The sequence below is a fragment of the Somniosus microcephalus genome, unplaced genomic scaffold, assembly GCF_052327205.1.
Source record: "Somniosus microcephalus isolate GS21.2 unplaced genomic scaffold, FLI_Smic_1.0 unresolved_chr1, whole genome shotgun sequence".
Lineage (NCBI taxonomy): Eukaryota > Metazoa > Chordata > Chondrichthyes > Squaliformes > Somniosidae > Somniosus > Somniosus microcephalus.
Genome location: NW_028225179.1, coordinates 126,136,770 through 126,271,401, shown reverse-complemented (window position 1 = coordinate 126,271,401; position 134,632 = coordinate 126,136,770). Strand labels below are relative to the sequence as shown.

General features: G+C 48.9%; 2 protein-coding genes across 4 annotated transcripts; both read right to left on the bottom strand.

Moving 5' to 3' along the window:
• Nucleotides 1-13,176: 13,176 nt before the first annotated feature.
• Nucleotides 13,177-71,925, bottom strand: LOC147095820 (uncharacterized). 3 transcript variants are annotated; one of them, XM_085974826.1, is made up of 11 exons: nucleotides 71,807-71,925; nucleotides 36,841-36,974; nucleotides 33,050-33,376; nucleotides 26,474-26,734; nucleotides 22,697-22,813; nucleotides 20,106-20,210; nucleotides 18,841-18,966; nucleotides 18,656-18,751; nucleotides 16,131-16,229; nucleotides 14,767-14,816; nucleotides 13,177-13,547 (listed from the first exon to the last, which is right to left on the bottom strand). In XM_085974826.1, the coding sequence occupies exons 2-11, from the start codon at nucleotides 36,896-36,898 to the stop codon at nucleotides 13,503-13,505; spliced, it is 1,284 nt and encodes a 427-aa protein (XP_085830952.1). In that variant the 5' UTR covers nucleotides 36,899-36,974; nucleotides 71,807-71,925; the 3' UTR covers nucleotides 13,177-13,502. The 3 variants fall into 3 exon arrangements, with proteins under 3 accessions (XP_085830952.1, XP_085830953.1, XP_085830954.1); XM_085974827.1 differs by lacking the exon at nucleotides 71,807-71,925 and adding an exon at nucleotides 51,802-51,976; XM_085974828.1 differs by lacking the exon at nucleotides 33,050-33,376 and having other exon boundaries at nucleotides 13,180-13,547; nucleotides 71,807-71,923.
• Nucleotides 71,926-84,003: 12,078 nt separating this feature from the next.
• LOC147095819 (uncharacterized) lies at nucleotides 84,004-132,608 on the bottom strand. The gene is made up of 10 exons (XM_085974825.1): nucleotides 132,439-132,608; nucleotides 130,180-130,485; nucleotides 100,516-100,779; nucleotides 99,460-99,597; nucleotides 99,163-99,264; nucleotides 96,398-96,523; nucleotides 94,455-94,550; nucleotides 90,035-90,136; nucleotides 87,651-87,715; nucleotides 84,004-86,602 (listed from the first exon to the last, which is right to left on the bottom strand). Exons 1-10 carry the CDS (start codon nucleotides 132,503-132,505, stop codon nucleotides 86,291-86,293), a joined length of 1,578 nt encoding a protein of 525 aa, XP_085830951.1. The 5' UTR covers nucleotides 132,506-132,608; the 3' UTR covers nucleotides 84,004-86,290.
• Between the last annotated feature and the right edge of the window lie 2,024 nt (nucleotides 132,609-134,632).

The following is a 134,632-nucleotide window of genomic DNA, read 5'->3' as shown; positions in this document are numbered from 1 at the left end:
CTGCGGGGGGAGAGTCTCACTGCGGGGGAGAGTCTCACTGCGGGGGGAGAGTCTCACTGCGGGGGAGAGTCTCACTGCGGATGGAGAGAGTCACTGCGGGGGAGAGAGTCACTGCGGGGGGAGAGAGTCACTGCGGGGGAGAGACTCACTGCGGGGGAGAGAGTCACTGCGGGGGGAGAGAGTCACTGCGGGGGGAGAGAGTCACTGCGGGGGGAGAGAGTCAGTGCGGGGGAGAGTCTCACTGCGGGGGAGAGTCTCACTGCGGGGGAGAGTCTCACTGCGGGGGAGAGTCTCACTGCGGGGGAGAGTCTCACTGCGGGGGAGAGTCTCACTGCGGGGGAGAGTCTCACTGCGGGGGAGAGTCTCACTGCGGATGGAGAGAGTCACTGCGGGGGGAGAGAGTCACTGCGGGGGGAGAGAGTCACTGCGGGGGAGAGACTCACTGCGGGGAGAGAGTCACTGCGGGGGAGAGAGTCACTGCGGGGGGAGAGAGTCACTGCGGGGGGAGAGAGTCACTGCGGGGGGAGAGAGTCAGTGCGGGGGAGAGTCTCACTGCGGGGGAGAGTCTCACTGCGGGGGAGAGTCTCACTGCGGGGGAGAGTCTCACTGCGCGGGAGAGAGTCACTGCGGGGGAGAGTCCTCACTGCGGGGAGAGTCTCACTGCGGGGGAGAGTCTCACTGCGGGGGAGAGTCTCACTGCGGGGGAGAGTCTCACTGCGGGGGAGAGTCTCACTGCGGGGAGAGAGTCACTGCGGGGGAGAGAGTCACTGCGGGGGGAGAGAGTCACTGCGGGGGGAGAGAGGTCACTGCGGGGGAGAGACTCACTGCGGGGGAGAGACTCACTGCGGGGGGAGAGTCTCACTGCGGGGGGGAGAGTCTCACTGCGGGGGAGAGTCTCACTGCGGGGGGAGAGTCTCACTGTGGGGGGAGAGTCTCACTGCGGGGGTAAAGTCTCACTGCGGGGGGAGAGTCTCACTGCGGGGGGAGAGTCTCACTGCGGGGGGAGAGTCTCACCTGCGGGGGGAGAGTCTCACTGCGGGGGGAGTGTCTCACTGCGGGGGGAGAGTCTCACTGCGGGGGGAGAGAGTCACTGCGGGGGAGAGAGTCACTGTGGGGGAGAGTCTCATTGCGGGGGGAGAGTCTCACTGCGGGGGAGAGTCTCACTGCGGGGGGAGAGAGTCACTGCAGGGGGAGAGAGTCACTGCGGGGGGAGAGAGTCACTGCGGGGACTGCGGGGAGAGAGTCACTGCGGGGACTGCGGGGGAGAGAGGGACTGCGGGGAGAGGGACTGCGGAGGAGAGAGTCACTGCGGGGGGAGAGAGTCACGGCGGGGGGAGAGTTACTGCGGCGGGGAGAGATTCATTGCGGGGGGAGAGAGTCACTGCGGGGGGAGAGTCACTGCGGCGGGGGAGAGAGTCACTGCGGGGGGAGAGAGTCACTGCGGGGAGAGAGAGTCACTGCGGGGGGAGAGAGTCACTGCGGGGGGAGAGAGTCACTGCTGGGGGAGAGAGTCACTGCGGGGGAGAGAGTCACTGTGGGGAGAGTCTCACTGCGGGGGAGAGAGTCACTGTGGGGGGAGAGAGTCACTGCGGGGGGAGAAAGTCACTGCGGGGGAGAGTCTCACTGCGGGGGGAGAGTCTCACTGCGGGGGGAGAGAGTCACTGCGGGGGGAGAGAGTCACTGCGGGGGGGGGGGAGAGTCGCTTCGGGGGGAGAGGGTCGCTGCGGGGGGGGAGAGGGTCGCTGCGGGGGGGAGAGGGTCGCTGCGGGGGGAGTGGGTCGCTGCGGGGGGGGAGAGAGTCGCTGCGGGGGGGGAGAGGTCGCTGCGTGGGGGGGAGAGGGTCGCTGCGGGGTGGGGGGAGAGGGTCGCTGCGGGGGGGGAGAGTTTCGCTGCAGGGGGGGAGAGGGTCGCTGCGGGGGGGGAGAGGGTCGCTGCGGGGGGGAGAGGGTCGCTGCGGGGGGGGGGAGAGGGTTGCTGCGGAGGGGGAGAGGGTCGCTGCGGGGGGGAGAGGGTCGCTGCGGGGGGGAGAGAGTCGCTGCGGGGGAGAGAGTCGCTGCGGGGGGGGGAGAGGGCCGCTGCGGGGGGGGGAGAGGGTCGCTGCGGGGGGGGAGATGGTCGCTGCGGGGGGGGGAGAGGGTCGCTGCGGGGGGGAGAGAGTCGCTGCGGGGGGAGAGAGTCGCTGCGGGGCGAGAGGGTCGCTGCGGGGGGGGGAGAGTCGCTGCGGGGGAGAGGGTCGCTGCGGAGGGGGGTGTGGGAGAGTCGCTGCGGGGGGAGAGAGTCGCTGCGGGGGGGGAGAGAGTCGCTGCGGGGGGAGAGAGTCGCTGCGGGGGGAGAGAGTCGCTGCGGGGTGTGGAGAGAGTCGCTGCAGGGGGGGAGAGGATCGCTGCGGGGGGGGAGAGGGTCGCTGCGGGGGGGGAGAGGGTCGCTGCGGGGGGGGGGAGAGTCACTGGGGGGAGAGAGTCACTGGGTGGGGGAGAGGGACTGCGGGGGAGAGAGTCACTGCGAAGACTGCGGGGGAGAGAGTCACTGCGGGGGGAGAGAGTCACTGCGGGGGGAGAGAGTCACTGCGGGGGGAGAGAGTCGCTGCGGGGGGGAGAAAGTCGCTGCGGGGTGGGGGAGAGAGTCGCTGCGGGGGGGAGAGAGTCGCTGCGGGGGGGGGAGAGAGTCACTGCGGGGGGGGGAGAGGGTCGCTGCGGGGGGGGAGAGAGAGTCGCTGCGGGGGGGGAGAGAGTCGCTGCGGGGGGGGGAGAGTGTCGCTGCGGGGGGGGAGAGAGTCGCTGCGGGGGGGGGGAGAGAGTCGCTGCGGGGGGGGAGAGAGTCGCTGCGGGGGGGGAGAGAGTCGCTGCGGGGGGGGAGAGAGTTGCTGCGGGGGGAGAGAGTCGCTGCGGGGGGGGAGAGAGTCACTGCGGGGGAGAGAGTCACTGCGGGGAGAGAGTCACTGCGGGGGGAGAGAGTCACTGCGGGGGGAGAGAGTCACTGCGGGGGGAGAGAGTCACTGCGGTGGGAGAGAGTCACTGCGGGGGGAGAGAGTCACTGCGGGGGAGAGTCTCACTGCGGGGGAGAGTCTCATGCGGGGGAGAGTCTCACTGCGGGGGAGAGTCTCACTGCGGGGGAGAGTCTCACTGCGGGGGAGATTCTCACTGCGGGGGAGAGTCTCACTGCGGGGGAGAGTCTCACTGCGGATGGAGAGAGTCACTGCGGGGGAGAGAGTCACTGCGGGGGAGAGAGTCACTGCGGGGGAGAGACTCACTGCGGGGGAGAGACTCACTGCGGGGGAGAGACTCACTGCGGGGGGAGAGTCTCACTGCGGGCGGAGAGTCTCACTGCGCGGGGAGACTCTCACTGCGGGGGGAGAGTCTCACTGCGGGGGGAGAGTCTCACTGCGGGGGGAGGGTCTCACTGCGGGGGGAGAGTCTCACTGCGGGGGGAGAGTCTCACTGCGGGGGGAGAGTCTCACTGCGGGGGGAGAGTCTCACTGCGGGGGGAGAGTCTCACTGCGGGGGATAGTCTCACTGCGGGGGGAGAGTCTCACTGCGGGGGGAGAGTCTCACTGCGGGGGGACAGTCTCACTGCGGGGGGAGAGTCTCACTGCGGGGGGTGAGTCTCACTGCGGGGGGAGAGTCTCACTGTGGGGGGAGAGAGTCACTGCGGGGGAGAGAGTCACTGCGGGGGGAGAGAGTCACTGCGGGGGAGAGTCTCATTGCGGGGGGAGAGTCTCACTGCGGGGGAGAGTCTCACTGCGGGGGGAGAGTCTCACTGCGGGGGAGAGTCTCACTGCGGGGGGAGAGTCTCTCTGCGGGGGGAGAGTCTCACTGCGGGGGGAGAGTTTCACTGCGGGGGCAGAGAGTCACTGCGGGGGGAGAGAGTCACTGCGGGGGGGAGAGAGTCACTGCGGGGACTGCGGGGGAGAGAGTCACTGCGGGGACTGCGGGGGAGAGAGGGACTGCGGGGGAGAGGGACTGCGGAGGAGAGAGTCACTGCGGGGGAGAGAGTCACTGCGGGGGGAGAGTCACTGCGGCGGGGGAGAGAGTCACTGCGGGGGAGAGAGTCACTGCGGGGGGAGAGTCACTGCGGCGGGGGAGAGAGTCACTGCGGGGGGAGAGAGTCACTGCGGGGGAGAGAGTCACTGCGGGGGGAGAGAGTCACTGCGGGGGGAGAGAGTCACTGCTGGGGGAGAGAGTCACTGCGGGGGGAGAGAGTCACTGTGGGGGAGAGTCTCACTGCGGGGGAGAGAGTCACTCCGGGGGCGAGAGTCACTGCGGGGGGAGAGAGTCACTGCGGGGGAGAGTCTCACTGCGGGGGAGAGTCTCACTGCGGGGGGAGAGAGTCACTGCGGGGGGAGAGAGTCACTGCGGGGGGGGGAGAGTCGCTGCGGGGGAGGAGGGTCGCTGCGGGGGGAGAGGGTCGCTGCGGGGGGGGAGAGGCTCGCTGCGGGGGGGGGAGAGGGTCGCTGCGGGGTGGGGGAGAGGGTCGCTGCGGGGGGGGGGAGAGAGTCGCTGCGGGGGGGGGAGAGGGTCGCTGCGGGGGGGGAGAGAGTCGCTGCGGGGGGGGAGAGGGTCGCTGCGGGGGGGGAGAGGGTCGCTGCGGGGGGGGAGAGGGTCGCTGCGGGGGGGAGAGGGTCGCTGCGGGGGGGAGAGAGTCGCTGCGGGGGGAGAGAGTCGCTGCGGGGGGGAGAGGTCGCTGCGGGGGGTGGAGCGGGTCACTGCAGGGGGGGGAGAGAGTCGCTGCGGGGGGCGAGAGTCGCTGCGGGGGAGAGACTCACTGCGGGGGAGAGACTCACTGCGGGGGGAGAGTCTCACTGCGGGGGGAGAGTCTCACTGCGGGGGGAGAGTCTCACTGCGGGGGGAGAGTCTCACTGCGGGGGGAGAGTCTCACTGCGGGGGGAGAGTCTCACTGCGGGGGGAGATTCTCACTGCGGGGGAGAGAGTCACTGCGGGGGGAGAGAGTCACTGCGGCGGGAGAGAGTCACTGCGGGGGAGAGTCTCATTGCGGGGGGAGAGTCTCACTGCGGGGGAGAGTCTCACTGCGGGGGGAGAGTCTCACTGCGGGGGGAGAGTCTCACTGCGGGGGGAGAGTCTCACTGTGGGGGGAGAGTCTCACTGCGGGGGGGAGAGTTTCACTGCGGGGGGAGAGAGTCACTGCGGGGGGAGAGAGTCACTGCGGGGGGGAGAGAGTCACTGCGGGGACTGCGGGGGAGAGAGTCACTGCGGGGACTGCGTGGGAGGGAGGGACTGCGGGGGAGAGGGACTGCGGAGGAGAGAGTCACTGCGGGGGAGAGAGTCACTGCGGGGGGAGAGTCACTGCGGCGGGGGAGAGAGTCACTGCGGGGGGAGAGAGTCACTGCGGGGGGAGAGTCACTGCGGCGGGGGAGAGAGTCACTGCCTGGGGAGAGAGTCACTGCGGGGGGAGAGAGTCACTGCGGGGGGAGAGAGTCACTGCGGGGGGAGAGAGTCACTGCTGGGGGAGAGTCTCACTGCGGGGGAAGAGAGTCACTGCGGGGGGAGAGAGTCACTGTGGGGGAGAGTCTCACTGCGGGGGGAGAGAGTCACTGCGGGGGAGAGTCTCACTGCGGGGGGAGAGTCTCACTGCGGGGGGAGAGTCTCACTGCGGGGGGAGAGAGTCACTGCGGGGGGGGGAGAGTCGCTGCGGGGGGAGAGGGTCGCTGCGGGGGAGGAAAAGGTCGCTGCGGGGGCGGAGAGCGTCGCTGCGGGGGGGGAGAGGGTCGCTGCGGGGGGAGAGGGTCGCTGCGGGGGGGGGAGAGAGTCGCTGCGGGGGGGGGAGAGGGTCGCTGCGGGGGGGGAGAGGGTCGCTGCGGGGTGGGGGAGAGGGTCGCTGCGGGGGGGGGAGAGAGTCGCTGCGGGGGGGAGAGGGTCGCTGCGGCGGGGGAGAGGGTCGCTGCGGGGGGGGAGAGGGTCGCTGCGGGGGGGGGAGAGGGTCGCTGCGGGGGGTGGAGAGGGTCGCTGCGGGGGGGGAGAGAGTCGCTGCGGGGGGAGAGAGTCGCTGCGGGGGGGGAGAGGGTCGCTGCGGGGGGGGAGAGTCGCTGCGGGGGGGAGAGGGTCGCTGCGGGGGGGGAGAATCGCTGCAGGGGGAGAGGGTCGCTGCGGGGTGGAGAGGGTCGCTGCGGGGGGGGAGAGGGTCGCTGCGGGGGGGGGAGAGGGTCGCTGCGGGGGGGGAGAGTCGCTGCGGGGGGAGAGAGTCGCTGCGGGGGGGAGAGGGTCGCTGCGGGGGGGGGGGAGAGGGTCGCTGCGGGGGGGGAGAGAGTCGCTGCGGGGGGGGGGAGAGGGTCGCTGCGGGGGGGGAGAGGGTCGCTGCGGGGGGGGAGAGGGTTGCTGCGGGGGGGGAGAGGGGGTCGCTGCGGGGGGGGGAGAGGGTCGCTGCGGGGGGAGAGAATCACTGCGGGGGGAGAGGAGAGTCACTGCGGTGGGAGAGGAGAGTCACTGCCGGGGGAGAGTTTCACTGTGGGGGTAGAGGGTCACTGCGGGCGGAGACAGTCACTGCAGGGGGAGAGGAGAGACTCTGCGGGGGGAGAGGAGAGCCACTGCGGGGGGAGAGGAGAGCCACTGCGGGGGGAGAGGGTCACTGCGGGGGGAGAGGGTCACTGCGGGGGGAGAGGGTCACTGCGGGGAGGGTCACTGCGGGGGGAGAGAGTCACTGCGGGGGGAGAGGGTCACTGCGGGGAGGGTCACTGCGGGGGCATAGAGTCACTGCGGGGAGAATGGTGTGATGGGTCACTGTTCAGGGAGAGGTGTACCTAAAAGCAGCTTCCCATTTTCAAGAGGGCAGTGAGGAATGGATTTTACTGATAATCGGCTTCTATATCATAACTCAAGCCAACAAACTAAACGCTCTCCACAATCCAGAAACCACAGGAGCCAAGACGGATGCAACTCTGGCGCCCTCACTGGCTGTCAGAAGGCTTGTCATGTTGATAATGCTGCAGCCTCTGTTAAACTGGGAAACAATATCCAACACAACAGGAAGCAACAGTGGGGGATTGCACTATTTATTTCTTGATGTTGAATCAAATGAAATATACAGAATAACATCTTTAAAAGTATCACTATCAATGGATCATAGAAATGTACGACACAGAAGGAGGCCATTCAGCCCATCGTGTCTGTGTCGGCTGAAAAAGAGCCATTCAACCTAATCCCACTTTCCAGCCCTTAGTCCGTAGCCCTGTAGGTTATCCAAGATATGCCTAGCTATGTATCTATAGATATTTCCGTGCACCAATGGAATATAGGTAGGTTAGCCACTAAACTAAAAAACAACTTGTATTTATATAGTGTCTTTAATTTAGTAAAATGTCCCAAGGTGCTGCACAGGAGTATTTGAAGACAACAAATTTGACACCGAGCCACATAAGGATAAATTAAGGCAGGCGACCAAAAGCTTGGTCAAAGAGGTGGGTTTTAAGGAGCGCCTTAAAGGAGGAAAGAGAAGTAGCGAGGCGGAGAGCTTCAGGCAGGGAATTCTGGAGCTTAGGGCCCAGGCAAACAGTTGATTCCAGTCAAATTATCTGCCTTCTCATCTTCAAGCTTTCACCAATTCCACCACTATAAATTTATATATGATTAAAAAAAAGTCACATTTAGGACATTGCAAGAATTGACAAACGAGATAAGATGAATCCGTACACAATTAATTCCTTTAGCCAGCTGTTTGGATGTGGACCGTTGGGTGAGCAAGGGTCATTTCCTGGTATTATTTCTGAAGAATTTTGGAATGATTTGGATTGTATCTGTGCACACCTCTGGAGATTTAATACACAATCTGCCGGTGACTACAGTATTCGCTGGAGTTTAGAAGAATAAGAGCAATTGAACACTGTTTGGACTGTGATGGAAATGGTCGCTGGGACAAACTTTACCTCTAAATGTGATCACATCTGGTGAACTAATCACCATACTGGGAATCAATCCCGCGGCTGCATAATACAATACAATATTGTAAATTGGTGTTTTTCTATGTTCTTCATTCCTTCTCATTTTCTGAGTGTGGTGGACCATAGGCTCAAACTAACTGTGTATTCAACCACAATCGACATATCCACACCCCCAGCAGTGGTGACGGGATAGCAATTAGGAGCAGGAGCCTAGGCTGATTTTCTCTTGCCTATCACTGGGGCACTGAGTTGATTTTAACTGTATCACGGAATGATACAGCACAGAAGGAGGCCATTCGGCCCATTGTGTCTGTGCTGGTTCTTTGAAACAACTATCCACTTAGTCCCTCTCACCTGCTCTTTCCCCGTAGCCCTGCAATTTATTTCCTTTTCAAGTATATATCCAATTTTCCTTTGGAAAGATACCATTGAATCTGCTTCCACCGCCCTTTCAGGCAGTGCATTCCAGATCACAACAACTCGCTGCGTAAAATAAATTTCTCCTCATCTCCCTTACAGTGTTCCTAGTTATGGTGCCTTAACCATCAAAATGATGCTTTCGGACATTTCTTCCTAAACTAGGAGGGAGTGAATGTTTAAGGTAGTGGATGGGGTGCCAATCAAATGGGCTGCTTTGCCCTGGATGGTGTTGAGCTTCTTGAGTGTGGTTGGAGCTCCACTCATCCAGGCAAGTGGAGAGTATTCCATCACACTCCTTACTTGTGCCTTGTAGATGGTGGAAAGACTTTGGGGAGTCAGGAGGTGAGACACTCACCGCAGAATACCCAGCCTCTGACCTGCTCTTGGAACCACAGTATTTATGTGGCTGGTCCAGTTAAGTTTCTGGTCAATGGTGACCCCCAGGATGTTGATGGTGGGGGATTGGGCGATGGTAATGCCGTTGAATGTCATGGGGAGGTGGTTAGACTCTCGGTTGTTGGAGATCGTCATTGCCTAGAATTTCTGTGGCACGAATGTTGCCTGCCATTTATCAGCCCAAGCCTGAACGTCATCCAGGTCTTGTTGCATGTCAGCATGGACTGCTTCATTGTCTGAGGAGTTGTGAATGGCACTGAACACTGTGCAGTCATCAGCGAACATCCCCATTTCTGACCTTATGTTTGATGCGCTATCAATTACTCATAAAAGACTGAGAGTTAGAAGAGTAACTAAAGGCTTTTATTAACAAAAGAATGGAGGTCTGCCTCGAGTGGTCGACCGGTCCAGAAATACAAAGGGCTGGGGAGCAGTCACCTTTATACTAGGACTTGTGGGAGGAGTCAGCCGAGGCATGTCCAGGCATGTACACAATGGAATGCAAACAGTATACAAACAGTGGTTTACCACATTCACCCCTTGTTTAAAATTGAGTCCGGCGGGGTGAAGTGTATTAAAAGTTAGTGTATTGGAGTCTCTCCGGAGGTCTTGTCTGCCGCTGTGATCGGCGTGGCGACGGCAGGGGTAGTGAAGCTTCCGGCATCAAGTCCCGCGTAGGCTGTGGCGCTGGCGTGTCGGCCTCGTAGATGTTGAGCGGGTCGCGGGACCCAGGCCTGCCGTCTGCTGGGGCTGGATATCGGATCGTGGGGGGGGGGGGTGGTAGTGGGTAGTGGGTTACTGCAGCCCCCGAGGGTGCAAGGTCTCTTATGGAGACTGTGTCCTCCCGCCCGTCCGGGTACGCAATGTAAGCGTACTGGGGGTTGGCGTGGAGGAGGTCGACCCTCTCGACCAGGGGGTCCGTTTTATGGGTCCTTACGTGTCTTCTCAGTAGGACCGGCCCTGGGGACGTCAGCCATGGTGGTAGCGATGTCCCCGATGTGGACTTCCTTGGGAAGACAAACATTTTCTCATGAGGGGTGGCGTTCGTGGCAGTGCAGAGCAGTGACCGAATAGAGTGGAGCGCATCGGGTAGCACATCCTGCCAGCGGGAGGTTGGAAGGCCCCTAGACTTTAAGGCTAGCAGGGCGGCCTTCCAAACTGTCGCATTTTCTCTTTCCACCTGTCCGTTCCCCCGGGGGTTGTAACTAGTGGTCCTGCTTGTGGCAATACCCCTAGTTAGCAGGTACTGACGGAGTTCGTCGCTCATAAACGATGAGCCCCGGTCGCTATGGATATAGCTGGGGAAACCGAACAGGGTGAAGAGGTCATTTAGGCATTTAATGACCGTGGCACTGGTCATGTCCGGGCAGGGGATGGCGAACGGGAAACGGGAGTACTCATCAATAATGTTGAGGAAGTACACGTTGCGGTCGGAGGAGGAGGGGAGAGGCCCTTTAAAATCGACGCTCAGGCGCTTGAAGGGGCGAGTGGCTTTTATCAGGTGAGCCCTGTCTGGTTTATAAAAGTGCGGTTTGCACTCAGCGCAGACTTGGCAGTTCCTGGTCATGGTCCTGACCTCCTCAATGGAGTAAGGTAGGTTGCGGGCCTTGACGAAGTGGAAGAACCTGGTGACCCCCGGGTGGCAGAGGTCATTGTGGAGGGCCCGCAGTCTATCGATCTGCGCGCTGGCGCAGGTGCCACGCGATAGAGCATCCGGGGGTTCGTTGAGCTTCCCGGGCCGGTACAAGATCTCGTAATTGTAGGTGGAAAGTTCGATTCTCCACCTCAAGATCTTGTCATTTTTGATTTTGCCCCTCTGCTTGTTGTTAAACATGAAAGCGACTGAACGCTGGTCAGTGAGCAGGGTAAATCGTTTTCCGGCCAGGTAGTGCCTCCAATGACGCACAGCCTCCACAATAGCCTGGGCCTCCTTCTCAACAGCGGAGTGTCTGGTCTCCGGGCCCTGGAGGGTTCGTGAAAAGAAGGCCACGGGTCTCCCCGCCTGATTGAGGGTAGCGGCCAGGGCAAAGTCGGACGCGTCGCTTTCCACCTGGAAGGGGATGGATTCGTCCACTGCGTGCATGGTGGCTTTGGCGATGTCCTCCTTGATACGGTGGAAGGCTAAGCGGCCTCTGCCGTCAAGGGAAAAGAGGTGGACTTGATCAGCGGACGGGCCTTGTCCGCATAGTAGGGGACCCACTGGGCGTAATAGGAGAAAAACCCTAGGCACCTCTTCAGGGCCTTGAGGCAGTGGGGCAGTGGGAGTTCCATAAGGGGACGCATCCGGTCGGGGTCGGGACCGATGACTCCGTGTTCCACAACACAGCCAAGGATGGCGAGGCGGTTTGTGCGGAATATGCACTTCTCCTTGTTATATGTCAGGTTCAGGAGTTGGGCGGTGCGGAGGAATTTTTCGAGGTTTGCGTCATGGTCCTGCAAGTCACGGCCGCAGATGGTCACATTGTCCAGGTATGGGAAAGTGGCCTGCAACGCATTTTGATCTACCATCCGGTCCATCTCCCTTTGGAAGACGGAGACCCTGTTGGTGACGCCAAAGGGAACCCTAAGGAAGTGATAGAGGCGGCCGTTTGCCTCAAAGGCAGTATACTGGCGGTCCTCAGGGCAGATAGGGAGTTGGTGGTACGCTGATTTCAGGTCAATGGTCGAGAAGACGCGGTACTGCGCGATCTGATTGACCATATCAGCTATGCGGGGGAGTGGGTAAGCGTCCAGTAGGGTGTAGCGATTTATTGTCTGGCTGTAGTCGATGACCAGGCGCTGCTTCTCGCCGGTCTTAACGACCACAACCTGGGCTCGCCAGGGGCTGGTGCTGCCCTCAATAATCCCTTCCTTCAGGAGCCGCTCCACTTCGGTTTTAATGAAAACCCTGTCCCCGGCGCTGTATCGCCTGCTCTTTGTGGCGATGGGCTTACAGTCGGGGGTGAGGTTAGCAAACAGTGGGGGGGGGGGGTGACTCGGAGTGTGGAGAGGTTGCACCTGGTGCGCGGCGGGCAATTTGGAAGCTGCTGGCTGCGGACTGTGAGTGGGGGGAGGGGTCCACCGTACGCCATCGTAACACTTTTAAGGTGGCACTGAAAATCTAACCCCAGTAGAACGGCAGCGCAGAGGTCAGGCAGGACCAGAAGTTTAAAATTATCGTACACAGTCCCGTCTACTATGAGTGTCACCACGCAGTAGCCGCCAATGTCCGCTGACTGGGACTCGGAGGCCATAGAAATCCGCTGGTGCGCAGGCAGGACAGGGAGAGAGCAACGCCGCACCGTGTCAGGGTGGATGAAGCTCTCCGTGCTCCCAGAGTCAAAAAGGCAGATTGTATCGTGACCATTTACCTTAATGTCCATTGTGGAACTGGCCAGTTGGTGCGGTCTCGCTTGGTCCAGTGTAATGGATGCCAGCGTAGGGGTCGGTGTGTCGCTGCGGGTATCAGATGAGGCGGTGTCGGGGGCCTGCTGCGTCCCGGCTGTCATCCAAGATGGCGGCGTCCATGATCCCCATGTGGCTGGAGGCGTCCAAAATGGCTGCTGTACCGGTGATTCGCACATGGCCGAGGAGGCCCAAGATGGCGGCCCGCATGGCCCACACGCGGCGCTGCTGGGGTTCGGGGTGGCTTTGGCCCTGCAGACGCTAGCGTAGTGTCCCTTCTTCCCGCAGCCCGAGCAGATCGCGTTTTTCGCCGGGCAGCGCGCTCTGGGGTGTTTTGCCTGGCCACAGAAGTAGCATTTCTGGCCTTGGGGCACTGCTGTCTGGCCTTGGGACACTGCTGCGGTAGTTGGGCCGTTGCTGGGGTGTGGCTGGGGTGGCACGGCGCTATGAGGCGGTCCTACCGTGTCCCAGGCTGTCGTTCCCCGCGGCGTCCACGGTGCAGAGGAGTAGGCATCCATGCCCTGGTAGGCTGCATCCAATGATAGTGCGAGTTCAGAGGCCTTGTTGAGGTTGAGGTCACTCTGCTCCAACAGTCGCTGTCGGGTGTAATTGGATCTGTGGCCCGCTACAAAAGCGTCCCGGATAAGTTCCTCTGTGTACACAGCGGCCTTTACATCCTTACACCCACAGGCCCGGCCAAGCACGGACAGTGCCTGAAGATATTCCACGGTCGATTCCCCAGGTTGTTGCTTACGACTCCCCAGAAGGTGCCTGGCGTACACTTCGTTCACTGGGCGCGTGTACTGGTCCTTGAGGAGCTTGATAGCATCCGCGTACGAGGTCGCGTCTTGGATGACCGAGTACACTCGGTGGTTCACTTTGGAGGTCAGGACATCCAGTTTGTCCTCTTCCGATTTGATTGCTTCGGAGGCGGTCAGGAATTTTTCGAAACACTTAAGCCAGTGAGTAAACTTGGTGGATGAGTCCGCCTCCCGATGACCTAAGTCCAGGCATGCTGGTGTGAGGATCTTTTCCATTATAAAAATTTTGTTAATAAAATTGATGCGCTATCAATTACTCATAAAAGACTGAGAGTTAGAAGAGTAACTAAAGGCTTTTATTAACAAAAGAATGGAGGTCTGCCTCGAGTGGTCGACCGGTCCAGAAATACAAAGGGCTGGGGAGCAGTCACCTTTATACTAGGACTTGTGGGAGGAGTCAGCCGAGGCATGTCCAGGCATGTACACAATGGAATGCAAACAGTATACAAACAGTGGTTTACCACAATGTTGAAGGGAAGGTCATTGATGAAGCAGCTGAAAATGGTTGGGCCAAGGACATGACAGTGACAAGTCAGAAAATAACCGCTGTTGTGTCCATTCTAAGAGGGCGGAAGAGATTCAGGTTCAGGTTCCTAATTTGGTCTGCTACCATTCAATTCTTGCAATTCACTGCCATCCTAAAATAAATAAAGTATATTTGTTAGATGCAAGGACCAAACATTCACACACAAACACTGGAGACATTGATAGACAGACAGAAACATATAGACAGTGACAGAGAGACAGAGAGAGAGAAATGGACAGAACAAATGATGCAAATAAGGAAGACCAAAGCAGACAACAATCTGCTGAACCTGATACAAACTGGAAGAAGATGTCCTAATGATAGTAAATGTCCATAAATTAAAAGGCTGACATTTCTATACAGAGGAGCGAAGAAACAATAACAGACATTGTACATCAAATGAAATGCAACAAACATATCACACACACTCACAGAAATTACCCCAGATTCCCTCAGGACTGTGTGTGTGTCAGTGACATTATAAGCACAGCGGGAAGATTCCCTCTGGTCTGTGTGTGTGTGTCAGTGACATTATAAGCACAGCGGGAAGATTCCCTCTGGTCTGTGTGTCAGTGACATTATAAACACAGCGGGAAGATTCCCTCTGGTCCGTGTGTGTGTGTCAGTGACATTATATACACAGCGGGAAGATTCCCTCTGGTCCGTGTGTGTGTGTCAGTGACATTATAAACACAGCGGGAAGATTCCCTCTGGTCCGTGTGTGTGTGTCAGTGACATTATAAACACAGCGGGAAGATTCCCTCTTGTCTGTTTGTGTGTCAGTGACATTATAAACACAGTGGGAAGATTCCCTCTGGTCCGTGTGTGTCAGTGACATTATAAACACAGCGGGAAGATTCCCTCTGGTCCGTGTGTGTGTGTCAGTGACATTATAAGCACAGCGGGAAGATTCCCTCTGGTCCGTGAGTGTGTGTCAGTGACATTATAAACACAGCGGGAAGATTCCCTCTGGTCCGTGTGTGTGTCAGTGACATTATAAACACAGCGGGAAGATTCCCTCTGGTCTGTGTGTGTGTGTCAGTGACATTATAAACACAGCGGGAAGATTCCCTCTGGTCCATGTGTGTCAGTGACATTATAAACACAGCGGGAAGATTCCCTCTGGTCTGTGTGTGTGTGTCAGTGACATTATAAACACAGCGGGAAGATTCCCTCTGGTCCGTGTGTGTGTCAGTGACATTATAAGCACAGCGGGAAGATTCCCTCTATCTGTGTGTGTGTGTGTCAATGACACTATAAGCCGATATTAAACCAACATTGTTCAAAAACAACTGTGGAAATGTATATTAATATTAGTAGTAATACAATACCTGCTGTTGTTCTTGATGATTTACTTCAATTGTTCTATCTTCATATATGCCTGTAATTAAAAAAATTCTGTATTAAAATTCCAGACAATTGATACAGAATATTGTTAGAGGGCGTGTCTCTCTCACTACCAGTTCCTTTAGAAGTTATAATGGCCTCTGATTTGCTTTGGTATTTTTGGTCCATTTCTGTGTGTTTTTCCTGGCTTGTGATTTTAGCTGGCTAGAAATTCCTGGGCTTGGAGAGCACGGAGTCCGGATATAGACTCCCAACCTGCACTGGGAGCCAGTACAGGAACACTGCCGTTTCATTACATATCTGCCCTAGAGTGTGAGCACCGCCCCCCCCCCCCCCCCGCCAGGAGAAAATCTGCCCTCTCATTCCAATTCATGGGAGTTACTTTCTGAATCCGTGCTCCCAGTGGATGCTCATATCGAACATTCCGGCAAACGCTGTACACGATTTACCAACGATCGTGCGGGAGTTCATTTCCCCAATTTCTGATATCTGCTCCCAGTGGGTGAGGCTCGCCCTCCTCCCCGCTTCCCCCGGGATTGCGACTGTGGAAACTTTCACTTTGTGCATGTTATTGTCACAAGAGCGGCTACAGATGGAAAATGTCTTTCAGCCCATTTGGTCTCATCCTCCCAGAATCCTACTCCCCTACCACCTTCCCATTGCAGCATCCAGTTTTTCGTAACATGAATCCAGTGTCCTGGCCTCACCCACCCATCCCTTCCTGGGAATGGTTTCAGCAGTTGATCAACCTCTCTGGAATGAAATACTTCCTGACTTTTCTCCTAACCTTCACAGCCCAGAACCTGCATCTCAAACGATTGTTCCAGGCTCACTGTCTGTCAGAACATAGGAATTTCTAGACAAGAAACATCAAGGCCCATCTGGTTCACCTTCTACCATCCTGGTAGTCCCATGATACAACAACAATGGAGTTGTAGACTAATGACAGCACTCAATCTCTATCAATTAGTCTACAACAAACCCAGACATGACACGAGGAAAACCCCAGTAGTGGAGAGCTTTGGGAACCAGTGAAGTACCTCATTCACTTCTAGAGGTTCCCCTGTGTGACATTTCTTCTTGAGGTTCTTCTCACTTATGTTGCTGCTCTCAACAACATCCCCACACCAGCACAAACCACCTACACTTTCAGCCCTTATTTTACACACAATGATGTTGTGCATCTGTGAAGGGACAGAACGCCTAACATACTCAGGAGATTTCTTTGTAACTGTTCCATTGTAAAAGGGAAACCGATGGGGAGACTCACTGGTTAAAGCTTTCACTAGAACTGAACTCTTTAGAAAGTGATCGAGCTGCTGAATGCTTGGATGCATTTGATACTTACAGCGCCATATTGCAATGAACACGACAAAGATTATAACAAGGATGACCAATAATGGGATCAGTATGCTCCAGGTTAAAATGGTGCTCTGACAGCCTTGATCTGAAAACGTAAAACAATGAACACATTGAGTAAATTCACAATGGGGCAGTAATTCCTCCCCAAACGTGTGAGTACGGAAGGGGTACTCACACGTCTGGCCAGAGGAAATGCCGGTTTTCAGCATGCACAGCGCATGCGCTGAAAACCGGCATTTCCTCTCCTCTAACCCAAGAGGTGAAGAGGCTAGCGCGTGCGCTGTAGGGGGCAGCGCGTGCGTCTTGGATTTCCTCTGTTTTGGGGGATTTGCACGTGTGTAAAGGCCTCCGGTCTTTACGCTTGTAAAAAGCACACGTAAGTATTTATTTTTACAGGTAAGTGGTGTTTTAGTGCAATTTAGAAATGTTTTTTCCGCAGGTTTATTATTTTAAAGAATAAGGTAAGTTTAGTTTTAGATCCTTTTTATTAAAAATTTATTTTTTTCAAAAAAAAAAATTGTTTAAATTATTTTTTTTAACTTATTTATACTTAATTTAATGAGTGGGATGTTTTTTAAATTTTTATTTAAAGTTTAAATAGTGTTTTGGGCCCCCGTAGTTTTCATGAGTTTGACAGTTCTTACTCTCAAACTCATGAATGAACCTTCCCCTCCCCTGATTGGTTGTACAGTGCTCACCTGATCCCAGCCGGCACATCGCACTAACTACGCCGCTGGATCAGGTAAGCACTGCGCGCTGACATCTGAACCGGGCCTGTGACAGGAAATGCAAGCAGGCCCGAGCTTCAGATGTCAGCGCGCAGGGTGAGTGCAGATCGGGGGCTTGCACGCGCGGCAAGCCCCCGACACCAAGTTCTGGGCCATTGAGTATTTCCACATCTAGAAAATAACAATAACAACAACACCCTATGTTTATATAGCGCCTTTAACGTAGTAAAATGTCCCAAGGCGCTTCACGGGAGTATTATAAAACAAAATTTGACACCGAGTCACTTAAGGAAATATTAGGACGGGTGACTAAAAGCTTGGTTAAAGGGGTGGGTTTTAAGAAGCATCTTACTGGAGGATAGAGAGGCGGTGAGGTTTAGGGAGTGAATTCCAGAGTTTAGGGTCTAGGCAGCTGAAGGCACGGCCGCCAATGGTGGAGCGATTAAAATCGGGGAGGCACAGGAGGCCAGAATTGGACAACATATAACATGTATAGAAAGAGCCCAGGGGAGAGTCTCCTCTTCAGCACAGGGTGTAAGAGCTGGGTGTGGTAGTCACGTTCACCACAGATTCAGGCACTAGTGGCTCACGATCTACTGCCCATTCCATTTAACAGAACAAAACCGTCAGCTTCAATTCACGATAGTTGACTGCGGACAAGCTCTTACTCCCAGCGCTGAAGGGGAAAATCTGTCCCTTTCTCTATGATCAGAGGCAGTTCTTTTAACGACTTTTCTGATTTGGTAAATGCTCAGTAATTGTCAGCTGTGGCTCAGAGGGCAGCGCTCTCGCCCGAGTCAGAAGGTTGTGGTTTCAAGCCCCACTCCAGAGACTGGAGCACTAAATCTAGCCTGATGCTGCAGTGCAGTACTGAGGGAGCGCTGAGTCTTTAGAATGAGACCTAAAACCAAGGTCCTGTCTGCCCTCAGGTGGACGTGAAAGATCCCAAAAAAAGGAATATTCAAGGATATAGGGAGCAAGCAGGAGAGTGGGATTAAACTAGGTGGACCACATGGAAAGTAATCTACCAATGCAGACTTGATGGGCCAAATGATCTGTTTCTCCACTGGAACATTCTCCAATCACAAGATTAATACTGACAAACAAAGGCATTTGGCCCATTTTTCTCATTCATCCAGACAAGAGACCTACATTCCCGCATCACTCCATCTAACTGACTCCTGGGTGAGTGTGAGCTGTCTGCTCCCATTGTCCTACCTCAAAGACCGTTCCAGGGACCAATCACTGAGTGAAGAATGCTTCCAGACATCGATCCAAAACTTTCCTGTTGCCAGTTCTAACCAAGCCCCTTCATCTGTTACCCTGGCATAGGTTGAAGTACTGCCCCAGATTAACCTGTTCTCACTCAATGACCCCACACAGAGGGGGTGACTTTAGCCTAACTCGCTGGGCGGGAAACCCACGGGATCGGGTGGAATGCCAGTTTTACATCCTGCCCAACATTGACTTCGATGCGGGTTCCATTAAAATTGTCCCCTCAGAGCGTCATTGGATGGCCATCAGGAGTGAGATTCCAGCCAATCTTACCCTCCCTAACCTGGGTTGGGGGCGCAGGGCGACTGAAGCCAATTGTAGCCTCCCTGCTACTGTCCCCTTTGAGATTTGCTCACTCAACACAGACCAGGCCTGAAGCCTGGGGCCTTCCTATTCTATATGGTTCAGCTGTTCACAGGAGAAATGTACCGAGAACAGGCTGTTTACTCAGAAGTGAAGCAGTTGGTTGAAATGTTGTGAAGTAATGAAGGGCTGTCAGTAAACTCACTGTTTTGCTGAATCTCTTCTGCTAGGATGACGATTGAGACGGGGATCATAATAAAGGAACACATTATGCCACAGAGGTCAATTGAAGCTCGAAAACCTGTCGAGTACAGATGTTGCGAAGATTTAGAAGTTGAAGTTTCACTTTTAAGAGTGGAAATATTTTAAGATAAGGAAACTGCTCTTTACCTGTGTTTTTTAGAAATCTCTGAAGACACAGACAGCCCAAGTTCCAAATAGCGATGGTTACAATCACAGCCAAAACCATCAGGACAGACACAATGCATAAAGCACCCACAGATGCAGAGGCAGCACCTGTACCAATGATCATAAGAACATAAGAGAAAATAAGAATTGGGAGCAGGAGTCGGCCATATGGCCCCTCGAGCCTGCTCCGACATTCAATAAGATCATGGGTGATTTTCGACCTCAACTCCACTTCCTTTCCCGATCTCCATATCCCTTGATTTCTCTAGAATCCAAAAATCTATCTATCTCAGCCTTGAATATACTCAACAATAGTGGTTGTTAACCTACACAGTATTTAATGGGAGATTAAACTAATATGGTGCACTAATATCATTGCACAACACCGGCTTACATATTTTATATATATTTGTTCTCGGGATATGGGTGACACTGGCAAGGCTGCATTTATTCCCCATTCCTACTTGCCCCGAGAAGGTGATGGTGGGCCTCCTGCTTGAAGCACAGCTGTCCTTGTTCTGATGCTGCTCTCCTGGTGGTGTTGGGTAGGGAATTCCAGGATACTAACCCAGCGACAATGAACTGCCTAGGCGTGTATGCGCTGACATTGCGATGTCATCACTACCTAGGCGTGTACATGCTGGCATTGTGAGGTCATCACTCCCTAAGCGTGTACATGCTGACATTGTGATGTCATCACTACCCAGGCGTGTACGTGCAGGCATTGTGATGTCATCACTCCCTAAGCGTGTACATGCTGACATTGTGATGTTATCATTACCTAGGCGTGTACGTGCTGGCATTGTGATGTCATCAATACCTAGGCGTGTACATGCTGGTATTGTGATGTCATCACTACCTAGGCGTGTACGTGCTGGCATTGTGATGTCATCACTACCTAGGTGTGTTCATGCTGACATTGTGATGTAATCTACTGAAGGGAATTGAAGAGCCACAGAGATCGCTCTGCTGCTGATGCTGCGCTTTTATTGGCTGTGAGTAGACCAGTGGCAGGCACTGAGACCAAGGTCTTCCTGGCCAGCAGTCTCAAAAAATCCAACAGGTTTATCTGCACCTGGCTGTGGGTTGTGGGTCCCAGGACTACAGGGGCTGGTGGTCTATATAAAGCAGCTTAGAATATATTGACTCAGTTGCTCATTCTTTTCCAAATACCCTGCGGAGTACTGGCTCTCCTCATCTGAACCGATCATTTTCACGTAAATAAAGAATATTATTTATACACGTACCTTTAATTGCAATCCAGGAAACGAGGGCAATGAAGGTGGCAACAAGAGACAGAGTGTTACTGCTAAACAGGCTCAGAAACAAATGTTTGAGTTGCCTCAGAGATACTATAAAGAAATGAACAAGACCATTAAAGCTGTTTGAAATCCACTGTAACCTACTTTTTTATTTATTCATTCATGGGATGTGGGCGTTGCTGCAAGACCAGCATTTATTGCCCGTCCCTAAATGCCCTCGAGAAGGTGGTGGTGAGCTGCCTTCTTGAACCGCTGAAGTCCGTGTGATGAAGGTACTCCCACAGCGCTGCTGGGGAGGGAGTTCCAGGATTTTGACCCAGAGACGTGAAGGAACAGCGATATACTTCCAAGTCAGGATGGTGTGTGCCTTGGAGGGGAAGTTGGAGGTGGTGATGTTCCCATACGCCTGCTGCCCTCATTCTTCTAGGTAGTCAAAGTCATGGGTTTGGGAAGTGCTATCGAAGAAGCCTTGGCAAGTTGGTGCATCTTGTAGATGGTACACACTGCAGCCACATTGCACTAGTGGTGGAGGCAGTGAATGTTTAAGTTGGTGGATGGGGTGCCAATCAAATGGGCTGCTTTGTCCTAGATGGTCTCGAGCTTCTTGAATATTGTTGCACTAATCCAGGCAAGTGGAAGGTATTCCTTCACACTCCTGACTTGTGCCTTGTAGATGGTGGAAAGACTTTAGGAAGTCAGGAGGTGAGACACGCAATGCAGAATACCCAGCCTCTGACCTGCTCCTGTAGCCACAGTATTTATGTGGCTGGTCCAGTTAAGTTTCTGGTCAGTGGTGACCCCCAGGATGTTGATGGTGGGGCATTCAGCCATGGTAATGCCATTGAATGTCAACAGGAGGTGGTTAGACTCTCTCTTGTTGGAGATGGTCATTGCCTGGCACTTGTGTGGCTCGATGTTACTTGCCATTTAACAGCCCAAGCCGGAATGTTGTCCAGGTCTTGCTATATGTGGGCATGGATTACTTCATTACCTGAGGATTTACGAATGGAACTGAAGACTGTGCAATCATCAGCGAATGTTCCCACTTCTGACTTGATGATGGAGGAAGGGTATTGATGAAGCAGCTGAAGATGGTTGGGCCTAGGACACTGCCCTGAGGAACTCCTGCAGCAATGTCCTGAGGCTGAGATGATTGGCCTCCAACAACCTGGAGCTAGGTGCTAGGTATGACTCCAGCCAGTGGAGAGTTTTCCCCCTGATTCCCACTGACTTAAATTTTACTAGGACTCCTTGATGCCATACTCAGTCAATGCAGCCTTGATGCCAAGGGCAGTCACTCTCACCTCACCTCTAGAATTCAGCTCTTTTGTCCATGTTTGAACCAATGGGGTCTGGAGCCAAGTAGAGGAGCCCAGGAGGTCCAATGGTAACACCAGTTCCAACAGAGGCCCCTATCACAAGGTCCAAGGCAAACCCATATACCAGGTCCAAGGGAGCACCCACTCCCCCACCACCAGGTCCAAGGCAAACCACTCCTCCAGCAGGTCCAAGGGAAACCCCCACCACCAGGTCCAAGGGAAGCCCCTCCTCCAGCAGGTCCAAGGGAGACGCCTACCACCAGGTCCAAGGGAAGCCCCTCCTCCAGCAGGTCCAAGGGAGATGCCTACCACCAGGTCCAAGGGAATCAATCTCATCCACCTTGTCCAAGGAAGGCCCCTGCCACCAGGTCCAAGGGAGGCCCCTGCCACCAGGTCCAAGGGAGACTCCTTCCACTAGGTCCAAGGGAATCAATCTCCTCCACCATGTCCAAGGGAAACCCCCACCACCAGGTCCATGGGAGGCCCCTTCCACTAGGTCCAAGGGAATCAATCTCCTCCACCATGTCCAAGGGCGGCCCTCGCCACCAGGCCCATGGGAGGCCCCTGACACCAGGTCCAAGGGAGGCCCCTGACACCAGGTCCATGGGAGGCCCCTGACACCAGGTCCAAGGGAAACACCCACCACCAGGTCCATGGGAGGCCCCTGCCACCAGGTCCAAGGGAAACCCCTGCCACCAGGTCCAAGGGAGGCCCATGCCACCAGGTCCAAGGGAGGCCCCTGCCACCAGGTCCAAGGGAGGCCCTGCCACCAGGTCCAAGGGAGGCCCTGCCACCAGGTCCAAGGGAGGCCCCTGCCAGCAGGTCCAAGGGAAACCCCCACCACCACCAACAACAACAAGGGAGACCATTCCCCAGTGCCCGACCCCTTTGTAAACCAACTTGGCAGCGCACTGGAATTAAACCGCATGCAGTGTCCAAGACAAGTTTATTGAGACTGCCCCCTGCCAAGGGCGTTTCTCCCACAAGACCCCTTTGGAGGCAGGTCAGGGGTGACTCTAGAATCATACCACCTCTTCCGTGTCACTGTGAAATGGAAACCACTTCACAACGATGCAGAAATGTAGGATAATCGCACCATACAGGACAAAGAGACAGGGTGAAGTTAATTCGTCTTCCTTCTTTCCGATTTTTAAATAAAGCACAAGTTTTTGTTAATATTCAAAATGAGTCAAGATTAACTTAAAGAGGTGCCTGTGAGTTAATATTCAAGTGTAAATTATACTTATTGACGGGTACCTTGGCTCGATTCTCTTTTCAAGAAGCAAAGAACGATTAAACCAAAGAACGACACTGAAGAAAGTATGAGTCCTATGATCGATGCAACAACAATTACAATCTGCTCCGGTGGAAATCCTGCAATTTAAAAAAAGTTCGAATAACAGAATATATAGCACGGCACCAGAGAAAATGACCATAAAAGCTTCGATTGTCACAACAACCCAACTGTTTCACTGACGTCCTTCAGGGAAGGGAATCTACCACCCCTACCCGGGTCTGGCCTACACCCACCCGGGCCTGGCCTACACCCACCCGGGCCTGGCCTACACCCACCCGGGCCTGGCCTACACCCGCCCGGGCCTGGCCTACACCCGCCCGGGCCTGGCCTACACCCGCCCGGGCCTGGCCTACATGTGGCTTCAAGCCCGCACTATGTGATTGGCTCTTCATGTGCTCTGAAGTGGCCGAACAAGCCACTGAGTTGTCATGGCAACTAAGAATGGGCGATACATGCGGCCTTTCCAGTGTCACCTGCACAAATTAAGAAAATCCATCAATTCATGAGACGGGCTCGGTGGATTTATCTAAAGAACAAAAGAAAGAACTTGCATTTATATAGCGCCTTTCACAACCTCACGATGTTCCAAAGCACTTCTCAGCCAATGAAGTGGAGTAACTGTTGTAATGTCGGAAACACAGAAACCAATCTGCGCACAGCAAGCTCCCATAAACAGCAACGTGACAATAACCAGATAATCTGTTTTTAGTGATGTTGGCAGAGTGATATTGGCCAGGACACTGGAGAGAACGCCGCTGCTCTTCTTCAAAATATTACCATGGCATCTTTTAAGTCCACCTGAGAGAGGAGACAGGGCCTCAGTTTAACATCACATCCAAAAGACAGCACCTCCAACAGTGCAGCACTCCCTCAGTACTGCACTGGAGAGTCAGCATGGATTACGTGCTGAAGTCTCTGGAGTAGAACTTGAACCCACAACCTTCTGACGCAGAGACGAGAGTGTTACCCACTGAGCCACAGCTGATACCTAAGGAAAGGGTCAATCTGAGCAGGGACATAAAGCCCAGCTTTGTTGCAGACATTCCCAGGATTTCATTTTAGCCGATGGAAAAGACAATTGGGCGGCTTGTAAAACGGGCGGCCAATTGACTATTGCCCAATTTGCGATACTGCCCAAGACCAATTGCACCAGTAATTTTATTCCGAAATGTGCTCCCAGGATGCACCAAAGCAGTAAATCTCCTCTGACCTCTCTTTCTTTAATGATTTAATGTGGCTCGTGTTCCATCACAGAGAGAATTACTCCAGGGGTGAGAACATAGTATAAACACAGTCACCATTTCCCCAATCGCTGATACCCATTCTCCCTGCTCATTCTCTCCTCTGGAGGGACTGACTCCCCGGAGCCCCAGTTGCCGTTTATCATGTACGACCCTGGGCAGTAGATGCTGAGCCGGCTATTTGACCAGAGGTTCAGAGTTTGCGCTCAGTTAGCCGATCTCAGCCACAGCAGGGGTCAAGGTGTGATAATTGGCCTCAGTGCCCCTAGGTAAGGGAGAGAAATGTCAGTCAGGCTTCCCATTCCCGATCACTGTCCAGTGAGCTCCTGGGTATTGATGCCCGGTAGCAGTGACTGCAATGCCGACCTTCTCCAAATACCCTGCCGACACTCACTGTCGAGGCGCCCACATTTCGAAGCCACTTGGACCAGGTAGCTGAAGGCCCAGGGAAGTGTATCTCAGCAGGGGTCAGCATTCTCAGAAGAGGAGGGGGCAGTAGAAAAAGGAAATAGAACTGGTAGGTGAGGGCTGCTCTGGGCATGGCTTGGCACATCAATGGACTGCACCACCTAACTATTTAGAACTTGCTACATTGTAAAATCAATTGGATCACCCTTAAAAGATGCAATGCCTCCACCAGCCCTTGTGACGAAGCATCCAATACTCCAACACCCCTCTGAGTAAAGGAATTTCTCCTAACCTCCCTCCTCACACTCTGAGCAACAATTTATAATTGACGATCCCTTCTCACCGAGTCCCCAGCCAGAAGAAATCGGCCCAGAAATTCGGCTTGGGGGCTTCCCGCGGGTGCAAGCCCCCGACCTACACTTACCTTGTGCGCCGGCAGTTGAGCTTTAGGGCTCCGTGGATTTCCTCTCTGTGGCCTGGTCCAGCTCCCGGCGCGCTGTGCTTGCGTGTCCCAGGGGCGTAGTTAGTGTGATGCGTCCACATGGGTTAACGTGAGCCATGGGCAGGCAATCGGAGGAGGGAAAAGCCCATTCATAAGATTGACAGAAAGACCTGTCAAATTTATGAATACTCCGGCCCCCAAAACAGTAGTTAACCTTCAAATAATTTTTTTTTTTTTTTTTTTTTTTTAAATCACACTTTTTAAATAAATTATAAATTACATTAAATAACTATTTTAAACAATAATTTAAATTTTTGAAAAAAATAATTTTATAAAAAAACGGGGCTAAAAATAAACTCACCTTGCTTTAAAGTATTGAAAAATAATAAACCTGTGGAAAAAATGTTTTAATTTTAATTAATTGACCACTTACCTTTTAAAATGCAGTCCTTATGCCTGGTTTTTACATTTCTAAAATCTAAAGACTTACTTTTTTTTTAAACAGGTTTTTCCGTGAGGGTAAGTTCAAAGCGCACGCGCAGACTCCCGCGTGCACGCGTTGGACCTCTGATCCCCTTCTTTCAGAGGATTGGAAGTGCCAGTTTCCCGCACATGCGTAGTGCATGCAAGAAACCGGCACTTCCATCGGGTCCATGCGTGAGTACCCCGTGCGTACTCACGCGTTGGGACCCGAATTTCTGGGCCATCATCTTTCCTTCTTCACTATCAAAACCCTTTATAATTTATTTTAATGGCCCAGAAATTCGGGTCTCCACGGGTGAGTACACACGGGGTACTCACCCGTAAGCCCAATGGAAGTGCCGGTTTCCTGCATGCACTGCGCATGCGTGGGAAACCGGCACTTCCGTTCCCCTGAAAGAAGGGGTTCAGAAGTCGAACGCATGCACAGGAGAGGCAGCGCGTGCGCATCGAACTTACATTTTTTTTGCAGGTTTTCCCGGGAGGGCAAGTCTCCAGAAGTTAGACATGTAAAAAGCAGTCGCAAGGCCTGCTTTTTACAAGGTAAGTGGTGAATTAATTAAAATTAAAACATTTTCTCCACAGGTTTATTATTTTTAAATATTTTAAAGAAAGGTAAGTTTATTTTTAGCCCTGTTAGAAAATGTAATTAATTTTCTCAAAAATTTAAATTATTGTTTAAAGTTATTTCATGTAATTTATAGTTTATTTTTAAAATGTGATTTTTTAAAAAATTTATTTGAAGATTTAGTGATGTTTTGGGGCTTATAGTATTTATAAGTTTGACAGCTCTTCCTGTCAAACTTATGAATGAAGCATTCCCTGCTACCATTGGCTCTCCATGGCCCACGTGATCCCAGGGGACGCATCGAACTAACTGCGCCCCTGGGATACGCAAGCACTGCGCGCCGGCAGTTGGAGGAGGCCCAGGATCGCAATTCCACGGGGGCCCTACAGCTCAACGGCCGGTGCGCAAGGTAAGTGCAGGTCGGAGGCTTGCACCCGCGGGAAGCCCCCGACCCGAATTTCTGGGAATAACTATTAATTCTGCTCTTATCCATCTTTGCTGCAGTGCCGATTTGCACAGGCTGCATTCGAAAGTCCACCAATAACAGAAAGATGTCGCAAAATTTACCCTCAAGGCGTCATTCATAAATCAAGCTTACCATAAATAGTTAAGGTGTAATCTGCCTGGGCGGAGCCGATGCGATTGATTGCGATGCAGGTATACGTTCCACAGTCGCCTTTTGTAGCGCCGGGGATAATGAGGCTTCTGTTCCCATTTATTAGCCGGTGATGCTGGGAGATTTCCCTGCCGTCTTTCTGCCACTGATACTCATGAGGGTTTCCAAAGAGATCACAGGTGAGCTGGACGGTGGAATCGAGGGAGCTGGAGTTGCTTAATATCGAAGGTTTCGACAGCTCATCTAAAGGGTTAAAAATCCTGATTAATGACCTGTGATATTACAATCTTCATTTGCAATGAAATGTCACTGTCGACATTGTAGCAAATGTGTATAAAAGAAAGGACTGGCATTTGTACAGCAGCTTATTACATCCACAGGACATCCCAAAGTGTTTCACGCCCAGTGTTCATTTTAAAGTGCAGTTGTTACGTGACGAATATGGCAGTGAATTTGTCCACAGCCATGTCACAAACTGGAATGTGATGAATGACCAGTTAATGTGGTTTTAAGGGAGTTGGAAGAACGTTGACCGGGACAACAGGTGAATGTTCTGCTCTTGTCTGTTAAGTGTGATGGGAGCTTTAATCTCCACCTGAACCATTGGAGCCTCGGGTTAAAGAGCCATCTGAAAAATGGCACCTTCGACAATACAGCACCCCCTCAGTATTGTCATTGCATTCAATGTTCAGGTCTTCGGATTAATCTGTTTGCATGAAATTCTTTCAGCTACTAATTTAACAAAGGGTTTAACCCATTGTATTTTAAAGAGTTAAGCTGTTCATTGAAATAACATTGATTTTGTACTGACTCATTAATATATCATCACTGATATATTAATATGAGTTTCAAATATCAGGCTAATACATTAATGTATTGTTACTAATATCAGACGGACTCATTAATGTATAGTTAATGATATCAAACCGTCTCATTCATGTATTGTCAGTCATATCAGACTGACTCATTACTATTACTGAGAGAGTAGATAGCGAGAAACTATTTCCGCTGGTTGGGGATTCTAAGACTAGGGGCCATAGTCTAAAAATTAGAGCCAGACCTTTCAGGAGTGAAGTTAGGAAATACTTCTACAAACAAAGGGTGGTAGAAGTTTGGAACTCTCTTCTACAAACGGCAATTGATGCTGGGTCAATTGTTAATTTTGAATCTGAGATTGATAGCTTTCTGTTTACCAAAGGTATTAAGGGTTATGGGCCAAAGGCGGGTATCTGGAGTTAGGTCTCAGATCACCATGATCTCATTGAATGGTGGAACAGGCTGGAGGGGCTAAATGGCCTCCTCATGTTCCTATGTTCCTAATATCAAACTGACTCATTAATATATTGTCAGGGATATCAGACTGGCTCATTAATATATTGTCAGTGATATCAGACTGACTCATTAATATATTGTCAGGGATATCAGACTGGCTCATTAATATATTGTCAGTGATATCAGACTGACTCATTAATATATTGTCAGAGATATCAGACTGACTCATTAATATATTGTCAGGGATATCAGACTGGCTCATTAATATATTGTCAGGGATATCAGACTGGCTCATTAATATATTGTCAGGGATATCAGACTGGCTCATTAATATATTGTCAGTGATATCAGACTGACTCATTAATATATTGTCAGGGATATCAGACTGGCTCATTAATATATTGTCAGTGATATCAGACTGACTCATTAATATATTGTCAGAGATATCAGACTGACTCATTAATATATTGTCAGGGATATCAGACTGGCTCATTAATATATTGTCAGGGATATCAGACTGGCTCATTAATATATTGTCAGGGATATCAGACTGGCTCATTAATATATTGTCAGTGATATCAGACTGACTCATTAATATATTGTCAGAGATATCAGACTGGCTCATTAATATATTGTCAGGGATATCAGACTGGCTCATTAATATATTGTCAGAGATATCAGACTGGCTCATTAATATATTGTCAGGGATATCAGACTGGCTCATTAATATATTGTCAGGGATATCAGACTGGCTCATTAATATATTGTCAGGGATATCAGACTGGCTCATTAATATATTGTCAGGGATATCAGACTGGCTCATTAATATATTGTCAGGGATATCAGACTGACTCATTAATATATTGTCAGGGATATAGATACATAGAAACATAGAAGATAGGAGCAGGAGTAGGCCATTCGGCCCTTCGAACCTGCTCCGCCATTCAATGTGATCATGGCTGATCATTCAAATTCAGTATCCTGTCCCTGCCCTTTCCCCATATCCCTTGATCCCTTTAGCCTCAAGAAATATATCCAACTCTTTCTTGAATATATTCAATGAACTGGCCTCCACCGCCCTCTGTGGCAGAGAATTCCACAGGTTCACCACTCTCTGGGTGAAGAAATTCCTCCTCATTTCAGTCCTAAATGGCTTACCCCTTATCCTTACACTATGACCCCTGGTTCTGGACTCCCCGGCCATCAGAAACATCCTTCCTGCATCTAGTCTGTCCAGACCTGACAGAATTTTATAGGTTTCGATGAGATCCCCTCTCAATCTTCTAAACTCCAGTGAGTATAAGCCCAATCGACACAATCTCTCCTCATACGTCATTCCTGCCATCCCAGGTATCAGCCTGGTGAATCTTCGCTGCACTCCCTCCATGGCAAGAACGTCCTTCCTCAGGTAAGGTGACCAAAACTGCACACAATACTCAAGGTGCGGTCTCACCAAGGCCCTGTACAACTGTAGCAAGACATCCTTGTTCCTGTACTCGAACCCTCTTGCTTTGAAGGCCAACATACCATTTGCCTTCTTAACCGCCTGCTGCACCTGCATGCTTACCTTCAGCGACTGGTGCACAAGGACCCCCAGGTCTCTTTGCACTTCCCCTTCTCCCAATCTATTGCCAATCAAATAATAATCTGCCTTCCTGTTTTTGCCACCAAAGTGGATAGCCTCACATTTATTCACATTATAGTGCATTTGCCATGTTTCTGCCCAATCTGTCCAAATCGTACTGGAGTTTCCCGACATCCTCCTCGCAGCTTACCCTCCCGCCCAGCTTTGTGTTGTCTGCAAATTTGGAGATATTACATCCAATTCCCTCGTCCAGATCATTAATATATATTGTGAACAGCTGGGGTCCTAGGACCGATCCTTGCGGTACCCCACTAGTCACTGCCTGCCACTCGGAAAACGACCCGTTTATTCCAACTCTTTGCTTTCTGTCCGCCAACCAGTTCTCTATCCAAGTCAATACCTTGCCCCCAATCCCATGTGCCTTAATTTTGCACGCTAATCTCTTGTGTGGGACCTTATCGAAAGCCTTCTGAAAGTCCAAATACACCACATCCACTGGTTCTCCCTTATCTATTTTACCAGTTACATCCTCAAAAAATTCCACTAGATTAATCAAGCATGATTTACCTTTTGTAAATCCATGTTGACTTTGTCCGATCCTGTCACTGCTTTCCAAGTGCTCTGCTATTACATCTTTTATAATGGACTCCAGCATTTTCCCCACTACCGATGTCAAGCTTACCGGTCTATAATCCCCCGCTTTTTCTCTACCACCTTTTTGGAATAGTGGGGTAACATTAGCTATCCTCCAATCCATGGGTACTGTTCCAGAGTCTATCGAGTTCTGGAAGATGACCAGCAATGCATCTACTATTTCTAGGGCCACTTCCTTAAGTACCCTGGGATGTAGATTATCAGGCCCTGGGGATTTATCAGCCTTCAGTCCCATCAATTTTCCTAACACCATTTCCCTACAAATACTGATTTCTTTCAGTTCCTCGCTTTCATCAGACCCTATGATCCCCGGCATCTCTGGGAGGTTATTTGTGTCCTCCTTTGTGAAGACAGAACCAAAGTATGCATTTAGTTGGTCTGCCATTTCCTTGTTTCCCATTATAAATTCCCCTGATTCTGACTGTAAGGGACCTACGCTTGACTTCACCAATCTTTTTCTCTTCACATATCTATAAAAGCTTTTACAGTCAGTTTCTATGTTCCCTGCAAGCTTACACTCATATTCTATTTTCCCTTTCTTAATTAATCCCTTTGTCCTCCTTTGTTGACTCCTAAACTGCTCCCAATCCTCAGGATTATTGCTTTTTCTAGCCAATTTATATGTCCTCTCCTTGGATCTTATGCTATCCCTAATTTCCCTTGTTAGCCACGGTTGAGTCACCTTTTTTGTTTTATTTTTACGCCAAACTGGGATGAACAAATTTTGTAGCTCATCCATTTGGTCTTTGAATGTTTGCCATTGCCTATCCACCATCAACCCTTTGAGCACCATTCCCCACTCAATCCTACCCAACTCGCTCCTCAGACCATCGTAGTTTCCTTTATTTAAATTGAGGACCCTTGTCTGAGTCAACTACTTCATTCTCCATCTTAATGAAGAATTCAATCATATTATGATCGCTCAGACCCAAGGGGTCTCGTACAACAAGATTGCTAATTAATCCTTTCTCGTTGCATAATACCCAGTCTAAGATGGCCTGATCTCTGGTTGGTTCCTCAACATATTGGTCCAGGAAACCATCCCGTAAACACTCCAGGAATTCCTCCTCCACAGTATTGTTACTAATTTGGTTGACCCAATCTATATGTAGATTAAAGTCACCCATGATGACTGCTGTGCCCTTATTGCATGCTTCTTTAATTTCCCTTTTAATGCCATCCCCAACCTCCACCTTACTGTTTGGAGGTCTATATACCACTCCCACTAATGTTTTTTTTCCCCTTAGTATTTCTCAATTCTACCCATACAGATTCCACATCATCAGAGCTAATATCCTTCATTACAATTGTATTAATCCCTTCTTTAACCAGTAATGCTACCCCACCTCCCTTTCCTTTTTGCCTATCTTTCCTGAATATCAAATACCCCTGGATGTTGAGTTCCCAGTCTTGGCCATCCTTGAGCCACGTTTCTGTAATCCCAACCAAATCGTATTTGTTTACCTCTATTTGCGCAGCCAATTCATCCACCTTATTACAAATGCTCCTCGCATTAAGACACAAAGCCTTCAGGTTTGTTTTTTTAATGCTCTTAAACTTATTAGAATTATTATTTACTGTGGCCATGTTTGATTTAAACCGTTGATTTCTCTGACTGCCACATTTGTTTCTCTCCTTCCTATCTTTTGCTTTTATCCCTGTTTTCCTTTCCTCTGTCTCCCTGCTCAAGTTCCCAACCCCCTGCCATTTTAGTTTAAACCCCCCCGAACAGTGCTAGCAAACCTCCCCACAAGGATATTTGTCCCACTCTGGTTCAGGTGCAACCCGTCCGACTTGTACAAGTCCCACCTTTCCCAGAAGCAGGCCCAGTGATCCAGGAAACTAAAGCCCTCCCTCCTGCACCAACTCTTTAGCCATGCATTCATCTGCTCTATCCTTCTATTCCTATACTCACTAGCACGTGGCACCAGGAGTAATCCAGAGATTACAACCTTTGAGGTCCTGCTCTTTAATCTGCTACCTAGCTCCCTAAATTCTTGTTGCAGGACCTCATCCCTCTTCCTACCTATGTCGTTGGTCCCAATGTGAACCACGACCTCTGCCTGTTCACCCTCCCCCTTCAGAATGCCCTATCAGACTGACTCATTAATATATTGTCAGGGATATCAGACTGACTCGTTAATATATTGTCAGGGATATCAGACTGGCTCATTAATATATTGTCAGGGATATCAGACTGACTAATATATTGTCAGGGATATCAGGCTGGCTCATTAATATATTGTCAGGGATATCAGACTGACTAATATATTGTCAGGGATATCAGGCTGGCTCATTAATATATTGTCAGGGATATCAGACTGACTCGTTAATATATTGTCAGGGATATCAGACTGGCTCATTAATATATTGTCAGGGATATCAGACTGACTCATTAATATATTGTCAGGGATATCAGACTGGCTCATTAATATATTGTCAGGGATATCAGACTGGCTCATTAATATATTGTCAGGGATATCAGACTGGCTCATTAATATATTGTCAGGGATATCAGACTGGCTCATTAATATATTGTCAGGGATATCAGACTGGCTCATTAATATATTGTCAGGGATATCAGACTGACTCGTTAATTTAACTTTTGGGAGAATAATATTGTGTATGAGAGAGTCGGCACCGAGTGCTCTCATTGGCTGTGCAGCACGCATTAAATTCAGTGCCTTTCGGGTGAATTTACCCTGCTACTGTAGCATCAAGGGTGAAGTGGGTTTGCTTCGCATGGAGACTGCAGTTATGGTATAAATACAGTCCAGGTCCAGGACCAGGGTCTCACCTGGCCCTGGAGTGAAGGAGGGAGTCTCTCTCCACACAGTCAGTTCAGCTCGGGTCTTGACACCGGGGAACTCTCCACCGCTAGGATTTTCTTCTTCAGCTTTCCAGGCACAGGCCGGGAATGCCGTTTAGGAAATTCCACAGCTGCTGCCCACGGGGTTTCAACTACTAAAAACCAGCAGGAGGGGGTCATGTATTTTGCCATAATTAAATACAAATCATTGCTACTTAAACCCGCGAGGCAAACATACCCATTACACATAGCCGAACAGTTCGAACAGTGATATTTCGTAGGTTGATGGAAAGTGTATAAAGACCCTCATCTTCATAAGTTAAATTATGAAGGACAAACGATCCATTAGATGGGGAGAAGTCGAGACGCCCTTTGTACTTTGTTAATAAGGAAGGTTCTGTAGCCCCTGCATGAAAGTGCAGCACTCCCATTCTGCTTCCATTCTCTGCATTTCCACTGTACTTTTCCCATAGAAAATGCTCCGCCAGGTCCCGGTGATCCTCATCCACTCCAGGGAATGACACAGAACTCCCGGGACTACAGTAAATTTCCGTTTCGACAGGCCCTATGAAAACCAATAGAGAGAATGATTATCCCCGCCTCTGTGCAGTGTACAGTGAGTGGTTAGTGTTGTTCCAGGTGCTGTGAGTAGGTTCTTGCTCATATGAATCATCGCCACTTTGCTGCCAATAATGCATCTGATGAATTTATTTGTTACGGCGATGACGGGAGTGTAACACCCACCAGTGCACCTTGCCACTGTGAAATTGCCCGAGTTGCCCAGGGTGCACTTTTCCCAGGCGCTGAGTTACTGGGTGGGGCCTCCCAAGCCGCGGGCAGGCAATTGGAAAATCCCGGGGCAATTCCCGTCAATTACTGCCGTGGGTTTCTGATAACCCGCCCGCAGCATGTGAGACTCAAGTAATGGAGCAGGGCCTGTGAAAATTCAACCCGCAAAACTTCATTGCATGTTCAATATTGAACCTTCCGCAGAGTTCATTCACACTGCGAGTTTAGTGTTGGTGCCGAGTGATCCCAGCTTTAAAGAAAACAAAAAGACTTGAAATTCTATAACACCCTTCAGCAGCACGGTGGCATAGTGGTTAGCACTGTTGCCTCACAGCGCCAGAGACCTGGGTTCAAATCCGGCCTCGGGTGACTGTCTGTGTGGAGTTTGCACATTCTCCCCGTGTTTGCGTGGGTTTTCTCCGGGTGCTCCGGTTTCCTCCCACAGTCCAAAGATGTGCGGGTTAGGTTGATTGGCTATGATAAATATTGACCCTTAGTGTTAGGGGGATTAAATACGTGGGGTTATTGGGATAGGGTGGGATATGTGTTGGTGCAGGGGTTACGGGGATCGGGTGGGATATGTGTCGGTGCAGGCTCGATGGGCCGAAATGGCCTCTATCTGCACTGTGGGGTTTCTGTGATTCTGTGATTCTGTGATGACCTCAGGACGTCTCAAAGCGCTTCACAGCCAACAGAGTACTTTTGAAGTGTAGTCATTGTTGTAATGTAGGAAACTCGGCAGCCAATTTGCGCACAGCAAGCTCCCACAAACATAATGACCATTTAATGTTTTTTAGTGATGTTGGTTGAGGGATAAATATTGGCCAGGACAGCGGGGAGAACTCCCCCGCTCTTCTTCGAAATAGTGCCTTGGGATCTTTCACGTCCTCCTGAGGGGGCAGACGGGGCCTCGGTTTAACATCTCATCCGAAGGAGGAGCTCATGAAAGGCGTTGTATAAATGCAAGTTCTTTCTTTCTCCCACCATACCTGGGAGGGTTTCAGTCTCTGATCGGGTGTGGCTTTCTCTCTCCCTCTCCCTCTCCCTCGCTCCCCCTCTCTCTCCTTTTATTGATGCCAGTTTCTGTCATGGGTTGATGACCTTTAACTCAACACGATTAACACATCATCATCATTGACCGACCACAGTCGGAGAGTTTGCTCTTTCAGTGACTTGTTCTGCACTGTGGCTGTGTCGCGGGTCGCTGACACCGTTGAGTATTTCAGACGCTAGCTCATCAGTTTCCGATGGCATTTCCTCCATCGAGGGTCCCGCTCCCCTCCCCCTCCCCCGGGCACTCATTGGCCGAAAGTTGCCGACACTTTCTGGGGGTGGCCGGGTTACTTACCCGCTGCCCGGCACTCTGTCTACTGTCGTTATGGCAACGCTCCTGACCTCACCTGGATTAACACTCAGTGATGATAAAAGTGTAACCCTAAAGCTGACAAGGTGACAAATCATAGAATGATACAGGATAGATGGAGGCCATTTGGCCCATCGTGCCTGTGCCAGCTTTTTGAAAAAGGTTTTCCAATTAGTCTCACTCCCCCGCTCTTTCCCCGTGGCTCTGCAAATTTCTCCTTTTCAAGTGTTTATCCAATTCCTTTTTACAATTGAATCTGCTTCCACTCTTTCAGGCAGTGCATTCCAGATCGTAACAACTCGCTGCATCAATGCCTTATCATCTCCCCCTGGTTTTTTATCTTAAATCTGTGCCCTGTAGTTACTGACCCTCCTGTCAGTGGGAACAGTTTCTCCCCATCAACTCTATCAAAACCCTTCATAATTTTGAACACCTCTATTAAATCTCCCCTTAACCTTCTCTGCTCTAAGAAGAACAACCCCAGCTTCTCCAAGTCTCTCCATATAACTGAAATCCCTCAACCCTGGCACTGTTCTAATAAATCACCTCTGCACCCTCTGCAAGCCCTTGACATCCTTCCTAAAGTGTGGTGCTCAGAATTGGGCAATACTCCAGCTGAGGCCTAACCAGTGTTTTATGAAGGTTGACCATAACATCCATGCTTTTGTACTCGATGATGCTTAATGTTGCATTGTTATAAATGTTGATGGTTACTTTGTAACGATGCGACTTTAAGCCATTGCGCTACAACTTTCCCCAAAGTTAATCTTTTCTCGCTCTGTGTACCTCAGTCAAACAGCCCCGTGGTTTCTGGCGGTGCCTTTCTCAAACTCCCCGTAAATGCCCCATCCCCAACCCCGACTGCCCCTCCCCCCCAACTGGCTGGAATGAATATGGGGCTTCACACTCGCCCTGTGTTGTGTAGCTGGTGTCGGAGGTGCAGCAGGTGAAATGCTGGGTCTCACCAAGGGACCCAGCCCGATCACTGCCTCCGACACCAACGTCAGCACGGTGGCACAGTGGTTAGCACTGTTGCTTCACAGCGCCAGGGACCCGGGTTCGAATCCGGCCTCGGGCGACTGTCTGTGTGGAGTTTGCACATTCTCCCCGTGTTTGCGTGGGTTTCCTCCGGGTGCTCCGGTTTCCTCCCACACTCCAAAGATGTGCGGGTTAGGTTGATTGGCTATGATAAATTGACCCTTAGTGTTAGGGGGATTAAATACATGGGGTTACAGGGATAGGGTGAGATATGTGTTGGTGTAGGGGTTACGGGGATCGGGTGGGATATGTGTCGGTGCAGGCTCGATGGGCCGAAATGGCCTCTATCTGCACTGTGGGGTTTCTGTGATTCTGTGATTCTGTAAGTAGCCAAGGTTGGCTTGTGTGTCCCAAGGTGTGTTAGACCATAGGTGAGACTGACACATGTACTGGCAGAGATGTACAACACATCCCCACACTGAGTGAGGTCTCACAGCCAGAAACCACACCAGTAGAAATTTAACCTCACTTATCCCATTGTCAGTTTCAGACAAATAAAATGAGATTTCCCAGAATAGACTTAGTAGTGTTAAAAGCGATTTGACACTTTACAAGGCACAAGTCAGGAGTGTGATGGAATACTCTCCACTTGCCTGGATGAGTGCAGCTCCAACAACACAAGAAGCTCGACACCATCCAGGACAAAGCAGCCCACATGATTGGTGCCCCATCCACCACCTTAAACATTCACTCCCTCCACCACTGGCGTGCCGTAGCTGCAGTGTGTCCCATCTACAAGGTGCAGTACAAAGAGAAACACAATTAGAGAATGAAACTGTGGAGCTCTAAATAACTCCTAAAACAAAAAACATTCTTTTACCCCAGGAGCCACTACTTACCTGTGAGAAGTTGTACAAAGTTAGTCAGTAGAAGGGACAGAAGAAGGAAATGGCACATTCTGTCGGGGGGGGGGGGGAAGTGTCGGTTGAGATAGAACAATTCTCGTGAATCAATGGCAGACAGATTCCGTTCCCTGTGTGTAAAATTAAAAGTTAGAGGATGTTAGAGACGGTGGAAAGATGTAAAGAAATGGATTTCATTTAATGACTTTCACAACCTCGGCATGTCCCAAAGCGTTTCTCAGCCAATGAAGTACTTTTGAAGTGTAGTCATTGCTGTAATGTAGAGAAATGCGGCAGCCAATTCCCACAAACAGCAATGTGATAACAACCAGATAATTTTATTTTTAGTGATGTTGGTTGAGGGATAAATATTGGCCAGGATACACCTGCTCTTCTTCGAAATAGTGCCATGGGATCTTTTACATCCACCTGAGGGGGCAGACGGGACTTCAGTTTAATGTCTCATCTGAAAGACAGCACCTCTGACAGTGCTGTGCTCCCTCAGTACTGCACTGGTGTGCCAGTTTAGGTTTTGCCGCCTAGTCAGTCAGTATGGGCCCTGAGTGAATGGCCACAGATAGACCTGTGCATATGTCAATGAACAAACTCACGGTAGATTCAATACAATGAGATACTTTGCTGTTGAAGAAACTCGTGTATGTCACGTGGTGACTGAGCATTAATCAAAGTTCCAAAATCCAGTGTATTAAACAAGGATGTTTCCACATGGAGGTCCAATATGATTTTACTGTAATTCTTATAGTGCAGTAACAGACTTAATTATCTTTTGGCAGAGAGCATTGGCGGAGCTAGGGCCATAGGACTACAGGGGAGGGTTGAACTCCAGATTTGGCCGACTAGCCAGGAAGGGAACTGGGGAATGCCGGCAAACCTAATCCATAGACCAGCCTAGGAACTGAATCAACTAGCAGGCTAAACCCGGAGCCCAAAGACTCTCCCATGTAGCACTCGTGCCTCTGAGTTAGAGTGTTGTGGGTTCAAGTCCCACTGCAGAGACTTGAACACAAAACCTGGGCTGACACTCCCAGTGCAGCACTGAGGGAGCGCTGCACTGTCGGAGGTGCCGTATTTCACATGAGACATTAAACCAAGGTCCAGTCTTCCCTCTCAGGTGGCTGTAAATGATGCTATGGCACTATTTCAAAAAAATTATTATCTGGTCATTATCACATTGCTGTGTGGGAGCTTGCTGTGCACAAATTGGCTGCTGTGTTTCCTATATTATGGTAGTGACTGACTCTGTTCTAACTGGCGCTGTTCCCCTTTTTAGAAATGGTTCCCACATTGGGTCGCTCATTAAGACACTTCCAAAGGTGAGCACAAATCTGTCCAATAAGGTAAACCATTGTCAACACATTAACAAACTTCACATGAACATTGGCTAAACCACCCAGGTGTCTACCCTTGTGTGTATGCTTGCAGTAGGTTGAGTGTGAGTGTGAAGGGTGGCTAGTGTGATGGTGAAGTGATAACGTAGATAGAGAGGGATGGGTGGAGGTGCAAGGTAAATTGGTGTGTGTAAAGATGTGCAGGACTAAGGTAGGGAAGGCAGAGTGATGTGGATGTGATGAGTGGCACAGCAGGATGAGGTTGAGTGTGACTTGGCAGTAACGTTTCGTGATCTACTGAGATCATTGAAAGGCTTGTGCCACTGCAACCTAGTCCTCCTGACAACATCCCTGCTTGTCCCCTCCTGTGCAATGCGCAACCAGGCTGCGTTGATCTCTTGGGGAGGTCTCTTCCACCCGTGGAAAGGGAAGAGAACCTCTCTGCATGCTGTGGGAAAGCCTGAATGTAGCCATGCACCTCTGCAGTGCCTGTCAGTGATTACAGCACCTCAAAGCTGTAGAACACTGACAGCAGAACTCTCGAGAGCAATTTGGATATGGCCCCTTGAAGGACACCAGCTGATGACATGTCATCAAATAACGTGGGATGGGAACCTAAGTATAGAGTCAATAGGGAGGGGAAAAAAACTGGAATTGGAAAACAAAAATGTAGAAAGTAAATTGGAAGGACAGAGGAATCAAGGGCTAGGTCGTAGTCAACAAGGAGGTTTGCCTGTAATAAATGGTATATACTTCAAAGCACGGAGTATAGCAAACAAGGCAGATGAGCTGAAGGCACAGGTAGATACTGGGGACTATGATATAATAGCTATTAGAGACGTGGCTGAAAGAGGGGCAGATATGGCAGCTCAACATTCCTGGTTACAGGATTTTCAGACAGGATAGAGAGGGAGGTAAAAAGGGAGGGGGGTATTGATTAAAGAAACTATTACAGCTGTGAGGAGGGATATGATGTTGGAGGGATCATCAAACGAGGCCATATGGGTCAAATTAAAAAACAAAAAAAGGGGCAATCACACTACTGGGAGTGTACTACAGACCCCCAAACAGTGAGGAAGACAGAAGAACAAATATGTAGACAAATTTCTGAGAAGTGCAAAAACTATAGGGCAGTAACAGTAGGGGATTTCAACTACCCCAATATTAACTGGAATAAAATTAGTGTGAAGGGTACAGAGGGTGCGGAATTCCTAAAATGCATTCAGGAGAACTTTTTTAGCCAGTATGTAGCAAGCCCAACAAGAGAGGGGGCGGTTCTGGACTTAGATTTAGGGAATGAAGCTGGGCAGGTAGAAGGCGTATCAGTGGGGGAGCATTTTGGTGCTAGTGACCATAATTCTGTTAGATTTAAGGTAGTTATGGAAAAGGACAAGGATGGACCAGGAATAAAAATTCTAAATTGGGGAAAAGCAAATTTTGCTAAGCTCAGAGGGGATTTAGCCATAGTGGACTGGAAACAGCTACTTGAAGGTAAATCAGTGTCAGAGCAGTGGGAGGCATTCAAGAAGGAGATCCAGAGGGTACCCTTAAAGAAAAAAGGTGGGACTAACAAATCTAGAGCCCCCTGGATGTCTAGGGACATGCAGGGCAGGATAAAGAAAAAAAGGGAGGTGTATGACAGATACCAAGGGCTAAATACTCCAGAACCTTGAGGAGTACAGAAAGTGCAGGGGTGCAATTAAAAAGGATATTAGGAAAGCAAAGAGAGAGCATGTAAAATTCTTGGCAAGTAAAATCAAGGAAAACCCAAAGATGTTTTATAAATATATTAAGAGTAAGAGGATACCTAAAGAAAGTGTAGGACCTATTAGAATGAGGGTAATCTGTGTGTGGAGGCGGGAGATGTCGGTAGGGTTCTTAATGAATACTTTGCATCTTTTTTCACAAAGGAGAGGGGCGAAGCAGACATTGCTATCGGGGGAGGAGTGTGAAATATTAGATGAAATAAACATAGTGAGAGGGGAAGTATTAAGGGGTTTAGCAGCTTTAAAAGTGGATAAATCCCCAGGCCCGGAAGAAATGTACCCCAGGCTGTTAAGCGAAGCAAAAGAGGAAATTGCAGAGGCCCTGACCATAATTTTTCAATCCTCTCTGGCTTCAGGTGTGGTTCCGGAGGACTGGAGGACTGCTAATGTGGTACCCTTTTTTAAAAAAGGGAGAAAAGGATAGACCGAGTAATTACAGGCCAGTCAGCCTAACCTCAGTGGTGGGAAAATTATTGGAAAGAATTCTAAAGGACAGGATAAATCTTCATTCAGAAGGATATGGATTAATCAAGGATAGTCAGTGTGGTAAACCACTGTTATTGTTACACTGTTGTTATCACCTACACAAGGTTGCCTCTTGCCTCGCACGCTGTTATACCTAGGCATACCTCAGCTGACTCCGCCCATGGCTCCGCCTGCTTGCCCAGGTATAAAAGTGATTGCTTGGCTAGTATTCTTCCTTGCTGGAACCGATCACCCACGAGGGTGGGCTCTGTTATTTAGCCAATAAAAACCTATAGTTACTATCTTAACTCGTCGCTTTTCATGGAATGAATTGATAGGTATATCAATTTTATTGGCTAAATTTTGAAATGACTGACCAGCCCCAGCAGCCGACTTGGCTGCGAGCCCTCCGACCGCCGTACCTGGATCTAAATCCACAGGCAGCGAATTCAGCCCTTGACTTCGATCACTGGCTGAGCTGCTTTGAATCCTACCTGGTAGCCTCCGGCGTGCCATCAGAAGCCGACAAACTAAGAATTCTGACCGCCCAGTTGAGCCCTAAAGTATTTGCACTCATCCGGGACCTTGCTACATACGAGGAGGCCCTCGACCTGCTAAAAGAGCAGTACCGGAGCCCAGTAAATTCAATGTATGCCAGACATCTCCTAAGATCCCGCTCGCAACAGCCAGGAGAGTCTGTAGGTGAATTTTTACGGGCGCTACAAACACTCGGCAGGGACTGTGACTTTAAAGCTGTATCGGCTGCACAACATGCTGAAGGAAATATCCATGATGCCTTCGTGAAAGGCCTTTGGTCCGACTACTCACGGCAAAAACTGCTTGAATCAAATGACCTCGACTTGAAAGCAGCTACAGCCCTCGCTCGCTCCCTGGAAGTGGCCCATCGGGACCTCGAGGTGTACTCCGGGTACAGTGCTGCGCGACCGTGGGACTCGGGCCCGACTTTTGCCGCAATACCCCTCGCACCACCGCCCCTGGGACCTACTACGGCGTCGGTGTCCCGGAATCGATCGGGACCGCCACCCCCGGGACCTGCTGCAGCAGTGGAGCCCCGCGATCGGGCTGCCAGCTGCTATTTCTGTGGCCAGGCGAGACATCAAAGGGCGCGCTGCCCTGCAAGGAACGCGACCTGCTCCGGCTGCAGAAAAAAAGGCCACTTCGCGAACGCCTGCAGAGGGAAAGCCACAGATGCCAGCAGTGCCTCATGTGAGTTGTGGGGGCGGCCATCTTTGATCAAGGCCACAGACGCCAGCAGTGCCTCATGTGAGTCGTGGGGGTGGCCATCTTTGATCAAGGCCACAGATGCCAGCAGTGCCTCATGTGAGTCGTGGGGGTGGCCATCTTTGATCAAGGCAACAGACGCCAGCAGTGCCCCATGTGAGTCGTGGGGGCGGCCATCTTCTCTGCCATTTTGTTCGCCGCACTCGGCCGCCAGGTTGTCTCCAGACCCGACCACCGCCTCACCTGCCAACGACAGCAGCTCACTCAGCCATACACTGGCCTCCTGTGGTAAACCACGTTCACTATCGTATCACTGTTAGTAGTTAGCACTGTTCACCACTGTTCGTTATAACTGTATCACTGACCACTATTGTATCACGGTACGAGGTCGCCTCTTGCCACACTGCTATACCTGGGATGACCACTGCCGACTCCGCCTTGGCTCCACCCACCAGGCCAGGTATAAAGGTGAGCGACTGGCTGGTATTCCTCCTGCTTGGATCGGATCACCCACGAGAGTGGGCTCTGTTATTTAGTCAATAAAAACCTTTAGTCACCTTCGTAACTCTTCGCCTTTTATTGGAGGAATTGATAGGTATATCAATTTTATTGACTAAATTTAATGATGTCCGACAACGAGTCACAACCGGCGGAGGAGCCACCAGCGCAGCTCCCAGGAGCACAGCCACACCAGCCAGCTTGGCTGCGAGCCCTCAGACCGCCGTACCTGGACCTGAACCCACGAGCAGCAAACTCAGCCACAGACTTTAAACACTGGCTGGTCTGCTTCGAATCATACCTGAGAGAATCCAGCGTCCCTCAGGCATCCAAACTAAGTGTCCTGCAGGCACAACTGAGCCCGAGAGTATACACTCTCATCGAGGACATGACTACCTACGAGACCGCCATCAACCTGCTGAAACAGAAGTACCGGACCCCGGTAAACTACATGTACGCTAGGCACCGCCTAAGATCACGGCCGCAACAGCCAGGAGAATCAGTAGCCGAATTCTCACAGGCGCTATATGCACTCGCCAGGAACTGTGACTTTAAATCGGTGTCGGCAGCCGAAAATACTGAAGATAATATCCGCGATGCATTCCTGAAAGGCCTACGGTCCGAGTACTCACGGCAAAGACTGCTGGAAGCTAAAGACCTCAGCATGGAAAAAGCTGAAGCCCTCGCTATCTCCCTGGAAGTGGCCCACCAAGATCAGGAAGCATTCACCAGGTACTGCTCGCGACCCTGGGACTCGGGCCCGACCCCTACCACAGCACCCTTCCCAGCGCCGCCCCCGGGACCTACCTCTGCGTCGGCGTCCCGGACCCGACCGGCCCCGCCACCCCCGGCACCGGCCCCGACATCGGGCATCCGCGATCGGGCCGCCGGCTGTTTTTTTTGTGGCCAGGAGAAGCACCCGAGGTCGCGCTGCCCAGCCAAGAACTCCATATGCAAAACCTGCCTGAAGAAAGGCCACTTCTCCAAGGCCTGCAGGAGCGGATCCTCAGAGGCCAGCAGTGCCGCATGCGAACTATGGGGGCGGCCATCTTCGTTTAGGGCAACTGAGGCCAGCATCCCCACACATGAGTCATGGGGGCGGCCATCTTTGATTAAGGCAACCGACCCCAATAGTGCCTCATGTGAGCTACGGGGGCAGCCATCTTCTCCGTCATTTTGCCCTACCTCGTGGGAGACGCCATTTTACTCACCACGCCCGACCACCTCGCCCGCAGATGACAACGACTCGCTCAGCTACACACTAGCTTCCGTCACCCTGGACCAAGCCCGCCCGCACCATCTGTCCAAGTCAATGATGGACATCAAAGTGAACGGCCACGCCACGACCTGCCTGTTCGACAGCGGAAGCACGGAGAGCTTCATCCACCCAGACACGGTGAGCCACTACTCCCTCTCTGTCCTACCAACGCGCAGCCGAATCTCGATGGCATCGAGGTCCCACGCCACGGACATCAGCGGCTACTGTGTCGTGACCCTGTCGGTTAAGGGCACGGAGTATAAAAACTTTAAACTCCTCGTCCTCCCCCATCTCTGCGCTGCCGTCCTACTAGGGCTGGACTTCCAATCCCACCTCCAAAGCGTAACCCTAGCATGCGGTGGACCCCTCCCCCCACTCACAGTCAACAACCAGCAAACGTTAAACCGCCCACCGCGTAACACCTGCAGCCTCTCCACCCTCAAGGTCCCGCCACCCTCTGTTTGCTAACCTTACCCCTGACTGCAAACCCGTCGCTACCAAGAGCAGGCGGTATAGCGCCGGGGACAGAGCCTTCATTAGCTCTGAGGTGCGGCGCCTCCTGAAAGAGGGCATTATCGAGGGGAGCAGCAGCCCCTGGCGTGCCCAGGTCGTAGTCGTAAAGACCGGCGATAAAAACCGCCTGGTCATCGACTACAGCCAGACCATAAACAGATATACCCAGCTGGACGCATACCCCCTCCCCCGCATATCTGACATGGTCAATCAGATTGCACAGTATAAAGTATTCTCGACCATCGACCTGAAGTCGGCCTACCACCAACTCCCTATCCACCCTGAGGACCGCCAGTATACCGCCTTCGAGGCGAATGGGCGCCTATACCACTTCCTTAGGCTCCCCTTCGGTGTCACTAATGGGGTCTCGGTCTTCCAAAGGGAGATGGACCAGATGGTTGACCAGAACGAACTGCAGGCTACATTCCCCTACCTAGATAACGTCACTATCTGCGGCCGCGACCGGCAGGAACATCACGCGAATCTGGAGAAATTCCTCCGTACGGCCCAACGGCTGAACCTCACCTACAATAAGGAGAAATGCGTGTTTAACACCACGCGCCTTGCCATCCTCGGCTGCGTAGTGGAGAACGGAATCATCGGCCCCGACCCAGAAAGAATGCGCCCCCTCATGGAGCTACCCCTCCCCCACTGCCCTAAAGCACTTAGGAGAACCCTGGGGCTTTTCACCTACTATGCCCAATGGGTACCCAATTACGCGGACAAAGCCAGACCCCTCCTGAAAGCCACTTCCTTCCCCCTCACGGAGGAGGCGTGCGCGGCCTTCTCCCTCATTAAGGGAGACATAGCCAAGGCCACGATGCATGCAGTGGACGAGTCCATCCCCTTCCAGGTGGAGAGCGACGCATCCGACTTCGCCTTAGCCGCCACCCTAAACCAGGAGGGGAGGCCAGTGGCCTTCTTCTCAAGGACCCTACAGGGCCCCGAGATCCGACATTCGTCGGTCGAGAAAGAGGCCCAGGCGATCGTGGAGGCAGTACGGCGCTGGAGGCACTACCTGGCAGGCAAACGATTTACCCTCCTCACCGACCAGCGTTCGGTGGCTTTCATGTTTAATAACAAGCTGAAGGGCAAAATCAAGAATGACAAGATTTTGAGATGGAGAATCGAGCTCTCCACCTACGATTATGAGATCTTGTACCGGCCAGGCAAGCTGAACGAATCCCCTGATGCCCTTTCACGAATGACATGCGCCAGCGCGCATATCGATAGGCTTCAGACCCTCCATGACCAGCTCTGCCACCCCGGAGTCACCAGACTCTACCATTTCATTAAGGCCCGCAACCTGACCTACTCCATCGAGGAGGTCAGGACCATGACCAGGAACTGCCAGACCTGTGCGGAGTGCAAACCGCACTTCTATAGGCCGGACCGAGCAAGCCTGATCAAGGCCACCCGCCCCTTCGAGCGCCTGAGCATCGACTTTAAGGGGCCCCTCCCGTCCTCTGACCGTAATGTGTACTTCCTCAACATCGTTGATGAGTACTCCCGTTTCCCCTTTGCCTTCCCCTGCCCCGACATGACCAGTAGCATGGTCATTAAGTGCCTGAATGCCCTCTTCGCCTTGTTCGGGTTCCCGAACTATATACACAGCGACCGGGGCTCCTCCTTCATGAGCGAGGAACTCCGGCAATTCCTCCTAGAGAGAGGTATTGCAGCAAGCAGGACCACCAGCTACAACCCCAGAGGTAACGGTCAGGTGGAAAGAGAGAACACGACGGTATGGAAGGCCGTCCTCTTAGCCTTAAAGTCTAAGGGCCTCCCAACCTCCCGCTGGCAAGAAGTCCTCCCGACAGCGCTGCACTCCATCCGGTCATTACTTTGCACGGCCACTAACACCACCCCCCATGAACGAATGTTCATTTTCCCCAGGAAGTCGACTACGGGAACCACTCTACCAACCTGGCTGACCGCCCCGGGGCCGGTCTGGCTGCGGAAACACGTGAGGGCCCATAAAACGGACCCCCTGGTCGAGAGGGTGAACCTCCTGCACGCCAACCCCCAGTACGCCTACGTGGCGTACCCAGACGGGCGGGAGGACACTGTCTCCCTACGAGACCTCGCACCCTCAGCCGATCCGGAAACACCGCCACCACCCCCCCCAACCCCAGCCCAGGTAGACGGCATGCCGGAACCCCATGAGCCCTCGCCGACCACGCAAACACCAGCATCAACACCGGATAAGGCACCAGCACCGGATAAGGCAACACCACCACTGCGGCGATCGGAGAGGCTTACGAAGCCTCCGGACAGACTGACCTACCAGAATTGGTAGTACACTTCACCCCGCCGGACTTAATTCTAAACAAGGGGTGAATGTGGTAAACCACGTTCACTATCGTATCACTGTTAGTAGTTAGCACTGTTCACCACTGTTCGTTATAACTGTATCACTGACCACTATTGTATCACGGTACGAGGTCGCCTCTTGCCACACTGCTATACCTGGGATGACCACTGCCGACTCCGCCTTGGCTCCACCCACCAGGCCAGATATAAAGGTGAGCGACTGGCTGGTATTCCTCCTGCTTGGATCGGATCACCCACGAGAGTGGGCTCTGTTATTTAGTCAATAAAAACCTTTAGTCACCTTCGTAACTCTTCGCCTTTTATTGGAGGAATTGATAGGTATATCACCTCCGTCACGCTTGACCAAGCTCTCCCGCATCATCTGTCCAGGTCCATGATGGACATCGAGGTAAACGGCCACACCACGACCTGCCTGTTCGACAGTGGGAGCACGGAGAGTTTTATTCACCCAGACACGGTGCGCTGCTACTCCCTCACTGTCCGGCCAACGCGCCATTCGATCTCGATGGCGTCGAAGTCCCATTCAACAGACGTCAGCGGATACTGTGTGGTGACCCTGTCGGTTAAGGGCACGGAATATAAAAACTTTAAACTTCTCGTCCTGCCCCAGCTCTGCGCTGCCATCCTACTAGGGCTGGATTTCCAATGCCACCTCCAAAGTGTCACTTTGGCATATGGTGGACCCCTCCCCCCACTCACAGTCTACAACCAGCAGTTTTTAAACCGCCCGCCGCATACCACCTGCGGCCTCTCCACTCTCAAAGTCCCGCCCCCCTCCTTGTTTGCTAACCTCACCCGCGACTGTTAACCCGTCGCTACCAAGAGCAGGCGGTACAGCGCCGGGGACAGAGCTTTTATTAGCTCTGAGGTGCAGCGTCTCCTGAAGGAGGGCATCATCGAGGGGAGCACCAGCCCCTGGCGTGCCCAGGTCGTAGTCGTTAAGACCGGCAATAAAAACCGCCTGGTCGACTACAGCCAAACCATAAACCGGTACACCCAGCTGGACGCATACCCCCTTCCCCGCATATCTGACATGGTCAACCAGATTGCACAGTACCGGGTATTCTCCACCATCGACCTTAAGTCGGCCTATCACCAACTCCCTATCCGCCCTGAGGACCGCCAGTATACCGCCTTCGAGGCGAATGGCCGCCTCTACCACTTCCTTAGGGTTCCCTTCGGCGTCACCAATGGGGTTTCGGTCTTCCAAAGGGAGATGGACCGGGTGGTTGACCAGAACGCGCTGCAGGCCACGTTTCCTTATCTAGATAACGTCACCATCTGTGGCCACGACCAGCAGGACCACGATGTTAATCTGGAGAAATTCCTCCGTACGGCCCAACGGCTGAATCTCACTTACAATAAGGAGAAATGTATGTTTAACACCTCGCGCCTTGCCATCCTCGGCTGCGTAGTAGAGAACGGAGTCATCGGCCCCGACCCCGAAAGAATGCGCCCCCTCATGGAGCTTCCCCTTCCCCACTGTCAAAGGGCACTGAAGAGAACCCTGGGGCTCTTCGCTTACTATGCCCATTGGGTGCCCAATTATGTGGACAAAGCCAGACCCCTCATGAAGTCCACCTCCTTCCCCGTGACAGCAGAAGCATGCGCAGCCTTCTCCCTCATAAAAGGAGACATTGCGAAGGCCACAATGCACGCAGTGGATGAGTCCATCCCTTTCCAAGTGGAGAGCGATGCATCCGACTTCGCCCTAGCTGCAACCCTTAACCAGGCGGGGAGACCTGTGGCCTTCTTCTCAAGGACCCTCCAGGGCCCTGAGATCCGACACTCTTCTGTCGAGAAGGAGGCCCAGGCGATTGTGGAAGCGGTACGACGCTGGAGGCATTACCTGGCAGGCAAACGATTTACCCTCCTCACCGACCAGCGTTCGGTTGCTTTTATGTTTAATAACAAGCTGAGGGGCAAAATCAAGAACGACAAGATTTTGAGGTGGAGAATTGAGCTCTCCACCTACGAGTACGATATCTTGTACCGGCCTGGTAAACTCAACGAGCCCCCAGATGCTCTATCACGAGGTACATGCGCCAACGCGCAAGGTGATAGACTGCGGACCCTCCACAACGACCTCTGCCACCCCGGGGTCACTAGACTTTACCACTTCATTAAGGCCCGCAACCTGCCCTACTCCATCGAGGAGGTCAGGACCATGACCAGGAACTGCCAAGTCTGTGCTGAATGCAAACCGCATTTCTATAGGCCGGACAGAGCAAGCCTGATCAAGGCCACCCGCCCCTTCGAGCGCTTGAGCATCGATTTTAAGGGGCCCCTCCCATCCTCTGACCGTAATGTGTACTTCCTCAACATTATTGACGAGTACTCCCGTTTCCCCTTTGCCATCCCCTGCCCAGACATGACCAGTACCACGGTCATCAAATGCCTGAATGACCTCTTCACCTTGTTCGGGTTCCCGAACTATATACATAGCGACCGGGGCTCATCCTTCATGAGCGAGGAACTTCATCAGTTCCTGCTCGAGAGAGGTATTGCTGTGAGCAGGACCACCAGCTACAACCCCCGGGGGAACGGCCAGGTGGAAAGACAGAATGCGACAGTTTGGAAGGCCGTTCTCTTAGCCCTAAAGTCTAAGGGCCTCCCAACCTCTCGCTGGCAGGAAGTCCTCCCGGCAGCGCTCCATTCCATCCGGTCACTGCTTTGTACTGCCATTAACACCACCCCTCATGAGCAAATGTTCGTTTTCCCCAGGAAGTCGACTACGGGAACCTCGCTACCAACATGGCTGACTTCTCCAGGGCCCGTCCTGCTGTGGAAGCACGTGAGGACCCATAAAATGGACCCCCTGGTCGAGAGGGTGAACCTCCTGCACGCCAACCCCCAGTATGCCTATGTGGAATACCCAGACGGGCGGGAGGACACAGTCTCCTTGCGAGACCTCGCACCCTCGGGCACCCCTGAGACACCACCATTATCCCCCACCACTCCCCCAAATCCAGCTCCTGTAGGCGGCATGCCGGAACCCCAGGGGCCTTCGTCGACCACGCAGACACCAGCATTAACATTGGATACTGCACCACCGCGCCGGTCAGAAAGGCTTACGAGGCCTCCTGATAGACTGACATACATGAACTAGTAGTACACTTCACCCCGCCGGACTCAATTTTAAACAAGGGGTGAATGTGGTAAACCACTGTTATTGTTACACTGTTGTTATCACCTACACAAGGTTACCTCTTGCCTCGCACGCTGTCATACCTAGGCATACCTCAGCTGACTCCGCCCATGGCTCCGCCTGCTTGCCCAGGTATAAAGGTGATTGCTTGGCTAGTATTCTTCCTTGCTGGAACCGATCACCCACGAGGGTGGGCTCTGTTATTTAGCCAATAAAAACCTATAGTTACTATCTTAACTCGTCGCTTTTCATGGAATGAATTGATTGATATACCTATCAGCATGGATTTGTTAAGGGAAGGTCATGTCTGACAAACTTGATTGAATTTTTTGAGGAGGTAACAAGGAGGGTAGATGAGGGTAGTGCGTTTGATGTAGTGTATATGGACTTTAGCAAGGCTTTTGATAAGGTTCCACATGGCAGACTGGTCACAAAGTTAAAAGCCCATGGGATCCAGAGCAAAGTGTCAAGTTGGATTCAAAACTGGCTCAGAGGCAGGAAGCAGAGGGTAATGGTTGCTGGGTGTTTTTGTGACTGGAAGGCTGTTTCCAGTGGGGTTCTGCAGGGCTCAGTACTAGGTCCCTTGCTTTTTGTGGTATATATCAATGATCTTGACTTGAATATAGGGGGTATGATTAAGAAGTTTGCAGATGATACTAAAATCGGCTGTGTGGTTGATACTGAAGAAGGAAGCTGTAGACTGCAGGAAGATATCAATAAATTGGTCAGGTGGGCAGAACAGTGGCAAATGGAATTCAATCCGGAAAAGTGTGAGGTAATGCATTTGGAGAGGGCTTAAAAGGAAAGGGAATATACATTAAATGGTAGGACACTGAGTAGTGCACAGGAACAAAGGGACCTTGGAGTGCATGTCCACAGATCCCTGAAGGTAGCAGGCCAGGTAGATAAGGTGGTTAAGAAAGTATACGGAATGCTTGCCTTTATTAGCCGTGGCATAGAATACAAGAGCAGGGGGGTTATGCTTCAACTGTATAAAACACTAGTTAGGCCTCAGCTAGAGTACTGCATGCAGTTCTGGTCACCGCATTACAGGAAAGATGTGATTGCACTAGAGAGGGTACAGAGGAGATTTACAAGGATGTTGCTGGGAGTAGAGAATCTTAGCTCTGAGGAAAGACTGGATAGGCTGGGTCTGTTTTCCTTGGAACAGAGGAGGCTGAGGGGAGACCTTATTGAGGTGTATAACATTATGAGGGACATAGATAAAGTGGATAGAAAGGACTTATTTCCCTTAGCAGAGGGGTCAAAAACCAGGGAGCACAGATTTAAAGTAATTGGTGGAAGATTTAGAGGGGATTTGAGGGAAATTTCTTCGCCCAGAGGGTTGTGGGGGTCTGGGACTCACTGCCTGAAAGGGTGGTAGAGGCAGAAACCACCAACCACATTTAAAAAGTACTTGGATGTGCCCTTGGGATGTTCGAACCTGCAGGGCTATGGACCAAGAACTGGGAAGTGGGATTAGGCTGGATAGCTCTTTGTTGGCCGGAATGGACAAGATGGGCCGAAATGGCCTCCTTCCGTGCTGTCACTTTCTATGATTCTACGAACGTAATCAGACCCGTCTTCGATTAATTGGCTAAACAAGCCCAATCAACCGAAAATCCCTTGGACAGGCAGAGGGCTGGGACCGTGACACTGACCCCGGCCGACCCGGCCATCAAATTCGCGGCCACAGAGCGGGTGAGTGGGATTAATTGGAGAGCTCGACCACACAGCCGGCACAGGTACAGTGGGCTGTTCTGCAGCCTTCTGTGCTGGGTCAGTCTATCATTCTAGGCTCGTGACTAACATCTTGTCCTCAAATTCCTTCTTTATTCCTAATTATTAAACGCAGTCTTTAGAACCTTTCCCAGAGGGAGAAGCTTGTTCGGACCAACTTGATCAATCCTGTTGGGAGTTTTGGTTATTTTCCAATCAGAAGATCCAGACTCCCAGAACCTGACCAGACCCAGGATCCCGGTAACCCGCCCCGCTCCTACAGAGCGGACAGAGAATCCTTTACACATAAACTATGTGATTTACCATGTTTTATGATGGTACAATTTGTCTCTAATAGGTAAATGATACAGTGAATTACATTCAGTCATGTGCCACAGTGATTCAAAGATTGTAAACGGAGTGGAGCGAGTCCCACAGGTCTGTGTGATCGGATCAGCCCCTGACTGGAATGACGCTCTGACCCATCACTCGGTTACACATCACATTCAAGTATGTTTAACCTGAATATCATTAAACCCCGTTAGTGCCGCCGGTCACCGCGGCTCCAACCGGCTGCACGGGGCTAAAAGTGGGGCCAGTCTTTGACACAACCTCCCGCTCACAGGTCTGGCGTTAATATTCGGTGTTTGTGAAAGGAAAGTGACTCACCGACAGTCGGAGTAAAGCCGGAGTTGGTGAAGCGGGTCCCGACCAGCGCTGAGCTGCTGCAGTGAAGGGGCAGAAGGAAGCGACGAGCGAGCCTTGGTACAACTTTTATACTCTGGAGTTTGATCACTCGCTCCTCCCACACGGAACGAAACTAACCACAAAGGAAAGGCTGAGTAACAGAACTTTCATAATTAGTTATTCCAGTTCACTGCCTGCCCAGTTGCAGTTACAGTTGTTGTACATATCCCAGACCACATAGGACAGTACAGGAGTACGTCATTCAACCCCTCCAGCCTGTTCCTCCACCCAATCTGGTCTGTACCTCAACTCTATTTAGCTGCCTTTGATCCATACCCCTTGAGACCCATACTCAACAAAAATCTATCGATCTCAGTCTTGGAAATATCACCGTTAAATCTGTTTGGGTAGATTCAGTTCCAGCCAACATCTCCAGGGCCCGCTCAGTTCCAAATACACGTAACAGTCCGGCCTCTTTCTATTCATTCCTAATTTCCTCATTTATTGTCTTAAGAAAGAAAGACTTGCATTACTATAGCGCCTTTCACCACCACCTGACGCCCCAAAACGCTTTCCAGCCAATCAAGTACTTTTTGAAGTCTTGTAATGTAGGCAAGCGTGGCAGCTAATTTGCGCACAGCAAATTCTCACAAAGAGCAATGTGATAATGACCAGATAATCAGTGGGGCTTTTTTGTGTGATTTTGCTTGAGGGAACAGTATTGGCCAGGACACTCCTGCTCTTCTTCAAAATAGTGCCATGGGATCTTGGGCAGACGGGGCTTCAGTTTAACGTCTCATTTGTAAGACAGCACCTCGGACAGTGCTGCGCTCGCTCGGTACTGCACTGATGTGCCAGCCTAGGTTTCACGCTCAAGTCTCTGGTCGATCAGTATGGACCCTGAGTGAGTGGCCACAGATAGACCTGTGCATATATCGATGAACTCACACAGAAGATACAATACAATCAGACACTTTGCTGTTGAAGAAACTCATGTACGTCACTTGCAGTCTGAACATTAATCAAAGTTCCAAAGTCCAGTGTATTAAAGAAGGACGTTTCCACATGGAGGTCCAATATGATTTTACTGAAATGCTTATAATGCAGTGACAGTCTTAATTATTTGTTGGCAGAGAGCATTGGCAGAGCTAGGGCCATAGGGGAGGGTTAACTCCAGATGTGGCCGACATGCCAGGAAGGAAATTGGGGAATGCCGACCAACTTAATGTGTAGACCAGCCTAGGAACTGAATCGACTAGCAGGCTAAACCCAGAGCCCGAAGACTCTCCCATGTAGCACTCGCGCCTCTGAGTTAGGGTGTTGTGGGTTCAAGTCCCACTCCAGTGCAGCACTGAGGGAGCGCTGCACTGTCGGAGGTGACATTTTTCAGATGAGACATTAAACCGACGTTGCGTCTTCCCTCTCAGGTGGACGTAAACTATCCTATGGCGCTATTTTGAAGGAGGGCAGGGGAGTTTTCCTGGCCAATATTTATCCCTCAACCAACATCACTAAAAAAAAATGAAAATCTGATCATTATCACATTGCTGTGTGGGAGCTTGCTGTGCGCAAATTGGCTGTCGTGTTTCCTACATTAAAACAGTGACTGACTCTGTTCTAACTGGTTCTGTTCCCCTTTTTAGAAATGGGTCCCACATTGGGTCACTCTGCAGTCCTCTGGCACAAGCACACACCCTCACTCAATACTGCCCTGATATAGGGGGGGTCATTTTAACCTAACCCGCACCCGGTGGGAAACTGACAGTATCCAGCAGTCACCCATTTCACACCCGTCCGATTTTACTCTGTTTAAATTCAATGGAGAGTGAAAGTAGGTGATGCATAAATCGAGCAGCTGATTGGATCTTGTAGGTTTCAGGCTGTGCAGTTTAGCTTCAAATTAACAGCATAATGTCTGGGGCCTCTGACATTTCTTCATTCATCTTCTTCAGGATCCTTGGATTTAGCCTGTGGGGCTCTAGCACTTTGTCTTCCTGACTCTCTCTAAACACTTATCCTAAATCTTTATCAAAAATACTTATCCTAAATAATTATTCCAAAGACTTAAATATAGAGTAAACAATGAGATGGATAGTAACGGACTTCAGGAGGACATAGACAGACTGATAAAATCGGCAGACACATGGCAGATAAAATTTAATGCAGAGAAGTGTGACATGATACATTTTGGTAGGAGGAATGAGGAGAGGCAATATAAATTAAATGATACAGTCTTAAAGGGTGTGCAGGAACAGAGAGACCTGGGGGTGTATGGACACAAATCTTTGAAGGTTGTGGCACAAGTTGAGAAGGCTGTTTACAAAAAGCCCATGAGATCCTTGGCTTTATTAATAGAGGAATAGAATACAAGAGCAAGGAAGTGAAACTTTATAAATCACTGGTAAGGCCTCAGCTGGAGTACTGTGTCCAAATCTGGGCACTACACTTTAGGAAGAATGCCAAAGCCTTGGAGAGGGTGCAGAAGAGATTTTCTCAAATGGTACCAGGGGTGACAGACTTCAGTTATGTGACAAGACTGGAGAAGCTGGGGTTGCTCTCCATAGAGCAGGGAAGGCTAAAGAAGAAAGAAAGACTTGCATTTATACAGCCCTTTCACCACGACCGGCTGTCCCAAAGTGCTTTACAGAAAATGAAGAACATTTTTTTGAGGTGGAGTCACTGTTGGAATGTGGGAAAGGCAGCAACTAATTTGCACACAGCAAGATCCCACAAAGAGCAATGTGATAATGACCAGTAATCTGTTTTTGTGATGTTGATTGAAGGATAAATATTGACCAGGACACCAGGGATATCTCCCCTGTTCTTCTACAAAATAGTGCCATGGGATCTTTTGTGTCCACCTGAGAGGTCAGACAGGGTATCAATTTAACGTCTCATCTGAAAGACGGCACCTGCGACAGTGTAGCATTCCCTCAGTACTGCACTGGAGTGTCAGGCTGGATTTTTGTGCTCACGTCTCTGGAGTGTGGACTCATACCCACAACCTTCTGACTCAGGAGATTTAAGGAGTGATTTGATAGAGGTGTTCAAACTTATGAATGGTTATGATAGAGTAAATAAGGAGAAACGAATTCCATGACCAGAAGGGTTGGTAACCAGTGAACACAGATTTAAGGTGATTTGCAAAAGAACTTGAGACATTATTTTTATTCGCTTATGGGATCTGGGCGTCACTGGCAAGGCCAGGATTTATTGCCCATCCCTAGTTGCGCGAGAAGGTGGGGGTGAGCCACCTTCTTGAACTGCTGCAGTCCGTGTGGTCAAGGTGCTCCCACAGTGCTGTTAGGTAGGGAGTTCCAGGATTTTGACCCAGCGACGATGAAGGAACGGCGATATACTTCTAAGTCAGGATGGTGTGTGACTTGGAGGGGAACTTGGAGGTAGTGGTGTTCCCATGCACCTGCTGCCCTTGTCCTTCTAGGTGGAAGAGGTCGCAGGTTTGGGAGGTGCTGCCAAAGAAGCCTTAGCGAGTTGCTGCAGTGCATCTTGTAGATGGTACACACTGCAGCCACGGTACGCCAGTGGTGGAGGGAATGAATGTTTAAGGTGTTGGATGGGGTGCCAATCAAATGGGCTACTTTGTCCTGGATGGTGTCGAGCTTCTTGAGTGTTGTTGGAGCTGCACTCATCCAGGCAAGTGGAGAATATTCCTTCACACTCCTTACTTGTGCCTTGTAGATGGTGGAAAGGATTTGGGGAGTCAGGAGGTGAGACACTCGCCACAGAATACCTAACCTCTGACCTGCTCTTGCTGCCACAGTATTTATGTGGCTGGTCCAGTTAAATTTCTGGTCAATGGTGACCCCCAGGATGTTGATGGTGGGGGATTCAGCGATGGTAATGCCACTAAATGTCAACGGGTAACATAAAAACATAGAAAAATAGGAGCGGGAGTAGGCCATTCGGCCCTTCAAGCCTGCTCTGCCATTCAATATGATCATGGCTGATCCTCTATCTCAATACCATATTCCCGCTCTCTCCCCATACCCCCAATGCCTTTTGTGTCTAAATGGTTAGACTCTCACTTGTTGGAGCTAGTAATTGCCTGGCACTTCTGTGGCGTGAATGTTACCTGCCACATTTCAGCCCAAGCCTGAACGTTATCCAGGTCTTGTTGCATGCAGGCATGGACTGCTTCATTATCTGAGGAGTTGTGAATGGCACTGAACACTGCAGTGATCAGCGAACATCCCCATTTCTAACTTTATGTTGGAGGGAAGGTCATTGAGGAAGCAGCTGAAGATGGCTGGGCCTAGGACACTGCCCTGAGGAACTCCTGCAGTGATGTCCTGGGGCTGTGATGATTGACCTTCAACCACCACAATCATCTTCCATTGTGCTAGGTATGACTCCAGCCAGTGGAGCGTTTTCCCCCTGACTTCAGTTTTACTAGGGCTCCTTGATGCCACACTCGGTCAAATGCTGCCTTGATATCAAGGGCAGCCACTCTCACCTCACCTCTGGAATTCAGTACCTTTGTCCATATTTGGACCAAGGCTGTATTGGGGTCAGGAGCTGAGTGGTCTTGGTGGAACCCAAACTGGGCATCAGTGAGCAGGTTATTGGTGAGTAAGTGAGTAAATGCTGCTTGATAGCAGTGTTGACGACACCTTCCATCACTTTGCTGATGATTGAGAGTAGACTGATGGAGTGGTAATTGGCTGGGTTGGATTTGTCCTGCTTTTTATGGACAGGACATACCTGGGCAGTTTTCCACATTGTTGGATAGATGCCAGTGTTGTAGCTGTACTGGAACAGCTTGGCTGGAGGTGCGGCTAGTTCTGGAGCACAAGTCTTCAGCACGATAGCCGGGATGCTGTCGGGGACTATAGCCTTTGCTGTGTCCAGTGCGCTCAGCCATTTCTTGATATCATGTGGCATGAATCGAATTAGCTGTAAACTGGCTTCTGTGATGGTGGTGACTTCAGGAGGAGGCCGATATGGATCATCCACTTGGCACTTCTGGCTGAAGATGGTTGCAAACACTTCAGCCTTGTCTTTTGCACTCACGTGCTGGGCTCCACCATCATTGAGGATGGGGATATTCATGGAGCCTCCTCCTCCCCTTAGTTGTTTAATTGTCCAGCACCATTACATGACTGGATGTGGCAGGACTGCAGAGCTTTGATCTGATCTGTTGATTATGGGATCGCTTAGCCCTGGCTATAGCATGCTGCTTTCGCTTTTTAGCATGCATGTAGTCCTGTGTTGCAGCTTCCCCATGTTGGCACCTCATTTTAGGTATGCCTGGTGCTGCTCCAGGCATTCTCTTCTACACTCCTTATTTAACTAGGGTTGTTCCCTTGGCTTGGTGGTAATGGTGGAGTGAGGGATATGCTGGGCCATGAGGTTACAGATTGTGGTGGAATGCAATGCTGCTGCTGCTGATAGCCGACAGCACCTCGTCGATGCCCAGTTTTGAGCTGCTAGATCAGTTCTGAATCTGTCCCATTTAGCACGGTGGTAATGCCACACAACATGATGGAGGGTGTTCTCAGTTTGAAGATGGGACTTCATCTCTACAATGACTGTGTGGTGGTCACTGTCATGGACAGATGCATCTGCGACAGGTAGATAGGTGAGGACAAGGTCAAGTAGGTTTTTCCCTCATGTTGGTTCACTCACCACCTGTCGCAGTCCCAGACTGGCAGATATATCCTTCAGGACTCGGCCAGCTCGGTCAGTAGTGGTGTTACCAAGCCACTCTTGGTGATGGACATTGAAGTCCCCCACCTAGATGACATTCTGTGCCCTTGCTACTCTCAGTGCTTCTTCCAAGTGGTGTTCAACATGGAGGAGTACTGATTCATCAGCTGAGGGAGGGCAGTAGGTGGTCAGCAGAACCCATGCTTGACTTGAACCCATGAGACTTCATGGGGTCCAGAGTCTTCATTGAAGACTCCCAGGGCCACTCCTTCCCGACTGTATAGCACTGTGCCGCCACCCCTGGTGGCTCTGACCTACCGGTGGGACAGGACATACCAAGGGATGGTGATGGAGGTGTTTGGGACATTGGTATCATTCTGTGAGTATGGCTGTTGCTTGACTAGTCTGAGGGACAGCTCTCCCAATTTTGGCACAAGTCCCCAGATATTGGTGAGGAGGACTTTGCAGGATCGACTGGGTTGGGGGTGCCGTTGCCGTGTCCGTAGCCGGTGCTGAGGTCAATGCCAGGTGGTCCAACCGGTTTCATTCTTACTGGCCCAGAAATTCGGGTCCCCACGCATGAGTCCGCACCGGGTACTCACACGTAGGCCCAACGAAAGTGCCGGTTTCATGCATGCACTGCGCATGCGCGGGAAACCGGAACTTCTGTTCCCTTGAAAGAAGGGGTTGACAGGTGGAATGCGTGCGCCGGAGAGGCAGCACGTGCGCCTGGAACTTACATTTTTTAGCAGGGTTCTCCGGGAGGGCAAGTCTCCAGAAGTTACACTTTAAAAAGCAGTCGCAAGGCCTGCTTTTAACAAGGTAAGTGGTGAATTAATTAAAATTAAAACATTTTTTCCACAGGTTTATTATTTTTAAATACTTTAAAGAAAGGTAAATTTATTTTTAGCCCCATTAGAAAATGTAATTAAATTTTTTCAAAAATTTAAATTATTGTTTAAAAGTTATATAATGTAATTTATAGTTATTTTTAAAATGTGCTGTTTTTTAAAATTTATTTGAAGTTTTAGGGCTTATAGTATTTATAGGTTTGACAGCTCTTCCTGTCAAATTTATGACTGACGCATTCCCTGCTACCATTGGCTCTCCATGGCCCATGTGATCCCAGGGGATGCTTCAAACTAACTGCGCCCCTGGGATACGCAAGCACTGCACGCCGGCAGTTGGAGGAGGCCCAGGATCGGCACTACCACGTGGGCCCACAGCGCAACAGCCGACCCGAATTTCTGGGCCAGTACTATGTTTTGTAGCAGTTAGTTACAACTGAGTGACTTACAACTTCAGAGGCCAGTTAAGAGTCAATCACATTGCTGTGGGTCTTTAGTCACATATAGACCAGACCAGGTAAGAATGGCAGATTTCCTTCCATAAAGGATATTAGTGAACCAGATGGGTTTTTACAATAATCCGATAGTTTCATGGTTACCATCACTGATACTGGCTTTTTAGTCCAGATGTATTTAATTAACTGAATTTAACTTCCAGTTGCGATTTGAGCTCACGTTCCTGGATCATTAAGTCTAGGCCTCTAGATTACTTGCCCAGTGACATTACCACTACTCTACCGTTCCCATGAGGAAAGAAAAACTTACGCAATGAGTTATGATCTGGAATGCACTGCCTGGGAGGGTGTGGAAGCATCTTCAATAGTAACTTTCAAAATGCAATTAGATAAATACTTGTAGGGAAAAAATGCAAAGACCAGGGAAGTGAAATTAATTGGGGAGCTCTAAAGAGCCGGCACAGGTACAGTGGGCTGATCTGTAACCTTCTGTGCTGTGTCGGTCTATCATTCTAGGTTTGTGAATAACATCTCCTCCTCAAATTCCTTATTTATTCCTAATTATTAAACTCAGTCCTTAGAACCTTTCCCAGAGGGAGGAGCTTGTTCGGACCAACTTGATCAATCCTCTTCGGAGTTTGGTCACTTCTCCAATCAGAAGATCCAGACTCCCAGAACCTGACCAGGTCCAGAATTCCGGTAACCCGCCCCCTCTCCTACAGAACGGACAGAGAATCCTTTACACATAAACTATGTGATTTACCATGTTTTATGATGGTACAATTTGTCTCTAATAGGTAAATGATACAGTGAATTACATTCAGTCATGTGCCACAGTGATTCAATGATTGTAAACGGAGTGGAGCGAGTCCCACAGGTCTGTGTGATCGGATCAGCCCCTGACTGGAATGACGCTCTGACCCATCACTCGGTTACACATCACATTCAAGTATGTTTAACCTGAATATCATTAAACCCCGTTAGTGCCGCCGGTCACCGCGGCTCCAACCGGCTGCACGGAGCTAAAAGTGGGGCCAGTCTTTGACACAACCTCCCGCTCACAGGTCTGGCGTTAATATTCAGTGCTTGTGAAAGGAAAGTGACTCACCGACAGTCGGAGTAAAGCCGGAGTTGGTGAAGCGGGTCCCGACCAGCGCTGAGCTGCTGCAGTGAAGGGGCAGAAGGAAGCGACGAGCGAGCCCTGGTACAACTTTTATACTCTGGAGGAACTACAGTAATTTGCTTTCGCTTTTATACTCTGGACTGGATCACTCATGCGTCAGATCTTGTGTGCTGGTTTTAAAAATATCGTGCTGGAAGTTGGCCCCGCCCACAAAACTGGCCGTGCCCCCGGGTCGAATTAATCACCATGGCGAGTTGCCACTAATTGCACCTTTCAAGGAGGTTCTTAAAATGAAGCTGTTTTTTAAAGGTGCAATAGGCACTTTTTAAATGTTCAAAAAATATTTAATTTACAAAGAAACTGACTACTGTACACCAATGAAGCTAGTAAACGCTTCTGTCGAGTTTTTCTTAGAAGTCATTTTCAGTTACTTAAAATCAGGTTCCTCACCGGTGATGGACTCACTTTGGTGATAAATCCATTTTCAGTTATAGTAATAAAACTGCACCAGGTTACCACTCAAATATTTCAAGGAATATAAAAAAATCAATCCAAATAGAAATCCCAATTAGCATTTGGCTAAAAATTTTCAAATCAGTAATTCAACCAATTGCACTCTATGGCAGTGAGGTATGGGGACCGCTAACACAACAAGAATTTGCAAAATGGGACAAACACCCAATTGAGATCCTACATGCAGAATTCTGTAAAAGTATCCTCCGGACTCAAAGGAAAACAGTAAACAATGCATGCAGGGCGGAACTAGGCCAATATCCATTAATAATCACTATCCAAAAAAGAGCCACCAAATTTTGGAATCACCTACAAATGAGCAACCCCCAATGCTATCACTACGACGCCCTGAAATGCCAAGAGCTGACCATAAAGAAGAATACCCTCAGTCAACTAGTCCTGGGACTCAGTGAAGTAACTACTAACAATACTAACAATAACCAGCCACAGGACAGTGACAGCGTAACACAAAGAATTCGACCCAACACAATCGTCGCTAAGCAAAAGGAAAAATATCTGACATACTGGGCAGAAACAACAAAAACCCAAAGCAAACTCAATTGCTACTTGGCCCTAAACAGACAATACAACATAGCTGATTACCTGACCATGGTAAAGGACAGCAAACTGAGAAAAATCCTGACAATGTACAGACTTAGTGAACATAGCCTGGCGATCGAAAAAGGTAGACACAGACAGACCCGGCTACCAAGGGAGGACAGGGTATGCTCTCACTGCAGTCAGGGAATGGTGGAGACAGAGATGCACTTCCTCACAGCTTGTAGAAAATATCAGGGCATAACGGAGAATTTCTACCCAAAATTTACAAAAATATGCCCGGAATTCAGAAAATTGAATGACGACCAAAAACTCCCATACCTACTAGGGGAAGAGAGAAGTTGCATAACACTGGCGGCACACTATGTTACAGCTTGCCATAAACAGAGGGACAACCACTAAAGATAAGATAAGAGTATATATAAATTACTAGCTGAAGTGCCCGGCGGTGCCGAGGCTTTTTCGAGGGCATGTTGTTGTTGGAAGAGAGAGAGAGAGCGACTGGGGGGAAGAGAGGGAGGGGGGAGGGCGGGGAAGGGAGGGCGGGGGGAGGGGGGAAGGAAGGGAGGGAGGGGGGAAGGGAGGGCAGGGGAGGGGAAGGGAGGGCGGGGGGAAGGGGAGGGAGAGGAAGGGAGGGCGGGGAAGGGAGGGCGGGGAGGAGGGGAAGGGAGGGCGGGGGGGGAAGGGCGGGGGGGGGGAGGGGGGATGGAGGGCGGGGGGGAGGGAGGGCGGCGGGCGCCCCTCCCGAGGGTCGCGGCCCCCGAGGGTCGCGACCCCCCTCCCCCCCCGAGGTGAAGACCGCCGATTGCGCGCGCAGCAGGAGCTGAGACGCGGCGTCTCCCTCGGCCGGCGGGCCCGGTTGCCAGGGCAACCGTGACGCTGACCAAGCCAGAGAGAGAGACGCCGCGTCTCTGCTGCGCGCGCGGCCCCCCCCGAGGGTCGCGGCCCTCCCCCTCCCCCCGCGGTGAAGACCGCCGATTGCGGCTGTGCGAGACGTCCGGCGGGCCCGGTTGCCAGGGTAACGCTGGACGCTCAGCAAGCCCCGGCAGAGACGTCTCAGCTCCTGCTGCGCGCGCACCCTAGCGGCGCTGGGCTGAGGCTCTGCCCTCCAGCCTTCCAGTGGGGCCGGGAGGTGCCTAGCTCGGGCGTGGGTGCGGAGGAGACGCCGAGGCTTCTAGGCCTACCTGGAAAAACGGGGAAAGGTAGGAAAATTAATGAGATTAGATAAGTTAATTACTTTCTAAATCATTTTTTTTTAAAACAATATGTGTTTTAAAAGCAGCGTTTTTTTTTAAGACGCAGAAAGCGGGAAAAAGAAAGGAAAAGTTTGGAATCAAGATGGCGGCGACTCACCTCGGTTCAGAACGATAAAGCCCGGCCACACGCGCACCGATTGGCCCGGCGGCACACGCCAGCAACCCGGCGTACGATTGGTCGAGCTCGAGGTCACTCTGTCGCTAATGAGCGGATAATGAGATGCTAATGAGCGGAATGTTGAAGGTTTTTGGGATACCGCGGGCGCAATTTTAGCCCGGCCGAAACGTAAATACGCTTAAAACCGTCTCGGAAGCGTAAGCTTTCTTTGGAGGTAACGCGCGCGTAGGTACGCCCTGTAACTTTCGAGTGCATACCCGCAACGCACACGCGATGACAGACAGATAGACAGATAGACAGAAGTACCGATTTATATATATAGAAGATATGAAAGTATATTTATACACTCAGGGATATATCTGTTTATACACTGTATGGATAGATCTGTATTTTTGTGAACAAACATGAATGTTTTCCAATGCTTTGGCAACATAAGATGTAACTTGTCATGCCAATAAAGCGATTTGAATTGAATTGAATTGAATTGGTGAAGCGGGTCCCGACCAGCGCTGAGCTGCTGCAGTGAAGGGGCAGAAGGAAGCGACGAGCGAGCCCTGGTACAACTTTTATACTCTGGAGGAACTACAGTAATTTGCTTTCGCTTTTATACTCACCTCGCTCACACTGAATCAAACTAAAGAGGCTGAGTCACACAACTTATGAGTTATTCCAGTTCACTGCCTGCCCAGCTGTAGTTACAGTTGTTGTACATATCCCAGACCACACAGAACAGTACAGGAGTACGTCATTCAACCCCTCCAGCCTGTTCCTCCACCCAATCTGGTCTGTACCTCAGCTCTATTTAGCCGCCTTTGATCCATACCCCTTGAGACCCATACCCAACAAAAATCTATCGATCTCAGTCTTGGAAATATCACCGTTAAATCTGTTTGGGTAGGTTCAGTTCCAGCCAACATCTCCAGGGCCCGCTCAGTTCCAAATACATGTAACAGTCCGGCCTCTTTCATAGAATCACAGAAGGAGCCCATTCGGCCGGTCGAGCCTGCGCCGGCTCTCTGCAAGAGCACTTCAGCTAATCCCACTCTCCCGCCCTTTCCCCGTAGCCTTGCAAAACTTTTCCTCAGGTACTTATCCAACTCCATTTTGAAAGCTAAAATTGTATCTGCCTCCACCACCCTTTCAGGCAGTGCATTCCAGATCCTAACCACTCGCTGCGTAAAAAAGATGTTTCTTTTGTCGCCTTTGGTTCTTCTGCCAATCACCTTAAATCTGTGTCCTCTGGCTCTCGACCCTTCTGCCAATGGGAACAGTTTCTCTCCATCTACTCTGTCTAGACCCCTCATGATTATGAACACCTCTATGAAATCTTCTCTCAATTTTCTCTGTTCTAAGGCGAACAACCCCAGCTTCTCCAGTCTATCAACGTAACTGAAGTCCCTTATGCCTTGAGTCATTCTTGTAAATCTTTTCTGCATCCCCCTCTAAGGCCTTCACAACCTTCCTACTGTGTGGTGCCAAGAATTGAGCACAATACTGCAGTTGAGGTCGAACCAGTGTTTTATACAGGTTCATCATAATTTCCACGCTTTTGTACTCTATACCTCTATTCATGAAGCCTAGGATCCCATAAGCTTTTTTTAGCTGCCCTGCCACCTTCAACGATTTGTGACCACATACCCCTAGGTCTCCCTGTTCATGCACTCCCTTTAGGATTGTACCCTTTAGTTTATATTTCCTCTCCTCATTCTTGCTACCAAAATGTATCAATTTGCACTTTTCTGCATTAAATTTCATCTGCCATGTGTCCGCCCATTCCACCAGCCTGTCTATGTCCCCTTGAAGTCTATCATTATCCCCCTCACTGTTCACTGTACTTCCAAGTTTTGTGTCATCTGCAAATTTTGAAATTGTGCCCTGTACACCAAGCAGTGATGTTGGAACTGACCCCTGGGGAACACCACTTCCTCCAATTTGAAAAACAACCATTCACCACTACTCTCTGTTTCCTGTCACTTAGCCAATCTTCTAGCCATGCTGCCACAGTCCCTTTTATTCAATGGGCTTCAACTTTGCTGGTAAGCCTATTATGTGGCACGTTGTCGAACACCTTTTGGAAAACTATGTACACCACGTCAACCGCATTGTCCTCATCACCCTCTCTGTTACCTCATCAAATAACTCGATCAAGTTGGTTAAACACGATATGCCTTTAACAAATCCATGCTGGCTTTCCTTAATTAATCCACACTTGTCCAAGTTACTGTTAATTTTGTCTGTGATTATTGTTTCTGAAAGCTTTCCCACTACCAAGGTTAAACTGACCGGTCTACAGTTGCTGGGTTTATATTCACACCCTTTTTTGCACAATGGTGTAACATTTGCAGTTCTCCAGTCCTCTGGCACCAACCCCATTTCTATGGAGGATTGGAAGATTATGGCCAGTACCTCCGCGATTTCTTCCTTCACTGCCCTCAACATTCTAGGATGCATCCCATCCAGTCCTGGTGACTTATCTACTTTAAGTACAGCCAGCTTTTCTAGTACCACCTCTATCAATTTTTATCCCATCCAGCATCTCTTCTACCTCCTCCTTCACTATGTCTATAGCAGCATCTTCTTCCTTGATGAAGACAGATGCAAAGTACTCATTTAGCACCTCAGCCATATCCTCTGCTTCTATGTGTAGGTCTCCTTTTTGGTCCCCAATCAGCCCCACCCCTCCTCTTACTACCTGTTTACTATTTATATGCCTATAGAAGACTTTTGGATTACCTTCTATGTTAGCTGCCATTCTATTCTCATTCCCTCTCTTTGCCCCTCTTATTTTTTTCCACTTCTCCTCTGAGCTTTCTATATTTAGCCTGATTCTCAGCTGTATTCTCGGACTGTCATCTATAATATGCGCTCTTTTTCTGCTTCATCTTACTCCCTATCTCTTTCGGCATCCAGGGAGCTCTGACATTTGTTGCCCTACCTTTCCCCCTAGTGGGAATGTACCTCGACTATACCCGAACTACTTGCTCTTTTAAAGGCAGCCCATTGTTCCATTACAGTTTTGCCTGCCAATCTTTGATTCCAATTTACCCGGGCCAGATCCGTTCTCATCCCACTGAAATTTGTCTTCCTCCAATTAAGTATTTTTACTCTAGATTGCTCCCTGTCCTTTTCCATAGCTAATCTAAACCTTATGATACTATGATCACTGTTCCCTAAATGTTCACCTACTGACACTTGCTTCACTTGACCTACCTTATTCCCAGAACCAGATCCAGAAACGCCTCCTTCCTCATTGGGCCGGGAACATACTGATCAAGAAAGTTCTCCTGAACACACTTCAGAAATTCTTCCCCCTCTCTGCCCTTTACACTATTACTATCAGTCTATATTAAGATAGTTGAAGTCCCCCATTATTACTACTCTATAGTTCTTGCCTCTCAGTAATTTCTCTGCAAATTTGCTCCTCCATATTTTTCCCACTATTTGGTGGTCTATAGAATACACCTAGTAGTGTAATGGCACCTCTATTATTTCTTAACTCTAACCATATAGATTCTGTCCTTGACCCCGCCAGGATATCCTCTCTCTCCAACACTGTAATATTCTCCTTAACCAATACTGCCACACCACATCCTGTATTTCCTTCCCTATCTTTCCTGAACACCCTATATCCAGGAATATTTAATACCCAATCCTGCCCTTTTTTGAGCCAGGTCTCCGTTATTGCCACAACATCATATTCCCATGTGGCTATTTGCAACTGCAGCTCACCAACCTTGTTTACTATGTTTCATACTTTCACATACATACACTGAAAACCTACCTTAGACCATCCCGTGTTCTCTCTTAATCTGACCCCACCTAATACCTTCCTATTTCTTGGTTTAGTGCTGTCTGTCTCTCTCAATCCTTTCTGCCCTTTGTTTCTCCTTTCTAATGCTACATCCTGGTGCCCATCCCCCTGCCAACTTAGTTTAAACCCTCCTTGCTATTCATTCCTAATAACCTTGTTTATTGTCTTAAGAAAGAAAGACTTGCATTTATATAGAGCCTTTCACGGCCACTGGTCACCCCAAAGTGTTTTACAGCCAATCAAGTACTTTTGAAGTGAAGTCACTGTTGCAATGTAGGGAAAAGTGGCAGTCAATTTGCGCACAGCAAGCTCCCACAAAGAGCAATGTGATAATCATCAGATCATCAGTGTGTTTTTTTTGTGATTTTGGTTGAGGGATAAATATTGGTCAGGACAACCCCGCTCTTCTTCAAAATAGTGCCATTGGGTCTTTTACATCCGCCCGAGAGGGCAGACGGGACTTCAGTTTAATGTCTCATCTGTAAGACAGCACCTTGGACAGTGCTGCACTCCCTCGGTACTGCACTGATGTGCCAGCCTAGGCTTCGCGCTCAAGTCTCCGGTCGGACAGTATGGAACCTGACTGAGTGGACACAGTGCATATATCGATGAACAAGCACACACAGAAGATACAATACAATCAGACACTTTGCTGTTGAGGAAACTCATGTACGTCACTTGGTGTCTGAACGTTAGTCAAAGTTCCAAAATCCAGTGTATTAAATAGAACGTTTCCACATGGAGATCCAATATGATTTTACTGTAATGCTTATAATGCAGTGACAGTCTTAATTATTTGTTGGCAGAGAGCATTGGCGGAACTAGGGCCATTGGGGAGGGTTGAACTCCAGATTTGGCCGACATGCCAGGAAGGGAACTGGGGAATGCTGACAAACCTAATCCATAGACCAGCCTAGGAACTGAATTGACTAGCAGGCTAAACCCGGAGCCCGAAGACTCTCCCATGTAGCACTCGTGCCTCTGAGTTAGAGTGTTGTGGGTTCAAGTCCCACTGCAGAGCCTTGAACACAAAACCTAGGCTGACACTCCCAGTGCAGCACTGAGGGAGCGCTGCGCTGTCGGAGGTGCCGTATTTCACATGAGACATTAAACCGAGGTCCAGTCTTCCCTCTCAGGTGGACGTAAAATGTCCTATGGCATTATTTTGAAGAAGAGCAGGAGAGTTTTCCTGGCTAATATTTATCCCTCACCCAACATCACAAAAAAAAGGATTAACTGGTCATTATCACATTGCTGTGTGGGAACTTGCTGTGCACAAATTGGCTGTCATGTTTCCTACATTAAAACAGTGACTGACTCTGTTCTAACTGGCTCTGTTCCCCTGTTTAGAAATGTGTCCCACATTGGATCACTCTGCAGTCCTCTGGCACAAGCACACACCCTCACTCAATACTGCCCTGATATATAGGGGGGGTCATTTTAACCTAACCCGCACCCGGCGGGAAACTGACAGTATCCAGCAGTCACCCATTTCACACCCGTCCGATTTTACTCTGTTTAAAGTCAATGGAGAGTGAAAGTAGGTGATGTGTAAATCGAGCAGCTGATTGGATCTCGTCAGTTTCAGGCTGGGCGGGGTAGCTTCAAATTAATAGCATAATGTCTGGGGTCTCTGACATTTCTTCATTCATCTTCTTCAGTATCCTTGGATTTAACCTGTGGGGCTCTGGCACTTCCTGACTCTCTCTAAACACTTATCCTAAATCTTTATCCAAAATACTTCTCCTAAATAATTATTCCAAACACTGAAATATATAGTGAACAACGAGACAGATAGTAACAGACTTCAGGAGGACATAGGCAGACTGGTGAAATGAGCAACCTCATGGCAGGTAAGGGTTAATGCAGAGAAGTGTGACCTGCTCCATTTTGGTAGGAGCAATATACACTAAATGGTACAGTTTTAAAGTGTGTGCAGGATCAGAGAGACCTGGGGGTGTATGGACACAAATCTTTGAAGGTGGCAGCACAAGTTGAGAAGGCTGTTTGAAAAAGCCCATGAGATCCTTGGCTTTGTTAATAGATGAATAGAATACAAGAGCAAGGAAGCTGTGCAAAACTTTATAAATCACTGGTAAGGCTTCAGCTGGAGTAATGGCCCATATGTTCCGATGCCTACGGGTGGGTACGGGCTGTATACACACCCGTAGGGACATCGGAAATGCCAGTTTCAGGCATGTGAAGCGCATGTGCTGAAAACCAGCATTTCCGATCTGTCAGGAATGCTCTTGACAGATCGGACGCCTGCCCTGGAGAAGGGCCTCTGCGGGAGGGGTGAGTTCCGCTTTCTGCAGAACCTCCGCCCGCTAAAAAACACTTCAAAATCTTACGCCTGATAAAAGCAGGAGAAAGGCCTCCTTTTGCCAGCATGAGAGTTGAAAAAAGTTTTTAAAATTTTTTTTTATCACTCATTTATAATTTTAAAATACTTAAAAAAAATAAGTTTATTTTAGCCCCGTAAAAAGCATTACTTTTTTCAAAAAATTAGATTTTTGATTAAAATATTTAATTTAATGTAATGTTAACTCATTTTAAAAAGATGATTTTTTAAAAATTATTTAATGTTTAAGTGTGTTTTTGGGGTGATCTCCATTCATATATTTGTCAAAAGTATGAAGGGAGGTTCCCTTCTCCTATTGGCTGGCCTGGCCCACATGATCCCAGAGACACTTGCGAACTGCATGCATCCCTGGGATATGTGGGCCCTGCCATTTCGACTTTGGAGAGACCCAGGAGCACGCACGCAGGAAGCCTCCTATCAGAAATTGCGGGCCATTGTGTACAATTCTGGGCACCACACTTTAGGAAGGAAGTCAAGCCTTGGAGAGGGTGCAGAAGAGATTTTCTCAAATGGTACCGGGGTGACGGACTTCAGTTATGTGGCAAGACTGGAGAAGCTGGGGTTGCTCTCCTTAGAGCAGGGAAGGTTAAAGAAGAAAGAAAGAAAGCATTGCATTTATAGTGCGATTTTCACCACAACCGGATATCCCAAAGTGCTTTACAGCCAATGAAGTACATTTTTTTTTAAGTGGATTCGATGTTGTGCTTTGGGAAAGGTGGCAGCCAATATGCGCACAGCAAGCTCCCACAAATAGCAATGTGATAATGACCACATATTGGGGCAGTAATTCCTCCCCAAACGTGTGAGTACGGAAGGGGTACTCACGCGTCTGGCCGGAGGAAATGCCGGTTTTCAGCACGCACAGCGCATGCGCTGAAAACCGGCATTTCCTCTCCTCTGACCCAAGAGGTGAAGAGGCTAGCGCGTGCGCTGTAGGGGGCAGCGCGTGCGTCTTGGATTTCCTCTGTTTTGGGGGATTTGCACATGTCTAAAGGCCTCCGGTCTTTACGCTTGTAAAAAGCACACGTAAGTATTTATTTTTACAGGTAAGTGGTGTTTTAGTGCAATTTAGAATTTTTTTCCCACAGGTTTATTATTTTAAAGAATCTACAATAAGGTAAGTTTAGTTTTAGACACTTTTTAAAAAAAATTATTTTTTTCAGAAAAAAAATAATTGTTTAAATTATTTTTTTTAACTTATTTATACTTAATTTAATGATTGGGATTTTTTTTTACATTTTTATTTAAAGTTTAAATAGTGTTTTGGGCCCCCGTAGTTTTCATGAGTTTGACAGTTCTTACTCTCAAACTCATGAATGAACCTTCCCCTCCCCTGATTGGTTGTACAGTGCTCACCTGATCCCAGCCGGCACATCGCACTAACTACGCCGCTGGATCAGGTAAGCACTGCGCGCTGACATCTGAACCGGGCCTGTGACAGGAAATGCAAGCAGGCCTGGGCTTCAGATGTCAGCGCGCAGGGTGAGTGCAGATCGGGGGCTTGCACGCGCGGCAAGCCCCCGACACCAAGTTCTGGGCCCATATGTTTTTGTGTTGTTGATTGAGGGATAAATATTGGCCAGGACACTGAGGATATCTCCCCTGCTCTTCTTCAAAATAGTGCCATGGGATCTTTTACACCCACCTGAGAGGTCAGACAGGGCATCGGTTTAACATTTCATCTGAAAGACGGCACCTCCGACAGTGCAGCACTCCCTCAGCACTGGACTGGAGTGTCAGCCCAGATTTTTGTGCTCAATTCACTGGAGTGGGGACTTGAACCCACAACCTTCTGACTCAGGAGATTTAAGGGGAGATTTGATAGAGGTGTTCAAACTTATGAATGGTTTTGATAGAGTAAATAAGGTGAAATGGATTCCACGGATTTAAGGACTTGAGACATGAGGAAACAAAAACTTATGCAGTGAGTTATGAACTGGAATGCACTGCCTGAGAGGATGGGGAAGCACATTCAATAATGGGGCAGTAATTCCTCCCCAAACGCGTGAGTACGGAAGGGGTACTCACGCGTCTGGCCGGAGGGAATGCTGGTTTTCAGCACGCACAGCGCATGCACTGAAAACCAGCATTTCCTCTCCTCTCACCCAAGAAGTGAAGAGGCTAGCACGTGCGCTGTAGGGGGCAGCGCGTGCGTCTTGGATTTCCTCTGTTTTGGGGGATTTGCGCATGTCTAAAGGCCTCCGGTCTTTACGCTTGTAAAAGGCACACGTAAGTATTTATTTTTACAGGTAAGTGGTGTTTTAGTGTAATTTAGATTTTTTTTTCCACAGGCTTATTATTTTAAACAATCTACAATAAGGTAAGTTTAGTTTTAGACCCTTTTTATTGAAAATTTATTTTTTTCAAAAGAAAAATTATTGTTTAAATTATTTTTTTTAAACTTATTTATACTTAATTTAATGATTGGGATGTTTTTTAAATTTTATTTAAAGTTTAAGTAGTGTTTTGGGGTGCAGTACTTCTCATGAGTTTGACAGTTCTTACTCTCAAACTCATGAATGAAGTTTCCCCGCCCCTGATTGATTGAACATTGCTCACCTGATCCCAGCCGGCACATCGCACTAACTACGCCGCTGGGTCAGGTTCGCACAGCGCGCCGACATCAGAACCTGGCCACTGAAAGGAAATCCACTGCGGGCCAGGTTTCAGATGTCGGCGGCAGGGTGAGCGCACATCGGGGGCTTGCCGCGTTCTGGGCCAAATTAACTCAGTCCTTAGAACCTTTCCCAGAGGGAGAAGCTTGTTCGGACCAACTTGATCAATCGTCTTCGGAGTTTGGTCACTTCTCCAATCAGAAGATCCAGACTCCCAGAAACTGACCAGATCCAGGATCCCGGTAACCCGCCCCGACCCGCTCCCTCTCCTACAGAGCGGACAGAGAATCCTTTACACATAAACTATGTGATTTACCATGTTTTATGATGGTACAATTTGTCTCTAATAGGTAAATGATACAGTGAATTATATTCAGTCATGTGCCACAGTGATTCAATGATTGTAAACGGAGTGGAGCGAGTCCCACAGGTCTGTGTGATCGGATCAGCCCCTGACTGGAATGACGCTCTGACCCATCACTTGGTTACACATCACATTCAAGTATGTTTAACCCGAATATCATTAAACCCCGTTAGTGCCGCCGGTCACCGCGGCTCCAACCGGCTGCACGGGGCTAAAAGTGGGGCCAGTCTTTGACACAACCTCCCGCTCACAGATCTGGCGTTAATATTCAGTGTTTGTGCAAGGAAAGTGACTCACCCGACAGTCGGAGTAAAGCCGGAGTTGGTGAAGCGGGTCCCGACCAGCGCTGAGCTGCTGCAGTGAAGGGGCAGAAGGAAGAAACGAGCGAGCCCTGGTACAACTTTTATATACCGGAGTTTGATCACTGCCCCGCCCACACTGAAAGGAACTAACCACAGAGAGTGGCGACAGGTTCCAATCCATGGTCTGCAGTGCGGTGGTGTGATGTACATGTATGTACGGTACGTGTTGGCAGCGACCCTTACTGAGTGACCGCGGTGTGGTCCATCGGCCCATCGAGCCTGCACCGACACATATCCCACCCGATCCCCGTAACCCCTACACCAACACATATCCCACAACCCCACGTATTTAATCCCCCTAACACTAAGGGTCAATTTATCATAGCCAATCAACCTAACCCACACATCTTTGGACTGTGGGAGGAAACCGGAGCACCCGGAGAAAACCCACGCAAACACAGGGAGAATGTGCAAACTCCACACAGACAGTCGCCCGAGGCCGGATTCGAACCCGGGTCTCTGGCGCTGTGAGGCAACAGTGCTAACCACTATGCCATCTGTACGTGCTGGGTTCTGGCTGCACCACTGGGATTATGATGATTAACCTAAATAACTTGCATTGATGCAGCACCTTTCTTGACCTCAAAGCGTCCCAAAGCGCTTTACAGCCAATGAAGTAATTTTGGAAGTGCAGTCACTGTTGTAATGTCGGAAACATGGCAGCCAATTTGCACACAGCAAGATCCCACAAGCAGCAATGTGACAATGACCAGATGTGACGTCATGTTGCTTGCACCATGTTGCAACGAATACGATGCTTTTGTAGAGGCACTGAAGCTAAGCTGATGAACATAATTATTATACTGCTGTACACTTAATAGTTTTTCCTGAGGTTGCAAGAATTGCCAGTTGAGTTGGGAGTTTTTAAACCCCCGGATTACAAAATAGTAGAAATAATCCAGAGGTAACTGGCAATGTACCCGGCGGTAACTGATGTCAAAAGTGGATTCACGCCACTAGCTGTTGTGAAATGTTTTAGTGAAATTGATCATCGCTGTTTAATGTGGTTCTGAAGCTGCCGATGCCTTTGTTGTGTTTCCAGTAACTGCTATACTCTGGTTTTGCAATTTGTAGTTATGCGGTTGAGTCTTTACAATACCTGATTCCTCAAGCATTTCACCAAGAAACCTTTTTGTGAAAACATATTGCTAATAAATATTATTTTTCTCTTTTTTCACTCACACGGCAGCTGTTGATGATTCTGCCATTGCCATTCACACCTCATCTAGAGTCATCTTTTGTTTCTTTACTTGCCCCATTACCATCTCCTTTTGCTTGCACCATCGTCCCTTTTGTCTTTTAATCTCTCCCGCCTTCCAGCCTATCACAGACCTATTATTCAAGAAGGGTAGTAGGGATAAACCAGGGAACTACAGGCCAGTGAGCCTAACATCAATGGTAGGGAAATTATTGGAAAACATTCTGAGGGACAGAATTAGTCTCCACTGGGGAGGCAAGGATTAATCAAGGATAGTCAGCATGGCTTTGTCAGGGGGAGATCATGTCTAACCAATTTGATAGAATTTTTCAAGGGGGTGACTAGGTGTGTGGATGAGGGTAGTGCAGTTGATGTAGTCTACATGGACTTCAGTAAGGCTTTTGACAAAGTCCCGCATGGGAGACTGGTCAAGAGGGTATGAGCCCATGGGATCCAGGGCAATTTGGCACATTGGATCCAAAATTGGCTTAGTGGCAGGAGGCAGAGGGTGATGGTCGAAGGTAGTTTTTGTGACTGGAAGCCTGTGTCCAGTGGTGTACCGCAGGAATTGGTGTTGGGTCCTTTGCTGTTTGTAGTGTACATTAATGATTTGGATATGAATGTGGAGGTATGATCAGTAAGTTCGCAGATGACACAAAAATTGGTGGAGTGGTAAATAGCGAGGAGGGAAGCCTCAGGCTACAGGATGATATAGACGGGTTGGTTAGATGGGCAGAGCAGTGGCAAATGGAATTTAACCCTGAAAACTGTGAGGTGATGCATTTTGGGAGGACAAACAAGGCAAGGGAATACACAATGAATGGACCCTAGGAAGGATAGAGGATCAGAGGGACCTTGGTGTGCATGTACATAGATCCCTGAAGGCAGCAGAACAGGTAGATAAGGTGGTTAAGAAGGCATATGGGATACTTGCCTTCATTAGCCGAGGCATCTATCTATATATATATAAAAAGCGGTTCTTCTGTCTGTCTGTCCTTCTGTCTGTCCTCGGATGTGCATCTGTCCGGCTATGCACTCGAAAGTTACAGAGCGTACCTACGCGTGCGTTACGTCGAAAGAAAGCTTACCTTTCCGAAACGCTGGTAAGCATAGTTACGTTTCGGTCGGACGAAAATCGCGCCCGCGGTATCCGAAAAACGTTCAACATTCCACTCATTAGCATCTCATTATCCGCTCATTAGCGACAGAGTGACCTCGAGGTCGACCAATCGTACGCCGGGTTGCTGGCGCGTGCGTCCGGGCCCTCCTACGGTCGAGTGACGGGACGATTGACCAATCCTACGCTTTGGTGACCTGACGGTCGACCAATCGGTGCGTGTGTGGGCGGGCCTTATCGTTCTGAACCAAGGTAAGTAGCCGCCATCTTGCTTCCATTCTTTTTCCTGCTTTCTGCGTCTTTCTTTTCAAATATACATTTCCAGCAAAATAAAATTGCTTTTATTAAATTGTTTAAAAAAAAACTTCATTCATTTGTAAATATTTTCTCTAACCTGAAGATTCTTTTTCCTACCTTTCCCCGTTTTTGATAGGCCTCAAAGCCTGGGGCTTTCTTGCCCAGCCAGGCCCGAGCTAGGTAATTGTCCCACGGCTTCTGCTAAGCTCCTCACCCCCCCCCCCGTGTCCTGTTAGCCGGGGCAACGGCATCAGCCACGAGGGTCAGGGTGCGCGCGCAGCAGGAGCAGCTGAGACGCGGCGTCTCTCTCTGTTCCCCGCTCGGCTCGGGCGGGGGGGGCGGGGCTCTCAGGAGTGTGGATCTCGGGCAGGGCTTGGAGAGCGGGAAGGGTTACCCCGGCAACCGGGCCCGCCGGCCGTCTCTCACAGCCGCAATCGGCGGTCTTGAAGCCAGCTCGGGAGGGTGGGGCGCGGCGTCTCTCTCTGTTCCCCGCTCGGCTCGGGCGGGGGGGGCGGGGCTCTCGGGAGTGCGGATCTCGGGCGGGGCTTGGAGAGCGGGAAGGGTTACCCCGGCAACCGGGCCCGCCGGCCGTCTCTCACAGCCGTAATCGGCGGTCTTGAAGCCAGCTCGGGAGATCGGGCCTCCGGAGTTCAGTGCTTGGTGGGGGGTGGGGGTGTGCTGGGGCGAGCCTCGGGGGGGGGGCGGGGGGGCGGGGCTCGGGTGATTTGTGGGGGCGGAGATCAGGGGGCTCGGGGACTCCCCCTTCCCCCCCTCCCCTTCTCCCTCCCCTCTTCCCCCCAGTCGCTCTCTCTCTTCTCCCCAGTCGCTCTCTCTCTTCCCCCCAGTCGCTCTCTCTCTTCCCCCCAGTCGCTCTCTCTCTCTCTTCCAACAACAACATGCCCTCAAAAAAGCCTCGGCACCGCCGGGCACTCCAGCTAGTAGAATATAAGAGCAGGGAGGTTATGATGGAGCTGTACAAAACACTAGTTAGGCCACAGCTGGAATACTGTGTGCAGTTCTGGTCTTCACACTATAGGAAGGATGTGATTGCATTAGAGAGGGTGCAGAGGAGATTCACCAGGATGTTACCTGGGCTGGAGCATTTCAGCTATGAAGAGAGAATGGACAGGCTGGGGCTGTTTTCCTTGGAGCAGAGAAGGCTGAGGGGGGACCTGATTGAGGTGTACAAAATTATGAGGGGCATAGATAGGGTGGATAGAAAGGAACTTTTCCCCTTAGTAGAGGGGTCAATAACCAGGGGGCATAGTTTCAAGGTAAGGGGCAGGAGGTTTAGAGGGGATTTGAGGAAAAACTTTATCACCCAGAGTATGGTTGGAATCTGGAACTCACTGCCTGAAAGGACGGTAGAGGCAGGAACACTCACAACATTCAAGAAGCATTTAGATGAGCACGTGAAAGGCCATGGCATACAAGGCTACGGACCAAGTGCTGGGAAATGGGATTAGAATAGGCAGGGCTTGATGGCCGGCGCGGACACGATGGGCTGAAGGGCCTCTTTCTGTGCTGTATAAATCTATGAACTTCCCTTTGTTCTTTCCTCCCCTCCCCCTTTCCCTACCCCCTGCACTTGCTTAAAAACCTGTTACATCTCTAACTTTCTCCAGTTATGATGAAGGGTCCTCGACCTGAAACGTTAACTCTGTTTCTCTCTCTACAGACGCTGCCCTGACCTGCTGAGCGTTTCCAGCATTTTCTGTTTTTATTTCAGATTTCCAGCATCCGCAGTATTTTGCTTTTGCAAATAAAATATCACTCTTTACGAGCACTTGCCCTGTTTTTGAGATCCAAATATATCATTCGGATGAAACACGGTTATGCAACTCTGTGTAATGCCGGAAATTCCCCAGTGACATTCAACAAGAACGTGTGTGTGTGTGTGTGTGTATAAATATAGCTGCTTTAAAGTCGTGAAACGTCCCGAGGCGTTTCACTGGAGTGGAATCAGACACAAATTGACATCCAGCAAAAAAGAAGCCGATATTAGGAGAGGTGAGCTTGGTCAGTCCACAATCAGTTTTACAAACTCACCCGGATCTCGGGACCTGGAACGCGGCGCCTGCGGTGTTTCGCTATTTGCTGTTACTTTATCCCAGCGCCGCTCTCGGATCCCGGTGGTGACCGAGGGGACCCAGACACGCCAGACGCCGGAACTTGCCCCGTGTGTGGAAAAAGGGGGCGACGCTGTTCGAAGTTGCCTTGAAACTTTAGTGTGTGGAAGTGACGGGGGAGCCCCAGGCTGGCGCAGAGGCGGGTTCCCAGCGGCCAGGGCAGGGGTTGGGGAGGTGGGGAGCAGACTTTTCCCTGCGGGTATCCCGGGCAGTTTGGTGCAGAATGCGCACCTACTCCCATCAACTCTTGGGATCCCCTGGGTACATCTCAAGAACGGCTGCTCTTGCCACAGTGACGGGCTCGGCCCATCCCGCCGATTAAGTGCAGGAAAACCATACCGAGATCGCTCTCGAAAAATCCCAGCACAGGGGACTGGCCACACCTCACCTGCGAAAAGGGGGGCGGTTGCCGGAGAAAGAAAGCAAGTGGGCATTCGCTGTAACCGACTGGGAGCTTCTGCCTGAATGAAATGAAAATCACACGACTCTTTATGTCATGTATTCAGCCTCATTCGAGTGAGCTTTCACTGTGAAATTGATAGCTCCAGCTCCCTCTAGAGTTCAGCATCTTCCTTTTTTGAATATGTGTACGTGTGTGAGATTAATTTGGATCAATGTATAGAAGGGTAACACACTTGGCTGGGAAGACTGAGTTCACAGAGTGCTGAAGACAGTGTGCAATCTCCTGTTTGACCCTGAGCTGAGCTTCAAACCCCACAGCCACTCGACCACCAAGACTCCGATGCCGGCAGGAGGGTTTTCGGACAGGAGTTTGCCAGACCAAACCAAACTATTTTAAACAGGTTTCTTTTTCAAATAGGAATTTCACAACACAGTTCGAATAGAAACATTATTACTTCCATTAATCTAACAATTCCCCCTCCACCACCGGCGCACCGCGGCTGCAGTGTGGACCATCTAGAAGAGGCACTGCAGCAACTCGCCAAGGCTTCTTCGGCAGCACCTCCCAAACCCACAACCTCCACAAGGGCAGCAGGCGCATGGGAACACCACCACCTCCAAGTTCTCCTCAGAGTCACACACCATCCTGACTTGGAAGTATATCGCCATTCCTTCATCATCGCTGGGTCAAAATCCTGGAACTTCCTCCCTAACAGCACTGTGGGAGCACCTTCACCACACAGACTGCAGCGGTTCAAGGCGGCGGCTCACCACCACCTTCTCAAGGGCAACTAGGGATGGGCAATAAATGCCGGCCTTGCCAGTGATGCAACATCTGGAGAACGTACAATAAAAAAAATCAAATAAAGCAAATGAAAAGAAAAACGTCTCGTGGGACAGAAGTTGTACAGCGGAAATCCAAGCTCTGGTTGTGTGTCGCTAGTCCATCAATAACTTTGCTGTTATTCACTGCAATATCCCGGTGAATAATTAGAAGCACAGCCTAACTAATCCGTTTTCACCGGTGAAATTGCGGCACTGACTTGCTCTGAAAGAATGGGCCGGATTTTGCAGCCACTACGGGTGCGTACGAGGTGTGTACACCCGTAGGGGCCGCGCAAGTTCCGGGTTTAGGCATGCAAAGCGCAGGCGCTGAAACCCGGCAATTGCGATCTGTCAAGAATCATCCACATGCTCAATTCTTACACCTGGTAAAAGGCGAAAGGCCTGCTTTTACCAGCTTAAGAGTTTTAAAGAATAGTAAAATGAAATTTGATAACTCATTTATAAATTAAAAATACCCTTCAAAAAGGTAAGTTTATTCTTAGCCCCTTAAAAACGTTAATTTTTTTTCAAAAAATTAAATTTGTTTTTAATTAATTTTAACTATGTAATTCAATTTTTTTTAATGTGTTGGTGTATTTTTTAGCTGATCCCCATTCATACTTCTGACAGTCTCGTACGTACAGAACTGTCAAAAGTAAGATTGGGAATTCCCTTCTTCCATTGGTTGGGCCAGCCCATGTGATCCCAGGAGCACCCACGAACCGCTTGCGCCTCTGGGATATGTGGGGCTCTGCCCGCGCGGACCTGGAGAGATCCAGGATCGGAAGCCGCCATTCTTCCCGGGCCACCAGTTACATTCATACACATTTTGCAGGTCGGAGGCGTCCACCCACGGGACGCCTCCGATCCCAAATGTTGGCCCAACATCTGTTGTTTCTCTGTCTTATCAAGTGATGAAAGAAGTGGTCCGATAAAAATAAATTGAAGGGTGTTTGAACATCGTCATCACCCCTCCTGCCAACGTCCAGACCAAGACTGGCCACCTCCACCTCTAACATTCAAACATTGCCCGCTCACCACCTTGCCCCACCCATCATCATCTCAGAGCTTCATTTATCCAACACTCTCCTCAAAGGCCTCACCCTGCAGAAATTCCAACTCCCACAGAACTCTGCTGTTGGCCTCCTGCCACAATAAGTCCAGCAGTCCCTCACCCTTTGTTGATCCATTCTCCCAGCACATGGAATTACAATTCTTGTTCTTATTTTGCAATTGCCTGTCTCATCCCGGCTTCAGTGTTCCTCAACTCTGCAATCATCTCTCGCCCCGAGCTCTCTCCTTAAACCGCCCTCTCTGTCTTTTCAGTTCTCTCCCCGTTGAAACCCCGTAGGAAGAAGGCGCGAGAGTGTTAGCCCAGCAACAAGGACATTAAAATATATGTAACGTGCAAAATACATGTGTCTAGCCTAGCAACAGTTGATTGGATTAGTTACGGTGCAATGACATGGTGGAAAGCAAGTCACAGCATGGTGAAAAGTTACTGAAGGGGAAACACAGTACCAGGTCATTCAGTAAAAGGGAGACAATAGGGGAGAACAAGGGACTTGGATGGAACTCATTAATGTGTAAATAGGCAGTGAGGTTTGGTTTTTCGTAATACCTGAAGAGATTTCTGGTGTAATGCCTGACGATATCTGAATCTGAAGAGCGCATGACTATGCTTGATTGTACTCTGCTTGTCTAACTTCTCTTCACACCGAGCTTAAGGCAAAGCCAGAAAACTCTGACATCCAAGACGCACACTTAATTCAACACTTCCCACCTGCAACCATCACCCTGACACCTACCTTTGTGACTGTGTCTTTGGTCACATCTCATCCCACACACTCTGATCTATAAAGCACCTTTGAGATGCTTGCTACTGGACAGGTGCGTTTCCTACATTACAACAGTGACGATACTTTAAAAGTACTCCATTGGCTGTAAGGAATTCCAGAATATTGACACTGCTGCTACAGGTGAAGAATGGCCACTGGTCAAGGTGCCAGAGGACCGACAGTCCCTGGGGGACTGTAACCCAGTAAGAGTCGTCAGCTTCAGGGGAGGAGTGGAGAAATTTGGAGGATTTTTTTTTTAAGCTGTATTGTCATACTTATCTTTCCCTTGCCGGAGTTTCCGTTAGGTTGCGCTGGTATTTCCAACACAGTTCGCCCAAAATTGGTCCAAAACAGCACAAAAGAATTTCAAACACCACCACCTCCAAGTTCCCCTCCAAGTCACACACCATCCTGACTTGGAAATATATCACCGATCCTTCATCGTCGCTGGATCAAAATCCGGGAACTCCCTCCCTAACCGCACTGTGGGAATACCTTCACCACACGGACTGAGCGGTTCAAGAAGGCGGCTCACCACCACCTTCTCAAGGGCAATTAGGGATGGGCAATAAATGCTGGACTTGCAGCGATCGCCACATCCCATGAACAAATTTAAAAAAAAATCATGTCGTGTTGAACTATATAACATAAGAACATAAGAAATAGGAGCAGGAGTCGGCCATTTGGCCCCTTGAGCCTGCTCCGCCATTCAATAATATCATGGCTGATCTGATCTTGGCCTCAACTCCACTTCCCGGCCCGCTCCCCATAACCCTGGACTCCCTAATTGTTCAAAAATCTGTCTATCTCCACCTTAAATATATTCAATGACCCAGCCCCCACAGCTCTCTGGGGCAGAGAATTCCACAGATTCACGACCCTCAGAGAAGAAATTCCTCATCTCAGTTTTAAATGGGTGACCCCTTATTCTGAAACTATGCCCCCTAGTTCTAGATTACCCCACAAGGGGGAAAACACCCTCCCTGCATCTACCTTGTCAAGCCCCCTCAGCATCTTATATGCTTCAATAAGATCCCCTCTCATTCTTCTAAACTCCCATGATTATAGGCCCAACCTGCTCAACCTTTCTTCATAAGACAACCTCTTCATGTCAGGAATCAACCTCGTGAACCTTCTCTGAACTGCCTCCAATGCAAATATATCCTTCCTTAAATAAGGAGACCAAAACGGTACACAGTACTCCAGATGTTGTCACACCAATACCCTGTACAGTTGTAGGACTTCCCTACTTTTATAGAAGATAGGAGCAGGAGTAGGCCACTCGGCCCCTCGAGCCTGCTCCGCCATTCAATGAGATCATGGCTGATCATCCAAATTCAGTACCCTGTCCCTGCCTTCTCCCCATATCCCTTGATCCCTTTAGCCTTAAGAAATATATCCAACTCTTTTTTGAATATATTTAATGAATTGGCCTCCACTGCCCTCTGTGGCAGAGAATTCCACAGGTTCACCACTCTCTGGGTGAAGAAATTCCTCATTTCCGTCCTAAATGGCTTACCCCTTATCCTTACACTATGACCCCTGGTTCTGGACTCCCCGGCCATCAGAAACATCCTTCCTGCATCTAGTCTGTCCAGGCCTGACAGAATTTTATCGGTTTCGATGAGATCCCCTCTCAATCTTTTAAACTCCAGTGAGTATAAGCCCAATCGACACAATCTCTCCTCATACGTCATTCCTGCCTTCCCAGGTATCAGCCTGGTGAATCTTCGCTGCACTCCTTCCATGGCAAGAACGTCCTTCCTCAGGTAAGGCGACCAAAACTGCACACAATACTCAAGGTGCGGTCTCACCAAGGCCCTGTACAACTGTAGCAAGACATTCTTGTTCCTGTACTCAAACCCTCTTGCTACGAAGGCCAACATTCCATTTGCCTTCCTAATTACTTGCTGTACCTGCATGCTAACGTTTTGTGTTTCATGCACAAGGACCCCAGGTCCCTCTGTACTGCAGCATTTTGTAATCTCTCTCCATTTAATTTGCGTTTTTATTTTTCCTACCAAAGTGCATAACCTCACATTAGGGCACATGGAATTGGGGGTAATATACGAGCATGGATTGAGAATTGGTTAACAGACAATAATCAACGAGTAGGGATAAATAGGTCTTTTTCAGGATGGCAGGCTGTGACTAGTGGGATACCGCAAGGATCGGTGCTTGGGCCCCAGCTATCCACAATCTATATCAATGATTTGGATGAGGGGACAAAATATAACATTTCCAAATTTGCTGATGATACAAAGCTAGGTGGCAGTGTCAGTTGTGAAGAGGATGTGAAGAGGCTTCAAGGGGATCTCAACAGGCTCAGTGAGTGGGCGAGAACATAGCAGATGGACTATAATGTGGATAAGTGTGAAGTTAGCCACTTTGGTAGAAAAAAACCAGAAAGACAGGTTGTTTCCTAAATGGTGAAAGATTGAGGGGAGGGTGGGCTTCTGTGGAAAGACAAGCTAGAATTCTCTACCGCACCTTGATTTATCTTCATGACTCCACTAAAATACAGGGCAGGGGAATGTCATGAGAATGCATTAAGCATGACAGGTTTACATCAATAGCTTCCATTATAAATCCTGACATAGACATGTATCATGGAAATGTGCAGTCCAAAGATTGTTAACATATTATTAGTTGATAGTTGTAACCCATTTATTTTCTGCATCAGCTATTACTATTTAGCAGCTTTCCTGCTTAGCTGCAGACGCAAAGCTGTCCATTCGGTTATATGGTTAGCTTGTTTAAATAATTATTAGGTAGCCTCCCACTCAAGGCAGCTTCAGCCTTGTACAGGGAACTAGCCAAATGCGGGATGTGCAAAATCAGGCCAACTGCCCAAATTTAAAGGGATGTGCACACTTAAGTGGTTGCATACGAGGTCAGATTTTGTTGCAGCCTTTATAATGCTTGAAAATTAATTTTAAATATTTGCCAGTCTCTGCCAAGGCTGGGGGCAGGGCAATAGCAGCAGATAAAAATGATGTGAAAGGAAGTCCAGTGTGGAGGCATGAAATGGATTCTAAGGGCAAGTGATGGACTGATCCCCCATCCGCTCCACTGTCTTATGACTGGCAAGTGGACGTGCAGCTTCATGAGCTGATGTGAGGCAGGTTGTCAAATTGGCACTCAAGACACCCTCAAGGGCAGACTTGGTGAGACCAGGGTCAATGCTGTGTACACTACCCAGAGAGCCCTGGGGACAGATGGCAGGAGGTGGCACAGTTAAAAAGGAATCTGGTGAGGTAAGATTACCCAACAGTGTTATGTATTGGGCAGATGGCCCGATTCCATGCCACAAAGTGCTGCCCAGCAACCTAGTTCACACTTGCCTAAGCCAAGCCATCCCACACAAACACGGAGCTCACAATTACATGCATTCCCATACTTTGCAACAATCTTCAGTCCGAAGTGCCGAGTGGATGATCCATATCGTCCTCCTCCTGAGGTCCCCATCACCACAGAAGCCAGTCTTCAGCCAATGCGTTTCACTCCACTTGATATCAAGTAACAGCCGAGCGCATTGGATACAGCAAAGGCTATGGGCCCCGACAACATCCCGGCTGTCGGGCTGAAGACTTGTGCTCCAGAACTAGCCGTGCCTCTAGCCAAGCTGTTCCAGTACAGCTATAACACTGGCATCTATCCGACAATGTGGAAAACTGCCCAGGTATGTCATGTCCACAAAGAGCAGGACAAATCTAATCTGCCCCATCAGTCTACTCTCAATCATCAGCAAAAGTGATGGAAGGCGTCATCGACAGTGCTACCAAGTGGCACTTACTCACCAATAACCTGCTCACCGGTGCTCAGTCTGGGTTCCGCCAGGGCCACTCAGCTCCCGACCTCATTACAGCTTTGGTCCAAACATGGACAAAAGAACTGAATTCCAGAGGTGAGGTGAGTGACTGCCCTTGACATCAAGGCAGCATTTGACCAAGTGTGGCATCAAGGAGCCCTAGTAAAACTGAAGTCAATGGGAATCGGGGGGAAAACTCTACTGGCTGGAGTAATACCTGGCACAAAGGAAGATGGTTGTGGTGTTTGGAGGTCAATCATCACAGCCCCAGGACATTGCTGCAGGAGTTCCTCAGGACAGTGTCCTAGGCCCAACCATCTTCAGCTGCTTCATCAATGACCTTCCCTCCATCATAAGGTCAGAAATGGGGATGTTTGCCAATGACTGCAGTGTTCAGCTCCATTCACAATTTCTCAAATAATCAAGCATTCCGTGCCCGCATGCAGCAAAACCATGACAACATCCAGGCTTGGGCCTGTTAGTGCAACATTTTCAATAAGGCTCGAACACTGAAATCGGGCGTCATTGGTTTATTAAACATAGGGCAGCAACAACAACAACAACTTGTATTGATATGGCACCTTTAACATAGTAAAACATCCCAAGGCACTGCACAGGAGTATTTTAAGACAAAAAAATAACACTGATCCACATAAGGATAAATGAGTGCAGGTGACCAAATGATTGGTCAAAGAGGTAGGTTTTAAGGAGCGTCTTAAGGAGGAAAGAGAGGTAGAGAGGCGGACAGGTTTAGGCAGGGAATTCCAGAGCTTAGGGCCTCGGCAACAGAAGGCACGGCCAATAAAGGTTGAGCGATTGTAATCAGGGATCCTCAAGGAGGGCAGAATTAGAGGAGCGCAGATATCTCGGGGGGGCGGGGGGAATTGTGGGGCTGAAGGAGATTACAGAGATAGGAAGGGGCAAGGCCATGGAGGGATTTGAAAACAAGGATAAGAATTTTGAAATCGAGGTGCTGCTTAACCGGGAGCCAATGTAGGTCAGCGAGCACAGGGGTGATGGGTGAACCGGACTTGGTGTGAGTTAGGACACAGGCAGCCGAGGTTTTGGATAACCACAAGTTTACGTAGGGTGGAATGTGGGAGGCCAGCCAGGAGTGCGTTGGAATAGTCAAGTCTAGAGGTAACAAAAGCCTGGATGAGGGTTTCAGCAACGGATGAGCTGAGGCAAGGGCGGAGACGGGCGAGGTTACGGAGGTGGAAGTAGGCCGTCTTAGTTGTGCTGCGGTATGTGGTTGGAAGTTCATTTCAGGGTCAAATATGACACCAAGGTTGCGAACAGTGTGGTTCAGCCTCAGAAATGTTAAGGACAGGGATGGAGTCAGTGGCTAGGGAACAGAGTGTGTGGCGGGGACTGAAAACAATGGCTTCGGTTTTCTCAATATTTAATTGGAGAAAATTTTTGTTCATCCAGAACTGTATGTCGGACAAGCAGTCTGACAATTTAGAGACCGTGGAGGGGTCGAGAGAATAAATAGTGAGGTAGAGCTGGGTGTCATAAACATACATGTGGAAACTGACACTGTTCGAATGATGTCGCCAAGGGGCAACATGTGGATGAGAAATAGGAGGGGCCAAGGATAGATCCTTGGGGGACACCAGAGGTAACGATGCGGGAGCAGGAAGAGAAGCCGTTGCAGGTGATTCTCTGGCTACAATTAGAAAGATAAGAATGGAACCAGGCAAGTGCAGTCCCACCCAGCTGGACGACGGTGGAGAGGCGTTGGAGAAGGATGGAGTGGTCAACCGTGTCAAAGGCTGCAGACAAGTCAAGAAGGACGAGGAGTGATAGTTTACCTTTGTCACAGTCACAAAGGATGTCATTTGTCACTTTGATGAGAGCCGTTTCGGTGCTGTGACAAGGCAGAAACCTGTTTGGAGGGATTCAAACAGGGAATTACGGGCACGGATTTGGGAGGCAACAACACGTTCAAGGACTTGAGAGGAAAGGGAGGTTGGAGATGGGGCAGTAGTTTGCAAGGACAGAGGAAATCAAGATTTGGTTTTTTAAGGTGACTTAAATATACACTTAAAAGTTGTACTTCTAATTGAATCCCCAACCAGATCATCAGGTGCAAACGTGTTACAGTTCTGAGGTCTTAAGTATTTAGGTTTTTAAAGACCTATTAGAAATTGCCACTTGTTATAAATTTCTCACCCCCTCTGCGTGACAATTCAGATGTTTCTGCATTACTTTATACAAATGTTAAAATACAATGCCATCCCAGAAGCTGTGTTCCCTGATTTAAGACAGTTCTCAATGGAAGCCATGCTCCCAGATTTAAGGCAGTTCTCAATGGAAGCTGTGTTCCCTGATTTAAGACAGTTCTCAATGGAAGCTGTGCTCCCTGATTTAAGGCAGTTCTCAATGGAAGCCATGCTCCCTGATTCAAGGCAGCTCTCAATGGAAGCCATGCTTCCTGATTCAAGGCAGTTCTCAATGGAAGCCATGTTCCCTGATTTAAGACAGTTCTCAATGGAAGCCATGCTCCCAGATTTAAGACAGTTCTCAATGGAAGCTGTGCTCCCTGATTTAAGGCAGTTCTCAATGGAAGCCATGCTCCCTGATTCAAGGCAGCTCTCAATGGAAGCCATGCTTCCTGATTCAAGGCAGTTCTCAATGGAAGCCATGTTCCCTGATTTAAGACAGTTCTCAATGGAAGCTGTGTTCCCTGATTTAAGACAGTTCTCAATGGAAGCCATGCTCCCTGATTCAAGGCAGTTCTCAATGGAAGCTGTGTTCCCTGATTTAAGGCAGTTCTCAATGGAAGCCATGCTCCCTGGTTCAAGGCAGTTCCTCAATAGAGGCTGTGCTCCCTGATTTAAGGCAGTTCTCAATGGAAGCCATGCTCCCTGATTCAAGGCAGCTCTCAATGGAAGCCATGCTCCCTGATTTAAGACAGTTCTCAATGGAAGCCATGCTCCCTGATTCAAGGCAGTTCTCAATGGAAGCTGTGTTCCCTGATTCAAGGCAGTTCTCAATGGAAGCTGTGTTCCCTGATTTAAGGCAGTTCTCAATGGAAGCCATGCTCCCTGATTCAAGGCAGTTCCTCACGGTAGCTGTGGCTCCTGGATTTAAGGATGGTTCCTTCAGCTTCTACAGAAAAAAAGACAAAAAAGTGAATTAAAATGTCTGCAAACAGCTAATAAAAGGTTGCTTTTTGTTAAATATACAAAAATGAAAAAAACTTGGTAATATGTGATGTGTCTTTTTAAAATTACACTTTCAATTGGATTTTTTCCTTTTAGACATGAACAAGTTTTATTCGTCAAGTTCACTTTGTAAACAGAAATATCACCGTCTAGATTCAACAATAAATGTGTTGGCTATGGACCACAGTAACATATGGCCTTTAATCCAGTAATTTAAATCATCCCTAGACATGCAGCACTTTCCCCCTATTTTCTAAAGTTTAGGTTCTTTTCAACAGATCATTTATTGCAATTTGATAAAAGGCTAATTGGTTACAAATGTTCAGCTCTGACTGTGCTCCTCCAATTCTGCCCTCGAGCATCCGATTCTAATCGTTCAACCATTGGAGGCCGTGCAATCAGCTGCCAAGGCCCCAAGCTCGGGAATTCCCTCCCTAAACCTCTCCGCCTCTTTACCTCTCTTTCTGCCTTTAAGACACTCCTTAAAACCTGCCTCTTTGACCAAGCTTTTGGTCACATGCACTAATTTCTCCTTGTGACTCGGTGTTAAATTTCTTTGTCTTATAATATTCCTGTGAAGCGCCTTGGGACGTTTTACTACATTAAAGGCGCTATATAAATACGAGCTGTTGTTGTTAAACTCTTGGAATATTAATTTAATCTTTTACATTTTGCCTTTGGTTTTGTTTCATTTCCCGTTTAAATGTTCAACAGAGCACAGCTTATGAGAAATAATCCCCTATATCTGTGTATCACTGGGAGCAAACATCTCTGCTTCCAGTCAGCACTGTGGCGTGCATGTCTTTTGCTCATTAGATACTAGAGCATGTCCCACTCTCCCCAAAAATTACTCTCAAACTGCAAAATGAAACAGCATCTTCCATTTCTGACTACAATAATGTGTGAAAACTGCAGGAATGTTCAGTTACCGAAAGATTCAGAGCAACAGCTGTATTTCTAACTTGTCACTTGTATTTGACCCCAATACTTACAACACACTGAAGATCATCAGGATCTGTGTACAGAGGTCCAGTTGTCTGCTTTTTCCATTTTGAATCTGTTGACGTGAACATACAATGAGTTGCATCGATGCAAAAATGAACCGAGCAAAGGTTCCATTAAATGGATGATATTCTAATCAGTCCATAAGTTCTTTCCCAAAACACTTTGTCCTTCAAAAGTTTACCGTGTAGGTTTAACAGTTCATATCAAAACTCCCTTGTCCATTATATTATTGGCCTGCTTATTTAAATACCTTCGCTAAAATGGCAGACAATGGAATTTCACAAGAATATGTTATACTCCTGTCTTTTCAAAGCCTTAGGTCATTGTCCTGTAGTCTCAGGTTAATGGAGCATTTTATAATTGGCAAACAGGAATGAGCCAGTCAAAAGGAGAGTGTGGTAAGAAAAAGCCAAGGCGGCTGACTGGTCATGCATAAAAACAAATAAGATGTAAACAAAAATGTTTCTACAAAGTCATGTAACAAAGGTAGGTCCCGGGAACAGCTAAAGAAAACAAAAGCCGCTATTAGATCAGCTAAATTCACTGATCATTTCACAATATTCAGCTCCATTCATAATTAACAATAATTAAGCAGTGCTGGGTTGACAAGTGGCAGGTTAACCATTCCACCACAGAAGTGCTGAATAATGACCAGCTCAAATATGAAGTCCAGATATTTCTTCCTGACCTCCCAGCAGCACCATCATCGCAGAGTCCCCCAGCATCAACATCTTGGAGGTCAGCACTGGTCAACTGGACCAACATCATGGCTACTACAGCAGGGAAGAGGCTGGGTACTCTGTGACAAATGGCTCATCTCCTGGCCCCTCAAAGCCTCTCCACCATCTACAAGACTCAAATCAGGAGTCTGATGGAATACTCCAGTTGCCTGAATGGATCCAGCCACTACACTAAAGAAGTTCAACATCATCCACAACAGGGCAGTTCCTTTAATCTACGCCCCGGTCACTGGGCTTAATCTCCAACCCCTCCATCACCAGTGTACTGTCATACTGCAACCACAGTACATGGCAGCAACTCTCTCCTGCAAGCGCCACCATCGAAAATGACAAGAGCAGCAATGTAGTGGAAGGACCATCGCCTCCAAGTCAAACGCCATTCTGATTTGGACATTCCTTCATTGTTACAGCTGTGTCCTGGAATTCCATACCTAACACCATCACCGTAAGGACTGCAGTGGGTCAAGGAGGAGGCCAGTTACCTTCTTAGAGCAACTAGGAATGGGCTAAAAAATGTGGCCTTGCCAACAACACCCACATCCAGAAAACAAACAAACCTCCACAATTCGATTCACAGAGGAACCCGGTGAGCATCAATTATAGTTGCTTCCCAAGAGATGATGGCAAAGAAAGTGCAACAATTCTTATCTTAGGGAGTATAATGGCCATTTACCACCTCACCCTTGTCCCAAGTAATTCTGGGATGCTGCTCAATGGAGTCAAGACACATTTAAGAAAAAAAAATGTACATATTGATGAATGACAAATTTTAGATCCCTCTTCCAGTTAAAAGTTCTATCATTTCTTTTTCCTCCATAAATCAGGAATATTAGTGGCCTAAAATAAGGATACGCAAGCACTGCGTGCCGGCAGTTGGAGGAGGCCCAGGATCGGAATCCCACGCGGGCCCACAGCTCAATGGCCGGCGCGCTAGGTAATTGCAGGTCGGGGGCTTGCACCCACGGGAAGCCCCCGACCCGAATTTCTGGGCCGTTAACATACATTTAAAAGTTTCCCCTAATGCCATATTTCAGGATTTTTGACAATTCGCCTAGAAAGGATGTTTAGTTTTAGATATTTCTTTGGATGAGAGAGTCAGATTCAGGTTTCTAAGGATTAAGTTCCAAAGGGTCCAGCGTGGAGCCACCAGAACAAATTGTGTCAACACGTTCTGATGAGTCCTCTCCAAAAGGAGATGAGTTAGTTGTTAAAACGGTTATTTTCATCAGTTTGAGACAAGGGTGGGACCATTATAATTGTGCAGTAAAGGTAAATTCCTGATCATAAGGGATGTGGAGTCTGTTTACACAGGAGACCAGTAGCACTGAACTCGAGAGAATATAGAGTGCGGTTAACAAAACATCTCTAGCAAATGCAACATGAGGAATCTTGGCCAGGATTGTCCAATTCAGTGCTCCTGGCACAAACTCGGCAACATCAGTAAATTCCACACTCCCAGCTCATAATTGTTTTTCATCAGTTGGGTGAAAAGTAATGGGCCGGAGGTATGGAATTTTACAATATGCAATCCGTCAGGAGTGACTGAAGTGGAAAATCCCAGTCACCGTTCCTGCTCACAGCATTGTGTCCATTACAACAGTTTAGAAACAACTTGTACCATCATTACTTACACGCGAGGTGAAGCACACAGCTTATAACAAGAATAACTAACGTCACCACCACAGCAAGAATTATAGTTGATTGTAGATTGGCTGCTGGTTCACATCCTTTACCTGCCAATAGAGATCATCATGTCAATATCTGAACTGCAGTTCTAATCACAGATTAGCTGGAAGACGGATTTATTTTGGATACAATACATGCAATACATATTCTTTGACTTGTCTACAACACAGGTCATTAGAAAAAATAACTTCATTTGAGGCCTCACAGTTATACTAAAAATCCTTGGCTCCCAATTTTCAGCTTGTATTATTAGCTGCAGCACATTTGGTACGATGTACATCTCATTTATTATTATAAAAAATGCCAGGATACTCTGCTTCAGCACTCCTGGCACACTGGGAGCATGTATCAGGAAGTTGTGCATCTCCGGACCATGATTTTAATGATCTGAAAATCTTGGTTGGTAGTGCGGAATATCCCACGGTCCGTACCCAGGACAGTAAGGAGCATTAAAGCTGAAAATTCCAGCCATCACGTTCAGTAGACATTTCATGTCCATTGCACTTCATCTCACATTCAGATTTCTGTGTTGCAATTCAAAAAAAAAGTATAAAGTAACAAAGGCGTTTGGAATGTACAGAGAAACTCCCCAGGAACAGAAAATATCAGTCAGAATGTCTCCAGTCACAGGGAGTGGGGACAAGAGTCTTGAGACAGGGATCACTGTGCCTCAAGGGAAAATTGGATCAATATTTGAAGCACAGAGAGAGATGGATATGAGGAGAGAGCAGGGCAGTGGGGTTAGATTTGGATTGATCTAGCGACAATGAAGGAACGGCATATATATTTCCAAGTCAGGATGGTGTGCAACTTGGAGGGGAACTTGCAGGTGATGTTGTTCCCATGCACCTGCTGCCCTTGTCCTTCTAGGTGGTAGAGGTCGCGGGTTTGGGAGGTGCTGCTGAAAAAGCCTTGGTGAGTTGCTGCAGTGCATCTTGTAGATGGTACACACTGCAGCCACAGTACACCGGTGGTGGAGGTAGTGAAGGACGAGTTTCTGGAGTGTTGTTGGAGCTGCACTCATCCAGGCAAGTGGTGCGTATTCCATCACACTCCTGACTTGTGCCTTGCAGATAGTGGAAAGGCTTTGGGGAGTCAGGAGGCGAGACACTTGTTGCAAAATACCCAGCCTCTGACCCACTCTTGTTGCCACAGTATTTATATGGCTGGTACAGTTAAGTTTCTGGTCAATGGTGACCCCCAGGATGTTGATGGTGGGGGATTCGGCGATGGTGATGCAATTGAATGTAGTTAGACTCTTGCTTGTTGGAGATAGTCATTGCCTGGCGCGAATGTTACTTGCCACTTATCAGCCCAAGCCTGAATGTCATCCAGGTCTTGCTGCATGCGGGCATGGACTGCTTCATTATGAGGAGTTGCGAATGGAACTGAACACTCTGCAGTCATCAGCGAACATCCTCATTTCTGACCTTATGATGGAGGGAAGGTCATTGATGACGCAGCTGAAGATGGTTGGGCCTAGGTCACTGCCCTGAGGAACTCCTGCAGCGATGTCCTGGGGCTAAGATAATTGACCAACAACCACAGCCATTCTTCCTTTGTGCCAGGTATGACTCAAGCCCGATTCCCATTGACTTCAATTTTACTAGAGCTCCTTGATGACACACTCGGTCAAATGCTGCCTTGACGTCAAGGGCCGTCATTCTCACCTCTGGAATTCAGCTCTTTTGTTCATGTTTGGACCAAGGCTGCAACCCAAACTGAACATCGGTGAGCAGGTTACTGGTAAGTAAGTGTCACCTGATAGCACTGTCGACGACACCTTCCATCACTTTGCTGATAATTGAGAGTAGATTGATGGGGCCGGTAATTGGCCGGAATGGATTTGTCCTGCTTTTTGTGGACAGGATATACCTGGGCAGTTTTCCACATTGTCGGGTAGATGCCAGTGTTGTAGCTATACTGGAACAGCTTGGCTAGAGGCGTGGCTAGTTCTGGAGCACAAGTCTTTAGCACGACAACTGGGATGTTGTCGGGGTGTATTCTTTGCTGTATTCAGTGTGCTCAGCCATTTCTTGATATCATGTGGAGTGAATTGAATTGGCTGAATACTGGCTTCTGTGATGTTGGGGACCTCAGGAGGAAGCTGATATGGATCATCCCTTTGCAATTCTGGATGTAGATTTTTGCAAACGCTTCAGTCTTGTCTTTTGCACTCACGTGCTGGACTCCACCATCATTGAGGATGGGGATATTCATGGAACCTCCTCCTCCCGTTAGTTTTTTAATTGTCCGCCACCACTCATGATCCGTTGATTGTGGGATCGCTTAGCTCTGTCCATAGCATGCTGCTTTTCCTTTTTAGCATGTATGTAGTCCTGTGTTGTAGCTTCCCCAGGTTGGCACCACATTTAGGTATGCCTGGTGCTGCTCCTGGCATGCTCTTCTGCACACCTCATTGAACCAGGGTTGGTCCCCTGGCTTGATGGTAGTGGTAGAGTGAGGGATATGCCGGGCCATGAGGTTACAGATTGAGGTAGAATACAATTCTGCTGCTGCTGATGGCCCACAGTGCCTCATGGATGCCCAGTTTTGAGCTGCTAGATCTGTTCTGAATCTCTCTCATTTAGCACGGTGGTAGTGCCACACAACACGATGGAGGGTGTCCTCAGTGTGAAGAGAGGACTTCATCTCCACAATGGCTAGAGGCCATGGTCATGGACAGATGTATCTGCGGCAGGTAGATCGGTGAGGACGAGGTCAAGTAGGTTTTTTCCTCGCGCTAGTTCTCTCACCACCTGCCGCAGATGTTTGGCAGCTATGCCCTTGAGGACTCAGCCAGCTCAGTCAGTAGTGGTGCTGTGTCCTTCAGGACATGGCCAGCTCGGTCAGTAGTGGTGTTACCGAGTCACTCTTGGTGATGGACATTGAAGTCCCCTACCCAGAGTACATTCTGTGCCTTTGCTACCCTCAATGCTTCTTCCAAGTGACGTTCAAGATGGAGGAGTCCTGATTCATCAGCTGAGGGAGGGCGGTAGGTGGTAATCAGCAGGAGGTTTCCTTGCCCATGCTTGTCCTGAAGCAATGAGACTTCATGGGGTCCGGGGTCAATGTTGAGAACTCCCAGGGCCACTCCCTCCCAACTGTATACCACTGTGCCACCAGCTCTGATGGGTCTGTCCTGCCGGTGGGACAGGACATACCCAGGGATGGTGATGGAGGAGACTGGGACATTGGCTGAAAGGTATGATTCTGCGAGTATGACTCATCTGTGGGACAGCTCTCCTAATTTTGGCACAATTCCCCAAATGTTAGTATGCCGTTGTCGTGTCTGAAGCCGGTGCCTGTGTCGATGCCGGGTGGTCCGTCTACTGACCACCACTATTGTTTTTCGTAGCAGTTTGTTACAACTGAGCGGCTTGCTAGGCCATTTCAGAGGGTAGTTAAGAATCAACCACATTGCTGTGGGTCTGGAGTCACATATCAGCCAGACCAGATAAGGACGGCAGATTTCCTTCCCTAAAGGACATTAAGTGAAACAGATGGGTTTTTATGACAATCTGATTGTTTCATGGTCACCATTACTGATACTAGCTTTTTATGCCAGGTTTACTTAATTAACTGAATGTAAATTCTCCAGCTGATATGGTGGGATTTGAAACATAACCACCATGCTACTATTTCTGCACTGTGCACCGCCTCCACACAGAGCCAGCAATCTGTGTAATCACTCAAATCAGGGAAACTGACGAAAACTTTGGCTCTTCCACAGTAAGAACGCTGTTAAATTCCCCACTAAAAGTTAGGCCCAAAGGGATTAGGTGTAACTGGGGTTATAACAGCGTACTGACTGGTTAACAAATGTTAAGGGCCTGGAAAACTCATTTTAATTTTGTGCAGTGTGAAATTTATCCATTTTAATAAAAATTAAAAGTAAGAAACTTTAAATCTTTTTTTTTTAAAGTTTGTTCATCTTTATTTCAGGTTTGTCTTTTCAAACCCCCCCACCCCCACCCCCCAATGAGAGAACCCCAATCTTTGTTTTGTTCTCGCGAACATATTTAAAAGTTAGAATTTTAAGAGCTTACTCACTTCCTAGTTTGCTGTCTGAGAATTCAGCGTTTTGATTGGTCGCTGAGACAGCTTGTTGACACCACAGCAGCTCACACAAGGGGATCCTCACTAACCTCCATTGATTTGAATTTAAGCGAAGTTCTCGACCCAGAGCTCGCAAGATCCTTGTGCGAAGTGTACTTCGGGGCCAGCGGTGAACACCTTCGCTTCGCCACTGACCGCAAATTCCGGGCCAATGACTACAATTAGCTCTTCTAATCACAGTATTCCTCATGGGATACTACTTTCAGAATTGATTTGTTGGCTACAACTTTATCATTGAACACTCACCAGCTTGTTTCTTTACTTCCGCAATCAGGTTAGCTGATGCAAGTAGCACAATGATTCCACCCAATGGATTTGCAGCACACAGCATTAGACAGCATGCTGAGAACAAAAACAGAAAGTATCAGAGAGAGCACAGGTCACACTCTCACACACAAATCCTGACCTGTCTGCCTCCAGCTGTGCCTCTGGGGAATGCGACTGATCAAAATGTACAGGGAAGATTTTCCTGTTCCTGCGCTTGGGATTATTGGATCATCTGGGTGCAGCAAATACAGAAAAATCGAACAGGGAGGAGCACACGCCCCTAACAGAGCCCATTCCATTCTCCATCCAGTTAAATTAACAGACTGAAAATCAGGTGGCCTCCCTTAGAGAGTCTGCGACTCTCCGCCCGATTCTCCTGTATTTGCTGCGCAGGTGATCCCAGAAGCAGGAACAGGAACATTTGCCCCATTACCTTTTTATTGTGAGCTTGTGGTCCCTAGGTCAGGACGAGGATGAGAAGGAGATGGCAAATGGTAGAGCGATTAAAATCTTTTGGACGAGACGTTAAACCGAGGTCTATTTCTCCCACTCTGGTGGATGTATAAAGATCCCATGGTACTATTTTAAGAAGAGCAGGTCAGTTTTCCTGGTGTCCTGGCCAACATTTATCCCTCAAACAGCATTGCAAAAAAAATTACCTGGTCATTTATGTCATTGAGGTTTGTGGGACCTTACTGTGCCCAATTTAGCTGCTGTGTTTCCCACATTACAACAGTGACTACAATTCAAAAAGGACTCCATTGGCGGTGAACTGCCTGGAGTTGTGGAAGGTGCTATATAAATACAAGTTTGTTCATACAACGTGCAGTGCACAGCATCATCAGTCTAATTCTACAGGGATAGAAGACAATCACTAATACACCCCAAACATTGCTCCAGACCATTAGTATATTCCACTCAAATTACAAAATTAGAAATGAACTTCAAAAATCTTTGTTATTTCTCTCAGTCCTTGCTCCCAGTTTGTTCCTGGTCGGTCAGGTAGCAAAATCAAAAGTGGGCTCTTCCTCCAAGTTCATTCCATATCAAACTTTCTGAACCTTAGACTCACCCCCTCTGAATTTATTTCGCTTTCTGGCAGTTCGTTTATCTCAGTCATTATTTGTTTCACGACAATTACAGCACAGATGGAGGCCATTCGGCCCATTGCGCCTCTTCCAGCGATAGTTAATTATCCGAAGCTATCAGTGTAGAAACTCTACCTGTCGCTTTGGACTCTCCCTGACCAGTCTCCAATTCCAGGGAGGGTGGGGTTTGGGGTCCATTACTATACTGGGGACAGACTTACAAGCCGGTAGCAATATCCACCCAGCATAAGCAGTGAAATCGGAGAGCAGCAGCCTGCCCCTCGGAGACGGGAGCAACAGGCTGACCTGACTACTGCCTTAAAGGCTTCCCAAACTGCTCAGTGAAGCTCTGACTCTGGTAGATTTATATCCCCAACCTGCTGATCCTGCATCTTAACTGCAGCGTGCAAACTGAATGGCAGTATAACTGGGTTCTCCTGCCTCATATCTCTCAAAGAAGCAGCAGTATAATGGCACCTTGAAAATAGGTGGATGGTAGATTAGGTCGGGGAAGAACAGCACGTTCATGAGAAAAATAAAGGACAAATATACACACTCCCTCAGTAATGGGATAAAGAAAATAATTTGCTCAGCAATGAGTCCATAAAAAGGCTTTAACACCCATTTACATGCTGCACGCTTGTTTCAGGAGGTTTAATGGCCAATTGCATAGCAATGGCAGGGCAAAAGCCAGAGAGAGCGTAGAGTGTAGATTAGCAGGATGAGGTTAATGGGACTCTTTAATGGAGCAGAGAATGCTAAGAGGCGAGGGTTTTAAAATCATGAATGACTTTGATAAGAGCGATATAAAAAATAACTCATGTTCAAGCTTACGTTTGGTCGTCAAGATCTTATTTAAACTTTTCCTGTCACGGGCCATCATATTACAAGCCAATAATACGGTTAATATTAGATGGAGACAGAAAAGCACCCACATAGACACTGTGATTCCAGAAAACCCTATTAAAGGAACAAAAGGTGAATAATATTACACACATTCACAGGTTAGAGAATAAATACAAATAAAATCTCGATACAACTTAAGGAAATTCCTTACTTATAGACTCAGGGGCCTAGAAATTCAGTGCCCTTAGCACCGATTTTGCGGCGCTAGAGGGCCTAGTGCTGCAATTGGCGCCGGTTCCTAAATTGCCTGGGGCCCTTCCACGGCGGTAGACCGGTAGCGCTGCGCCGGCACCGATGACGTCATCGGTGTGCGCAGCGTCCCGGTTGCCGTGGTAACCCGGCCCCAAGCCGAAATTCAGTTGCGGCCGCCTCGCCAGTGGCAGCCGCAACTAAGACTCCGGCAAACGAGTGTTGCCGGAGTCTGCGCCAGCGCTTTAAGGAGGCGCGGCGGCCGGCCGCTTTCCCGCTGGCCGCCTGCCCGCAGCTCCCTCCCCGGACTTCTCCCACCCCCCCCCGGAACAGATGCAAGCCCGGCACTTGTCCGAGGTGCCGGGCTCATTTTTGAAGAGATTTGCGCGGGCCGCGGCCGGGTGCAGGCAGCTCCTCCTTAACGGAAGGAGGAGGCCTGCACTTCCCGAGCCTGCCGCACCGCAGCGGGCAGCGCAGCGCCGGAATAGCGCCGCAATGCGGCGCGTTGCGCCAGTTTTCAGGTGCTAAAACCCTTCAGTAGCGCCGGCAGCCATTTGGGCGTGGCGCTACTGAATTTTTGGCGCGCGCAAAGGGACTTAGCGCGGCGCTAACTTCCGGCACTAAAGCCCTGGCGCAGCACAAACTCAATTTCTAGGCCAGGATGTTTACAGCACAGGAAGCAGCCATTTGGTCCATTAGGTCTGTGCCAGCTTGTTGCTCCAGTGATCCACAACTAAATCTCACTGCCCCACTCACTCCCCAATTTTCCCTTAAAAGATGCAATGGTCTCTGCCTCAACCGCTCCCTATAACAGAGCATTCCATGCTCCAACAGCCCTCAAATAAAGGAATTCTTGCTAACCTCGGTCCTCACTCAGAGGCAAGTTTAAATTTATGACTTTTCGTCACCGACTCCCTGACCAGAGAAAATAATCTTTCCCTCTTCAACAAGAACCTGCAGCATTCGAGTGACTATTGATGGCAGCATTTATGGCCCCATTACTGAGCATAAAATTCATAATTTTAAAGACCTCTATTATATCACCCCTCAGTCTTCTCTTTTCTAGAGAAAGAGCCCCAGCCTGTTCAGCCTTTCCTGAAAAGTATATCCTCTCAGTTCTGGTATCATCCTTGTAAATCTTTTTTTGCACCTTCTCTAGTGCCTCTAACTTTTTTGTAATATGGAAACTAAAACTGTGCACAGCACTCGAAGTGTGGTCGAACCAAGGTTCGATATGTGTTTAACATAACTGGTTTACAATTTGATCCCGTGCTTCATTTGCTGCTTTTATGGCCTTATTAACCGGCGTTGCTACTTTTAGTGATTTGTGTATCTGCCCCGAGATCACTTTGCTCTTCTACCCTATTTTAGACTTATTTTCCAAGCAACATGTGGCCTCCTTATTCTTCCTATGAAAATATAACACCTCATACTGAAATTCATTTACCAATTACACGCCCATTCTGCACGTTTATTAATGTCCTCTTGTGTTTTGTCACAGTCTTCTTCTGTATTAACTATACTCCCCGGTTTGGTGTTGTCTGCAAATTTTGAAATGTTACTTTAGATTCCAGAGTCCAAATCATTTACGTAAATGGTGAACAACCGTGGTCCCAGCACTAATCCTTGTGGAACACCACTTCCCACCTTTTGCCAGTCTATGTAGCTGCCCTTAACCCCATCTCTCTTCTTTCTGTTCTGCAGCCAGCTTGCTATCCATTCTGCCACTTGACCCCTGACTCCACATGCTCGGACCTTGTTGCTGACCAGGCTTCCAGTGATGAATTTTCACGACAGGTTTAGTAGTCCAGCACTCCCACTGGGAGCCGTGCTTGATATGAGCAAGTGATGAAGGTAGGGCTACAACACTGTAGCGCCAATTGTCCAATAAATGCTCGCATCAAGCAAGGCTTCCTGCTGGAAGCCAGAAGAGGAGATACTTTCCTCATTATAATGTTTGATTGACTCATACTATGGTCAGCCCACAACTGGAGTACTGTGTCCTGTTCTGGTCATCGAGACACAAGGCAGACATTTCAGAATTTTGGATTCCCTCCCCCCTCCCCCCAGCCCCACAGAAAGGATTTGGGAATGAGTGATGTCTAAATACTAAGTTTTAAAACAAAAGGGTTTTTTAGCGCACTTATAGCATGCGACTTGTCACGTGAGTGAAGGATCTTTAGGGCAGGAATTTCTTCAGTGCTACTCCCGCTCCACTGCCGTAATTTCGCCAGAAGAACGATGATGTTATGACGGCGAAGTGGGAGCAACTCCAAGGAAACTCCCAAGAGAGCCAGTTGGGTTTTTACTGAAAATGACAGCTTTCAGAGTCAATTTTTGGTGACAGCCCACAAATTGGCAAATATATTAAATTCAAATCCAGTTTGCCACAGTGAGATTAGTACTCACCACCTCAGGAGTTCTTAGTCACTACACTGGAATATAGTACAGTAGGTCAAGAAGTATTGCTGAAATGCAATTACTAATAGGAGAACATACAGTACCTTCAGCCAATATCCAACACATGTATGCAACAAGAAGAATGATAAACGAAAGCATTGGGGTAAACTGCAAGGTTTGTAGCATGATCCAAACAAACACACGACCTGGAACAAGAAGAACATTTATTAAAATAACTTGAGCAGACAATATTCACACATCAAATTAATAATTTTGAAATATTGAGGTCCAGAATTCAAGATGACACAGGCATCACATTTAAATGTTTCACAGGGTCTATTATTAAATTGACAGTTTTAAACTTTCAACACCAGATTGTGCAAAGAACAAATTTCTCTTACTTGTTATTTTGATGTGCTCAGTCAAGCATGGCATTTTATCAACCCAGGGTGCAGCAACAGGGGCAATCAGTGCGGCAACAGGGGCAATCAGTGCGACAATGGAAAATGCCGCTGTGCAATGATGCGCAGGTACAAGACCTGAAATAGAAACATTATTTTAAACTTACACTACTTTCCAAACCAGGTTACAAAATGTGAACAGGGACATTTTCCCCTTTTAAGTGTAGTTATCAAGGTCTTGTGCGTTAGAAATTCCCACTTTCTTGCCCCCACTTTGCAGGCTAGCTACCCATACACTTAGACACAATGTAAAGTGCCTCCACTCTGTCCCAACAATATACCCAACTCCACGATCAGAAGAGTGCATCATAGGACACCAGTGTAATAATCTGCCATTTCCCACATCGGGCATCCTCACAGAAATCACAGAATCACAGAAACCCCACAGTGCAGATAGAGGCCATTTCGGCCCATCGAGCCTGCACTGACACATATCCCACCCGATCCCCGTAACCCCTACCCCACCCTATCCCTGTAACCCCATGTATTTAATCCCCCTAACACTAAAGGTCAATTTTTATCATAGCCAATCAACCTAACCCGCACATCTTTGGACTGTGGGAGGAAACCGGAGCACCCGGAGAAAACCCACGCAAACACGGGGAGAATGTGCAAACTCCACACAGACAGTCACCTGAGGCCAGATTCGAATCCGGGTCCCTGGCGCTGTGAGGCAACAGTGCTAACCACTATGTCGGCACTCCGAGTCACACTGCTAACTTAAAGGGTGATTTTCCGCTTGGTCCTGGTAAATGTCGAGAGCGTATAATCGGGAAATTGCACACTACCAGTCTGTGATTTTCCATCCTACTCCTTTTTCCTACCATGGATATTTCTGGGCCATTTGTGGGACAATCCATATAAAAAAAAAGTGGAGAATAACGATACACAATGTTATCCCCACAGTAACATCCTTAGGTGAGGCTGAGTGCAAGGGATGTCGGTGGAATATTAATTCTAACTAATAAATGGAATTCAGTGGCTGGCTTGACTTACTGTAAATAGAAAGAGAATATGAATTGTTCTTCTTGCTAACAGGGTTTTCCACGGTGCAAGTGTAATTCCCACAGACTGAAGTTTTGACTTCAGAAATAATCAACTTGCTGTTGTTTTGCACTAACTGATAATGTTGGCCATTCGTTATCACTTCATCATCTTTTCTCCACAGAATGGAACTCGCTTTCCCCACAGACACTCGACAGATCAGTTCGATGGTGGTATCCACATAGGTAGCATTGATCAGAGGTTCAGACAGTGGTTCTGTGGGAGACAATGCATTAACAGTTAAACAGGTCTGAGCATGAAGACAAAATCATTGCTGCACACTGCATTAGTGCAGTTAACGAACAAGAGCCCCGTCCTTCCGGAGTGATTATTTGTATGAACAAATTTGAGTCGTTCTGCGCATGCGCACTGTATGGGGGCGGAGCCTAAACACCACCCCGCCCCGGACATTGCAGCCGGAGGACATGTGCCTAGCGACAGAGCTGCGGCATCAACCACGTTTCCTCCCTGTGGAGAGGAGATCGGCCCGGGGGCGGGGGGAATAAAAGAGAGGAGAGAGGAGAGGAGGTCAGGAGCTTGAAGGGGGGACGCACGGAGAGAACAGTGGGGAAGGGAAAGAATGTGATCCAGGTCTAAAGGAGGGGTGAGAGCGAGAACATGATCCAGATGGGAAGACGGATCATGTTCTACCCTGTTAGACCTGGGTCACTGTCTTCCAACCTCACCCACACCCTCTTTACATCCTCACCACGTTCTCCCTCTTCTCCCCTATGGCCTGGATCACGCTCTTGACCATGAAAGGCAGGGAATTAATTTCTCGGAAAGCCCGACAGGTATGCGGCAAGTGACATCATTGGACTGGACGTAATCTGGTAGTCATGACACTGTTGCCATTCATTCCGTATCCAGTAAACCTGTTAACAATCCGTGACCCCCACACAATGCCCCATCAGTCACTGCAGCTCTCACCCAGAGGATATAGTTTGATGGAGTGATTAGCGATAGTGTGGGTACTTCCGGTTTTCGGTTGACCTGTGATGTCATCCTGCACATGAGCCAGGCCACTCGATGATGTCATTCTCAGCACATGCTAAAAATCTACGGATCTGCTAATGCTGTCACTTGTAATGACGTCACCCTTACCTGTTCTCGTTGAACGAAATGCGCCTCATTAAACCAACCTTGCAGCTCAAAATTATGTAAAATAGTCAATGCTGTGGATTTCAATCAGCAAATCATGCAGCATTTACAGAAAAAGAAGCCGAATTAACGTTTCACGTTCTGATGAAAGGTCATCGACCTGAAATGTTAACTCGGTTTCTCTCCCACAGATGCTGCCTGACTGGCTGAGCATTTTATGTTATATCACTCAACTGATGATTGGGAGGAGGTCGACAGGGCAGGCCGTACGTGGCCGTGTGAGAGTTATCTTACTTTTCTAGGTGAGCACATTAACAGGTAGATATGCCACTGTCATGGCTGCACTGGAGCAGCCTGCCTGTGACAATGGCTGGATCAAATTACACATTGCAGAGCCTTTGAATTACTCTCCAACAGGCAGGATCAAATTACACATTCCACACAAACTGTTGGGTGTGCCTGGTCCTCCAAGGGGACCAATCAGAAATCTGGTCCAACCACTTGTGGTGCAAATAAACACAGCCCTGTCCTTCACATGTACCTCCTAATACTTTGACCCTGAGCTGATCATCTGACACTCTCCTAATCCCTAATCTTATCACAAACACTGTCTACCTCTAACATCGCCTACCTCTGACCCTACTTCTGCTGAAACTTTCATCCATTACCTTTCTCACCGCCAGACTCTATTATTCCAATACTCTCCCTGCTGGCTACCCAGCCTCCTTATTGCAGCTCATCTAAAACACTGCTGCCCATATCCTATCCCGTACCAAGTCCCAGTCACCCTTCACCCCTGTACTCACTGACCTGCATTGGCTCCTGTCTCTCAATGCCTTAAATTGATATGCTCATCCTCATGTGTTAATCCCATCATGGCCTTGCCCCTCTATCTTTAACCATCTCCAGATCAAAAATCCTTCCCTCACCCCCTCCAAACTCTCCATTCCTCTGACTCTGGCCTCATGCATTCCACCCCACCCTCGCCCACCATTGGCCACCTATGCCCCCAGCCACCTATATTCCCACGCTCTGGAATTTCCTTCCTGAATCCTTCTGCTGCTCCATCTCCCTCTCCTTCAAGACCCTCCTTGACACTCGATGCAAAGACAAAGGTGTCACTGAACAGAGAACCTGCAAATGCAGGTAGATAAAGCCATTAAAAAAGGCCAAGAGTGTTTTGTGTCACATAAAGGCACAGAATAGAAGAGCAAAGAGGTTATGGTAAGCTAGTACAAGGCAATGACTAGACTATAGAGCACTGGGTGCAGTCTTGGGCACTCCATTACAGAAAGGACATTAAAGCCATGGAGCGTGGACTGTCTAGATGCAGAAGGATGACACTAGCAACAACTGGGTACATTAGTGTAGTGGTTATGTTACTGACTAGTAGCCCAGAGGCTAAGTGTTTAAATCCCACCATGGCAGCATATTCACTAATGTCCTTCAGGGAAGGAAACCAGCCTGGCCTATACATGAATCCAGTCCCACACTATTACGGCTGACTCAGCTGTCCTCTGAAGTGGCCAGCAAGACATTCAGCCAGGTCAACTAGGGGTGGGCAATAAATGCTGGCCTTGCCAGTGAGGCCCATATCCCAAGGATAAATAAAGCAATGAAACTATTGTACAAGGGCAGACGTGGGAGACTGGGACTTGTTCCATTGGAGAAAGAAAAGAGATTTTCATAGAGTTTTAAGAACATAAGAAATAGGAGCCCGAGTAGGCCATTTGACCCCTCAAGCCTGCTCCACCATTCAATAAGAGCAAGGCTGATCTTCTACCTCATCGCCACTTTCCTGCACTATCCCTATATCCCTCGATTCCCTTAATATCCAAAGATCTATCGGTCTCTGTCTTGAATATACTCAATGACTGAGCCTCCACAGCCCTCTGGGGTAGAGAATTCCAAAGATTTACCACCTCAAGAAATGTCTCCTCATCTCAGTCCTAAATGGCCGACTCCTTATTCTGAGACTGTGACCCCTGGTTCTAGACTCCCCAGCCAGGGGGAAACATCCTCCCTGCATCTACCCTGTCAAGCCCTGTAAGAATTTTGTATGTTTCAATGAGATCACCTCTCATTCTTCTAAACTCTAGAGAATATAGGCCTAGTCTACTCAATCTCTCCTCATAGGACAATCCCCCCATTCCAGGAACCAGTCTGGTGAACCTTCGTTGCACTCCCTCTATGGCAAGTATATCCTTCCTTAGGTAGGGAGACCAAAACATTGGATATACGGCACAGAAACAGGCCATTCGGCCCAACCAGTCCATGCCGGCGTTTATGCTCCACACGAGCCTCCTCCCGTCTTTCCTCATCTAAATCTATTAGCATAACCCTCTATTCCCTTTTCCCTCATACGATTGTCTAGCCTCCCCTTAAATGCATCATCGATACTATTCGCTTCAACCACTCCCTGTGGTTGGGAGTTCCACATTCTCACCACTCTCTGGGTAAAGAAGTTTCTTCTGAATTCCCTATTGGATTTCTTGGTGACTATCTTATATTGATGGGCTCTAGTTATGCTCTTCCCCATAAGTGGAAACATTCTCTCTGTATCCACTCTATCAAAACCTTTCATAATTTTAAAGACCTCTGTTAGGTCACCCCTCAGCTTTCTTTTTCAAGAGGAAAAAAAAGAGATCCAGCCTGTTCATCCTTTCGCGATATGTATACCCTCGCATTTCTGGTATCATCCTTGTAAATCTTCTCTGCACCCTCTCCAGTGCCTCTATATCCTTTTAATAATATGGTGACCAGAACTGTACGCAGTACTCCAAGTGTGGTCTAAAAAAAGGACAGAGTGTGGATAAAAATATATGAGATAGGGGCCGAGGTTATGATCCGAAATTGTTGAACTCTATGTTGAGTCCAGAGGGCTGTAAAGTGCCTAATCGAAAGATGAGGTGCTGTTCCTCGATCTTATGCTGAGCTTCCGAGGACGGTAAGGTCTGAGTGGGAATGGAGCGGTGAATTATAGTGACAGGCAACTGGAAGCTCGGGGTCACCCTTACAGACTGAGCGGAGGTGTTCCGCAAAGCAGTCACCCAATCTGCGTTTGGTCTCCCCAATGTAGAGGAGACCGCATCGTGAGCAGCGAATAGAGTATACTAGATTACAAGTAGTACAAGTAAATCGCTGTTTCACCTGGAAGGGGTGTTTGGGGCCCTGGACTAGGGTTGCAAAGGGGTGGAAAGTTTCCAGTAAATTTCTGGAAATTTTCCACGGGAAGTTTAGCTTGGGAATTTTGCCCAAAAAAGCACATGCTAGCATAATATTGTTTTTTTTGTATTTCTTTCTTTTTTTCCCCCACAGGTCCTCTCTTAAAATTACTAACAGAGATGGAATCTTAATTATTGAGGAATTTCTTAATCAATATATGTTTATCTTCTTACTTGGCTTGTTTTAATAATTACAAGTTTTGTGTGTGACTGTGAACAAATGTGTCCTGATTGGTTGGATGAGTGGATGAGCGATTAGCTCCCTCTATTTGTAATATTTGCATATCGAATTGTGATTTGCCTGCAGGCATCTGTAAGACTGCTATAGTTCTTTTAAGATCCAGGTTAGGGGTCCTGAGGGAAGTCATTTTGTTTTCTGCTGATGTTGTGATGATGCAGTAAGTAAATCAGACTTTATACCAAATAAACCAGTTACTTGTTGAACTCTGTTGTCCTTCAATTTAAAATATACAAAATAATACACTATTGGTGATGTAGCGTCATGTGTGTACAGGTCATGCTTCCATCACATGGAGCATCAGCAAAAATGTACTCACCCTGTTGCAATCGTGCTGATCGACCGCAGTTCGACACAGATGAATGCCCTTTATTTCTCTGCATAGAACAATGCCACGTTTACCGTCGGATGTGTGGAAGCATTTTACCCCAGGCATTAAAGATGGAAAGACTGTGTACATGTGCAAACACTGTAGAAAGCCATATGTAAAGAATGCCACAAAGATGCAGCAGCATTTATCCAAATGCAACAACTTCACTCAAAGCTCACAGCAGTCAGCCCAGAGTTCCTCTGCTTCCATTCAAGAAGATGATGGTTCTCATTCAGCATCAGGCTCCTTATCATCAGCAACTCCTGGCCCACTTGGAAGGTTCTTTGATACAATGGATAACCATAGCCAGAAGAATGCAGATGAGTGCCTTGCTCGAGCTGTATATGCAACAGGCTCACCCCTCATGCTCACAGCCAAATGTGTACTGGAAGAGATTTTTCAATGTTATTCGCCCTGCATACTGTCCTCCCACCAGACATGCTTTGTCTACTTATTTGCTGGAGGCTGAGTATAACAGAGTCCAAGGAAAGCTCAAAGAAACGAGGTGCGCAACAGGCTGACTAACAAGAGTGGAGAAACTGGTGGCTATCCGGGCGAACCTACAACTTATTGAGCCAGATACAGAAGTGTCCGCCACACAGCTAGACACTGACAGAGGAGGAAATGGACACGTCAGAGCCAGAGTCAGAGAATCAGGAGGAGCAATGAGGAGTAGAAGACTCATGAGTAGAAGACTCAAAAGGGACAAAATAAGGACAAATTACAGGCTAAATAAGCTGACGCTTTTTTTATTTTATTTTAGATGGGTCTTTTTTGTGGGGGTTCAATAAAGTTCAAAATTATAACCTAAATAAAGTTTTGAAAGCCTGTTTTTATTTGTATGGAACAGTATGTCTATTTTGACGACAAAGATAATAAGGGTCAGAGACAAAAACCATCAGTGTGCAAAAAAACTCAAAATTCCCATAAATTCCCAAAAATTCCCATGGAAAGTTTCCTCTTTTAAAAATTCCCAGAATTTTGCAACCCTACCCTGGACAGTGGGAAGGGGGGAGGTATAAGGGCAGATGTTGCATCTCCTGCGCTTGCATGGGAAGGTGGCGGGCGAAGGGGAAGGGGTGTTGGGGGTGATAGAGTCGTCGACTCGGGTGTCGCGGAGGGAGCGGTCCCTACGGAATGCTGAAAGGGGAGGCGATGGGAAGATGCGTTTGGCAGTGGGATCACACTGGAGGTGACGGAAATGGCGGAGGATGATCCGTTGAATGTGGAGGCTGGTGGGGTGAAAGGTGAGGACAAGGGGAACTCTATCGTGGTTCCGGGAGGGAGGGGCAGGGGTGAGGGCTGAAGTGCGGGAGATAGAACGGACACGGTCAAGGGCCGTGTCAACCACTGTCAAGGGCCGTGTCAACCACTGTAGAGGGGAATCCTCGGTTGAGGAAAAAGGAAGACATGTCGGAAGTACTAGTATGGAAGGTGGCATTGTCAGAGCAGATGTGGCGGAGATGGAGAAACTGGGAGAATGGAATAGAGTCCTTACAGGAGGCGGGGTGGGAGGAAGTGTAGTCCAGGTAGCTGTGGGAGTCAGTGGGTTTGTAGTGAATATTTGTCAATAACCTATCCCCAGAAATGGAGATGGAGAAGTCGAGGAAGGGAAGGGAAGAGTTGGAGATGGACCATGTGAAGGTGAGGGAAGGGTGGAAATTGAAAGCAAAGTGAATTAAATTATCTAGTTCAGGGTGAGAGCAGGAAATGGCACCGATAGTCATCAATGTACCGAAAAAAAGAGGTGAGGGAGGGGACCCGAGTAGGACTGGAACAAAGAGTGTTCCACATATCCCACGAAAAGGCAGGCATAGCTAGGACCCATGTGGGTTCCCATAGCAACACCTTTGATTTGGAGGAAGTGAGTGGAGTCAAAGGAGAAGTTGTTCAATGTGAGAACAAGTTCAGCCAGGCGGAGGAGTGTGGTGGTGGATGGGGACTGGTTGGGCCTCTAGAAATAAACCCTAGTACTCGGTTTGCTTTTTTTTTTTTTTTTTTTTTTTTTTTTTTTTTTTAAGGCCTTGCTAACCTGTGTCGCAACTTTTAGTGATTTGTGTATTTGTACTCAGATCCCTTTGTTCCTCTACCCCACCTCGGCTCGCCCCCTTCAAGGTGATAAGTGACCTCCCTGTTCTTCCTACCAAAATGTAATACCTCACATTTGTGTGTGTTGAACTTCATTTGCCAATTATATGCCCACTCTGCAAGTTTATTAATGTCCTCCTGTAATTTGTTGCAGTCCTCCTCAGTATTGACTATCCCCCCAATTTGGGGTCATCCACAAATTTAGAAATTGTGTTTTTAATTCCAAAATCTAAATTGGTAATATAAATTGTGAACAGCAGTGGTCCCAGCACTGATCCTTGTGGAACACCACGACCCACCTTCTGCCACTGTGAATAGCTACCCTTTACTCCCACTCTCTGCTTTCTGACTTGAAGCCAGCCAGCAATCCATTCTGCTACTTGTCCCCTGGCTCCGCATTCTCTGACCTTGTTCATCAGTCTATTATGGGGTACCTTATCAAGGGCCTTTTGAAAATCTAGATAAATTACACCTACTACATTACCATTGAATTTTTTGAAGAGGTAACAGAGAAAGTAGACAATGAGGCTGGTCAAGCAAAACTTTCACATGCTGACTATTCATTACTATGTTTTTGGTTTCTAGATGTTCTTCTATTTTCTTCTTTAGTAGGGATTCCATTATTTTTTCTACCACCGATGTCAAGCTGACTGGTCTATAATTTCCTGGACATGTTCTATCACCTTCTCAAATATATATATTATATTACACTAGCTATCCGCCAGTCCTCTGACACGATACCCTTTTCTAATGATTTATTAAATATGTGTAGTGATGCCTCTTCTATCTCTAGATTCTTTTAAAATGCATGGATGCAATCCATCCGGACCAGGGGTTTTATCCTCTGAGTTTGAGGAGTTTATTTATTGTATCCCCTCTTTATTTTAAATGCACTTATCTCATTACTAATCTCATCATCCAATGTCATGTCCACCTGTTCTATCTCCCTGGTAAATACTGAAGCAAAATAATTATTTAATATTTCTGACATCTCTCTATCGTTACCTCTGGTATTATCCTGTCTATCCCTTAATGGCCCTATTTCTATCCCAACCTTCCTTTTTTTTTATAAATTGCTGCGCCTATAAAATAATGTTACTATTTTGTTTTATGTTCCTTGATAATTTAATTTCATAGTTCCTTTTTGCCTTCGAATTGTTTTTTTGACTTCTCTCCTAATCTCTTCATATTCTCTTCTGTTGTCTATGTACTTAATCTATGCCTCCTTCCTTACCCTCAATTGTTCCCTTATGGTTTTATTCATACATGGGAGTCTCATTAGTGTTTAGCTTGATCTTTCCTTTTAGCAGAATATATTTTTCCTGCGCTCTGTTGAACACTGTTTTAAATGTTTCCCATTGTTGTTTTACATCGTTGTTTGCCAATATTGTTGCCCATTTTATTTTCCCAAGTTCTATCCTTAGCCCCTCAAAATCAGCTTTTCTCCAATCTATTACCCTGGTTATCGTTATACTTATGGCCTTCTCAATTATCATCTTAAAGTGTATTATATTATGGTCACTATTGCCTAGATGTTCTCCTACTTTTACTTCTCTTATCTGCTCTGGTTCATTCCCCATTATTAGATCCAAATACATATTGGGTTAGAAAGGAGTCCTGTACACATTGTAGGAACTCCATTCCCTTATCCCCTTTACCTACCTCTTCTGTCCAATTAATATCGGGGTAGTTGAAATCCCCCATGATAATGTTTTTTACTCATTTCCCGAATTTCTCCACCTCCCTTCCTCTATTAGTTGGTCTGCGGACTACACCTATTAGTGGGATTGATCCTTTATCTTTATCCCTATCTCTATATATGGATTCTATTTTTATCTTGCTGATAGCTACGTCACTTTTTTCTACTGCCATTATGATATCCCAAATAAGTATAGCTACTCCACCTCCCCTTTTTCTCTATCTTTTACCCTGCAATGTTTAATTCCCAGTCCTGATTTTTCTGTAGCCATGGCTCAGTAATCCCCACTATGTGTGGTGCCTCGCATTGCGTGATTGTCTCCGGCTCCCCTGATTTATTACGGACACTGTATGCATTGCTTTACAGTTTAACTCATTTTTAATAGGATTTTCTCTCACTTTATGTTTAACCATCTTTTTAGACTCCTGTTCTATAACTATTTATTCCCTTGCCATCAATGTCCTCCCTTACTTTATTCTTTCCTATGCAATCTTTTCCCGTTTTGTTTATAATTAGGTTGGTTACGTTTCTTGTAGATCCCTCCCCTCATCTTAATTGTTTAAAGCCTTTGCCATCTCCCTATTTACCCTTTCTGCTAGGACACTGGTCCCATCACGGTTCAGGTGGAGCCCATCCCATCAGTACAGCTCCTTCCTGTCCCAGAACTGGTGCCAGTGTCCCATGAAAAGGAACCCTTCTTTCCCACACCAGCCCTTTAGCCACGTGTTAATTCTCCTGATCTGTCTGCTTCTGTGCCAATTTGCACGTGGCTCTGGCAATAATCCAGAAATTATTACCCTGGAGGTCCTGTTTTTTAAATTTAGAGCCTAACTCCTGATACAGCAGGACCTCCTCCTTGTTCCTACCTATGTCATTTGTTCCAACATGGACCACGATAACTGGATTTACCTCCTCCCTTTCCAAGTTCCTCTCCAGCCACCGTGAGATAGCTCTTACCCTGGCACCGGGTAGGCAACACACCCTTTGGGATTGTCGCTCTTGGCTACAGAGGGCGCCATCTAACCGCCTAATTATAGAGTTCCCTATCACTACCACATTTCTATTCTGCTCTGCCCTCCTCCCCCCCACCCCCCCCGGTCTTAGACAGCCTTCTGAACCACAGTGCATTGGTGTGCATTGTGGCTGTTCTCCCTGGTAGCGAGTACTTTGTACCTGTTGGACAGGACCAGTGTCTGCGGGACCTCCTTCTCAACCTCTCCTAAATCCCCGCTACCCAGCTCCCTAACAGTTACACACTTCCCCTTCCTGAACCTGTGCTTTTCTCTGGGGTGTGACTGTATTCTGGATAAAACTGTCCAGAAATTTCTCACCTTCCCTTATGTGTCGGAGTGTCTCCAACTCACACTCCAACTCAATGACTCTGAGCCAGAGAGACTCGAGATGGAGACATCTCCTGCAGACATGTTCACTCGGGACAGTCTCGCTGTCCATAAACTCCCACATACTGCAGTCCAGACACAATCTGCCCTGCCATATCTTAGTCTAGCCTTATTTTATTTATTGAATTAGTTATTTTATTTATTGAATTAGTTAAAGTCTTTAATATAACTATAAATAATCATTGAATAATTAGTTTAACTAGTTAAGCTTTAAATTTAACACAGTACTTTTAAGTTTCCCCCACCTAGTTAAAACCACTGTACACAATACTCCAGGTGTGGTCTCACCAGGGCCCTATATAATTGCAGCAAGACATCTTTACTCTTATACTCAAATCCTCTTGCAATAAAGGCCAACATACCATTTGCTTTCTTAATTGCTTGCTGTACCTGCATGTTAACTTTCAGTGATTTGTGTACAAGGACACCCAGGCCCTCTGAACACCAACATTTTCCAATCTCTTACCATTTTAAAAACACTCTGCTTTTTTTATTTTTCCTACCGAAGTGGATAACTTCACATTATGGGGTCAGCTGTGGCTCAGTAGGTAGCACACATGCCTCGGAGTCAGAAGGTTGTGGGTCCAAGTCCCACGCTAGGGACTTGAGCACATCAATTTAGGCTGACACTCCAGTGCAATGCTGAGGGAGTGCTGCACTGTCAGAGGTGCCGTCTTTCATACAAGATGTTAAACTGAGGCCCCGTCTGCTCTCCTCAGGTGGACATAAAAGATCCCATGGCACTATTTCGCAGAAGAGCAGGGGAGTTATCCCTGCTGTCCTGGCCAGCCAATATTTATCCCTCAATCAACACAACAAAAACAGATTATCCAGTCATTCTCACACTGTTGTTTGTGGAAGCTTGCTGTGCGCAAATTGGCTGCCGCATTTCCCACATTACAACACTTCAAAAATTACTTCATTGACTGTAAAGCTCTTGGAGATGTCTGGTGGTCGTGAAAGGCGCTAAATAAATGCAAGTCTTTCTTTTTCTCCACATTATATTCCATTTGCGATGTTCTTGCCCACTCACTTAGCCTGACTATATCCCCTTGAAGCCTCTTTGCATCCTCCTCACAACTTACATTCCCACCCAGCTTTGTATCATCAGCAAACTTGGATATATTACATTTGGTTCCCTCATCCAAATCATGATGTAGATTGTGAATGGCTGAGACCCAAGCACTGATCCTTGTGGTACCCCACTGCTTACAGCCTGCCAACCCAAAAATGAGCTATTTATTACTACTCCGTTTTCTGTCCGTTAACCAATCCTCAATCCATGCTAGTATATTACCCCCAATCCCATGAGCCCTAATTTTGTTTAATAACCTCCTGTGTGGCTCCTTATCGAATGTCTTCTGAAAATCCAAATACACCACATCCACTGGTTCCCCTTTATCTATTCGCAGTCATAGAGCACAGAAAGAGGCCCTTCGGCCCATTGTGTTCGCGCCAGCCATCAAGCCCCGTCTATTCTAATCCCATTTTCCAGCACTTGGTCCGTAGCCTTGTATGCTATGGCGTTTCAAGTGCTCATCCAAATGCTTCTTGAATGTTGTGAGGGTTCCTGCCTCTACCACCCTTTCAGGCAGTGAGTTCCAGATTCCAACCACCCTCTGGGTGAAAAAGTTTTTCCTCAAATCCCCTCTAAACCTCCTGCCCCTTACCTTGAAACTGTGCCCCCTGGTTATTGACCCCTCTACTAAGGGGAAAAGTTCCTTTCTATCTACCTTATCTATGCCCCTCATAATTTTGTACCCCTCAATCAGGTCCCCCCTCTGCCTTCTCTGCTGTAAGGAAAACAATCCCAGCCTGTCCAGTCTCTCTTCATAGCTGAAGCGCTCCAGCCCAGGTAACACCCTGGTGAATCTCCTCGGCACCCTCTCCAATGCAATCACATCCTTCATATAGTGTGGCGACCAGAACTGCACACAGTATTCCAGCTGCGGCCTAACTAGCGCTTTGTACAGCTCCATCTCCCTGCTCTTATATTCTATGTCTTGGCTAATGAATCCCATATGCCTTTTTAACCACCTTATCTACTTGTCCTGCTGCCTTCAGGGATCTATGTACATGCACACCAAGGTCCCTCTGATCCTCTATCCTTCCTAGGGTCCTACCATTCATTGTGTATTCCCTTGCCTTGTTAGTCCTCCCAAAATGCATCACCTCACACTTTTCAGGGTTAAATTCCATTTACCACTGTTCTGCCCATCTAACTGTAAGGCTCGCAAAATTATACAAATTCCCCCAAAGTAAGAAAAAAGGAGATATTGGACTGTTTGAAATAATATTGGGCCAAAGGGGCTTAAAAATCAAAACCCCAGGATTTTTGGCTATTTTAAAAGGACATGTTCAGGCATGTTTGGGAAAAAGGCTGCAACAAAGAATTTGGGATCTACTTATGCAGTAGCCAGTTTGAGTATTCGAGGTAATTAAACTGTCTGGGGTAGCACGGTGGCATAGTGGTTAGCACTGTTGCCTCACAGCGCCAGGAACCCGGGTTCGAATCCGGCCTCGGGTGACTGTCTGTGTGGAGTTTGCACATTCTCCGTGTTTGCATGGGTTTCCTCCGGGTGCTCCGGTTTCCTCCCACAGTCCAAAGATGTGTGGGTTAGGTTGATTGGCCATGATAAATTGACCCTTAGTGTTAGGGGGATTAAATACGTGGGTTACGGGGATAGGGTGGGATATGTGTTGGTGTAGGGGTTACGGGGATCGGGTGGGATATGTGTCGGTGCAGGCTCGATGGGCCGAAATGACCTCTATCTGCACTGTGGGGTTTCTGTGATTTCTGTGATTTCTGTGAAACTGTAAACGTCACTCAGCCCCTATCAAGACATTTACACGCTGACAATAGACCCACGGAAGAACAGCCTCACAGAACCCATCCGAGTCATGCATAAACCAAATCGTTTAGCCAGCCAACAAAGAAACTCAAGGCCCCACAGGAAACTCAAGGACTAAGGACAAAACTGACAATTAAACAAGAGGTTAAACAATCGATGGGGCCATCCCGAAACCAATTAAACAATTTGAACAGATCAATGTTAACGAGCCCGCCCAAAATTTAACAATGAACCGAGACTGATTTGGCAGGTAGATAAGCAGGCCTGAATTAGTATAAACTAAAGACCTGTCTCCACAAGAAATCAGTTAGTTCGATGGGTTCGATCAGTACAGTTCAGTCAGTGAATTGAAGTCAGCAGTACAGTTCGGACAGACACAGAAAAAGGCACAGCTCATTCGAAAGACATCAGCCTCGGGACAACAGAAGGAGAACGGAAGGAATCGCAGCAACCAAGGGCCCCACGAAACAAACCACCAACAATATTACCAACAACCAGGTAATACTGGGCCACTGCGACCAACAAGAAACCAACTCAAGAAACCGAAAATCTGCAAGTTTTTCCCACTCTACAAACTATTCCTGCGTTTGGTGAGCATTTCCTGGTCCTCTGGAATTCAACCTAGTTAGTGTAGTGGGATTGGGAGGGTAAGGTTTTTTTGTCTATTGACATTCTCCCTCGTATATTCTGAAGTGTTCCCCCTTTTAAAGTGATAAGATTTATTGTGTTGTGTATATGTTCTTGCCTCAAATAAAATCCAAGTTCTTTTCACCAACTCAGTTGTCTGCGGCAATTTCATTACAACCCCCCAAATAAGTCCAGGTCTAGAACCAAGGGAGTGGGCGCAATTCGGACCGCTCATAAGTCAGAGGTGAAGCTGACCCACACACCACCCCTTACATAACCAACCCATCTATATCGTCCTGTAGCCTGAGGCTTCCCTCCTCGCTATTTACCACTCCACCAATATTCATGTCATCTGCGAACTTACTGATCATACCTCCTACATTCATATCTAAATCATTAATGTACACTACAAACAGCAAAGGACCCAGCACCGATCCCTGCGGTACACCACTGGACACAGGCTTCCAGTCACAAAAACAACCTTCGACCATCACCCTCTGCCTCCTGCCACTAAGCCAATTTTGGATCCAATGTGCCAAATTGCCCTGGATCCCATGGGCTCTTACCTTCTTGACCAGTCTCCCATGTGGGACTTTGTCAAAGGCCTTACTGAAGTCCATGTAGACTACATCAACTGCACTACCCTCATCCACACACCTAGTCACCCCCTCAAAAAATTCAATCAAATTGGTTAGACATAATCTCCCCCTGACAAAGCCATGCTGACTATCCTTGATTAAGCCTTGCCTCTCCAAGTGGAGACTAATTCTGTCCCTCAGAATTTTTTCCAATAACTTCCCTACCACTGATGTTAGGCTCAATTCTGCTAGTTACAACCTCAAAAAACTAACAGATTTGTCAAATATGATGATTTCCCTTTCATAAATCCGTGTTGACTCTGCCCAATCCTATTGTTATTTTCCAAGTGCCCTGTTACCACATCCTTAATACATTCTAGCATTTTCCCTACTACTGATGTCAGGCTAACTGGTCTGTAGTTCCCCGTTTTCTCTCTCTCCCTCCTTTCTTAAATAGTGGGGTTACATTTGGCCACCTTCCAATCCGCAGGAACCATTCTAGAATCTATGGAATTTTGGAAAATGACAACCAATGCATCCACTATCTCTATAGCCACCTCTTTCAAAACCCTAGCATGTAGGCCATCAGGTCCAGGGGATTCATCAGCTTTCAGTCCCAGTAATTTCTCCAGTACTACTTTTTTACTAATACCAATTTCTTTCAGTTCCTCTTCTTGCTAGACCCTTGGTTCTCCACTATTTCCAGGAGGTTTTTTGCGTCTTCCGTGAAGACAGGCAAAGTATTTGTTTAATTTCTCTGCCATTTTCTTATTCCCATTACAATTTCTCCTGTCTCAGCCTGTAAGGGACCCACATTTACTTTCACTAATCTTTTCCTTGTCACATACCTATAGAAGCTTTTACAGTCTGTTTTTATGTCTCTCGCTAGTTTACTCTCATTCTATCTTCCCTTTCTTTATCAATTTCTTGGTCCTCCTTTGCTGAATTCTAAAATCCTCCAATCCTCAGGCTTAATGCTGTTTTTGGCAACATTATCAGCCTCTTCCTTTGATCTAATACTATCTTTAACTTCTCTTGTTATCCACAGTTGGACCACTTTTCTTGTGGGCTATTTGTGCCTTAAAAGAATGTATATTTGTTCTAAATTATGTATTAATTCTTTAAATGCTAGCCATTGCTTCTCTACCGTCATACCTTTTAATGTAGTTTCCCAATCTACCGTAGCAAACTCACCCCTCATACCTACGTAGTTTGCTTTGTTTAGCCTCAAGATCCTAGTTCTGGATTTAACTAAATCACTTTCAAACTTAATGGCCCAGAAATTCGGGTCCCCACGCATGAGTACTCACGTGTAGGCCCAACGAAAGTGCCGGTTTCGTGCATGCACAGGAAACCGAAACTTCCGTTCCCTTGAAAGAAGGGGTTCAGAGGTGGAACGTGTGCGCCGGAGAGGCAGCGCGTGCACATTGAACGTACCCTCCTGGAAAAAAAACCTAAGTTTCCAGGAGTTAGACATGTAAAAAGCAGTCGCAAGGCCTGCTTTTCACAAGGTAAGTGGTGAATTAATTAAAATTAAAACATTTTTTCCCTACAGGTTTATTATTTTTAAATACTTTAAAGAAAAGTAAGTTTATTTTTAGCCCCGTTATAAAATGTAACTAATTTTTTCAAAAATTTAAATTATTGTTTAAAAGTTGTTTTATATAATTTATAGTTATTTTAAAAATGTGATTTAAAAAAATGTTTTTATTTGAAGTTATAGTGATGTTTTGGGGCTGATAGTATTTATGGTTTGGACAGCTCTTCCTGTCAATTTTATGAATGGGCATTCCCTGCTACCATTGGCTCTCCATGGCCCACGTGATCCCAGGGGACGCATCGAACTAACTGCACCCCTGGGATACGCAAGCACTGCGCGCCGGCAGTTGGAGCAGGATCGGAATCCCACGCGGGCCCACTGCTCAACGGCTGGCGAGCAAGGTAAGTGCAGGTCGGGGGCTTGCACCCGCGGGAAGCCCCCGACCCGAATTTCTGGGCTAATCTAAAATTCTCTCATATTATGTTCACTCTTCCCTAAGGGCCCCTTTACTACAAGGTTATTAATTAACCCTTTCTCATTGCACAATACTAGATCTAAAATAGCCGGTTCTCGAGTTGGTTCCTCAACATACTGATCTAGAAAACTATCTTGCAGACATTTCATGAATTCATCCTCCACACTATTACTGCAAATTTGGTTTGCCCAGCCTATATGTAGATTAAAGTCCCCCACGAATACTGTATTACCCTTGTTACATGCACCTCTAATTTCCTGATTTAAACTCTACCCTACATTACGACTACTGTTTGGGGGTCTATAAACAACTCCCACCAATGTTTATAATTGCAAAATACTGCGGATGCTGGAAATCTGAAATAACAACAGAAAATGCTGGAAATACTCAGCAGGCCCGGCAGCATCCGTGGAGAGAGAAACAGAGTTAACGTTTCAGGTCTGGGACCCTTCATCAGAACTGGAAAAAGCTGGAGATGTAACCGATATTAAGCAGGTGCCGAGACAGGGGGGGCGGGGGTTAGGAGGGGAGGAAGGAGTAGAAAGAACATCCTGTACTTTTGTAAGAGGCAGGAAAGATAAAATGTTGCAAATGGGAATGGCAAAAATCATGCTGCATGAAAAATGGGGGCAGGGATAATTATCTGAAATTGTTGAACTCAATGTTGAGTCCGGCAGGCTGCAAAGTGCCCAATCGAAAGACGAGGTGCTGTTCCTCGAGCTTACGTTGAGCTTCATTGGAACAATGCAATAGCCCGAGGACAGAGAGATCAGAGTGGGAGTGAAGCGGTGAATTAAAGTGACAGGCGACCGGAAGCTCAGGGTCACCCGTACGGACTGAACGGAGCCCCATCCACCACCCTCCTCTGCCTGGCTGAACTTGTTCTCACATTGAACAACTTCTCCTTTAACTCCACTCATTTCCTCCAAATCAAAGGTGTTGCTATGGGTACCTGCATGGGCCCTGCCTTTTTGTGGGATATGTGGAACATTCTTTGTTCCAGTCCTACTCAGGTCCCCTCCCTCACCTCTTTTTTCCGGTACATCGATGACTGTATTGGTGCAGTTTCCTGCTCTCGCCCTGAACTGGATAAGTTCATTCACTTTACTTCCAATTTCCACCCTTCCCTCACCTTCACATGGTCCATCTCCGACTCTTCCCTTCCTTGACTTCTCCTTCTCCATTTCTGGCGATCGGCTTTCAACAAACATCCACGACAAGCCCACCGACTCCCACAGCTACCTGGACTACACTTCCTCCCACCCCGCCTCCTGTAAGGACTCTATTCCATTCTCCCAGTTTCCCCGTCTCCGCCGCGTCTGTTCTGACGATGCCACCTTCCATACTAGTGCTTCTGACATGTCTTCCTTTTTCCTCAACCGAGGATTCCCCTCTACCGTGGTTGACACGGCCCTTGACCGTGTCCGTTCTATTTCTCGCACTTCTGCTCTCACCCCTGCCCCTCCCTCCCAGAACCACGATAGGGTTCCCCTTGTCCTCACCTTTCACCCCACCAGCCTCCACATTCAACGGATCATCCTCCGCCATTTCCGCCACCTCCAACGTGATCCCACCACCAAACACATCTTACCCTCACCTCCCCTTTCAGCATTCCAAAGGGACCGCTCCCTCCGCGACACCCTGGTCCACTCCTCAATCACCCCCAACAGCCCCGCTCCTTCACCTGGCACCTTCCTGTGCAAGCGCAGGAGATGCAACACATGCCCTTTTACCTCCTCCCTTCCCACTGTCCAGGGCCCCAAACACCCCTTCCAGGTGAAACAGCGATTTACTTGTACTTCTTGTAATTTAATATACTGTATTCGCTGCTCACGATGCGGTCTCCTCTACATTGGGGAGACCAAACGCAGATTGGGCGACCGCTTTGCGGAACACCTCCATTCAGTCCGTACGGGTGACCCTGAGCTTCCGGTCGCCTGTCACTTTAATTCACCGCTTCACTCCCACTCTGATCTCTCTGTCCTCGGGCTATTGCATTGTTCCAATGAAGCTCAACGTAAGCTCGAGGAACAGCACCTCGTCTTTTGATTGGGCACTTTGCAGCCTGCCGGACTCAACATTGAGTTCAACAATTTCAGATAATTATCCCTGCCCCCATTTTTCATGCAGTATGATTTTTGCCATTCCCATTTGCAACATTTTATCTTTCCTGCCTCTTACAAAAGTACAGGATGTTCTTTCTACTCCTTCCTCCCCTCCTAACCACCCCCCCCCCGCCCTGTCTCGGCACCTGCTTAATATCGGTTACATCTCCAGCTTTTTCCAGTTCTGATGAAGGGTCCCAGACCTGAAACGTTAACTCTGTTTCTCTCTCCACGGATGCTGCCGGGCCTGCTGAGTATTTCCAGCATTTTCTGTTCCCACCAATGTTTTCTGCCCCTTGCTGTTTCTTAGCTCCACCCAAACTGATTCTACTTCTTGATTTTCAGAGCCAAGATCCTTTCCCTCTACTGTCTTTATCCTTACTTTTATCATCATGACTACCCCTACTCCTTTTCCATTTTGCCCATCCGTTCTAAAAGTTAAGTATCCTGGAGTATTTCATTCTCAACCTTAGCCATTATGGGGACGTGGTTGCAAAGTGACCATTAGATCAAACCTATTCATTTCTATCTCCGCTAGTAATTCATCTATTTTGTCGCAAATGCTTCGTGCATTCAGATATAGTGCCTTAGTGTGGTAAACCACTAATCTGCCTGTACAGAACATGTCTGGGCATGCCTCAGCTGGCTCCACCCCTAAGCCCAGGTATAAAGGTGATTGACCTCCAGTCCCCCTGGCTTTAAGGATCGGTCTACCAGCAGAGGCATGCTCGTATTTTGTTAATAAAAGCCTACTTGTTATAAGTTTAACTCTTAGTCTTCTGGAGTTATTGATGGCGCATCAATTTTATTAACTAAAGGTTTTGAAATGGAGCAAATCCTGAAACCGGAACGCCTGGAACTGGACCCTCAAACGGCGGATGCATCAAATAACTTCGAGCACTGGCTGAGCTGCTTCGAAGCATTCCTGCAGGCCTCCAGCACTACTGTCAGGACCGAAGCCGACAAACTGCTAGTACTGAACTCACGGGTGAGCCACCAAGTATATTCGATTATCCGAGACGCTGTATCCTACACGGCCGCTATCACGATACTAAAAGAATACACTAAGCCAGTCAACGAGGTCTACGCTAGACACCTCTTGGCTACCCGCAAACAGCGACCTGGGGAATCGGGTGACGAATACCTACGGGCACTGAGAGTCCTTGGCCGGGACTGCAAGTGCAAATCGGTGACGGCCGCGGAAAATACTGATGACCTAATCAGAGACGCCTACATCGCCGGCATCAGGTCCAGCTACACTCGACAGAGACTGCTAGAGCAAAGTGGGCTCAACCTGCAGAAGGCTGTGGCCCTTGCTAACTCACTGGACGTGGCCCTCCGAAACATGGATGCCTACCCCCCGACCATACAGCCTTCCCCACCCCGTGGATGTCGCGGGGGCCGCCATCTTGGGACACGGTAAGGCCACAGGCCTGCGCCATGCCACCACCGCCACAGCCCACCTGCAGCCCAACTACAGCTGCGATGTCCAGAGGCTCAAAGTGCTATTTCTGTGGCCAGGCCAAGCACCCCAGACAACACTGCCCGGCGAAGGACGCGATCTGCTATAAATGCGGAAAGAAGGGGCACTATGCCAAAGTGTGCAGGGCGAAACCGACCAACTCCAGCAGCGCCGCGTGTGAGCCGTGCAGGTCGCCATCTTGGACACTGCGAGCCGTGCGGGCCGCCATCTTGGACACCACCAGCCGCGTGTGAGCCGTGCGGGCCGCCATCTTGGACATCACCAGCCGCGTGTGAGCCGTGCGGGCCGCCATCTTGGACATCACCAGCCGCGTGTGAGCGGTGCAGGCCGCCATCTTGGACGTTACTTTGGGACCAGGCCCCTGACTCCCCCACTGCCTCGCGCGAGTACAACAGCGACCCACCGACCTCAACGATGGCCTCCATCATCCTGGACCAATCCAGGCCTCACCAACTGGCCAGGTCCACGATGGACATCAAGGTAAACGGTCACGCAACAAACTGTCTATTTGACTGTGGGAGCACGGAGAGCTTTATCCACCCCGACACGGTGCGACGCTACTCCCTATCAGTCATGCCCACGCGCCACCGGGTCTCTATGGCCTCCAAGTCCCATACGCCGGACGCTACTGTGTAGCGACCCTGACAGTAATGGGCACAGAGTACAAAGACTTTAAACTCCTTGTCCTGCCACAGCTCTGCGCTGCTGTGCTACTGGGACTGGATTTCCAGTGTCACCTAGAGAGTGTCATGATGGCGTACGGCGGGCCCCTGCCCCCACTTACAGTCTGCAGCCGGCAAAATTTAAAACAACCGCCGCGCACAATATGCAGCCTATCCACCCTGAAAGTCAGCCCCCCCCCCCCCCCCCCCTGTTGTTTGCTAATCTCGCCCACGACTGCAAGCCCATCGCAACAAAAAGCAGGCGGTACAGTGCCGGGGATAGAAGCTTCATTAAAATAGAAGTAGAGAGACTCCTGCAGGAGGGGATTATCGAGGGCAGCACCAGCCCATGGCAAGCCCAAGTAGTGGTCGTGAAGACCGGCGAGAAACAGCGCCTGGTCATTGACTACAGTCAAACAATCAATAGGTATACTCAATTAGACGCATACCCCCTTCCCCGCAAATCTGATATGGTCAATCAGATTGCACAGTACCGGGTATTCTCTACCATTGACCTGAAGTCGGCATACCACCAACTCCCTATCAGACCTGAAGACCGCCAGTATACTGACTTCGAGGCAAACGGCCGCCTCTACCACTTCCTCAGAGTCCCCTTCGGCGTCACCAACGGGGTCTCAGTCTTCCAAAGGGAGATGGACCGGATGGTTGACCAGAACGCGCTGCAGGCCACTTTTCCCTACCTGGACAATGTCACCATCTGCGGCCATGACCAGCAGGACCATGACGCCAATCTAGAAAAATTCCTCCGAACAGCCCAGCGCTTAAATTTGACATACAACAAAGTGTATGTTTCGCACCGCCCGCCTCGCTATCCTTGGCTGTGTAGTGGAAAACGGAGTCATCGGCCCCAACCCCGACCGAATGCGCCCCCTTCTGGAACTACCCCTGCCTCACTGCCTCAAAGCCCTGAAGAGATGTCTGGGGTTTTTCTCTTATTACGCCCAATGGGTGCCCAATTACGCGGACAAAGCCCGGCCCCTTATCAAGTCAACCTCCTTCCCCCTGGCGGCAGAGGCCCGTGCAGCCTTCACCCGCATAAAAGAGGACATTGCAAAGGCTACAATGCACGCCGTGGACGAGTCCATCCCTTTCCAAGTGGAGAGCGATGCGTCTGACTTCGCCCTGGCCGCAACCCTTAACCAGGCGGGGAGACCTGTGGCCTTCTTTTCACGAACCCTCCAGGGCCCCGAAATTAGACACTCCTCAGTCGAAAAGGAGGCCCAGGCTATAGTGGAGGCTGTACGGCATTGGAAGCATTACCTGGCCGGTAAACGCTTCACCCTGCTCACTGACCAACGATCAGTAGCATTTATGTTCAATAACAAGCAGAGGGGCAAAATCAAAAACGACAAGATATTGCGGTGGAGGATCGAATTATCCACCTACAATTATGATATCTTATCCCGTGGAACATGTGCCAACGCACAGGTCGATAGGCTACGGGCCCTCCACAACGATCTCTGCCACCCGGGGGTCACCAGGTTTTTCCACTTCATTGAGGCCCGCAACCTGCCTTACTCCATCGAGGAGGTCAGGACCATGACCAGGAACTGCCAAGTCTGTGCCGAATGCAAACCGCACTTTTATAGGCCAGACAGGGCGCACCTGATAAAAGCCACCCGCCCCTTTGAGTGCCTAAGCGTAGATTTTAAAGGGCCCCTCCCCTCCTCTGACCGCAACACGTACTTCCTCAACATCATTGACGAGTACTCCCGTTTCCCGTTCGCTATCCCCTGCCCGGACATGACCAGCGCCACAGTCATCAAATGTCTCAATGACCTCTTCGCCATATTCGGTTTTCCCAGCTACATCCATAGTGACAGGGGCTCGTCGTTCACGAGCGACGAGCTGCGCCAGTACCTGCTCGAAAAAGGGATAGCCACGAGCAGGACCACCAGCTACAATCCCCGGGGTAACGGACAAGTAGAAAGGGAGAACGCGACAGTGTGGGAAACCGCCATGCTAGCCTTAAAGTCCAGAGGCCTCCCAACCTCCCGCTGGCAAGAAGTCCTCCCCGATGCGCTTCACTCCATACGGTCACTACTCTGTACCGCCACGAACGCCACCCCTCACGAGAAAATGTTCGTCTTCCCTAGGAAATCCACCTCGGGGACATCGCTACCCGCCATGGCTGACATCTCCAGGGCCCGTCTTGCTCAGGAAGCATGTGAGGAGCCATAAAACAGACCCCCTGGTCGAAAGGGTCCACCTCCTCTACGCCAACCCACAATATGCATACGTGGCGTATCCTGACGGGCGGGAGGACACGGTCTCCATACGAGACCTCGCACCCTCAAGTGCCACCGAAAACACCATTACCCACTACCATTACCCACGACACACCCCTAGAAGGGAATCCACATCTAACCCAAGTAGACGGCACGCCAGGGCCCTGTGACCCACCCTTATACACCCACCGACCCCGCACCCACGAAGACGACACGCGGGAAACGGCCGCGGGAAAAGAACCGCCGCAGCCGGCACCATGACGATCACTACGGCAGACAAGACCCCCGGAGAGACTTGCCTATACGAACTTCTGAGACACTTCACCCCGCCGGACTCATTTTAAACAAGGGGTGAATGTGGTAAACCACTAATCTGCCTGTACAGAACATGGGCATGCCTCAGCTGGCTCCGCCCCTGGCTCCACCCCTAAGCCCAGGTATAAAGGTGATTGACCTCCAGTCCCCCTGGCTTTAAGGATCGGTCTACCAGCAGAGGCATGCTCGTATTCTTTTGTTAATAAAAGCCTACTTGTTATAAGTTTAACTCTTAGTCTTCTGGAGTTATTAATGGCGCATCACTTAGCTTTGACTTTTTTCTATTTTTCCTTGAAGTCACCTTAGTCACTGATGCCCTATTACCATTGTTACTCTCTGTCCCTTCCTGACCCACTCTGCTTATTTTTACCCAAAACTCTGCTCTGGAGCCTTGACATTTCTCTTGCTGCTTTTAAATTTACTCTTTCCTGAATCCTCCCACCCCCACTTCATGAGTTGCAGTCACACCCTCCGGTCCCTGACCACTAACTAGACCTGTACCACTACCCAACCACGACAGCCTCCTGGATCAAAGTGTCCACGTAACTCTCCCCCTCCCTGATGCCCCACAATGTCTACACCTCAGACTCCAGCTCAACAACTCTGAGCTGAAGTTCCTCAAGATGCAGGCACTTACTGCAAACGTGATTGTCCGGGATCACAATGTTCTCCACAAACTCCCACGTGCTGCAGTTGCAGCACACCACCTGCACTGCTATCCCGATATGACCTTGTTCTATTTAATTAAATTTGTATTTAAGTATCTTAGTTTACAGTTTAGTTTCTTGACTACTTAATTGATCTAGATTAAGTTATGGGTAATGAAATTAAATATCTACCTGTAACACTGATGCGCTATCAATTACTCAAAAGATTGAGGTTAAGCGAGTAACTAACAGGCTTTTATTAACAAGAGAATGAAGGTGTGCCTCGAGTGGTCGACCAGTCCAGAATACAGAGGGACTGTGGAGCAGTCACCTTTATACCTGGACTCGTGGGAGGAGTCAGCCGAGGCATGTACAGACATGTACACAGTGGAATACAAACACCCACAGAGGCAGGTATAACAGTGGTTTACCACATTCACCCCTTGTTTAAAGAGGAGTCCGGCGGGGTGAAGTGTATTAAAAGTTTGTGTATTGGAGTCTCTCCGGAGGTCTTGTCTGCCGCGGTGATCAACGTGGCGACGGCAGGAGTAGTGAAGCTTCCGGCGTCGAGTCCCGCTTAGGCTGGGGCACTGCTGTGTAGTCCTCGTGGGTGTCGAGCGGGTCGCGGGGCCCAGGCGTGCCGTCTGCTGGGGTTGGATATTGGATCGTGGGGGAGGGGGGGTGGTAGTGGGTAGTGCGTTACTAGGGCCCCTGAGGGTGCGAGGTCTCGTATGGAGACTGTGTCCTCCCGCCCGTCCGGGTACGCAATGTAAGCATACTGGGGGTTGGCGTGGAGGAGGTCGACCCTCTCGACCAGGAGGTCCGTTTTATGGGTCCTCATGTGTCTTCTCAGTAGGACCGGCCCTGGGGACATCAGCCATGGCGGTAGCGATGTCCCCGATGTGGACTTCCTTGGGAAGACAAACATTTTCTCATGAGGGGTGGCGTTAGTGGCAGTGCAGAGCAGTGACCGAATAGAGTGGAGCGCATCGGGGAGCACATCCTGCCAGCGGGAGGTCGGAAGGCCCCTAGACTTTAAGGCTAGCAGGGCGGCCTTCCAAACTGTCGCATTCTCTCTTTCCACCTGTCCGTTCCCCCGGGGGTTGTAACTGGTGGTCCTGCTTGTGGCAATACCCCTAGCGAGCAGGTACTGACGGAGTTTGTCGCTCATAAACGATGAGCCCCGGTCGCTATGGATATAGCTGGGGAAACCGAACAGGGTGAAGAGGTCGTTCAGACATTTAATGACCGTGGCACTGGTCATGTCCGGGCAGGAGATGGCGAACGGGAAACGGGAGTACTCATCAATGATGTTGAAGTACACATTGCAGTCGGAGGAGGGGAGAGGCCCTTTAAAATCAACGCTCAGGCGCTCGAAGGGGCGAGTGGCTTTTATCAGGTGAGCCCTGTCTGGTCTATAAAAGTGCGGTTTGCACTCAGCGCAGACTTGGCAGTTCCTGGTCATGGTCCTGACCTCCTCAATGGAGTAAGGCAGGTTGCGGGCCTTGATGAAGTGGAAGAACCTGGTGACCCCCGGGTGGCAGAGGTCATTGTGGAGGGCCCGCAGTCTATCGATCTGCGCGCTGGCGCAGGTGCCCCGCGATAGAGCATCCGGGGGTTCATTGAGCTTCCCGGGCCGGTACAAGATCTCGTAATTGTAGGTGGAAAGTTCGATTCTCCACCTCAAGATCTTGTCGTTTTTGATTTTGCCCCTCTGCTTGTTGTTAAACATAAAAGCAACTGAACGCTGGTCAGTGAGCAGGGTAACTCGTTTTCCGGCCAGGTAGTGCCTCCAATGACGCACAGCCTCCACAATAGCCTGGGCCTCCTTCTCAACAGCGGAGTGTTCATGAAAAGAAGGCCACGGGTCTCCCCGCCTGATTAAGGGTAGCGGCCAGGGCAAAGTCGGACGCGTCACTTTCCACCTGGAAGGGGATGGATTCGTCCACTGCGTGCATGGTGGCTTTGGCAATGTCTTCCTTGATACGGTGGAAGGCTAAGCGGGCCTCTGCTGTCAAGGGAAAAGAGGTGGACTTGATCAGCGGACGGGCCTTGTCCGCATAGTAGGGGACCCACTGGGCGTAATAGGAGAAAAACCCTAGGCACCTCTTCAGGGCCTTGAGGCAGTGGGGGTTCCATAAGGGGACGCATCCGGTCGGGGTCGGGACCGATGACTCCGTGTTCCACAACACAGCCAAGGATGGCGAGGCGGGTTGTGCGGAATATGCACTTCTCCTTGTTATACGTCAGGTTCAGGAGTTGGGCGGTGCAGAGGAATTTTTTGAGGTTTGCGTCATGGTCCTGCAAGTCATGGCCGCAGATGGTCACATTGGCCAGATATGGGAAAGTGGCCTGCAACGCATTTTGATCGACCATCCGGTCCATCTCCCTTTGGAAGACGGAGACCCCGTTGGTGACGCCAAAGGGAACCCTAAGGAAGTGATAGAGGCGGCCGTTTGCCTCAAAGGCAGTATACTGGCGGTCCTCAGGGCGGATAGGGAGCTGGTGGTACGCTGATTTCAGATCAATGGTCGAGAAGACGCGGTACTGCGCGATCTGGTTGACCATATCAGCTATGCGGGGGAGTGGCTAAGCGTCCAGCAGGGTGTAGCGATTTATTGTCTGGCTGTAGTCGATGACCAGGCGCTGCTTCTTGCCGGTCTTAACGACCACAACCTGGGCTCGCCAGGGGCTGGTGCTGCCCTCAATAATCCCCTCCTTCAGGAGCCGCTCCACTTCGGTTTTAATGAAAACCCTGTCCCCGGCACTGTATCGCCTGCTCTTCGTGGCGATGGGCTTACAGTCGGGGGTGAGGTTAGTAAACAGTGGTTGGGGGGGGGGGGGGGTGACTCCGAGTGTGGAGAGGTTGCACCTGGTGCGCGGCGGGCAATTTGGAAGCTGCTGGCTGCGGACTGTGAGTGGGGGGAGGGGTCCACCGTACGCCATCGTAACACTTTTAAGGTGGCACTGAAAATCTAACCCCAGTAGAACGGCAGCGCAGAGGTGGGGCAGGACCAGAAGTTTAAAATTATCATACACAGTCCCGTCTACTAAGAGTGTCACCACACAGTAGCCGCCAATGTCCGCCGACTGGGACTCGGAGGCCATAGAAATCCGCTGGTGCGCAGGCAGGACTGGGAGAGAGCAACACCGCACCGTGTCGGGGTGGATGAAGCTCTCCGTGCTCCCAGAGTCAAAAAGGCAGGTTGTTTTGTGACCATTTACCTTAATGTCCATTGTGGACCGCTTGGTCCAGCGTAACGGAGGCCAGCGTAGGGGTCGGTGTGTCGCTGCGGGTATCAGATGAGGCGGTGTTGGGGGCCTGCTGCGTCCCGGCTGGCGTCCAAGATGGCGGCGTCCATGATCCCCATGTGGCTGAAGGTGTCCAAAATGGCTGCTGTTCCGGTGGTTCGCACATGGCTGGGGAGGCCCAAGATGGCGGCCCGCACGCGGCGCTGCTGGGGTTCGGGGTGGCTTTGGCCCTGTAGACGCTGGCGTAGTGTCCCTTCTTCCCGCAGCCCGAGCAGATCGCATTTTTCGCCGGGCAGCGCGCTCTGGGGTGTTTGGCCTGTCCACAGAAGTAGCATTTCTGGCCTTGCGACACTGCTGCGGTAGTTGGGCCGTTGCTGGGATGTGGCTGGGGTGGCACGGCGCTATGAGACGGTCCTACCGTGTCCCAGGCTGTCGTTCCCCGCGGCGTCCACGGTGCAGAGGAGTAGGCATCCACGCCCCGGTAGGCTGCGTCCAATGATAGTGCGAGTTCAGAGGCCTTGGTGAGGTCGAGGTCACTCTGCTCCAACAGTCGCTGTCGGGTGTAATTGGACCTGTGGCCCGCTACAAAAGCGTCCCGGATAAGTTCCTCTGTGTACACGGCGGCCTTTACATCCTTACAACCACAGGCCCGGCCAAGCACAGACAGTGCCTGAAGGTATTCCTCGGTCGATTCCCCAGGTTGTTGTTTACAACTCCCCAGGAGGTGCCTGGCATACACCTCGTTCACTGGGCGCGTGTACTGGTCCTTGAGGAGCTTGAGAGCAGCCGTGTACGAGGTCGCGTCCTGGATGACCGAGTACGCTCGGTGGTTCACTTTGGAGGTCAGGACATCCAGTTTGTCCTCATCCGATTTGACCGTTGCGGCGGAGGTGATCAGGAATCTTTCAAAGCACCTAAGCCAGTGAGCAAACTTGGTGGATGCATCCGCCTCCCGATGGTCTAAGTCCAGGCATGCTGGTGTGAGGATCTTCTCCATTATAAAAAAATCTTGTTAATAAAATTGATGCGCTATTAATTACTCAAAAGACTGAGGTTAAGCGAGTAACTAACAGGCTTTTATTAACAAGAGAATGAAGGTGTGCCTCGAGTGGTTGACCAGTCCAGAATACAGAGGGACTGTGGAGCAGTCACCTTTATACTTGGACTCGTGGGAGGAGTCAGCCGAGGCATGTACACAGTGGAATACAAACACCCACACAGGCAGGTATAACAGTGGTTTACCACAAACACAAAGTACTACAAGTAGTTTAGGCAAAAAGCAGCAACTCCTTCCCCTTCTTTTCCAAATTCCGCCATGAAACACTCTGTTTAATTCCGCTCTGTGCAGAATGATGATGATGGAGTTAATGGGAAAAGACCCTCTGGTTAAGGAGCCTCTGGTTAGGGAGCGTCATCAATTTAAAATTAGTAATCATCAGCCGGGCCTGTAAAGGGACAAAGCACACTGCCTGATATCTACTTGTGTGACCTGGGGGTGAAACAACAGCATCCTCTTGTAACTTGAACTGGATACCTTTTATCTTCCGTACGTGACCTCACGTGCCTCTCCAATCTTTCCAAAGGTTAAGATGAGCCCAGATATGAAATGGCTTTATTTTTTGGACATCAAGTGAACTTAAGAGCAGAAGCTGGAATCAAAACCCAGAGATTCCACTGAGCAATGTAATAACCTCACCACACTATTCTATTGGCATGTTCAGAATGATCCGATTTTCTGTACAACTACTGGCTGCAAAAAACTGAAACCCTGCATTATGGCCTTCAGCCCAGGGTAGAATGTCCTCTCCCTGCAGTCCAGTCTTGTCTTGTGTCAGCCTGACTCCAGTGCCGGTTTTAGGAACACCACCCCACCCCACGAGAGAGCAGAATCCACCAGCCTAACTTGGCAATGACCCCTACCGAATTCTATGAAAACAGTTGTCAAGGCAGCAATTAAGTGCGAACCATCACTGGAGTCTTTCACTGTTCCAGCTTGTCCAGAGACACTCTGAATTCCAATCTACATCTCCCAGCCCTGCTGGCCTCTGTATTTAGCTCATTTGTAGCATTTTTAAGATATACTACACCAAGGACCCCCGCTGGCAGCATGTCTGAAAGTCAAAAAAAGGGGCATTTAACCTCAATCCTGATTCTGTCCACTTCTCCCCTTCCCCAAATAAAACCTTCCAATGGTCTGGTTTGGGAAAGGGATTCACCAATATAGCTATGGATGGATGATGAATCACAATTCCTGGGGGTTCCTCAACAGGATGACAGACAGAGCACAACAAAAGAAGCGGAATGAATTCAATTTCTGTCATTTCAATTTGTTTCCTACTCAATACGGGGTCCAGAGTAACCTGGTGGGGGAATCCAGAACAAGAGGGCATAATCGTAACATTAGAGCTAGGCCATGCTGTACTGCGCACACACAAAAGGGTAGTGGAAATCTACTCTCTGAGGCTGTGTTGCAGGGTCAATTGAAATTTTCAAGACTGAGATGGATAGATTCTTCTGTTGGGTAATGGAATTAGGAGATAAGCAACAAAGGCAGGTAAATGGAGTTGAGGTACAGATCAACTATGATTTAATGGAATGGCAGAATAGGCTTGAGGGATCGAATATTCCGTGACAGAGTTCTTTAGTAGCAAATAGCTCATGAGCTGAAATGTGCATCGCTTTCAAAGTGATAAAATATTGAAACCACTTACCAATCAGTTTGAAATCTTTACTTCTTATCCATTCTGCATTTACAGTGATGGTATAAATCCCTTGGTCGCTGGGCTTTAAATTGTATACCATCAGAGAGCCATCGGGTGCATTAAAATATAAACGCGATTTGAAGTCTTCATTTGGTTCCACTTTATGGTAATTTGGGATGTAATCCAAAATAGTTACAGGGCTTTTGTTGATGGCAGCGAACGTCCATACAATGCCACTGTTGCCGAGATCAGCTCCGTATTCAGGATCCAGTAAAACTGATGAACCAACGACACCAAACACTACTTTCCTTCCAGCTGATTGACATAAAAAAGAAAATTAAAATCATTTAAACTGTGGCAATGAAACACTGAACTGCAATTAACAAAAAAAAACTATAGCAAATGGGAGAGACCCCAAACCGACCCCACCCCGAGGGAAGGGGGGAAGGGGAAAGGGGGAAAGAGGGAAAGCCCTCCCCCACCCCACCCAAAATGGAAGGGGAAAGTGGGCAAGGGCCCCGCTCTGAGGGAAAGGAGGGGGGGGGGGGAAGTCTATTGGTTTGGATATGGAATTGGTTGGGAGGCAGGAGACAGAGAGTAGGGATAATGGGCAGGTACACAAATCGCCACAAGTGGCAGCCCCCAGGAACTTTTTTTAAAATTATTCAGTCACAGGATGTGGGAATCACTTGCAAGGCCAGCGTTTATTGTCCATCCCTAATTGCCTTTGAGCAGCTGAATGGCTTGCTAGGTCACTTCAGAGGAAAGTTAAGTCAACCACTGATGTGCCTCAATGAATCCGAGACTCAACGTTAACGGAGCAAAGCAAGGCTTTTATTAACTCAGAAAGTAATACACAGTGGAGAAGTGTCTCTCATCCAGAGATCTGCTGTACTGCCTGTGAGACACGTTGGGGCCTGCTTAAGTAGGGGCCAGGTATGGGCGGAGCCCTACACACAATACAATACAGGTAAGGAAATGAAACTGAAACTAAAGTCACAGGCACAATCAAACACAGAGAATACAGTGTGCCTGATGAATGGCATATTTCATCACAACCACATTGCTGTGGGTCTGGAGTCGCATATAGACCAGGCAAGGATGGCAGAAGTACATCAGTGAACCAGATGGGTTTTTAACGACAATCCGGTAGTTTCACGGTCCATTATTGATACTAGCTTTTTATTTCAGATTTATTTAATTATTTGAATTTAAATTCCCCGTGGTGGGATTTGAGCTCATGTCTCCGGATCACTCGTCCAGGCCTCTGGATTACTAGTCCAGTAACATAACGATTACACTACTGCTCCCGTTATCTGCATGACTTGGATGAAAAAGACAGACTTGCATTTATATAGCGCCTTTCACAACCACCAGACGTCCCAACGCACTTTACAGCCAATGAAGTACCTTTTGAAGTGTAGACTGTTGCAATGTAGGAAACGCAGCAACCAATTTGTGCACAGCAAGCTCCCACAAACAGCAATCTGATAATGACCAGATAATCTGTTTCAGGTGATGTTGGTTGGGGGATAAATATTGGCCAAGAAACCAGAGCGAACTCCCCTGCTCTGCTTCGAAACAGTGCCATGGGATCTTTTATATCCACCTGAGGGGGCAGACAGGGCCTCGGTTTAACATCTCATCCTAAAGACGGCACCTCTGGCAGTGCAGCGCTCCCTCAGCACTGCACTGGGAGTGTCAGCCTAGAGTTTTGTGCTCTGGAGTGGGACTCAAACCCACACTGAGTCACTGGCTTTTCTTTATTCGTTCATGGGATCTGGGTTGCCCATCCCTGATTGCGCTTGAGGCTGTCACAGGAAGGAACAGAGAGGCGTATATCTATGTTTACTGACGATAAGAAGTTAGGTGGTACAGCAAAACTACTTCCTACTCTTCCCCCCCAACCAATCCGTCGGCACACCTCTGCCCACCCACAACAACCATGGGGTCTCGCACAACAGTTTGACGCAACAACTGCTGGCACAAAGCCAGGAGCCAAATGTTGGTCAGCTGCGGGGAACTCCAGCCCCGAGTAAATGCTGCAGCCACAACAACAAACAACCTCCCGTGACCTGGCGTCGTGGGGTTTACTCGCACACAGTATCTGGGCTCAATTTCCCCCCAGCCCCAGACAAGGGGTTTCAGGCGCCATTTTGTTGCGAAGGGCGGCTCACATGTCCCGGCCGCGGTCACAGGGTCTGCTGACCGACGATTGACCACCCACTCTCCCTCTGGCCGAGCTTTCAACCCACTTTAGGTCCTCACCTTCTGCGGCGATCAACCAGGGCCGGAGAAGCAGCAGCAGCACAGAAAGAGCGAATCGGCGCCCCATCTTAATCCGCTAAAACTGAAAAAAAACTCAACCCGAGGCCGTCCTTTAAATCACACCGTCTCTACACCGTCCGCTTTCAAGTTTAATCAAACTGCGTTGAGGGGGCGGGTAGTCCGACAGCTCTGAACGCAGGGGGCGGGGCTTAGTCTGACTGAGCTCTGAACACAGGGGGCGGGGCTTACTCTGACCGAGCTCTGAACACAGGGGGCGGGGATTAGTCTGAGATCTGAACACAGGGGGCGGGGATTAGTCTGACCGAGCTCTGAACACAGGGGGCGGGGCTTTAAGAACATAAGAACATAAGAAATAGGAGCAGGAGTAGGCCAATCGGCCCCTCGAGCCTGCTCCACCATTCAATAAGATCATGGCTGATCTGATCCTAACCTCAAATCTTCTATCACTCTGCATCCATCCGAACCCATGTGATCTCCCGGGAGAGGCGAAAAACCAGATAAAGACCCAATGGCCAATTTGGGAGAAAAAAATCTGGGAATTTCCTGCCCGCTCCCCGTAACCCTTAATTCCCTTTACTTTTAGGAAACTATCTATTTCGGTTTTAAATTTATTTAATGATGTAACTTCCACAGCTTTCTGGGGCAGCAAATTCCACAAACCTACCACCCTCTGAGTGAAGAAGTTTCTCCTCATCTCAGTTTTGAATGAGCAGCCCCTTATTTTAAGATTATGCCCCCGAGTTCTAGTTTCACCCATCATTGGGAACATCCTCACCGCATCCACCCGATCAAGCCCCTTCACAATCTTATATGTTTCAATAAGATCGCCTCTCATTCTTCTGAACTCCAATGAGTAGAGTCCCAATCTACTCAACCTCTCCTCATATGACCACCCCCTCATCCCCGGGATTAGCCGAGTGAACCTTCTTTGTACTGACTCGAGAGCAAGTATGTCTTTTCTTAAGTATGGACACCAAAACTGTATGCAGTATTCCAGGTGCGGTCTCACCAATACCTTGTACAACTGCAGCAATACCTCCCTGTTTTTATATTCCATCCCCCTAGCAATAAAAGCCAACATTCCATTGGCCTTCTTAATCACTTGCTGCACCTGCATACTAACTTTTTGAGTTTCGTGCACCAGGACCCCCAGATCCCTTTGTACTACAGTACTTTCCAGTTTCTTGCCATTAAGATAATAACTTGCTCTGTGATTTTTCCTGCCAAAGTGCATAACCTCACACTTTCCAGTATTGTATTCCATCTGCCAAATCTCTGCCCACTTACTTAGCCTGTCTATGTCCCTTTGCAGGTTTTTTATGTCCTCCTCACTCACTACTTTCCGTCCCATCTTTGTATCATCTGCAAACTTTGATATGTTACACTCGGTCCCCTCCTCCAGATCGTTCATATAGATTGTAAAGAGTTGGGGACCCAGCACTGACCCCTGCGGAACACCACTAGTTACTGGTTGCCAATCTGAGAACGAACCATTTATCCCAACTCTCTGCTTTCTGTTAGAGAGCCAATCCTCCACCCACGCCAGAATATTACCCCCAATCCCGTGATTTTTTATCTTGAGCAATAATCTTTTGTGTGGCACCTTGTCAAATGCCTTTTGGAAGTCTAAATACACTACGTCCACTGGTTCCCCTTTATCCACCCTGTATGTTACTTCCTCAAAAAACTCCAGCAAATTTGTCAAACATGACTTCCCCTTCATGAAACCATGCTGAGTTTGTCCTATTAAATTATGTTTATCCAAATGTCCCGTTACTGTCTCCTTAATAATGGACTCTAACATTTTACCAACCACAGATGTTAGGCTAACAGGTCTATAGTTTCCAGCCTTCTGCCTACTACCCTTTTTAAATAAGGGTGTTACATTAGCAGTTTTCCAATCTTCCGGGACCTTTGCTGAGTCCAGTGAGTTTTGGAAAATTATTACCAATGCATCCACAATCCCTACCGCTACTTCCCTCAAGACCCTAGGATGCAAGCCATCAGGTCCAGGGGATTTATCCGCCTTGAGTCCCATTATTTTACCAAGTACCACTTCCTTAGTGATTTTAATCGTATTTAGTTCCTCCCCCCCTAGAGCCCCCTGTTTGTCCAGTGTTGGGATATTCTTAGTGTCCTCTACTGTAAAGACTGATACAAAATAATTGTTCAG

Excerpts from the sequence above, each read along its gene's own strand:
- LOC147095819 (XM_085974825.1), bottom strand. The coding sequence starts at position 132,505 with ATGGGGCGCCGATTCGCTCTTTCTGTGCTGCTGCTGCTTCTCCGGCCC. Across the intron at positions 99,598-100,515 it reads ATATTCTCTTTCTATTTACA|GTCTTGTACCTGCGCATCAT; the intron begins GTAAGTCAAGCC and ends TTTCTATTTCAG. Across the intron at positions 94,551-96,397 it reads TAAGATCTTGACGACCAAAC|CATGCTGTCTAATGCTGTGT; the intron begins GTAAGCTTGAAC and ends TTTTGTTCTCAG.
- LOC147095820 (XM_085974826.1), bottom strand. The coding sequence starts at position 36,898 with ATGTGCCATTTCCTTCTTCTGTCCCTTCTACTGACTAACTTTGTACAA. Across the intron at positions 18,967-20,105 it reads TTCCTGGATTGCAATTAAAG|GTGCTGCCTCTGCATCTGTG; the intron begins GTACGTGTATAA and ends TCATTGGTACAG. Across the intron at positions 18,752-18,840 it reads GAGATTTCTAAAAAACACAG|GTTTTCGAGCTTCAATTGAC; the intron begins GTAAAGAGCAGT and ends TGTACTCGACAG.